At 40.1% G+C, this 133214-nt stretch overlaps 2 protein-coding genes across 7 annotated transcripts; one reads left to right on the top strand and one right to left on the bottom strand.

Moving 5' to 3' along the window:
* Positions 1 to 40596: 40596 nt before the first annotated feature.
* On the bottom strand, positions 40597 to 68286 carry LOC309619887 (uncharacterized protein CXorf58). Of its 2 annotated transcripts, XM_082375799.1 has the most exons (9): positions 68118 to 68286; positions 64416 to 64551; positions 63307 to 63406; positions 59647 to 59741; positions 59122 to 59233; positions 48401 to 48532; positions 43858 to 44087; positions 41560 to 41722; positions 40597 to 41006 (listed from the first exon to the last, which is right to left on the bottom strand). In XM_082375799.1, exons 2-9 carry the CDS (start codon positions 64529 to 64531, stop codon positions 40830 to 40832), a joined length of 1125 nt encoding a protein of 374 aa, XP_082231925.1. In that variant the 5' UTR covers positions 64532 to 64551; positions 68118 to 68286; the 3' UTR covers positions 40597 to 40829. The 2 variants fall into 2 exon arrangements, with proteins under 2 accessions (XP_082231925.1, XP_082231924.1); XM_082375798.1 differs by lacking the exon at positions 68118 to 68286 and having other exon boundaries at positions 64416 to 68108.
* A 141-nt stretch (positions 68287 to 68427) lies between these two features.
* Positions 68428 to 132777, top strand: APOO (apolipoprotein O). 5 transcript variants are annotated; one of them, XM_082375898.1, is made up of 10 exons: positions 68434 to 68642; positions 84711 to 84861; positions 90903 to 91010; positions 92423 to 92542; positions 96379 to 96433; positions 99453 to 99548; positions 107065 to 107156; positions 110581 to 110661; positions 122738 to 122803; positions 126224 to 132777. In XM_082375898.1, the coding sequence occupies exons 2-9, from the start codon at positions 84739 to 84741 to the stop codon at positions 122771 to 122773; spliced, it is 711 nt and encodes a 236-aa protein (XP_082232024.1). In that variant the 5' UTR covers positions 68434 to 68642; positions 84711 to 84738; the 3' UTR covers positions 122774 to 122803; positions 126224 to 132777. The 5 variants fall into 5 exon arrangements, with proteins under 5 accessions (XP_082232025.1, XP_082232027.1, XP_082232024.1 ...); XM_082375901.1 differs by lacking the exon at positions 99453 to 99548 and having other exon boundaries at positions 68433 to 68642; XM_082375902.1 differs by lacking the exon at positions 84711 to 84861 and having other exon boundaries at positions 68439 to 68642.
* Positions 132778 to 133214: the final 437 nt, after the last annotated feature.

The following is a 133214-nucleotide window of genomic DNA, read 5'->3' as shown; positions in this document are numbered from 1 at the left end:
AGCACTTGGGTGTATTTAGGCACATGTGTGCCTTCTTTAAAATGGACTCCTGAGAAACCTGGACAGGATTCCCTGGATCCTGGCCTCAAGCCACCTTTCCCGCCTCTTTCTATCACTTCCCGCACTCTATTCTGTTGTGATCTTTGCTAATTTCCAGCTTCAAATCGCTTGCCTTGTTTCCCCTTCCCTGCTTGCAAAGTCCACTTATTTTGCAAAGCCCAACTCAAATGCTCTCCTCCCCTCCTGAAACCTGTTTTATCTCTTCCATTGAATTAATTGCCTCTTCTATGCTCAACACACTTATAGCTCTTACTTCATTTCATTTTGCATACTAGTTGGGTATAATTCCTTCCACAATTAGATCATAGTCTCCTTGGATGAAGGGACCTTCTTTTATTCCTCTTTGTACCCTCATATCTAGCATGATACTTTTTGTACATAATAGGCACTGAGCTAAATGTTTATTGCCTTATGAGTTACAAAAAGATTCTGTAGGCATTTGGAAGAGGGAGATAATATAGTTCCTCAGGGTTTTTGTCTCTGCTTTCTTCTCAGTCTATACATTCCCTGTCCAGTTTAACCCACATCTATGGCTTCACCTACCACTTTTATTCTGATACCTGTTAAATCTCTATTTCTCAACCCAGAGTTCCAACCATCTTCTGAACATCTCTCACATGTTTTATCGGAATCTCAAACTGAACAAGTGCAAACCTCAATACATTATCTTCTCCCCCCCAAACCTGCCCCTTGTCCTGTATTCCATATATTATTAGGTGGCGCTACCATTGCCTCTCTACCGCTTCACCCCAACTTCTTACTTCACCCACTCCTATCACTTTAAACTGTCAACTGCCCTCACCTTGCCATCCATACTGGCCTCCTGGAGCTTTCTCTCTGATCTTCTACCTCCACAATCCATTTTCTACACTGCTTCCAGAGTGAACTTTCAAAAGGTAAATCTGATCCTGAGATTCAACAGCCTTTAGTAATCCCCCTTCACCATGAGAATAAGATTCAAACTCCCTAGCATGCCCTTCATACCTGTTCAGTCTCTCTTGTGCCCTGTTCTCTAGCTATGCAAGCTGCTGGGAGTTCCCTGAATATGCCATGTTCTCTCCAGCCTCTCTGCCTTCACACATGATCTTTCCCTCTTCTTTTCCTGGCTAACCCTTTCTTGGCCTTCAAGAAGCAGCCTGGGCATCATGGCCTTTGTCATCTTTTTTAAATGTCCCCTTGGTCTTACCATAGCACCTTGTGGATACCTAGACCCCACCTCCTCTAACACTTGATTATAAATGTCTTCTTTACCTTACCGTTAACTGTACTCATTGAGGACAGATGCTGTCTTTTTATTTTCCAAGAGTCTGACTTAATGTCTGGCACATGATAAGTCTGCCTTAATAAAAATAGAACCCAGAAACTTGGAAGATCACCAATGAAATACTCCTGGTGAGGAGGGGCAGCTGTATCAGAGAGCTAGATTGTCTGCCAAAATTGACCTCCCAGAGAAATTTCCCTCCATTCAGTTTCCACTACCATCGCTCCTATGTCTAAAAGGTTGATGCATACAGCTATCACAGTTGTCAACAGATAGTTCTTCCCTTAATATCCAGTATTTCTGACCCAGGCTGAAAATGTCAAATAAAACAAGACCAAAGGGTGTTTTGCAGATCATTAATCCCCTGAAATGCTCTGGGGGCGGATAGTGTTCAGTGGTCATGATAATCTGAGGAAACCCTACATATCATTTCTCTCTCTTAGAGAATCTCAAACATTAGCATGTTAAAAGACTGAGAAGTCCTTACGTTAATTCATTTGATTTTGTTTAGCTAGGTGTAAATCAAACATTTGACCACAGAGCTCTTTTTTTCATGGCATATATATGATCCATGAATGCTCTTGAAAAAGCCTGGCTAAGGAGTAACTGAAAGAAAACAAGCACAGAGGACCACTGATTCAGGCACTCTGGTTTACAAAGTAGGACTTAACTCCTGCAGCTCCAGTTAGCTTCCAGGCTTGAAGTGAAAATCTTGCCAAGGCAACATTACCCTGGGGATTTCACATCCCAAGGAAGGTCCCACCTCCCCCCAGGAGTAAGATAAGTTTGTGTAATTAATTTGTACAACTTGTATGATTTAAGGAGCAGGACTTCCAGAATGGCCAACTAAGGAGCTCAGCAAATCCTCTCCCTAAAAAACAATGTTAAAAGTGAACAAACTTGTCAAAAAAAGTGTAAAGACTCTGGAAATTGACCAAAGACATCCAACAACTTGAGAAGCACGTATTCAAGAAAATGTACTGAACCTCAGAACAGTGGGAGTCTGATGTTTTAGCCTGGGGCTGTTCTCATCCTAACTCCTTGTCCCCCAGCTCTGTGGCATGGAAGTTGTACCAGGGCCATTGGAGGGGTCTGCCTTTCTTTGGAATGGAGTGTGGAGAATCCCATGTGTCAGTGTGGCCGACACTGCAGCTAGCCTGAGGTCTCAATAGTGATTGGGTTTAGCAATAGACTAGTGGACAGACCAGGAGATCTTGTGAATGAGATATTTACTTTAACCCTGGTGGTCTAGGAAGCTGTGCTCATGGACAAGGCTGTGTGTAACTAAGGGGAGACCTAAGAGGGCCCTAGCAAGCTACTTGTCCCTGGCTGGATGTGAGGCCTTGCAAACACAGAAAATAAAAGCTGTAATAGACTTGGAAACTGCACAGACTTTGAATGCATTCCCCAGGCCACACACAGATTGCTCAGCAAAGGGCAGAAGCTTTACTGGCTCAAGGTGTTTAAGTGTAACTTCTGACCAATCATTGGCTGACCACAAAGCTGTGATGACTCCGGTGATCCCTGGGCATCCCAGTTTAAAAATAAAAACAAGAGTTTAAAAAAAAAAAAAAAGTGAGCTGAGACATCAGTGGTTGTACATGGGTGGGGGAGGGGGGCGGGGAATAGGCACCACAATTCCTCCAGGCAAGTCACTAAACAAACACACAGCAAACCAAAAAAACAACAAAACAACCCCACAGGATTCAGAGTTGCTACAATATATTATCTAAAATGTTTCTAATGAAAAATTGTGAGACATGCTAAGAAACAGGAAATTGACTCATACCCAGGAAAATAAGGAGTCAACAGAAAGCTGTCTCAGGGATCAGAGTGTTATGGAGATGAGTGAGATTAGTTTTGTATCCTGTATTCCACATAAAATTTTATTAGAAACAATTTCACAAGTCATTAAAATTTCTTTGAAAATATTTGTAGTGATTGCTTAGTGTTCCATAATATGGCTATACCATAATTTATCTAACCATGCCCCTCTTGTTCCTATACTACATTTAAAAAATTTCTTCATTTGATATGTTCCAGACTTAAAATTGTTTTCTAAATGTAGTTTTGTAAGATGGAATAAAAAAATGAACTGATGTCCCTGACAAATATTGCTAGGTTAAGCTCCAGGAAAGTTGTACAATATTAAACTCACATCAGCAGTGAATATGAGTTCCTCTATTACCATACCCTGTACTTAGAAATAAATAAATTAGCAATTTAATAGATGAAAATTGTATTTTAATTACTATTTCTTTGATGATAGTGAGTGTTGAGTAATTTTCACGTCTGTCATATATGTTCTATGAATTCCTGTTCATGTCATTTATGCATTTTTCAATGATATTTTGGTGTTTTATTATGGATTTTGAAGGATTCTTCATCAATTATGCTTTGTCACTCTTCAGTATAGTATTTCAAATGATGACTAGGTACCTTTAATTATTGGCAATTATTAAAAATCATATCATCACATTTCATTAAATATGGAAAGCAAATAAAACAATTTAGAGAAAACAAAGGGATGGAAAATATACTGATGGAACAAAATGATTAAGAATCAAATATATTTGAGAGATAAAATATTGAGAAAAGCGTGGTATACGTTACAGATTCAAAAGAAACCCTAAACAGCATTCTCCTTAGATCTGGATTATGAGAATTTTCTTTGTAGGGTTCCATCTTCTGTAATGAAAACATACATTCAAACTTTTATTGAATACCTGCTATGTGGGTGCTAGTGGGAGTGAAAGAAAAGATCTACTTTGCTCTCAATCTAATGAGGAAACATAAACACCTAAAAATCACTTAAGGTGCCAAGTAGAAGGAAAAACAGGAATGCTGTGGGAGCTCAGAGTTATAGTTACTATTGACGAGAATCGGTAAAAGGTTCATGGAGGAATTGGCATTTCTACTTGGTCATGGAGATTAAGTTGGATTTCTCTAGGTGGAGAATATGAAAAAGGCTTTTTAAGAAAGGATGTGCAAAAAAGCACAGGATGTCACATGAGGCAGGAGGTCCTGACCCAGGCATGCACCCAGATCCAATCTATCAGTTTTCTATTCAAGTGGATTCTAGTTCTGGTAGAAATAATCAACATAGAATAGCACCTAGTAAAATTTGTTAAGATGAAGAAGTGGCTCATTTTTATTTAGGGGCTCATTTATTTTAACTCATTAAAAAATTTTTTATCTCTGGGAATTAAAAAAAACACCAACCATGAAAAATTTAGACTCCATAAAAATAATCAACACAATATAACTGACAATGGCAGAAACTTTATACAATTATATTTGTAATCTTAGGTTGGACTCCCTGGAAGCTGACTCCATCTGAGACTAGGATGAGAGTATTAGAATGATCTAAGAGGTCATTCCAGAAAGCATCAGTAGGGAGGTGGGAAATAAGACAGGGCTGGGGATGAGCCAGTAAAGGGTATATCAGCAAGCAGTTTTTCACTGGGGGTGACTGGGGGTCAATCCCACCCCCTTCCCCGGGGTACTGGGAAAAACTGTAGAACTCACCTGAGTCATCTCAGCAGAGGACAAGGAAGCTCGGGTATTTATCCTCCAACTGCTGTCCGTCATTGGCTCAGGGTTACTCCCAGGCACATTAACTCCCCAGCACTTCTGGCCTGGGGTGTCTGGCTGAGAGAAAGCCCTCAGGTGGGGAGTTGCAGGTGTACTGAAGGGTGAGTGCCAAGGGAGTATGGGGAGGGTCACCACTACTATCTTCTACATTTGTTATTGGCTCAAAACTATCAGAAGATTCACGTCTTGGCAAAATTTACGGCCACAAAATTTGCATCTCAGGAAATTGGTAGACAAAATTGCCATAAAAGTAAACTCACTTGTAAGAGGTTAAATTTTTTTATTGGGACAAATTTTAAAAGAGGTCTCCATGGTGACATTTTTATGAACAAGAATTTTCCAGATGAAAATAATTTCAGTAAAATAAAAGCAAATAAATTTAAATATATACTAGAAACATTTTACCTGCATTATACAGAAAAAATGATATCAAGGAATTAAATTGATTTGAGTTTGCTCAGGAAAGTATGTTCTTCATTAAATTTCATCAATGTTGGCATGATTCTGATTAGAATGTTTGTACTCACAAACATGGAGTCACAGTGTCCTCGGCTCAAAAGAAGAGGAGGATCGAAACATCCTGTTCTTGAATTGCTAGAGGCCAAAAAATGAAGAGGATTTGTGCCAGGGGAAATTGCATGGGTAAATGCAGAGTGGAAAAGCATATGGAATGCTTTGGGAATGATGAATTCCTCACTGACAGAGCTATGGGAGCAGATGTTAAGAAAAAAAAATCATATTCATGAATATTCTGTGGATCTGCAGAGTTCTTTGTTGAAAGCGGATAAGAGAAAAATTGGATATTACAGTCCTCCAGTGAAACTCCTCACAACTTTTCACTAATATCCCATGACCTTACAGAAAAGAATAAAAACCCATTAAAATAATGAAAGATTGACAGGCAACATAATATAAAATTGTGAGCAGCCCTGAAAATAATTTTAAGGCAGATGGAGTTAGACTGAGAAAAATAGATCCATACTTCACATTATGGAATACTCAGGCTTCCCTTCATGAAAGAGAGCAAGTGGAGAAATATATATATTTTTAAGGTATATTGTTATTGCTCCACCAACTGTGTCCTGACTCAGAGATTCGGGCCTTTACTAGCCAGAGAACTGGGCATTCAATTCTCTTGATTCCAAGAAGCTACACTGTAAGTGAGGCAGTTTTGTTCCTGAGTTTTGCCCCTTGCCTTGAAACCCCTCACCCCCACCAGCTCCCTCTGACCCCTCCGTCCCCCATCCCCACCCCTCAGTCTACCCAACTGTCTTTTTACATTTTCACGTTGAGACAGAACAAGCCCAGCAATCAACTAGGCAGGAAGTAAGGACCAAGTGGCCGTGGTATAAAGCATATCCTCCCCCATTACTCACTCAGTGTAGGCGACCACAGACATAGGAAGAACAGTTTCACTTACTGCCATTGGCTTCCAGTACCAGAGAAGGAGACAATGAGAGGAGGGCAATAACCACCAGAATTCAACAGGTGCAATGAGAGAAAGCCTATTAGAAGCTGAAATGTGGACCGGAAGCTGTGCTCATCAACTCACCCACTTTCCAACGACAGATGTATCAAAGGGATGGAACCGCTACCCAAACGGATAGGAGTTGAGACTAAAGGCAACCCATGCATTCTGTTGACACACTGAGTCTGGAAGGGTCTTCCCCTTATCTGTGTATGACTTAAGTGAAAAAACAAGTTGGGGTTTACAAACAAAGACTATGGGATAAAAGAAGTAGTTGGAAGACTCAGAGAAAGGAAATATTTGTGGAACGTTATTTGCTTTCAGGTCCAGAAGAAAAAAGTCACACTACTTGGCATCTTCCAAAGATTGCAAGTAATCATAACCTCTGTGCGTGAGGAGCAAAAGATCACAGGAAGATGAAGAGCAAAAGACGAAAAGGTAGTTGACTCAAAGACTAAGAAAATTCCAAAGGCAACAAGAGAATTAAAATCCATATGAAGTCAGTAAAGAATAGAAAGGATGTGGTAGAAAATTCACCTGCTCATGTGAAAGACATCTTTGAGATGCTTTCCCAGAGTGCAGAAGAAAATGACAAGGAGATTCAGTTCTTCACCACATGCTTCATGAACACCTATTATGTGCCAGTCACTGTGCTAGGTGCTAGGATCTAAAGGCTTTCATATTCTCTATCTTCAGAGTACGAGAGGCAGCCATTAAACCCTTAAACACAAATTAACATGTAATTGCAAATTGTGATGGCTACCACAATTGGCACTATAAAGATTACTCAGGAGAAGCCAGTTCTGATTGGGTAGTTAGGAAAGGTCTCTCTAAAGAAGGAATATATAGCTGGAGATATAAAGGATGAGTAAGAGAAGATCGAAAAATAGAGAGTGGGCAGGGGTGTGTAGCTCTGCAGCAAAAAAGCAGGTGGGGCAGCAGAGAGACTAAAAGAGGACTGAGGAGAGGAAGGTGGGAAATGTGGTGCAAGATGTGATGGGAGAGGTACTAGGGCCAGATCACACAAGGCCACCTAAGGCTGGGTGAGGAGTTTGTATTTTATTCTAAGGGAAATGGGAAGTCATTGAAGGGTTCTAAATAAGTGGCCGATGTGATTTATATTTTAAAGGGTCATCTGGTCCCCAGATGGCAATAAGGATGGAGTTGGGAATCTCACTGAGTGGGTCAGGGAAGTGTGAAGGGTGATGATGACTTGGAAAACAGTGGTGACTGACACTGCAGACAGAGAAGCGAATGGTTAGGACATGCTCTGGAGGTTACAACCGGCAGAACTTGGTGATGGGTTGGGTAAAAGAGGTGCTGGAGAGGGGACCATCTTGAGTACAGGACATATGATGATGCCATAAATTACAATGGGAAGGATGGGTAGAAGAGCGATTTGGGGAGGAAGTAGGGGGAGTGCAGGTTCAGTCCCATCAGGTCTCAAATGCTTGTGAGGTGTTCACAAGTGTAAAGGTCAAAAAAGTCCCTAGATATAAATCTAGATGAAGTTTAGAAGAGAGGTCGGAGCTGGAGAGATACATTGGACAGTCATCCACTATTACAGACAGTACTTACTTATTTTGCTTTTACGTACCTTTTCCTGATGGAAATATGCAAAGGTACACAAAAGTAGACAAAATTGTATATTGAATTTCTATATACCCATTATAGTACACATAATATTTTGTCATGAGAATGGAAGTATCCTAAAGAGAGAAAGATCCCAATTCCAACTCATCCAAAAAATGGGAATATTTGAACCTACCTGATGGAGTTACAATGAGATTAACCATGTCAACGGTGTGTGGTAACCAATGTTAGCCATTAATATTTTGTTATTGTTGGGTGGGCAATATTGATCCAGTACTGGAGAAAGAAAATATATCAGGGTTAGTGAGTGGAAACAAATTAGTTAAGTTTCTAAACTCCAGGAGAAAGTATTCAAATCATTGAGCTCTTATGGAGAGAAGAACAAAACAGAAGCTGCTGACACAACTATGGCAAGGTGAGGCGAGCCAAGGACACAGCAGGAATCTGACCTAGTAAAGTTAAAGTTTCAGTGAAGTGTGGACTGTGCATGTAAGACTCCTAGTCTCTGGCAATGGAGCCCCCACTTTATGATAATAACATTACATTAAGGGAAAATTCACATGAAGCTGAACTAAGCAATAAAGAGGACATGACATGATCTGGTCTGGTGATAAAGTCTGGGAAGGTTTTTGCTGTAAAGAATGACTTTGTGAGTAGACCAAAAAAAAAAAAAAAAGGATTATGAACAAAAGGGTTAAAGTGGCCTGTGCTCTGGAGCAGAGCTTCTCAAAGGTTAACGGGCACACAAATCGCCTGGGGATGTTGTGAGAAACGCTCCTTGTGATGCAGTGGGTCCTGAATGGGGCCTGAGATTCTGCATTTCCTCTGAGCGCCCAGGCTAGGCCTGTGCAACAGTGGTCTGTGGGATCCTGCAGAGCTGCCGCTCTTCCCCCGACTCTGCCTGAAGTCTGTCACTGAGAAGTCGTGTATGGCAGGTACCTGCCAGCACTGCTGCTAGAAAGACAGAGGCCCTGGCCCGGGAAATGGCCGAAGCCCATCCCCCCGGGACCCCTCCGGATAAAGGGGCTGCCTCATGGCAGCCAGGGGCTTCGTCCTCCCAGGCCTTCTGTGGCCCAGGAGGGTTGGGGGTAGAACAAGGAAGGAGTCAAGCGCTATTGGGATTCACACTGTCACCCACGTGCACGCCCCCAGGAACTCATCAGGCACAGGTGGAGGAGAGAACGACGAGAGAGACGGTCGATGGATACGGAGAACAGAGAGGGAGCACCAGCACCCAGGTACTCGCTGTTCCCAGACAAGACATGCAATGAAAGATCTTTGAGAAAAAGGGCTTCCTAAGCTTGAGGAAGATCTGTATCTGCAGACTGCAGGAACTTGCCACACTTCAGGGAAAATGAACTACCTACACACAGACACATTTGGCGACAACTTTTAACAAGGGGGGAAAAAACCCTGCGATCATTACGGCAGGAGAAAACAAGTCATCATTAATTGAGGGCTTACCTTGAGTTCCACACGCCACTTGGTGCTTTCCGTGAACGCTCTCGTTTAACCCTCATAGCGTTCCAGTAAAGTGGCGGTGCTGGCCTTTAAGGGGACTGGGTTCAGAAACTCGGACGATCTTGTCAGGACCCCTGTGCTCTCCAGCTGCCTCAGCTCTCTCATTCCGCGTGGGAGCAGGCAGGCTTCCCCCAGAGCGGCACACGCAGCTCCGGGCTCACGTTGTCCCAGCTCAGTTACCCCAGAAGAAAGGCAGGGTCCCTCTTCTGGTTTCACCACAGAAGGACACCGGTTGTCTTTATGTTCTGTGCTTGCCCTTGGATCCACCACGGTGGCCAAGAGGAGGGAGGAAGATACTTGGCCAGGGGCTGAGGGCACTCTGATTAGAAGTCCCAGAACTAACAGGTTAGGGTGAGAAAAAATAGACAAATAAAAGAGAGGAAGGATGGTTTGGCTAACAAATCCAACGGGTCCACGACAGGGAGGTCTAGGAGCTGCCCCACTTTACAGATGACGACAGTAAGGATGAGAGAGGTCGAGTAACTTGCCCAAGGTCGCACATCCAGGGTAAGTTGAAGAGCCAGGACACAAACCGAGGCAGTCTGACCAGAGCTCTTAACCACTCTGCTATAAGGCAACAACACCAGTTTGGTTTCAGGCTTCTCTGCAACATCAGCTTTCAGAAGAAAATGGAGCAACAGCTAGACTTTGTGGAGAAAAAGATTGTAACCAAAGATTTGCGTGCTCTGCCAAATTGTCTTTCACAATAATACGGAACAGATATTAAACACACCCTGTGTGGACTTCCCCGGTGGTCCAGTGGTTAAGAGTCCATGCTTCCACTGCAGGGGGCACGGGTTTGATCCCTGGTCCGCATGCCACGCGGGGCGGCCCCCCCAAAAAAAGAAAACCACACCCTGTGTGACAAGCACTGTTCTAAGTGCTTTATATATATTGACTCATCCACTCCATGGACAACCCTGTAAGACAGAAATTCTTATTATCCTCATTTTACAGATGAGGAAACTGAAGCCCAGAGAGATTGAGTACCTTATCTAAGAGCCAGGATGGTGCCTAGGCAATCTGATCTTCCACACTGTCAGGGTTCAAAAGCATATCATCAACACACACTTTTTATTTTATTATATTTGTTTTGGCCATGCTGTGTGGCATGTGGGATCTTAGTTCCCCAACCAGGGATTGAACCTACGCCCTCTGCAGTGGAAGTGCGGAGTCTTAACCACTGGACCACCAGGGAAGTCCCAACACATACTTCTTGAAAAAAAATTTAATAAAAATATATGCCACAATAACGAGAGTAAAGAAACAGAGTTCAAAAAAATTACAAAATCGTGTAAAAACGACAAAATTTTTAAAAGTCTAAATGATTAATCTGCATCTAAATGTAAGATTTTATTAACAAAGAGAAGAGGGAGGAAAGTAAAAGTGAGCTCAACTTGGCTGAATCAGGAGAAACTAAAAGATTACTATTTCATTTTAAAAATTCTGATAATTTAAGAAATACAGGCCACAGAATGCTTTTTTTAAAAATTGTTGTTCTGCTTGAATATTTTATTTAGCAGTTTTCCAAATACAGCTGGGGCCAGAAACATCTCTTAAAAAAAAAAACAGTAAGTTTTTTTAAAAAGGTAAACAGTAAAGGTTTTTTGGTAATATGAACTCATGGATTCAAACATATTTGATGTGTTTCACACCACTGCAATTATCTTTATTGATGCTAAAATTATCCCCACTTTAGCTAAAATTATCCCCACTTTGGCTCCTGAATCCTTTTGACATGATCTAGTAGTCTCTGATAGTTTTATTGCTATCAAAACACCTTGTATGTGTCCTTCCCCAGATCCACAGAATGCTTAAAGGTCATACTTACTAGTCCTAAAAGGAGTATATATGCCTTCCAAAGCATGAAGAAGTTAAAGCAAAGGAAATACTCATAAAAGAAAAATCATAAACCAAAGGAAATGGCAAAAGAGCCCACTAAAAATAGCATAGAAAAAGATGAAACATAATAAACTAAATGTATTAGCGATAATGATAAATATAAATGGAATCTGCTCCCATATTTAAAAATAAAATTTCCCAGACTGGATTTTAAAAAATCATTTCTATGTTATTTAAAAGAATCACACAATGGCACGAAAAGAGAATTGGAAAAATATGCAAAACAGATACAAATGAAGGGAAACCAAGATCAAGATACTTGAATTAGTAGAATTTGAGACCAAAAACTGAATGAAATTGCTTGGAAATGTATAAAACTAAAATATGAAGGATAGAGCCTCAATAATAACAGTAAGTCTTATTTAATAGCTTCCTGGAAAGAAACATGTATACCAAACAATTCATCTTTTTTCCTAGTTCCCATGGAACACTTACAAAAATTGAATATATGCTGCACTAACAGTGACACTTAAACAGGGTTCAATTGCTGAAGAAGACTCACAGGACCCAAAACGGCAAAGATTACAAATGTACAGTTTATTACAGGGAAAGGACACAGTATAGCAAGAGCGTGAAAGTCAGAACATACATCAGAGCATATGACTCACAGCAGGGGTCTGGAGAGGCCAGGTGCAGGCTCCTATTGTCCTCTTGCTGGAAAGGCCAGGCCAGATGTCTTGTGGATCGGGAACCACTGATGTATGCACAGAACACTTCAGAACCAGGGAGACTAAAATGAAGTCTTTGCTGAGGTTGTTTACATTTTGCTCACCACCTAGGCATAGCCCTGCTGCAGAACAAGCAGAACCCTGGGGCGGGGGCTGGGGAGAATCACACCAAACCAGGTGCAACTCTTCAATCTCACTGTTAATAAACAAGGCAGACAAGCTGGGCCAAACTACCCTGAAACTCTTTGGATTCATGGTTACATAGAGACACTACACATCAATGTTTCGTGCTTTGACCAGGAGTCAGTGTCAATCAGGAGGTTTAATTTTACCAAACAGCTCAGGTTAATTGCAGATCTGCTGTGATTAACCTTTATAGTGCAATAGCAAAACACAAAGTATAAGTCAATAATTTCCAAAATGCTGAAACCATACAAACCCTATTTTTGGACCATAATTCAAAAAATGAATAAATACGATGAGTACAAAGTTATCAAAAATGCAAATTATAATAAGGTACATTTTTGAGAATATAAGTCTGATGAAAATTCACAAGAATGTTAACATCTAGCGTTAGTAAGGATCCAGGGGAACTAGGCTTCTACATTAACTGCTCCTGGAAACATAAATCTGTAGACCCTTTCTCAGGTACATCTTGGTATCTATACCAAAATCCTTAAAAAGGATTCTCTTGGCCCAGAAGTTACATATTTGGCATTTCGAGTAAATAACTGAGGATATGGGCAGCCAAGGATGTTTACTGCAGTGCAGTGTATAATAGCAAAATATTGGAAATAATCAAAATGTCCAGCAATATGGGGACTGCTTCACTAAGTTATATACATGTCTAATAATTCAAAATAATTTTGTCGAGGTCTATTGTGGCAGGCTTTGTTAATTGCATGTCTAAAATCCTTTCCCGTCTTCCTCTATAGTGACAGAACCCAGATATTTTTCAGGGCAGCAATGCTCACTTCGAAGGCAGAAAATCATGACAATCCTGTTCCCACTTTCCCAGCTTCCCTTGCACCTAGGAGTGGACATGTGATCCGGTTCTGGTCAATGAAATCTAAGGAGAAGTCTACTGGGGGCTTTGAGGAAGTTTTTTGCTTTCCTAATCAAAGGGAAAGATTCTGTTGATGCCAATAGTCATCTACTGCAGACCTTATATTAAGGGAGAAAATTTTAACTATTTGTTAAGCAAGAGTTGCTTGGGTTTTCTGTTTTTTTGGAGCCCAAAGTGTCTCTAACTTTATGGATGTTGTGATGTGCTTCCTCAGATCTCCCTTCAGGGCTCCCAGATACTAGGAGTGCTCCAGGCTGCCAGTCTTCACCTGCCAGCTATCTCCAGGAATTGTACTCAGTTGAAGTTGGCTGCCTTGCTCAATGTCACATTCCCCCTCCTGGGAGGCAGCCCACATCAACCTATCCACAGAAGTGTAAAGACCCAGTCTTCTTTCTTCCATTTGCAGGGCCCTCCCAGCTCCAGAGCTGGAGCCCTTGCGACTACTGCACCATTGGTTAACTTCTCCTTCTGCCTAGTCCTACTTTATTCCCTTTCCCCATGGTGTTGATCTTAAGAGTTGTCCCAGATAAACTTCCTGCGCTCAAATCTCTTCAGAGTCTGTTTCCTGGGGAACCCCGCCCACAGCACAGCTGACACATTTATTCACGTGAAAAAGATGTTCAAAATATATTGCTAAATGACACAACAACAAGTTATAAAGCAGTATGCATGGTGTTTTCTTATTATACAGATGACATATCTGCATGGAAAAAATTTCCATAAAGGAAAACACTAATAATTTAACAGCAGAACTTGTGTTTTCCAGCAATATGCTGAACTAGATATTTAGAGAAACTCCTAGTTCAGAAGACATTAAATGCCAAAAAAAGAACTTTTAACATTTTATTTTTCAGCTGTGTAGCGTGTGGGATCTCAGTTCCCTGACCAGGGATCGAACCCGCACCCCCTGCATTGGAAGCGTGGAGTCTTAACCACTGGACCACCAGGGAAGTCCCCTAGTTTTAATATTTTAATACATAGGGTTGTGGTGGGAAAGTAAGGGAATTCCTGGGGTGGGGGCAGGAATGATAAGAAAGCACAAATCCACAAGAGTTAGAGATCATATTACTCTGGAGGTATCTGCTGATTCCTGATGGCCTAGAGCCAGCTTTTAATGAGCCATTGCTGTGGGGGACAGGAGACAAATCCTAGAGCCCAAGCAGTGTGAGAGGTCAGCATGGAGACGCTTGCATAAAGGCCGGAGAGCCAAAGAGCAACAGCCTCAAGAAGTTCAGCTGGAAAAAGCCCACCCTGCAGATGGAACTGGGGGAAGTAAACTTCATGGGGACAGCCACGCACAAGCGAACTCACATGAGTGTGGGCCAGATCTAAACCTGAATCGCTGTGACCAAAATAAACCCCATGCCCAAAACAGAGTTCAAACTAGTCCTTGGTAGTGTCCTCAGAAAACTGCCAGAAGAAAACAAAAATTTTTCTTTGAAGGAACACGTTTACCAGCTTTAAAGAATTACCATAAAGTTACTAATTCAGAATAATAAGTAAATCAATAAATCCATGAGAGTCAGTATGAACATCAAAATTCAGACTCAGCTACATACACACACAAAACAATAGATATGGGATATTCATGTACCAATTATAAAATAGCAATGTTTGTTGTATATAAAGAATTAGGGACTTCCCTGGTGGCGCAGTGGTTAAGAATCCGCCTGCCAATGCGGCGGACACGGGTTCGAGCCCTGGTCTGGGAAGATCCCACATGCCGTGGAGCAACTAAGCCCGTGCGCCAAAACTACTGAGCCTGCGCTCTAGAGCCCGCGAGCCACAACTACTGAACCCCAAGCACCTAGAGCCCGTGCTCCGCAACAAGAGAAGCCACCACAATGAGAAGCCCGCGTACCACAACGAAGAGCAGCCCCTGCTCGCCGCCAACTAGAGAAAGCCTGCGTGCAGCAACGAAGACCCAACACAGCCAAAAATAAATACATAAATATATTTTTTAAAAAATTAAAAATAGGCTTGACAATTAAGGGCAAAGAGACTATCAAAACTGACTAGGGTAAGTTTGAAAGAAAATCAAATAGGAGTTTATACAATAAAAAAGTAATAAGTTAAATTAGAAACTCAAAGGATGTTATAAACAGCAGATAGAACTAAAGATAAAATCAGAGAATTAGAAGATAGATCTAAATAAATTACCAATATAGGAAAAAAGACAATGATAGAAAATATTAATTAGAGGTTAAGAGAAATAGAGCGTGGAAAAGGTCCAATATATGTTCCAAGTGGAATTCCAGAAGGAGAGAAGAATGATAATAGAGGAAAACGCAATATATAAAGAGATAAGTTTTCAGTTATTATGAAGGACACCAATCTTCAGATGCAGAAACCTAAGAATTCTAAGCAGGATCATTAAAATAAATTCACACTTAAACACGTAGTAATAAAACTTCAGTATACCAAAGACAAGCAGAAGACTTTCCAGTAATGGTAGCCAGAAGACAATAAAATAGTATATTTGAAGCGGCAAGAGAAATAACTGTGAACCTAGAATTTTATACCAGCAAATAAACTTTTTTAAAAATTAATTAATTTATTTTTGGCTGCGTTGGGTCTTCGTTGCTGTGCGCGGGCTTTCTCTAGTTGCAGCGAGCAGGGGGCCACTTCTCATTGAGGTGCGTGGGCTTCTCCTGTTGCGTAGCACAGGTTCCAGGTGCACGTGAGCTTCAGTAGTTGTGACACACGGGCTTAGTTGCTCCGCAGCATGTGGGATCTTCCCTGACCGGGGGTGGAACCCATGTCCCCTGCATTGGCAGGCGGATTCTTAACCACTGCGCCACCAGGGAAGTCCCACCAGCAAATAAACTTTTATGAATTATGGTGAAATAGAGATATTTTCAGACATAAACAGACATCATTAAAAGAACTTTTAAAGAATATATCCCAGAAGGATAAAAATGATTCTAAGAGGAACATCTGGGACATTGCCAGTGAAAAAAGGCAAGAAAAAGAAATAAACAGCATACATATCAGAAAAGAAATAAAATCATTTATATTGACAAACAACCCTTCCATGTATAAAAACCCAAAGAGTCTACGAAAAAACTACTAGAAACAATAAGTGAGTTTATCAAGGTCATAGCACAGGAGGTCAATATGTGAAAATCAACTATATTTCTATATACTAGTAATAAACATTTGGAAATTGAGAATTGAAAATAGTCCTATTTACAAGAGCACCAGAAACATGAAATCCTTAGGTATGATTCTTATAAAATATGTGCAAGATCAGTATGCTGAAAATTACAAAATATCAGTGAAAGAAATCAAAGAAGACCTCAATACATAATGATATATTATCTTCATAAACTGGAAGACTCATTGTTAAGATGTCTGTGGTAGGCAGCCTTTAAGATGGCCCTTAAGAAACAGCTGCATAGCACAGGGAGATCAGTTCGGTGCTTTGTGACCACCTAGAGGGGTGGGATAGGGAGGGTGGGAGGGAGACGCAAGAGGGAGGAGATATGGGGATATATGTGTATGTATAGCTGATTCACTTTGTTATAAAGCAGAAACTAACACACCGTTGTAAAGCAATTATTCTCCAATAAAGATGTTAAAAAAAAAAAAGATGGCCCTTAATGATCCCTGCCTTCTGGTACTCATGCCCTTGCACTAACTCCTCCCCTTGAAGGTGGACTACATAGGGTCATGCACATCTAATGAACAGAATAGGGCAAAAATGATGTTGCTTCCTAGATTAGGTTGCAAAGATTCTGTGGTTTTGTCTTGAGCACTCTCTCACCCTGTTGCTCAGAGGAAAACGAGCTACCATGTTGTGAGCTGCTCTTCAGAAAGGCCCATGGGTAAAGGAACTGAGGGAGGCTTCCAGCCAACACCCCAAAAGGAGCTGAATCTTGCCAACAACCACATGAGTGAGTTTGGAAGGAGAACCTCCACAAGTTGAGCCTTCAACCAAGCCCTGGCTGACAACTTATTGCAGGATGGTGAAAAGACATGAGGCAGAGGCACGCTGCTAAGCTGAGACACCTAATCCACAGAATCTGTGAGGTAATAAATATTTGATGGTGTAGACCAGTTAATTTTAGGCTAGTCTGTTATATAGTAATAGATAATACTATGTCAATTTTCCCCAAATTATGGATAGATTCCATGCAATCCCAACCAAAAATCTCAGAAAGACTTTTTGTAGAAATTGTCAGTCTGCCTCTAAAATTGATATGGTAAAGCAAAGGAACTAGAATAGTCAAAATAATTTTGAAAAACAAGAGCAGAGCTGGAGGGCTCACAGTGCCTGATTTCAAGATGTGATATAAAGCTAGAGTAATTAAGTGTGGTATTGGCAAAAAGACCCATAGACGCATGAGAATCCAGAAATAAACCCACACATATATGGTCAATTGATTTTTAACATAGGCACAAAGGCAATTTTTAAATAGATAATTTCTTCAACAAATGTTGCTGGAACCACTGAACAGTCACAGGGAAAACAAACAAGAGAACTTCATTGTATACCTCACGTCATATACACAAATGAATTAAGCATAGATCACAGACCTAGATGTAAAATCTAAAGCAGAAAACTTTTAGAATGAAATCTTTGTGACTTTTGTTAGACAAGGCATCCTTATCTCTGACACTAAAAGGACAATCTATAAAAAATTGATGTTGGACTTCACTAAAATTCTGCTCTTTGAAAAACATTTTTAAGAAAAGGAAACAGGGCTTCCCTGGTGGCGCAGTGGTTGAGAATCTGCCTGCCAAGGCAGGGGACGCGGGTTCGATCCCTGGGCTGGGAGGATCCCAGATGCCGCGGAGTAACTAGGCCCGTGAGCCACAACTGCTGAGCCTGCGCGTCCGGAGCTTGTGCTCCGCAACAGGAGAGGCCGCGACCGTGAGAGGCCCGCGCACTGCGATGAAGAGTGGCCCCCGCTTGCCGCAACTAGAGAAAGCCCTCGCACAGAAAAGAAGACCCAACGCAGCCAAAACTAAATAAATAAATAAAGAAGCTTTCATTTAAAAAAAGAAAAGAAAAGGAAACAGACAAACCACAGCCTGAGAAAAATATTTGCAAAATACATATCTGATAAAGGAATTGTAGGCAGAATACATAATGAACTCTGAAAACTCACTAAGAACACAAACAACCTAACTAAAAAATGGTCAAAATATTTAAACAGATACCTCACTAAAGAAGACATATGCATGACGAAAAGCTGCTTGACATCATTAGTTATTAGGGAAACACAAATTAAAACCATAATGAAATACCACTCCACTCCCTCTACAATGGCTAAGATTAAGACAACTAATAATATCAAGCGCAAAGCAAGGCTGTGGCGCCATTAGAACTCTTATACATTGCCGGTGAGAATGCAAAATATCATGGCCACTTTGGAAAAGAGTTTGGCAGTTTCTTATAAAGTTAAACATACACTTACAAAGTTAAACACACATAGGCTGAATAATGACCTTCCAAATGTGTTCACATCCTAATCCTTGGAATTTGTGAAAGTTACTTTACATGGTAAAAGGAACAAGTTGCGGATGTGATTAAGTTAAGGCTATTGGGATGAGGGAATAATCCTGGATTATCTGGGTGGGCCTCACGTAATCACAGAGGTACTTGTAAGAGGGACGCAAGAGAAGTCAGTAAGAGGAGAAGGTAACGTGATGATGGAAGCAGAGAATTGGAGTGATGAGCTTTGAAGATGGAAGAAGAGACCTTCATCCATCCTTCTGTATTCTACCTGAAGAAAGAATACAAGTGGCCACTAGAAACTGAAAAAGGCAAGGAAAAGGATCTCTCCTCATAGCCTCCAGAAGGAATCAGCCCTACTGACATCTTGATTTTAGCCACTTAAGACTCATTTTGGGGACTTCCCTGGTGGTCCAGTGGCTAAAACTCCACGCTCCCAATGCAGGGTCCCGGGTTCAATCCCTGGTCAGGGAACTAGATCCCACATGCCGCAACTAAAGATCCTGCATGCCGCAACTAAGACCCGGCACAGCCAAATAAATAAATACTAAAAAAAAAAAAAAAGACTCATTTTGGACTTCTGACCTCCAGAACTGTAGGAGAATAAATATGTGTTGTTTTAAGCCAGTGAGTTTTTGGTAATTTGTTACAACAGCAATAGGAAACTAATACAACTTGCCATACCCCTCAGCAATCCCACTCCTAGATATTTACTTAAGAGAAATGAAAACATATGTTTAGACAAAACCCTGCACGCAAATGTGTATGGTAGCATTATTCACAGTTGTCAAAAACTGGATGCAACCCAGATATCATTCTACTGCTGAGTGGATAAACAAAGTATGGTACATCAATAAAATGGAATAATATTCAGCATTAAAAAGGAACTACTGATGCATGCAACATTATGGAAGAATCTCAAATGCATTATGGTAAGTGAAAGAATCTAGGTTCAAAAAGCTGCACGCTGTGTAATTCCATCTATATGGCATTCTGGAAAAAGGCAAAACCATGAAGACAGAATAGAGATCAGTGGTTTCCAGTGGTAAGGGGTAAAAGTTATACACAAATATTCATAGCAGCATTATTCTTAATATCGAAAAGTGAAAAGTATCCAAAAGTCCATCAACTGATGAATGGATAAAAAAATGTGGTACATATATCCATGCACTGTAATATTATTCAGCAATAAAAGGAATGAAATACTATACTGACGTATGCTACATGGATGAATCTTGAGGATAGACACTTTGTGTAATAGGTAAGAACCTTTGTATTCTATTACAAGTTAATCACTAAAGGGATGCTGCCTATAAACTTAAATTATACATAATGGCCCATTATCTGGGAACCCTGCCGCCCAGGTAATGAGCCTTAAGCTAAAATATCTTTGTTTAGCTCACAGGAAACATCGTGGCCAGGCCCACCTGTGAATGGCTGCAGGAAGGACGAAATTAACACAACCCCTCTGGAGTCTGGCTGGAACCAAGACTTTACCCTTCTCCCTTGACTATAAAAGAAGGCTGAGGGGCTTCCCTGGTGGCGCAGTGGTTGCGAGTCTGCCTGCCAGTGCAGGGGACACGGGTTCGAGCCCTGGTCTGGGAAGATCCCACATGCCGCGGAGCAACTAGGCCCGTGAGCCACAACTACTGAGCCTGCGCGTCTGGAGCCTGTGCTCCGCAACGGGAGAGGCCGCGACAGTGAGAGGCCCGCGCACCGCGATGAAGAGTGGCCCCCCCTTGCGGCAACTAGAGAAAGCCCTCACGGAGAAACGAAGACCCAACACAGCCAAAAAATAAATTAAATAAATAAGTTAATAAAAGAAGGCTGAATTCTAACTTGGGGAAGATGGCTCTTTGGAACACTAGTCCACTGTCTTCTTGGTCTGCTGGCTTTCAGAATAAAGTCGCTATTCCTTGCCCTGACAACTCCTCTCTCGATTTATCGGCCTGTCACGCAGCAAGCTGTATGAGCTCGGACTCGGTAATGTATGTTTAGTGAAATAAGCCAGTCACAGAAAGAAAAATACTGTATGATACCACTTATATGAAATACTTGGAGTTGTCAAAATCATAGAGACAGAAAATAGAATGGTGGTTGCCAGGGACTTGGCAGGGGGTGGGGCGGGAGGGGGAATTGAGGAATGAGGAGATATTGCTTAATGGGTATAGAGCTTCAGTTCTACAAGAAGAGAAGCGTTCTGGAGATGGATGGTGGTGATGGTAGCATAATATGAATGTATTTAATACCACTGAACTGTACTTTACCATCAAAGTAGCTAAGATGGCAAATTTATCTTATGTGTATTTTACCACAATAAAAAAAATGGGGAAAAAAAGGAATGAAGTACTGATACATGCTACAACATGATTAACCTTGAAAACATGATGCTAAGTAAAAGAAGTCAGACATAAAAGGTCACATATTGTATGATTCCATTTATATGAAATGCCCAGAATAGGCAAATCTATAGAGACATAAAGTAGACTGGTGGTTGCCTAGGGCTGGGGGTGGGGGCAGTGGTAGGGGGTAAATGCAGAGTGACTGATAACGGGTATGAGGTTTCCTTTTGCTGTATGAAAATGTTCTAGAATTGACTGCAGTGATGGTTTCACAACTCTGTGAATATACTAATAACCATAAAATTGTACACTTTAAATGGGTGAATTGTATGGTATGTGAATTGTATTTCAATTAAGCTGTTTTAAAAAGGCATCCAGATTGGAAAAAGGAAGTAAAATTGTCTTGTACAAGGTTATCTATGTAGAAAATCTGATGGAATCTACAAAAAAGCTACTAGAACTAATGAGTTTAGCTAGGTAGTAGGCTACAAGAACACAAACATCAATTTTACTTCTATATATTCACAATAAACAGTTGAAAATTGAAATTTTGAAAAAATTTTATTTATAATAGCATAAAACATTAAATACTTGGGGATTAACTTGCCAAAAGATGTGAAACACCTATACTCTGAAAACTACAAAATATTGCTGAGAGAGATTTAAAAAGACTAAATTAATGACAAGATATACTTAGTTTAAATGGGTGAATTGGGGCTTCCCTGGTTGGCGCAGTGGTTAAGAATCCGCCTGCCAATGCAAGGGACACGGGTTCGAGCCCTGGTCCCGGAAGATCCCACATGCCGCGGAGCAACTAAGCCCGTGCACCACAACTACTGAAGCCCTTGTGCCTAGCGCCCGTGCTCCACAACAAGAGAAGCCACCGCAATGAGAAGCCCGCGCACTGCAACGAAGAGTAGCCCCCGCTCTCTGCAACTAGAGAAAGCCCATGCACAGCGAAGACACAGTGCAGCCAAAAACAAATAAATTAATTAATTAAAAAAAAATAAATGGGTGAATTGTATGGTATGTGTCTTCTTAATATTGAAGACTCAATATTAAGATGTTAATTCTCTCCCACATTGATCAAAAATTGAATGCAATCCCAAAGTCCTAGCAGGATTTTTTTTAGGTAAAATATTGACAAATAGATTAATGGAATAAAATAGAGAGTTCAGGAATAAATTCACACATATATGAACAACTTATTTTTTACAATGGTGCAAAGGCAATGCAGTGGAGAAAGAATAGCCTTTTCAACAAATGGTACCATAACAGTTGGTTATCCACATGCAAAAAACCCCAAAAAACAAAAGGAACTTGGATACGTGCCTCACACTATATACTCACCATATACCAAAATTAATTCAAAATGCATCATATACCTAAATGTAAAACCTGTAACTATAAAACTATAAGAAAACATACCAGAAAATCTTTGTGACCTTGAGTTAGGTGAAGATTTCTTAGATAGGACAACAAAAGCATAATCCGTTAAAAACCAAACTGATAAATTAGACTTCATCAAAATTAAGAACTGGTCTTCAGGAGACTTCCCTGGTGGCCCAGTGGTTAAGAATCTGCCTTCCAATGCAGGGGACGTAGGTTCAATTCCTGGTCATGGAACTAAGATCCCACACCTGCGGGGCAACTAAGCCTGAGCGCCACAACTAGAGAGAAGCCCATGCGCCGCAACGAAAGATCCTGCGTGCCACAACTAAGACCCCATGCAGCCAAATAAATAAATATTAAAAAAAAAAGAACTGGTCTTCAAAAGACACTTATGATGAAAAGACAAGCCACAGACTGGGAGAAAATCTCTTCAGAGAATATATCTGATAAAGGATTAGTATCCAGAGTATATAAAAACTCTCAATATCCAATAATAAGAAAACAACCCAATAAAAATATGGGCAAAAGATTTGGCAAGATACTTCACCAAAGAAGATATATGAATGGCAAATAAGCACATGAAAAGATGTTCAACATCATTAGTCCTTGAGGAAATACATATTAAACTACAGTAAGATATCACTTCACACTTATCAGAATGGCTAAAATTAAAAAGACTGATGATGTCAAGAGAAATGAAAGTCTATGTCCACACAAAGACTGTACATAAATGTTCAAAGCAGTAGTTTTATTTGTAATAGCCCAAAACTGGATACAACTCAAATGTCCATTTACAGGTGAACTACCCAACATGGATAAACTAATTGTGGTCTATCTAAACAATGAAATACTACTCAGATGAGTACGTGCAACAACACAGATGAATCTCAAGATAATTATGTTGAGTGAAAGAAGCTGGGCAAAAAAAAGCACATGTCATTTGATTCCACTTATATAGAACGCTAGAAAATGCAAACGAATTTATACTGACAGAAAGCACATCAGTGGTTGCTTGGAGATGGGGGCTGGGAAAGGCATAAGGGAGGGACTAAAGTGGCGTGAAGAAACTTACGGGGATGGAGGACATGTTCACTACTTTGACTGTGGTGATGGTTTTATGGGTATATACATAGGTCAAAACTTCTCAAATTGTCCTTTCAATATGTATGATTTATTGTATGTCTAGTACACCTCAACAAAGCAGTTGCAATTTTTTTTTTTTTTTTTTTAGTTTTCCCATTTTATAGGCCCATGAGTGGAAGTGCCCTATGCTCTCTAGCTGTGTTTTTAAAGCTATTTTTTTTAAATTTATTTATTTATGGCTGTGTTGGGTCTTCGTTTCTGTGTGAGGGCTTTCTCTAGTTGTGGCAAGCGGGGGCCACTCTTCATCGCGGTGCGCGGGCCTCTCACTATCACGGCCTCTCTTCTTGCGGAGCACAGGCTCCAGACGCGCAGGCTCAGTAATTGTGGCTCACGGGCCCGGTTGCTCCGTGGCATGTGGGATCTTCCCAGACCAGGGCTCGAACCCGTGTCCCCTGCATTAGCAGGCAGACCCTCAACCACTGCGCCACCAGGGAAGCCCAGTTGCAATTTTTAAAAATTAAGATTTGTGTATTGTGTCGTTTTTTAAAATTAATTAATTAATTAATTAATATTTTTGGCTGCGTTGGGTCTTCGTTGCTGCTCGCGGGCTTTCTCTAGTTGCGGCGAGCGGGGACTACTCATCCTTGCGGTGCGCAGGCTTCTCATTGCGGTGGCTTCTCTTGTTGCAGAGCACGGGCTCTAGGCGCGTGGGCTTCAGTAGTTGTGGCACGTGGGCTCAGTAGCTGTGGCTCGCGGGCTCTAGAGCGCAGGCTCAGTAGTTGTGGTGCACAGGCTTAGTTGCTCCATGGCATGTGGGATCTTCCTGGACCAGGGCTCGAACCTGTGTCCCCTGCACTGGCAGGCGGATTCTTAACCACTGCGCCACCAGGGAAGTCCCTGTACTGTGTATTGAGAATATTTTTCCCTGGCCCAATTTTCTATGTGAGGATTATAACCATAGTCATGCTTGACCAGGCACTCGCCATTTATTAGTTATCAGAGGCAGAAAAACAGGGATTCAAAGGCTAAGATATTTTTCTCCTCTTTGAAAATTATTCATCTTTTATTTGCAGAATTAAACTTCTTCAATCAATGCACTTCAACATTTGGCTAAAATGTGAAACATTTTAGTAAAGTCAGGAAGGAAATAAATGAAAGATAAAACTTAAATTTGAAATTCTTTACCATACTGCTTTGTCCATTATCATTGTTGATCGCTCATCTCAATCTGACCAAAATACTATTAAAGTATTATTAATTTCACTAGCATGGAGCTTCAAGTCTAGAATCAAATGATAGAAAAAAATGGAGTTCTGTCAGAAAAGGAATGTGACTCTGTAATTCAGCCCCTGTTCCAGCTATTCTTCATGGTGCAAAGGCAAACATTTCAGACATTTAAGGAGTCATGTCCCTTTCTGAAAAGACAACTGGAAGCAATAATAATGGCATATGAAAAATTAATCAGAGTGAAGCAAGCTCGAAATATGGGAAACATTGATGTGAGGTTCAAGTTAACGTTCTTCTATTTTTGCTTATGGATGTCCAATTGTTCAAGCACCATTTGTTGAGATGACTATTCTTCCTCTATTGAATTGCTTTTGCATGTTTGTAAAAAATCAATTTGGTGTATTTATTTTGGTTTATTTCTGGGTTCTATTTTGTTCTATTGATCTATATGTCTTTTCCTTCACCAATATCACACTGCCTTGATTACTGTAGCTAGATAGTATGTTAACATCAGGTAGAGTGATTATTGCCACTTTATACCTGTTTTTCAAAATGTTGTAGCTATTTCAGTTCCTTTGCCTTTCCATATAACTTTTATTTATTTATTTTTAAAATAAATTTATTTATTTATTTTTGGCTGCATTGGGTCTTCGTTGCTGCGCGCAGGCTTTCTCTAGTTGTGGCGAGCGGGGGCTACTCTTCGTTGGGGTGCGCGGGCTTCTCATTGCGGTGGCTTCTCTTGTTGCGGAGCACAGGCTCTAGAGCACAGCCTCAGTAGTTGTGGCGCACGGGCTTAGTTGCTCCGAGGCATGTGGGATCTTCCCGGACCAGGGCTCGAACCTACATCCCCTGCGTTGGCAGGTGGATTCTTAACCACTGCGCCACCAGGGAAGTCCCATATAACTTTTAGGATAAGCTTTTCCATATCTACAAAAAAGTCTTACTGGGAGTTTGACAGGAATTGTGTTAAATCTGTATATCAATTTAGAGATAATTAACACCTTTACTATATTGTCTGCCCATTCATGAACACAGTATGTCTCCCCATTTATTTAAATCTTTGGTTTCTTTCATCCATATTTTAAAATTTTCAGCATACATATGTTTTACATGATTGTTTAGATTTGCACATAGGTGGGGGTGTTTTCAGTAATGATGTGAGATGGTATTCTTTTTCAGTTTCCACATGTTTCTTGCTAGTATATAGGAATAGATTGATTTCGGGGTATTTATCTTGTACTCTGCAACCTTGTTGAACTCATTAGTTCTATAAGTTTTTGTGGTAGATTCCTTGGGATTTTTTATGTAGACAATCAAGCCATCTGCAAATAGGAATAGTTTTCAGTCTTTCTTTCTGATATGTATGCATCTTATTTCCTTTTATCGTTTTATTGCACTGGCTGGGAGTCACAGTGCTGCATTGAGTAAGAGTGGTGAGAGTGGACATCCTTGCCTTGTTCCTGATCCTAGGGAGCAAGCATTCAGCTTTTTACCGTTATGTATGATGTTAGCTATAGGGGTTTTTTTCAATGCTCTTTATCAGGTGAGGAAGTTCCCCTATATTCCTAATTTGCTGAGTGTTTATTATGAATGAGTGTTTAATTTTGTTAAATGCTTTTTCTGCATCAATTATATTATCATGTGATTATTCTACTTTAGCCTGTTCATATGATTTTTAAATATTTTACCTTTACATCCTGGAATAAACCCCACTTGATTATGGTGTATATACTTCTTTTTATATATTGCAGGATTTGATTTGCTAAAAAATTTTTTTGAGGATTTTTGTGTCTAAGTTCATGCGTGATATTATTCTATAGTTTTCTTTTTGCGCTGCTTTCATCTGGTTTGGGTATTATTACATTGTCCTCAAAATGAGTTAGGAAGCATTCCCTCCTCTTCAACTTTGTGGAGGAGTTTCTGTAGAATTGGTGCTAAAACTCATAGAATTTTAAAGCTGGAAGGCACCTTTGAAATCGAGTACTGACTAGGACCTTGATTTGACTATAGGGACACCAGAGACCCCATTTTTTCTCTCCAGGTAGCCAAATTTAATTGTAGATTTCTATACTTTGGAGGATTAGCAAAGGAATTAAAATGACTGTTCTTGACACAGAATAGAAAGAAGATAGTATGTTCAGAAGGAGCTGAAAAGTCATTTCCTAACAAAGGTGATATTTGTTCTCTTCATTGCACTATAAAACCAGGAAATGACAAATAAATTCAAATGTTGAGGAAAGAATGAACCAAAGCAGTAAGGGCTGGTCTTTGGTTGGTTTTCCCCAGAAGCTGACTCTGAGGCAAGGATTCCAGCGCAGGTAGCTTATTTAGAAGGAAGAAAAACAAACAAACAAACACCTCAGTAGGAGAATGAGGAAGTTATTGGGAAAGTAAGACAAGGAAGGCAGGGCAGCCAATAGAGTGAATTATTAAGTCCATTGTCACTATGGGTGACTGGAACTTAATCGTGCTGGTGAAATTCTGAGAACCAGTGTAAGGCACACACACACCTCAGTTACTCCACCAACGACAGAAGGAGCTGGGATATTTATATACCAAGTTCTTTCAGGCATTGCATTAGAGTCACTCTTGAGAGGCATTAATTCCCTGGCACTTCTGGCCTGCTATGTAAAAACCAGCAGCAGAATGCCCTAAACAAAGATCAGTCTGCTTACCAAACAAAAAGCCAAGCACACACAAAACAAAAACAGAAGCAACGGTTTTACCTGTTGGTCCCAATATTTTTGTTCCAGGTTTTGCATTCCTTTCTTAATCCACTCTTCTCTTCTTTTTGTGGTTCTTCATCTCTCTATACTGACAATTCTCAAATACATTCTCCCAGGTTTAAATTTAAAAAGTTGTTTACCATTAGTACATTGCAGTGGTCTTCCTAATGATGATATAAATATGAATACAGAATTTTATGAATAAGAGGAAAAAAGGTGGTCAGGGGTTGGTTAAGTTGGAAGTTAGGCTGTGTGCATGGAAGTGGTAAAGGGGAAGGGATACACACAGCACATCTACAGCATCTGCCATAGCTGGGAAGGGGAATCGCATTTTGGAGACAGTGAAATTACCTTGCAGAGAAAGATTTGTGTGATTTTAGAAGGAAAATATGAATATCATGATTTAATTTATTCCAAAATTACTCAAACTATAGGAACATATTCCTGGGAGTGACACTATAAAATTTTTGTCAAAAATAATAGCCCTTTGATGCTATGCCTTCAGAAATAATCTGTGAAGGCAATAAGGGACTGGCAATGCATAGTCTTTGCATAGAGCATTTTTATTCACTTAAAATTAATGCAAAGCTGAATATCATCATCTGATCCTATTTAGCATGTTTAAAGAATTACATCAACTTATGTGCACTAAATGAGAAAGTACTCTGAATGAGGAAAAAACGTAATGGATTCCATGCTGAGAATAACCTATGGATTAATATTTAAAGTTTCTCAAGAGATGATGTCATAATAAAACTCCCTGGGACAGATAGTATAATGGCATTAGTCATAGATTTCCGGAAATGCTGATCCAACGTCTTTTAACACTGGAGGATTTTTATTTATAGAAACTCGCAATAATTATTGATCCAAAATAAGCTCAGGTTGTGTTTGATTCTTTCTTAATATTTCATGATGGAATGGTATAATTTTCGGTATTTATTTTTTTAGTCTGGTCTATAACCATCATTGATATTTTCACTTTTAAAAGTTTCTCATATCTCTGCAAATGTTGGAGAGTATAATTTGACAGGTTAATTTTAATGCCAAAGATTGTCAAAATTTAATATTACCAGGGAGAAATGAATATTCACTTTTCCAAAAATACAGAAGGAAATGACTTACTCTTGAAGAACTTTAAAAAATGATACACATGAATATTTTAAACTTAATGTCATTCCTATGAATCATAGCTGAATATAATACTGTAAATTTAGAGAATAGGGTTGAAATTTTTAGGTATTTGGGCAATCTTCATTCTTTCTTATCTTTCTGGTCCACAAATCTGAGCATCTCACCTTACTTCCAAGCAAAGATTGAATAGTAGAGGTGAAGTAAATTCTTCTTACTAAAACTTCATTAATTTTATCAGCATAATATACATATGTAAAACATTCACTAGTACACTATGAAAATAAGCCACAAAACTATTCTAAATTAAACCACACTTTAAATAATTTAGCCTAGTACTGTTTATGAACAGGAAGCCTTGATGTTTGATTTAAAGCAAATCAACAGTTCTTCAAGTTTCAATATTATTCTAGAAATAATTAGTATTAGTTAAGGAGACTGTATTATTGGCTCATCATGGGAAAAAGTTACAGAGAGCATCAAGTTATAGAATCTTACTGTTCTGCGTCCTATTTTAAACTTAAGTTTCTGATTTTTTTTTTTTTTTTTTTTTTTGGCCACGCCGCACGGCTTGCGGGGTCTTATTTCCCCGACCAGTGATCGAACCTGGGCCCTGGCAGTGAAAGCGCCGAGTCCTAACCACTGGACCGCCAGGGAATTCCCAGGTTCTGATTACTTAGAACTATGTAATCAAATTTCCTCCTTTTCTTTTAAAAAGTCCTTTACTGCTGAGTTCCTACAAACTGTTTCTATAAAATTTGCAATCATTGTCAGTGGTGTCTGGTAAATGTACTAGCCTTGAAAAAACAGACAGAGGTTTCTATACAAGTGGTTATGCAGTTAATAATTTCTTCAGGAAGGCACTGTTGCACTACTGCTATGCTATTATCAGGAGTCCCTCTGTCAGTTAATATACATTTCACATATAAAACCTCACACTTTTGGAGATGCATCCTGAGTTGGCGACCAAGCTAATGCCATATAGAGTGAAGTATAACAATTTGTCCCTCAAGAAGATTCTGTCAGTTACCTGAAAATAATGAAAGTCCTTAAAAATTACTTCGTATTTTTATAGCATCCCATTAAGGCATGTAATAAATGTTCAATATATATTTACTGAATTACTATTTTTGTTGTTGTCATTGTTGTTAATAATAAAGAGCGAGTCTCTAGATCCACCTACCAATTTATAGGAAATACACAGAACAGAAGAACATGTTAAGCTACCCCATGGGAATTCAATAAGCAAAATCCAGATCATGGGAGATGCTAGAGATAAATGATCCAGTTTTGTCAACACATTGGAAGGGGGAGAAAAAGAGGTGGATGGGGAACCTACAGATTAAAAAGAGGTAAAAGCCATATAAAAACAATAGGTGAAACTAAACCGTAGTGTTTATGGATGCATGCTTAGGTGATGAAACAATAAAGTAATGAAGTGATTACCATAAAAGTCAGAAGTATGGTTACTCTTAGAAGGGGAGCAGCTGGAGAGCTTCTGGGGTGGTTAGCCATGGTTCTTTTTCTGACATGGATCGTAGTTACAAAGGTGTTTTGGCTTCCAACAATTCATTAAACTATATATTAGTCTTATATAGTTTTCTATAGATGTGTTATATTTAACAATAAATAAGTTTAAGAAGTAAACAAGAAATACATATATTTTCAAGTTACTTTCCAACATGATACCACAACACGGAGTTCAGAAGAGATGTCCAGTAGCACAACATTATATATCATTTCTACCAGACAAATAAAATAGATATAAATAACAGCAAGGTCATAGATCATAGTAAAATGTAGTAAGATAAATAGGAAGTGATGAGTTTTGAGTAACTAACTGTGCTTTTAATATAATAGTTTATTTAATTGTAAGCATATATAATTTAATTTTTAATAATGGCTATATTTAACAACTGGCTTATGAAATTCCTGGAAATTTAACAACCAGCTTGAGCAAGCTAAGTATGAGCTGCTCTGACACACTACTGTCTGCATCCCAACAATTCTCTTGCTTTCTTGTATTTTTCAAAAAATTTAGTTTTTAAAATCAAATGCATACTTGCACAGAGTTTTAAAAGTCAAATAGTTCTACAATGATTGCTCTAAAATCCACTAGACTGCTCCTCTTTCTCCCATTTTCTGATCCTTACAGGCAATCATTTCAATTCTTTTAACTGATTCTGTCTTCACATGGCTGTCTTCCTATAAAGACACCAGTCTTATTGGATTAGGGGCCCACCCTATTCTAGGATGACCTCATCTTAAATAATTACATCTGCAACAACTCTGTTTCCAAATAAGGTCACATTCTGAGGTACTAGGGGTTAGGACTTCAACATATATTTTCTGTGGAAGAGGATGGGACACAATTCAACCCATAACAGTGGGAAAGGGATTTGGTGTTTTAATTGCTTCTTTAACAGATTTTCAGCCAGTTCTTTCTCCTTCACTTCACCTCTCACTTCCAAAAATAACCTGTTAGTTGTTGCCAATTCCTGAGTCTTCTGGGGGTCACACGGTGTAAATTGGTTTGCTTCTTAGCTTTCCTTAGCCAGTTTCAGATACAGTTTTCTCAGACATGCTACATCAACTATGTCAAAAACTTGTAAGTTTTCCAACTGACAAAATTTTGCCACTGTTTCCTCTGATCTCTCTTTATCATTGAAAGTTTATGCTTAAAAAAAATCTTTTTACTGTTATTTTAGTGGGTTTTGGCGGGGGAGAAGAGACTACGATAGATATTCAAGCCAGCAGTTTTAGTCAGAAGTTCTTCTACACGTATATTAATTCCCTCCTTTTCAAAGGGAAGAATTAATTAATTCTTTCTTAATTCTCTTGCATCTCAAACCACAACAAAAGTTTTTAGGGAAAGAGTTTCTCTAATCTGTATATGTATGAATAGTGGCAGAATAGAGAGAGATGGGGTAGGGAGAGAGAAGCAGATTTGGGTGATTTAAACCCATACTCTATGATACTACTCTGCCTCCATGAAGTGGATAAACAAACATCAATATAGTACTCACCACTCAAAATATGAACAGCTATAAAAATGTTTAAAATCTCTGATGCAGTAAGTAGTGCCACTCTCAACATTTTATCCTAAGGATGTAATTCAACAGAATTAAATGACAATGTGAACTTTCACTTATGAGAAAATGGTAGACTAAATATTCTGAAAAACCATCCCACTGCAAAAACCACAGAAACCCTAGATAAAATAAAATTTAAAATCTTTTAAAAGGTATAGTTGAGGAACTTCCCTGGTGGTCCAGTGGTTAAGACTCTGAGCTTCCACTGCAGGGGTGGGGGGCGCAGGTTCGATCCCTGATGGAGGAACTAAGATCCCACATGCCGCGCGGTACGGCCAAAAAAAAAAAGAAAAGAAAGAAAAAAAAGGTATAGTTGAGCTTGTAGGAATGAAAATTCTCAGGAGTGAAAAATAAAGAGGGAGCTACACACTAGCACATTTGTCACTCCCTGGAACCTAAAGTCTCAGGTTTTAATTTTATTTGTTTACTTATTTGTTTTTCGCCATGTCACATGGCATGCGGGATCAAACCCCCTGCAGTGGAAGTGGGGAGTCTTAACCACTGGACCACCGGGGAAGTCCCTGAAGTCTCAGGTTTTAATGACCTCATGTATGTGGGAGACAAAATCTTGGGCTCAGGTAAGGTTGGAACTGAGACCTCCGCATAAAGCCAGACTCTCAAAGGACAGTGAGGTGAAACAAAACGGAGATGGAAGAGAGAGAATGTGGGACAATCTTCTTCAGTACAACTGAAGAGCACAAAATACAAACAGAAAAGAGAGAGCATCTAAAAGGCACAACAACTAGACTGGCAGCAACAGGGGAACAATAACTTCAGATTGCTGAGAGAAAACCATTGTCAATGCAGAATTTGCTACCTACTGAAATTATGTATTTAAGAATAAGGGTGAAATAAAGACATTTTCAGAAAACCAAAAACAGAGTTCTCACCAAATGATGCTCATTAAAGAAGTTTTCAAGATTATTCATCAGGATAAAGAAAAATAATCTTAGAAAAAAGTCTGAGATTTATAAAACAACAATAATGTCTAATTTGGAGGTTGAAAACAAGGTGGTGCTAAAATATTGGATAACAATAACTTTTAAGACAAGGGGATGGTGATTAGCATTCTAAGACCCTTGGATAAATTTGGAGAGGGGGTGGAACTATTGATTTAGATTTCAAGTACACATGCTAAACTTTAAGAGTAATCACTAAGAAAAAAATAGAGTTATAACTTCCAAAATAATAGAGGGGAAAATGTGGAATCAAAAGAACAATCTGAAAGAAAACAGGAAATGGGAGAAAAGACAGAAAAAATCAGGACAGACAGCACAAAATAAAATGGTAAAGATAATTCCACACATCAACAATTAATTAAAATCACAATAAAGTGTAAATGGTCTAAACTCACCAGTTAAAAGGAAGATATCCTCAGCCTGGACTAAAACAAAACAAAACAAAACAATCCAGATATTTGCTGTTATCCTAGAGAAAACCTAAAACACAAAGACATGGTATATCAGAATAATTAATGTTAGCTGCTGTAACAAACCACCCCTAAGATCCCTGGGGCTTAACACAACAAAGTTTATTTCTTGCTCACATCACAATTCATCAGGTCAGGGTGCTGCTTTGACTGTTGCGCCTTCAATCAGTGACATAGGAATCTAAGATCTTTCAATCCTAGTTCTACCATTTTGGAGTTTTTTTGCCTTGAGCCATGTGAGCAGCTGAAAGAGTACATCGAAGACCATGTATAACATTTTAGGGGCCAAGCCTAGAAGGGGTATACATCACTTCTGCCCACATTCCTCTGGTGGTCCCAACATAACTGCAAAAAGAGCTGGGAAATGTAGTCTTGTGTTCCCAGGAAGAGGAAATGGAATTAGTGAACATCTAGCCAGTCTCTGGCACACAAAAATGTTGAAAATAAGAAAAGATGCAAAAGGATATGCCAGGCAGACACTAACCAGAAGAATACTAGAGTAGCTCTGTTCATAATGGACAAGTCTTCAAAGAAAAATGTATTATTAGGAATAAAGATAGTAACTATAATACATAATGATAACAGATTCAATTCACCAGGAAGAGATGCAGTTTCTGAAATTATATATGTACCTAATGATATTTTCAAATAACATAAAGCAAAAATTCACAGACTTATGAGGAGAAACCAACAAGTCCACCACCATCGTAGGATATAACATATATCTTTCTCAGTAACTGATATCATACAGACCAAAAATTAGTAGCATAGTATAGAAAATATAAATAATAAAATTAACAAGCTTGATCTAAAGGACATGTATAGAATGTTGGACCTAACTATAGAGAATGTACATTTTTCTTAAGAGTACAAGAAAGACTTATAAAAACTGACCATATACTTGGCTATAACGCCAGTCTCAACAAGTTTCCCAGGATTAGTATCATACAAATCATGTTCTCTGATTACAGTGCAATTGGATTAAAAATAAATAACAGAAAGATAACCAAAAGGAAGAAGACTGTGTATGAAGATGTTCACTCTAGTGTTAATTACCTACAATAGTGAAAAATTAGAATCACTGAAATATCCAATGATATGGGTATGGTTAAGTAAATTATGCCTCATCAACCCAATGGGGTATCATGTGGCTATTAAAAATTATTTTATTAAAATAGACTATGTTCAAGATGTAATATTAAGTGAAAATTTAGAATCTATATGTAACTTATGATTACAACCATGTGAAAATGTGTGTATTTAGACACATTAGAACGATATGAGCAAATGAAATCAGTTGTTATATTATAGTAATGAGGTTATATGTAATTCTACTTTCTAATTTTTTTTTCCATGTGGCTTGCAGAATCATAGTTCCCCGAGAAGGGATTGAACCCGTGCCCTCGGCAGTGAAAGCACGGAGTCCTAACCACTGGACCACCAGGGAATTCCCAAATTTTTTTTATTTTTTGTGTTAGTTTCAGGTGTACAGCAAAGTGATTCAGTTATCCGTTATAGGTTATTACAAGATATTGAATATAGTTTCCTGTGCTATACAGTAGGTCCTTGTTGTTTATTTTATATATAGTAGTGTGTATATGTTAATTCCAAACTCCTAATTTATTTTAAAATAGACTATGTTTAAGATAGATTCTAAATTTTCACTTAATATTATATGTGTTACTTATGATTACAACTACAGTAAGTTCCCTACATACGAACGAGTTCCGTTCCGAGAGCACGTCCATAAGTTCAATTTGTTTATAAGTCCAACAAAGTTAGCCTAGGTGCCTAACTAACACAATCGGCTATACAGTGCTGTACTGTAACAGGTTTATAATACTTTTCACACAAATAATACATAAAAAACAAACACACAGAATAAAGAAAACATTTTTAATCTTACAGCACAGTACCTTGAAAAGTACAGTAGTACAAGTACAACAACTGGTATACAGGGGCTGGCATCGAGTGAACAGGCAAGAAGAATTACTGACTGGAGGAGGGAGAGGAGGTGGGAGATGGTAGAACTGAAGGATCGTCAGTAATAGAAGATGAAGGGCAAGCTGCAATTTCACGCATGCCTGACGTTGATGGCACAGGTTCTGGTTCCTTGCTGGACTCAATTCTATCTACCCTCTTGAAAAAACGATCCAGTGATGTCTGGGTAGTAGCTCTTTTTTTCTCATCACAGATGACATGGTAGCACTGGATTGCATTCTGAATGGCTGCTGCAACCTTCATGTACTGTTCTACATTCAGGTCCTGTGCCTCAAAAACTAACAGTGCCTCCTCAGATAAAGAGAATCCCCTTGCCATTTCCTGTGTTGTGAATATCTTCGGTTCTTCAGTTACTTCTTCTTCCTCTTGTCTCTCTTCGTCCTTTCTCTGGGCCTTCAATTCCATCAGGTCTTCATTAGTAAGCTCCTCATGTTGCACAGCCAGGAGTTCAATGAAGTTGTCTTCTTGCAGATCTAGTTCCAGCTTCTTGCTGAGGGTCACTAAGTTGTTGAAGACCTCTTTGGACTTCTCATCCACCTTCTCAAATCCACGAAAATCATGAACAAACTTCGGGCAAAGGTTCCTCCAAACCCCATTCATGGTGACAGCCGTAACCTCACGCCAAGGAAAGTCAATATTTTTTATGGCCTTGTAGATGTTATAGTCCTTCCAAAATTGTCTCAAGGTTGTTCTTGATTCGTCACTTGCCTTTACTGCCTGACGAAAAGTGTGATGTAAATAATATTTCTTGACAGTCGCTATAACTCCCTGGTCCATATGTAAAGGATGCACACACGTGACAAGGTACGCCAGACACGTGAACTAACTTATGTGATTGGACATCTGAATGCACATTTGCATCTTTGAAAGTTCATAACTTGGAGGTTCATATGTAGAGGACTTACTGTATGTGAAAATATGTGTGTATTTAGACAGATCAGAAAGATATGAGGGACTTCCCTGGTGGTGCAGTGGTTAAGAATCCACCTGCCAATGCAGGGGACACGGGTTCGAGCCCTGGTCCAGGAAGATCCCACATGCCGTGGAACAACAAAGTCCGTGCACCACAACTACTGAAGCCTGCGTGCCTAGAGCCCGTGCTCCAAAACAAGAGAAGCCACTGCAATGAGAAGCCCACGCACCACAATGAAGAGTAGCCCCTGATCACTGCAACTAGAGAAAGCCCACGCGCAGCAACGAAGACCCAACGCAGCCAAAAAAAAGAAAAAAAGAAAGAAAGAAAAATATGAGCAAATGAAAACAGTTGTTACATTATAGTGATGGGATTATATGTAATTCTTTTTTTAAAATATTTATTTATTTATTTTTGGCTGCGTTGGGTCTTCCTTGCGCACATGGTTTCTCTAGTTGCGGCGAGCGGGGGCTACTCTTCGTTGCTGTGCACAGGCTTCTCATTGTGTTGGCTTTTCTTGTTGTGGAACACGGGCTCTAGTCACGTGGGCTTCAGTAGTTGTGGCTCGCGGGCTCTAGAGCGCAGGCTCAGTAGTTGTGGCACATGGGCTTAGTTGCTCCGCGGCATGTGGGATCTTCCTGGACCAGGGCTCGAACCCGTGTCCCCTGCATTGGCAGGCGGATTCTTAACCACTGAGCCACCACGGAAATCCTGTAATTCTACTTTTAAAAGGGTTTTTTGTGATGTGGCTTCATTGTTTAATGTGAGTTAAAAGAATAATAGAAGACACATCTCTGGTAGCTGATGCTAGTTATGCCTTTTTTAAAAAAAATTATTTATTTTATTTATTGATCTTTGGCTGCATCAGGTCTTCGGTGCTGCGCGCAGGCTTTCTCTAGTTGCGGTGAGCGGGGGCTACTCTTCATTGCGATGCATGTGCTTCTCATTGCGGTGGCTTCTCTTGTTGCAGAGCACGGGCTCTAGGCACTCGGGCTTCAGTAGTTGTAGCATGTGGGCTCAGTAGTTGTGGCTCATGGGCTCTAGAGCACAGGCTCCGTAGTTGTGGTGCACGGGCTTAGTTGCTCTGCAGCATGTGGGATCTTCCTGGACCAGGGCTCGAACCTGCGTCCCCTGCATTGGCAGGCGGATTCTTAACCACTGCGCCACCAGGGAAGCCCCTAGTTATGCCTTAATATCCATTATCCCTTTCTTTTATAACAACAGAATTTTAGTTGGGTACATAACTGCCCAAAACAAGAGTACATTTCTCAGCCTCCCCTGTAGTCAGGCATTATGATGGGACAAAGTCATAGCTAATAAAATATGAGAAGTGTGTGCCCTTAAACGTAAAGAGTCTGTCCTTCCTTTGACCTTTTCCTTCATCTCGTTATCTGAAATCTTCCTTAGTTTTGTTATTGCACATACTATGGGTGGACTAGATCTGATATGCATTTGATTAGATGAGGGACTGCTTCCCAACTTAATGAATGAGAATATGTGTGACTCATGAGGACAAATACGTGTTTTCTATTCAACCAGTGTCCAGTACAAGCTCTGAAAACAACAGAATTATCCATCCTATTTTTGGAAATCGAATGAGGATATATTAATATTGAAGAGTACACATTTATGTAAAACATATTCTAGTGGGAATTATATACATTTACTCCAATATTCTTTATCATTTAAGAGAATGTTTTATCAGAGGATGAGATCCATTTATAGGCTGCTTTGCCTGAGTTAAATCGGGAATCAACCTCTACATTTTAAATGTTAAGCAAAATCAAAAAAAGAAAGCCCAGAGATAAATCCACGCACCTATGGTCAACTAATCTATGACAAAGGAGGCAAGGATATACAATGGAGAAAAGACTGTCTCTTCAATAAGTGGTGCTGGGAAAACTGGACAGCTACATGTAAAAGAATGAAATTAGAACACTCCCTAACACCATACACAAAAATAAACTCAAAATGGGTTAAAGACCTAAATGTAAGGCCAGACACTATAAAACTCTTAGAGGAAAACATAGGAAGAATACTCTTTGACATAAATCACAGCAAGATCTTTTTTGATCCACCTCCTAGAGTAATGGAAATAAAAACAAAAATAAACAAATGGAACCTAATGAAACTTAAAAGCTTTTGCACAGCAAAGGAAACTACAAACAAGACGAAAAGACAGGGCTTCCCTGGTGGCGCAGTGGTTGAGAATCTGCCTGCCAATGCAGGGGACACGGGTTCGAGCCCTGGTCTGGGAAGATCCCACATGCCGCGGAGCAACTGGGCCCGTGAGCCACAACTACTGAGCCTGCGCGTCTGGAGCCTGTGCGCCACAACAAGAGAGGCCGCGACAGTGAGAGGCCCGCGCACCGTGATGAAGAGTGGCCCCCGCTTGCCACAACTAGAGAAAGCCCTCGCACAGAAACGAAGACCTAACACAGCCATAAAGAAAGAAAGAAAGAAAGAAAGAAACGAAGACCTAACACAGCCATAAATAAATAAATAAATAAATTAATTAATTAAATAAATAATGGAACAACAACAACAAAAAAAGACGAAAAGACAACCCTCAGAATGGGAGAAAATATTTGCAAACGAATCAACGGACAAAGGATTAATTTCCAAAATATATAAACAGCTCATGCAGCTCAATATTAAAAAAACAAACAACCCAATCCAAAAATGGGCAGAAGACCTAAATAGACATTTCTCCAAAGAAGACATACAGATGGCCAACAGGCACATGAAAAGATGCTCAACATCTCTAATCATTAGGGAAATGCACATCAAAACTACAATGAGGTATCACTTTACACCGGTCAGAATGGCCATCATCAAAAATCTACAAACAACGAATGCTGGAGAGGGTGTGGAGAAAAGGGAACACTCTTGCACTGTTGGTGGGGTAAATTGATACAGCCACTATGGAGAACAGTATGGAGGTTCCTTAAAAAACTAAAAATAGAACTGCCATACGACCCAGCAATCCCACTACTGGGCATATACCCTGAGAAAACCATAATTCAAAAAGAGTCATGTACCAAAATGTTCATTGCAGCTCTATTTACAATAGCCAGGACATGGAAGCAACCTAAGTGTCCATCGACAGATGAATGGATAAAGAAGATGTGGCACATGTATACAATGGAATGTTACCCAGCCATAAAAAGAAACGAAATTGAGGTATTTGTAATGAGGTGGATGGAGTTAGAGTCTGTCATACAGAGTGAAGTAAGTCAGAAAGAGAAAAACAAACACCGTATGCTAACGCATACATATGGAATCTAAAAAAAAAAAAAAAGTTCTGAAGAACCTAGGGGCAGGACAGGAATAAAGACTCAGACGTAGAGAATGGACTTGAGGACACGGGGAGGGGGAAGGGTAAGCTGGGACGAAGTGAGAGAGTGGCATGGACATATATACACTACCAAATGTAAAATAGATAGCTAGTGGGAAGCAGCCGCATAGCACAGGGAGATCAGCTCGGTGCTTTGTGACCACCTAGAGGGGTGGGAGAGGGAGGGAGGGTGGGAGAGAGACGCGAGAGGGAAGAGATATGGGAACATATGTATATGTATAAGTGATTCACTTTGTTATAAAGCAGAAACTAACACACCATTGTAAAGCAATTATACTCCAATAAAGATGTTAAAAAAAAAAAAAAAAGACACATGCACCCCAATGTTCACTACAGCACTGCTTACAATAGCCAGGTCATGGAAGCAACCTAAATGCCCATCGACAGACGAATGGATAAAGAAGATGCAGTACATATATACAATGGAATATTACTCAGCCATGAAATTGGGTCATTTGTAGAGACGTGGATGGATCTAGAGACTGTCATACAGAGTGAAGTAAGTCAGAAAGAGAAAAACAAATATCGTATATTAACACATATATGTGGAATCTAGAAAAATGGTACAGATGAACTGGTTTGCAAGGCAGAAATAGAGACACAGATGTAGAGGACAAACGCATGGACACCAAGGGGGGAAAGTGGCAGGGGCAGGTGGTGGTGGTGAGATGAATTGGGAGATTGGGATCGACATATATACACTAATATGCATAAAATAGACAACTAATAAGAACCTGCTGTATAAAAATTAAATAAAATTCAAAAATTCAAAAAAAATTATATTTTTAAAGTTCAATAAATAATGCACTTTGTTTAATTATCGCAGCCTCAAGTAAGGTTTGATATAATCTAATAGCCTGGATCAAAAAAAATATCAATAATTTGTACTACATCAGGAATGAGAATTTATCAATTTAAAAGGAAATTGATAAATATTACTCAAAACAGTCTTTATACTTAAAAAAATACAAAGTACAACATTGAAGCAGATGCAGCATTCTGCCCCAGGTGCTTACAATGCTCAGTAATGACTAGGTATGCTATGTCATGCCTACTGTAGCAACAAATTCATTATTATTTTTATTATAATTCAGAATAGGTCAATCACAAGCTGTTCTGTAAAAACAACATGCTACAAAAAAAAAAGACACTGGAGGCTGACTCAAGAGCAGCCTTTTATTCTCTGAATTCTAATATTTATGCTAAGCATGGCCTGTTCGATATTTTTTTTAAATGAAGGAAAATCACAATTGAATAAAAGTTCCAGGGACGAAATACCACTTCTTGAACAAAACCATATACAGCTAGTTTGAGGGCATCTAGTTGATTCAATTTAATTTATTTAGATTAAAATTCTGTTAGTAAAAAATACCTGTACCTACAGTAATACAAAAAGGGCTTTAAAATCTGTCACACATTTGGTTAAGAGAGCATACTGAGGGCTTGTTTATATTTTGTTTTCCTTTAACGCACATACTCATCATTTATAGATAGACAAGCAGATTGTTGAATAACTTGGTTTTCTGTCAATTAGCTGTGCTTTAACGTGATGGAGAATTATTAATATACAAGTCTTGACACCAGGCAAATAATTCCTTTTCCTCTTTTTCCAATTCGTCATCTGACATGAGTTCATTAACTTTTACAATGTCAAAGAATGGGGTGGAGAAGACCATCGTCTCTTTTTGCTTTGTACCTGGTGTGTCCATTTTCGGTTCCTAGGTAGAATTATAAATAAAAGCGGGAAGTGTTTTATATTTGGTTTTTACTATTTTATGTTTTTTATATTTGACTGTTCACACTTAGCCTCATCTCAAAAAAATATATAGCAGATTTTTTAAAAATTACAAAGTAAAACATGAATACATGTTCATTGTAAATATTCCTGCAATGTACTATACTGAAGCCGACTTTCCACACTACAGCTCTTAATAAGTGTAAATAGAAATGACTTCCACTTTGAGAAAAGCACCATTAGTGATGTGCTGAATCAACAGTGCCAATATACAGAAACAATAGGGTTTTTGCCAACTCATGCTGATGTGGAGTCAAAATGGCTGGTATTTATCAGACTAGCTACTCATATTGTTTAAGAATTTTTAAAATATGCGTTACCAAGAGGAATGTAGCTTTATACTACCCAAGGTATATACCAAATGTATGTGTTTCATCCTTGAACTTGTAGATTAGGAAAATTCTACTTAAGGAAGTAGAATTACTTACAGTTTGAATATTGTCCAAAACAATGAATTCAGTACAAGTTAAACTTACAGTCCCTGCAGAAGCAATTTTTTCTTTAGCCATCTTATAAGCTTTTTTCATTTTTTCAACTTTCATTTGAGCTTGCTGGGATCGACGACCCAGATGTTTAATTTGACTTTGCTGTTGGTAGGGCCGATATAAAGGTTGAAGACTTGATAAGGATGAAGGGCACCTAGAAAATATTTGTAGTATAGACAGAAAAATTGTACAAAATAAGCAAGTTCCAAATTTTATTAAAGCATCCTCTGGTAAATATATCCTAAACCTGTGCTTGGAGCAATACTGCACATAAGTTTTTAGGCCAAAGTTGTCATTTCTGCTTGAGTTACATAGCATAGTTCTTTGCCACTTATGAAGGTGTATAGATGATGTTTACAACAATAATAATGAAAATTATAAAATGTTATATCAATTTAAAATCAGTCTTCCTGGAAAATACTGTGTAGTAGCCATTTGAATCTTTTGAAAAGATATACTATATACTAACACCAAAAAGTATTAAATTTCATAATGGCTGAGACAAGTTGTTTTGATCAGTGTTGGGACCAGACACAGTTGGTGCCATGCTCATAGTCCCCTTGGCCATAGTGCACACTGGCCTCACTTAGCCTGAGAGCTTTCTTATGAAAACAAGAGCCCATGTGCAGGGAAAGGGCCCCAGAATTAATACCTCCCCTCCTAAGCTACCCTTAACCAGTGACTGATGGGTGTTGGTGTATAAATATCCCAACTCCCTTCCCCTCTGTGGGGTAACTTGAGTTGTGTGTTCTACACTGGCTAGGACATTCCCAGGAGAGATTAAGCTCCAGTTACCCACAGTGACAACCTGCTTGCTAACATACACTGTTTTGGCTGCCTGCTCTTCCCTGTTTCACTTCTCTACCCCCTCTCATCAGTGGTTCCTGAGATCACCTCCCAAATAAACTACTCATACTCAAATACTTACCTCAGGGTTTGCTTCTGGGAGATCACAAACTTTGAACTGCCTTCAAAGGAGCCTTTAAGAAAGTACTTTTCCCTCTTCAGTTGATTTAGAATTTGGCTACTTATTTGGTTCTTTAAGTGACTCATTCTAGGATAATCAGTAGCATGAGTCTAAATAGCAGGGAGCCTACAGTTATATATGGTGGCAGAGAAAATTACATCATTTATTTGACCTTGGTGGTAACAGGGTTAAGTTCCATATTCAGTGCTTAGACGGATGAGTTAGAGAAAATCTATTTCATGATGACAGACTGCGCCCTACACTAGGCCATCTGTCTGGCAAATGTATAGCCTTGATCATAAAATAAATGGGCTAAATTATGTTATTGGGTCAGCACCCACTCATCTCTACTCCTGAAAAAAAAAACAACCAGTGTGTTTGCCTGACAGTGGGTCACCAGTGTCTTTTCATGTACTAAAGGAGTATTTTTCATTTCAAATATGACTGTGTGAAATAGACTACGAACAGGTCCTCTTCAGTCTTATAATCTCTTTTTTTTTCTTAAGAAAAAAGCTTAATTTGTAAATAAGGTGGGCTAGGTGAGACTTGGTAATGGAAAGAAAAAAGAAAGATAATTGGTGCAGTCATGGTCTGTCCATGTTGTTTCAAATCATAACACAGTCTATTTTGCTACAACATGTTCTTTTATAATGTGAAATGGCGCACATGTTATTGGTAAAGAAGGGAATAATGTCACTGTAATTTATATGCAATTTATCCTCTGCAAAGGGAGCCAGAATATCAAGACTAGAATTATAACCTTCAGGGGAAAAGGAAAAAGTTCTCCTCTGTGCAGCATGGGCAAAGGGAGCCCTTTTGGCTGCATTCATGAAAACAAGAATGAGCACCGGCACCTAGGGCTCTCTCCCCAGAGAGGCACTCCCCCGCACACACACGCAATCCACCCTTACTGCCCTCTTCCCTACTCCCTGCCTTGAGTGGTTCATGGTTCTTGGCAGGTCACACTGCCTCTCATGTCCACTTAAAAGGCCACCACATTGGCCCAGGGCTCCACTTCCATCTGCACTGTCTTCGGTGCCCACTACCTGCTCTAATGAAAGAGTCGCCAGCATTTTCACTCTATTGTACATTTTTTATATTTGCTGTGGTGGCCTGTCTGGTGGTACAAGGTATCTTCCCAGGTACCAATTGTCCTTTTTGTTAGTGCTCTGTTTGCAAAGTTGCATAAGTCTTGAGCAATCTGCCCCAACCCCTTTTTCTCCATATGCTCTGTTATTATTTTTCGTGAGCTATTTGGCAGAATGTGAACATTTCCAGAAATGCCCCTAGTATTGTAACCCCAGTGAAGGATCACTTTTTACCTAACTTGAGAAACAATCCGTAGCTGGTGCTGACGCATCTCTTCTGTCTTTGGTCTTTGTACTAGATACTTCATTTCTTTTTTTAGACGGTTTGAGATTATTCCAGACTCTGCATAATCAACTATGTCATACATTATCATTGTCCTGGGAATGTTTTCGAGATTTAATCTTCGCCAATAGTTATTTCTGCCACCAGAAGATGCAGGGATCTCATCCAGAAGACTGGAATACTATATGGAAAAAACAACTAAGCATGATTGGCTGTGGTGCTCTCGAATGTTTTTAGACACATTTCCCAAGGATCCACTCAAATGTTACTTCATGCAAAAGCATTCCTTGATCCCGTCTCTGAACTGTATTGGTATCTCTCTTCTATGACTCTTATTACTGACTACTTGATGTTCTAGCTATCTGTGTATGTTTTAGCTCCCCTACTGTGACAAGGCAGGATCCTTGTCACACAGTATCATGCACATAGTACCACGCTCATTAAATATTTATTTAATGCATAAACACTAAATCTTTAAGGCAAATATAACTCAGATAAATTAAACTCAGGATGGGCCTGAAAGTTGAAAATAGCTATGTGATCTACATACCTGGCAATGCTTGTTCATGACATGCTTGCATTGAAAGGACATTTGTACAAACCTTTTTAGAAATAATTAGTTCACCTCTGGGGCTAAGTGGCAAATTTCACTATTTTCATTTGGAGTATCTGTAGAAATCCCACTTTTGTTTTTTAAATTTAAAATATCAAATTAGGAATTTAAAAATGTAAATATATATAATCAATTCAACCTTATAAATGTTCATTTAAGAGATAGGAATAGGGCAGGAGGAGCTACAATCCTGGCATTTAGGGTATAACACACGTACACTCTCTCTCTCCCTCTTGCGCTCTCGCACTCACACACGTACAGGCAGTGCTCCCTTTGTATCATTTAGGCACGCACGAATTTCAGTCAATCACCACCATTTCGTCAAATAAGCTCAGTCCTTCAATAACACAGTTCAAATTTCAGTTACCACAGTATAACTGAGTTAAATGCATAAAGTACAAACTCTGCTGCTAGCTCTTCAGTCCATAGATTAGTACATAAATAACAGATGTGCATGGTGGTAGATGACAAATCACATCAGTTCTTTCGAAGTGTGTCAGTGATTGGTCACTGTAGATCTGCTTTTTAGTTCACTCACAGACAGCAAAGAGTGTAATTGTGTTACCTCTTTGTCTCCCAGTGATAAATCCATGTGACATTTTACAAATAAAGGTAATCAAAAGAGGGAAAGGTCAAACAAAGAAACAAAAAGTGGTAAAGCTGGAAGTGAAATTCAAATCAAATGTAAACAGAGTTCTAGAAGAAATAGGTGACCATGGGGATGCTGACACTGCCATCATTCAAGACACTGCAGAGAGGCTGCTAGAGGAATTCGGTGAAGGTGAACTTACCAACATAAATGGGGAAAATGGCACTGCTGAAAAGGGTAAAGTTTTCTCAGAGGAAGTAATGTTGGCAAAAAAGAAACTTCATAATAAAGGAGCTCTGAAACATTTCATAACATTCAAAGTACAAAGGATAGGGAATTCCTTGGCGGTCCGATGGTTATGACTCGGTGCCCTTACTCCCAGGGGCCTGGGTTTGATCCCTGGTGAGGGAACTAAGATCCTGCAAGCTGCGTGGTGCGGCCAATAAAAGTACAAGGATAAAATGTTGGCGGGTGATCCAAACTTAGAAAAGAGTATGACAATTTGCCAGGGCATAGAGAAGATGCTCACTCCTTGTTGTAAATTATATGAGAACAAGAAGGTAAGCACTGTTTAAACTACTCTTGATAAAACGATTTTTTTACAGATTTATTGAGATTCACATCTCATATAATTCACCCATTTAAAGTATATAATTCAATAGTTTCTAGTATATTCACAGTTGATAAGCTTTTTACAAAGAAATAAAACATTTTAAATTCTGAATGTTTCTAATGTTTTAAATTATAGTGTACTAAATAAATGTTTTGCTTTTTCCATTTTCCTATATATTTATAACAGAGAGTAAGAGAGTTTTTAATGTTTTGATAAGATTTTTTAAAGGCACGGAACAATCACGATTTTTCCCATTGATGATTAAGTTTGCTCTGCATGGTTTCAGCTTGCACGGTCCTTTTTATGGCCCTGCACTACCATGCAAAGTGAGGACTGCCTGTATATTTTTTTTCCCGACAGTGGAATGGTAAAATGGGTAAACATCTCAGAACTGTCAATGATCTGCTCTGCACCTATTAGCTATACGACCTTGAGTAAGTTTTTAAAAATCTCATTAAGCTACATTTTTCTCATCTCTTAAAGGGTCACATAATTTACAAACTTGGAGATAAAAGGAGATAATATGCATTTAAAGAGCTAAAAACAATGCTGTGTCCATAAAGGGCCCAATAAACGTCAGCAATCATCAGATCTCTCTCTTCCAATATGTCTATCTGGGAACTTCTTTCTATGACACCAATCCTTGGCATAGGGACAATCTGGAAGTATGCCACCCATGTCCTTAGCAAAGATAGCTGACATCCCCAAGCTCTACTTATTTCCTGGTTCAGTCCCTGAATCTTCTAGGTTAATGCTCTAAAAGAAAGATAACACAATTGGGAGTCTCTAAAGCACCATGTTAATTTCATGTTTCACATGCAAGCAACTAGGTGAACAGTTAAGGCCATATATTATTATTATTATTATGAGCTAGAATTTTGGGATACCTTGTTTCTTTAGAACTTATAAAGCAGGGGTAATAATAGTACCTACTTCTTAGGGTTGTTATGAGAATAAAAGGAGTTGTTATTACACCAGCATTTGCTATTATTACTATTCAGGTATCTAGTTTAAGTTCCCTGATTCAGCACTGCTGTCCAACCAGTTATGCAAACCAGAAACCTAGAAGCCATGTTGGACACTTTCCTTTAGCTTACCTCTCTGTCCCGAAGGCCCACTGCTTTTATTCTCTAGTTACCTCTTGCATCTCCAGCCTCACAGCCCTAAACCAAGATACCACCATCTCTCCTAAAATATTGCAGGAATCTCCAAACTAGAAGGAGGCTCTTGCTGTCTTCTAATCCCTTATCTATAATACACTGCAGCCAGACGGATCTCTTCACATATTAGATTAGGTCACCTCATTTCCCGAAACACTGCACCAGCTTCTCATTGCACACAGAATCAAGGAAAAAAATAAACACCTTACTATGGTCAAAAGCCCTGCATCATGATCTCTCACCAGCCCTCTAGCCTGACTGCATACCACACCTTCCGTGCTCTCCCTTCAGGCCCACAAACCTGCTTTCATGCCCTGCAGTTTGTCCTGCCACAGAGCCTTTGCCTGGGGTGCACCACCCGTTCAGCCGCAGACCGAGGCTGTGACACATTGTTGATTGCCTGCCTATCACCCACTTCCCTCTTCTCCCTTACTTATGGAGCCCCGATTTTTTTTTCACATATGGAACAGACATATGCTCTGGGAAGGAAGGCCCCAGCACATGAACCATGATTGTTCTAAGTCACATGGGAAACGATCCCATTTCCCTTTACAGTGATTGGTTTAGGGGGAGCATGTGATCCAGTTCTGACAAATGGGACCTGAGAGGAAGTCTGTTGGGGGCTTCTGGGAAAGATTTTTTTTCTTGAGATTTAGAGAAAATGATGCTGAGTCCTCTTCTTCCTGCCTTTGAATGTAGTTGAGAATGTGATAGTCATCTTGTTACTATGTGAAGGAAGCTGAGAGGACTGTAGAGAAGCTGACAAACAACCCTGATGTCCTTGAGCTGCGACACTAGCTATCCCAGGACGGACCTGTCCAGGGGCTCCCTAACATGGGACAATGTCCTTTATTGTTTAAGCCTCTTGTGGTTGGGGATATTCTGTTCCTTGTAGCAGAAAGCATCGAAACGATAATAGACCCCTTCATTACTAGGTCAAATCCCCGTCATGTACTCTTTTTAGCACCATGTATTTATTTTTGATTTTTTTATTGAGATAAAGTTCACATAATATAAAATTTACCATTTTAAAGTATAAAATTCAGTGTTTTGGTTTTTTTTTAGTAAATTCACAATATCTATCACTACTAATTCCAAAACGTTTCCATCACCCCCGAAAAACACCCTACATTCCTTACCTATCACTCCCCAGACACAAAAAGCCACATATTATATGATTACATTAATATGAAACATCCAGAACAGGCAAATTCAGAGAGACAGAAAGCAGATTAGTGGCTGATAGGGGCTGGAGTGACAGAGGAATGGGGAGTGACTGCTTAATGGATGTGAGGTTTCCTTCGGGGTGACAAAAATGTTCTTAAACTAGACGGTAGTGATGTTTGCACAACACTGTGAAGGTACTTAATGCCACTGAATTGTACACTTTAAAATGGTACATTTTATATTGTGTGTATTTCACCACAGTAAACTGATACATGATTCTTTCTTCCTGGAGGATAGGGTCACAAGGCTTATTTTGTTGTTTGTTTTCAATATCCAAATCTAAATTCCTTACTTGCATGTAATCTTTCAGGGTGACAATATCTATTTCATCAGTTATTCTGAACTTCTGGAAAAGACGTTCATCTTCCATAATTTGATGATAAAATTTCTTTTTCCCTATTATTTTGCAAGCATCAACCACAGCCTATAAAGAGGAAAAAAATACTTTTAAAATAGTAGTATAATAGCAATAACTATCAGCACACACTTTACATATTTTTTGAGACAAATACATCAAATATTGTTCCTTTCTTCTAGTAGCTTGCTATTCAATAAAAGACTGTATTTACAAAGAAAAGATTATATAGATTTTTAAACCACTTAAAATTTGTTTCCATAACCATATCTAAATAGTTTTAAAATGTAGCTAGAGGAGTAGCTGAGTCCACAATCCTCAGAGGACAACAGGTTTTAAAAAAAAAAAAAAAGTTTTTCCCCCTGAAAAAACATTATTTTCCTTTAAAAAACAAAACAAACCTCTAACGTTATTCATGCTGTGAATGCAGAGAAAGCTTATCTGGTTATTAAACAGGTTGCCCTAGGAACCGCAATGAAAGGTACTAGGGCCAGCTCTCTTTTATGTGGTTGTTAATATCTCGCCCTCAAACGAAAACATGTACATTTCAGAGGGCTGAGACCTCCCTCTCCTTTAGGCTTTTCTCAGTAGCAAAAGAGTAGCAAACAAAGGTTTTTTTTTTCTCTCACAAATGTCAACATTTTCTACTCAAGGAAAGCACCTGAGAGGGCAGAGACAGAAGAATCACAGAAAACATGGAGGCTCGAATCCAGTCTGGCTGTATTTGCACCATACCCTTCCACGTATACCTATCCTTGTGCTAAGAGCTATACATAGACTGTGAATAGAGAATTAAGTGCTTCCCCACCCTCCTTCCCACCCCCCCGTAAATATGTGCTGACTATTCTAATACATATTTGTATTACATATCTGTGCTTCTGGCCACAAAGGTTATGCTTATGTGAAGGGAGACTGGCATAGATGAAAATTCAAGCATCATTTGATTCCAGATCAGTTTCTTTTTTCCTTTGTATCTCAGAATGTGATACTGTGAAAGTATGGGAACTCTGTGTTTTAATGCTGATATAAGACCATAGAATAGTGGTCTTAGACATAGACAGGACTAAAACTCGGATTCTCTGTTTTTACTTAACACGCAAAATAATAGCAAGCCTTAATGTACTTCTTATTCCAATTCTCACTTTTGTTATCCAGAATATTTCCTATTTATTTCTTTATTTAAATTCCAAAGCTTAGAACACAGACACATAGGGAAAGTGAAAGAAAATATTCAAATGGTTGTAGTTTGATTCCTAATGCACTAAATCGAAGGGACAGAAACAGTTTACTAAAAATGTGATGGAACCTTCCTTTAGGCAGATCATTTTGGCTTTCCGTTTCATTAGTTTCTTTAAACACTATGCATCTAAAGAAAAGGCAGTATTGGCACATATCTCCATTATGCTTTCTTGCAATTTATTTCCTGTGGGTTCTAATTAACCATCCCCACAGTGACACTAAAGGTAAAAGCAAATAGTTGTAGGCTGAACAGGTCTGAAAACCATATAATTTCTGCCTTGAGAATTTCTTTAGATATATTTTACTAGCTCAAGTTACTTAGAAAAGGTATTTCTTGTCAGTTCCTACTCTACTCCACTCAGCCACCACCACCAATCTCTCCAAGCCCCAGTTTCCTTATGCATACAGTGCCTCAGCTGTGTGGCTCAGGTGTGTCAAGCCCATCCCAGGCTCTCAGCCAAAAAAACCCCACGCCTGGCAGTACAGGGCAGGCTTGTTGCCCACTTGTGACAGGGGTTTGAAAAAAGTTTGCCCTCCAGTGGTCAAGATGTTCTTTCTCAGACATTTGCCGTGTATGGCCAGATTCAGGAAAGTCTTTCTGGATAGGAAGGGATTGGAATAAAGAGCCCAGCCCCAGGAGAAAGGGAAGGGTGAAAACTAGGCAACGATTCCAGGAGAGCAGCCAATCAGACTAGGATTCAAGAGGCAGGTTCCATTCTTGGTGGGCGACTCAAAGGGTCAGAGGGGGGCATCTCTAAACTTGACTCCTCCCCTGATAGCCAGCATCAGTCCCCCACAGCCCTGCGGCTACCTGCTGGCCAAGATCTACAGTTAGGCTTGTCAAGCGGAAATATGGAGAAGTGAAGTCTCAGTTTTGGCCCGGACGAGCCTCTCCAAGTTCCAGCTTCCACACAGGCAAAATGGGAATGACATGTACCTCATCAGAGTTATCAGGGGGCCATATAAGAGAATGTATTTAGCAGGGTTCCTGACACAGAAGTGGTTAAGAGCATGGGCTCTGGAGTCAGGCTCACTGGGTCTTGATGTCAGTTCCTTCACTTTGTAGTTGTGAGACCTTAGGCAAGTTACTTAGTCTTTTTAAAATGAAGACAATAACAGAATCTACATTCTAGAGTTTATGAGAATTAAATGATAATGCACATTAAATGTTTAACATCATACTTGATAGTGCTCAATAAGGGCAGCTATTATTAATAATAATGTTTTTCCTTTTTACATAAATGCCCAATCCTCAAAAAGAACAGGGATCTTCAATTTAAAATAACAATTACTGGATGTTAATGTTTAAGAATTGTCAATTACCCAGAGGTGTCCAGGTCATGGGGGAGGGCACCTTTAGGACAGTGCTTGTCACACTATATTGTGCCTAGGATCATCTGGGGGTCTGGTTAAAATGCATAGGCTAATTTAGTGGGTGTGAGGTGGGGCCTGAGAGCCTGCATTTCTAATAAGCTCCAGGGGATGCCATTGCTGCAGGTCTGCAGACTACACTTTATTTTATTTTTTATTTATTTAAAAAAATTTTTTGTTTTAGAAAGATTTTTTTTATTTTTATCTTTGCAGACCACACTTTCAGTAGCAAGGCTTTAGAATATTCTAAGTATAGTTGGTGGACTACGATAGTGACAACCCTCCTTAAATGAGCATAGCTCTGAAAATAGATCATCGAAGTAGGTAACTGAATTGAGATCTCTTTTTTATACACATGGCTATCCAATTGTTCTAGCACCATTTAGACTGCCTTCACACCTTTGATGAAAAGCAATTGATCATATATGTGTGGGTCTATTTCTGAACTGTCTGTTCTATTTCATTGATCTACATGTTTGCCTTTTTGCCATCACTACACCTTTGGGATTACTATAGCGTTTTTTTTTTCTTTATATTTCCACTCAACTTTTATGTATTTTTTTTCTTATTAGTCATCAATTTTATACATATTAGTGTATCTATGTCAATCCCAATCTCCCAATTCACCCCACCACCCCCACCCCCAGCCGCTTTCCCCCCTTGGTGTCCATACGTTTTTTCTCTACTTCTGTGTCTCAATTTCTGCTCTGCAAACTGGTTCATCTGTACCATTCTCTAGGTTCCACATATATGCGTTAATATACAATATTTGTTTTTCTCTTTCTGACTTATCTCACTCTGTATGACAGTCTCTAGATGCATCCTCATCTCTACAAATGACCCAATTTCATTCCTTTTTATGGCTAATATTCCACTGTATATATGTACCACATCTTTATCCATTCGTCTGTCGATGGGACGAAGCAACTTAGGTTGCTTCCATGACCTGACTATTGTAAATAGTGCTGCAGTGGACATTGGGGTGCATGTGTCTTTTTGAATTACGGTTTTCTCTGGGTATATGCCCAGTAGTGGGATTGTTGGGTCATATGGTAATTCTATTTTTAGTTTTTTAAGGAACCTCCATACTGTTTTCCATAGTGGCTGTATCAATGTACATTCCCACCAACAGTGCAAGAGGGTTCCCTTTTCTCCACACCCTCTCCAGCATTTATTGTTTGTAGATTTTCTGATGATGGCCATTCTAACTGGTGTGAGGTGATACCTCATTGTAGTTTTGATTTGCATTTCTCTAATAATTAGTGATGTTGAGCAGCTTTTCATGTGCTTCTTGGCCATCTGTATGTCTTCTTTGGAGAAATGTCTGTTTAGGTCTTCTGCCCATTTTTGGATTGGGTTGTTTATTTCTTTAATATTGAGCTGCATGAGCTGTTTATATATTTTGGAGATTAATCCTTTGTCCGTTGATTCGTTTGCAAATATTTTCTCCCATTCTGAGGGTTGTCTTTTCGTCTTGTTTATGGTTTCCTTTGCTGTGCAAAAGCTTTTAAGTTTCATTAGGTCCCATTTGTTTATTTTTGTTTTTATTTCCATTACTGTAGGAGGTGGATCAAAAAATATCTTGGGCTTCCCTGGTGGCGCAGTGGTTGAGAGTCTGCCTGCCAACGCAGGAGACACGGGTTTGAGCCCTGGTCTGGGAAGGTCCCACATGCCACGGAGCAACTGGGCCCGTGAGCCACAACTACTGAGCCTGCGCGTCTGGAGCCTGTGCTCTGCAACAAGAGAGGCCGCGATAGTGAGAGGCCCGCGCACCGTGATGAAGAGTGGCCCCCAGTTGCCGCAACTAGAGAAAGCCCTCGCACAGAAACGAAGACCCAACACAGTCAAAAATAAATAAATAAATAAATAAAATTAAAAAAAAAAATCTTGCTGTGATTTATGTCAGAGTGTTCTTCCTGTGTTTTCCTCTAAGAGTTTTATAGTGCCCGGTCTTACATTTAGGTCTCTAATCCATTTTGAGTTTATTTTTGTGTATGGTGTTAGGGAGTGTTCTAATTTCATTCTTTTACATGTAGCTGTCCAGTTTTCCCAGCACCACTTATTGAAGAGACTGTCTTTTTTTCCATTGTATATCCTTGCCTCCTTTGTCATAGATTAGTTGACCATAGGTGCGTGGGTTTATCTCTGGGCTTTCTATCCTGTTCCATTGATCTATATTTCTGTTTTTGTGCCAGTACAATATTGTCTTGATTACTGTAGCTTTCTAGTATACTCTGAAGTCAGGGAGTCTGATTCCTTCAGCTCCGTTTTTTTTCCTTCAAGACTGCTTTGGCTATTCGGGGTCTTTTGTGTCTCCATACAAATTTTAAGATTCTTTGTTCTAGTTCTGCAATAAATGTCATTGGTAATTTGATAGGGATTGCATTGAATCTGTAGATTGCTTTGGGTAGTATAGCCATTTTCACAGTATTGATTCTTCCAATCCAAGAACGTGGTAAATATCTCTCCATCTGTTGGTATCATCTTTAATTTCTTTCATCAGTGTCTTATAGTTTTCTGCATACAGGTCTTTTGTCTCCCTAGGTAGGTTTATTCCTAGGTATTTTATTCTTTTTGTTGCAATGGTATATGGGAGTGTTTTCTTAATTTCACTTTCAGATTTTTCATCATTAGTGTATAGGAATGCAAGGGATTTCTGTGCATTAATTTTGTATCCTGCAACTTTACCAAATTCATTGATTAGCTCTAGTAGTTTTCTGGTGGCATCGTTAGGATTTTCTACATATAGTATCATGTCATCTGCAAACAGTGACAGTTTTACTTCTTCTTTTCCAATTTGGATTCCTTTTATTTCTTTTTCTTCTCTGATTGCCGTGGCTAGGACTTCCAAAACTATGTTGAATAATAGTGGCGAGAGTGGACATCCTTGTCTTGTTCCTCATCTTAGAGGAAATGCTTTCAGTTTTTCACCATTGAGAATGATGTTTGCTGTGGGTTTGTCATATATGGCCTTTATTATGTTGAGGTAGGTTCCCTCTATGCCCACTCTCTGGAGAGTTTTTATCATAAATGGGTGTTGAATTTTGTCAGAAGCTTTTTCTGCATCTATTGAGATGATCATATGGTTTTTCTTCTTCAGTTTGTTAATATGGTGTATCACATTGATTGATTTGCATATATTGAAGAATCCTTGCATCCCTGGGATAAATCCCACTTGATCGTGGTGTATGATCCTTTTAATGTGTTGTTGGATTCTGTTTGCTAGTATTTTGTTGAGGATATTTGCATCTATATTCATCAGTGATATTGGTCTGTAATTTTCTTTTATTGTAGTATCTTTGTCTGGTTTTGGTATCAGGGTGATGGTGGCTTCATAGAATGAGTTTGGGAGTGTTCCTTCCTCTGCAATTTTCTGGAAGAGTTTGAGAAGGATGGGTGTTAGCTCTTCTCTAAATGTTTGATAGAATTCACCTGTGAAGCCAACTGGTCCTGGACTTTTGTTTGTTGGAAGATTTTTAACCACAGTTTCAATCTCATTATTTGTGATTGGTCTGTTCATATTTTCTATTTCTTCCTGGTTCAGTCTTGGAAGGTTATACCTGTCTAAGAATTTGTCCATTTCTTCCAGGTTGTCCATTTTATTGGCATAGAGTTGCTTGTAGTAGTCTCTTAGGATGCTTTGTATTTCTGCGGTGTCTGTTGTAACTTCTCCTTTTTCATTTCTGATTTTATTGATTTGAGTCCTCTCCCTCTTTTTCTTGATGAGTCTGGCTAAAGGTTTATCAATTTTGTTTATCTTCTCAAAGAACCAGCTCTTAGTTTTATTGATCTTTGCTATTGATTTCTTTGTTTCTGTTTCATTTATTTCTGCTCTGATCTTTATGATTTCTTTCCTTCTGCTAACTTTGGGTTTTGTTTGTTCTTCTTTCTCTAGTTCCTTTAGGTGTAAGGTTAGATTGTTTATTTGAGACTTTTCTTCTTTCTTGAGGTAGGCTTGTATAGCTATAAACTTCCCTCTTAGAACTGCTTTTGCTGCATCTCATAGGTTTTGGATCGTCGTGTTTTCATTGTCATTTGTCTCTAGGTATTTTTTGATTTCCTCTTTGATTTCTTCAGTGATCTCTTGGTTATTTAGTAACATATTATTTAGTCTCCATGTGTTTGTGTTTTCTATGGTTTTTTCCCTGTAATTGATTTCTAATCTCATAGCGTTTTGGTCAGAAAAGATGCTTGATATGATTTCAATTTTCTTAAATTTACTGAGGCTTGATTTGTGACCCAAGATGTGATCTGTCCTGGGGAATGTTCTGTGCACACTGAGAAGAAAGTGTAATCTGCTGTTTTTGGATGGAATGTCCTATAAATATCAATTAAATCTATCTGGTCTATTGTGTCATTTAAAGCTTGTGTTTCCTTATTAATTTTCTGTTTGGATGATCTGTCCATTGGTGTAAGTGAGGTGTTAAAGCCCCCTACTGTTATTGTGTTACTGTCGATTTCCTGTTTTATAGCTGTTAGCAGTTGCCTTATGTATTGAGGTGTTCCTATGTTGGGTGCATATATATTTATAATTGTTATATCTTCTTCTTGGATTGATCCCTTGATCATTATGTAGTGTCCCTCCTTATCTCTTGTAGCAGTCTTTATTTTAAAGTCTATTTTATCTGATACGAGTATTGCTACTCCAGCTTTCTTTTGATTTCCATTTGCATGGAATATCTTTTTCCATCCCCTCACTTTCAGTCTGTATGTGTCCCTAGGTCTGAAGTGGGTCTCTTGTAGACAGCATATATATGGGTCTTGTTTTCGTACCCATTCAGCAAGCCTGTGTCTTTTGGTTGGAGTATTTAATCCATTCACCTTTAAGGTAATTATCGATATGTATGTTCCTATGACCATTTTCTTAATTGTTATGGGTTTGTTTTTGTAGGTTCTTTTCTTCTCTTGTGTTTCCCACTTAGAGAAGTTCCTTTAGCATTTGTTGTAGAGCTGGTTTGGTGGTGCTGAATTCTCTTAGCTTTTGCTTGTCTGTAAAGCTTTTGATTTCTCCATCGAATCTGAATGAGATCCTTGCCGGGTAGAGTAATCTTGGTTGTAGGTTCTTCCCTTTCATCACTTGAAGTATATATCATGCCACTCCCTTCTGGCTTGTAGAGTTTCTGCTGAGAAATCAGCTGTTAACCTTATGGGAGTTCCCTTGTATGTTATTTGTCGTTTTTCCCTTGCTGCTTTCAATAATTTTTCTTTGTCTCTAATTTTTGCCAATTTGATTACTACGTGTCTCGGCGTGTTTCTCCTTGGGTTTATCCTGTATGGGACTCTCTGAGCTTCCTGGACTTGGGTGGCTATTTCTTTTCCCATGTTACGGAAGTTTTCAACTATAATCTCTTCAAATATTTTCTCGGGTCCTTTCTTTCTCTCTTCTCCTTCTGGGATCCCTATAATGCGAATGTTGTTGTGTTCAATGTTGTCCCTGATGTCTCTTAGGCTGTCTTCATTTCTTTTCATTCTTTTTTCTTTATTCTGTTCCGCAGCAGTGAATTCCACCATTCTGTCTTCCAGGTCACTTATCCGTTCTTCTGCCTCAGTTATTCTGCTATTGATTCTTTCTAGTGTAGTTTTCATTTCAGTTATTGTATTGTTCATCTCTGGTTGTTTGTTCTTTAATTCTTCTAGATCTTTGTTAAACATTTCTTGCATCTTCTCGATCTTTGCCTCCACTCTTTTTCGTAGGTCCTGGATCGTCTTCACTATCATTATTCTGAATTCTTTTTCCAGAAGATTGCCTATCTCCATTTCATTTAGTTGTTTTTCTGGGTTTTTATCTTGTTCCTTCATCTGGTACATAGCCCTCTGCCTTTTCATCTTGTCTATCTTTCTGTGAATGTGGTTTTTGTTCCACAGGCTGCAGGATTGTAGTTCTTCTTGCTTCTGCTGTCTGCCCTCTACTATAGCATTTTAAGTCTTGGAATCAGGTAGTGTAAATAGCCTAATTTCGTTCTTCTTCTCCAAAGTTGTTCAGGCTATTCTACATCCTTTCACTTGTTTTTGCTTCTGTGTGTGTGTGTGTGTGTGTGTGTGTTTGTAAATACATGAGAAATTCTGTTGGAAAATGATAAGGAAATGAAACTAGAATTGGATATAAGAACGAGGGAAAAGATGGAACAAAAAAGAATTGGTGAAACTCCCCTCCTTCATAAATGAACTTAGATTAAACATCTGAATGGACTACAACTGACTTATTTCTTTCACATGGAGAAATAAATAAACTTAGTAAAGTTGTATCAGTTTGCTAAAGACACAGTGTCTACATTCAAAGAGCAAAAAAGTTGAGTGAACTTAAAGTGAGAAAATTTCCATTTCTACAGGCTTTCTATTAACTATGAATCCAAGTATTGCCAGAGTTTGTTTTGAACCTGAACTAAAGGAAAAAGGAATCCTAAACTGTTCTCTCCAAGTTGGGTATGTTCTGATCATTTAAAACCCCTTATAATGTTTAGTGAAAAACTCAAGCTGAATAGTATAATCACATTTTAAAAATAAGAATGAAAAATTTAAAAATATATTTAAATAAAAAAATATTTTTATGGAAAAATATGTGCAATAATATGTGTATTTTTATGGAAAAAAATGAAGGATACACAAGAAACTATTAACAGTGATCACCCAAGGTGAATGAAAGTTGCAGCACAAAGAAGAAAGGCATAAAGGCATATTTTCCTTTTAAAAAAAATCTCTGTGCTATTTCCCTTTTTTAACAGTTACTTTGTAATTAAAATAAAATTTAAGTTATTATACAGCATTTTAATGCATTGGATATATACACAGTGCTTTTCAGTCATGGCCTCTAAGGTTCTCATTTGCTCCAGCCTGGGCATAGCAGGGTCTGCCATTAGCTGTCTTGGGAAAATTTCAGTTCCTAAAAAAGCCCCATTATATAACCTCCGAAAAACAAAAGTTGATGACATTTTATAGGGACAACTATAAGCTTACTCTGTAGATAAATGTGGCATGAATTTATCTCTGGAATGGAGAATAAACATCTACTTTCCCATTTGAAGTCATTCTATATAAATGAACAAATATTAATGTTTCTGAAACACCATATTCCACATGAAACCACTAGTCCTTTTGATACATTTCTGAAACCAAGCTAAATTTTCTCTGATATTGCCTGAGAAGACATAGAAAAGCAGTCTCTTTTCCTTTTCTAATATTCTTCAGAGAATAAATGCTGCACATGCTGGATCTGGTCAGAAACTGCCAGGTTGTGTGGTCTTCTATCCTGAATACATGCCATTACTGATGATTTCAGGTGGGTCATACTTTTCATGTAAGATATTTCCAGAAGGCTACAAGAAAACAACCTTTGATATGTGGTTTATAAAAGGCTAAATATGAGAATGTACACATTTTTCTCAACTATAGTCATATATAAGGGTCAAAGGAATAAAACCTATGCTGTAGATCCTCACTATTAAAAATGTGGTACATGCATCAGCAGCAGTGGCAGCTGCTGGAAGCTGGGTAGAAATGCAGAATCTCAGGACCCGTCCCAGATTTACTGAATCAAAAACTGCATTTTAATAAGATCCTCAGGTGAGTCCTATGCTGTAGACACAATTATGATGAATATTCATGAAAGTTAAAAGTATGAGAACTCATGTAAAAAAGGATAAACATTTTAAAAGTTCCTTTTCAATACTCTAGCACACTTTTTCTAAACATGCTACCAGAATCAAAGAAACAATGATAAAATACCATTAAAACAAAATTGCATCAAATGTTCTGCATAATTAAAAAGCCCTGACCAATAGGCCACTGTAATTCATTATTAACAAACCAAAATTTTCATACAAAGAAAACTGATGGGTATTTTTTAGGGCCTTATATAAGAAATTCATTCCAAATATTTTTTTAGCTAATAAGCAGAGACACTTTGAAACATGATGCTTAAAAAAATACTATCTGCCTGCTGGGCTGTTTAATGGTGAAATAACGTAGTCTGTACACTTTGAATGCAATTCAGATACCGCATAGATGTTAAGAAGCTAAATTAACACAAACTTTACATCATGAAACATCACCTCACTTGATGGCTTTAATAAACTTTTTCCACTGAAATACTTGTAACCAAGGCCTTCAGTATGAAGAAAAATTTTAAACACGATGAAAGGTGGAAATGTTTCGCCACTAAATCTGAAATAAAGACCAAAATTAGTCATTTGGCATCAGGTTTGGGGCTGTTACTTCTCCTCCTTGTACTTAAGATCATTCACATAGTTTTTTGCATGCAGGGTAAAGGCTATACCAGAGCATAAAAAGAACTGATAATGAAACGGATCACAGAGTATGAAAGAGCCACACTTTGGCATGTGTGCTCACAGTTATTCTCATATGTGTGTCAGACTGAACACATCATGAGAGATGAGAGCTACTCTCAAGGCAACTTTTGGCCCAAGAGTCATGCCTCAGTTTCTTCACATAATAAATGTAAATAAGAACAACACATTTACTTTGTAATTACATATGAGGACTTAAGAAAATAAATTTCTAAGATTCCTTCACATTAACGAAGTACTGCTTGAAATAAATCAGCATAAAAACATTACCTGAATCTAACTTTACACTTCATGCAAGGATCTTTAACAAGCTCAGCCTCTAAAGGGCTCACTTTCTTCAAAATTTCATGTGTCACATGATGTTCCTGAAATAGATGATGGGGCTATAAATGGAATGCGGTACCCTGCCCAGGCACAATCTATTGAAAATAACAGAGGGGGCATGGCAAAGTGACAGTACACCAGAAAAACGGAGCTGGAGGAATCAGGCTCCCTGACTTCAGGCTATACTACAAAGCTACAGTAATCAAGAAAGTATGGTACTGGCACAAAAACAGAAATATAGATCAATGGAACAGGATAGAAAGCCCAGAGATAAACCCACGCACATGTGGTCACCTTATCTTTGATAAAGGAGGCAAGAATATACAATGGAGAAAAGACAGCCTCTTCAATAAGTGGTGCTGGGAAAACTGGACAGCTACATGTAAAAGAATGAAATTAGAACACTGCCTAACACCATACACAAAAATAAACTCAAAATGGATTAAAGACCTAAATGTAAGGCCAGACACTATCAAACTCTTAGAGGAAAACATAGGCAGAACACTCTATGACATACATCACAGCAAGATCCTTTTTGACCCACCTCCTAGAGAGATGGAAATAAAAACAAAAATAAACAAATGGGACCTAATGAAACTTCAAAGCTTTTGCACAGCAAAGGAAACCATAAACAAGACGAAAAGACAACCCTCAGAATGGGAGAAAATATTTGCAAATGAAGTAACTGACAAAGGATTAATCTCCAAATTTACAAGCAGCTCATGCAGCTCAATATCAAAAAAACAAACAACCCAATCCAAAAATGGGCAGAAGACCTAAATAGACATTTCTCCAAAGAAGACATACAGATTGCCAACAAACACATGAAAGAATGCTCAACATCATTAATCATTAGAGAAATGCAAATCAAAACTACAATGAGGTATCATCTCACACTGGGCAGAATGGCCATCATCAAAAAATCTGCAAACAATAAATGCTGGAGAGGGTGTGGAGAAAAGGGAACCCTCTTGCACTGTTGGTGGGGTAAATTGATACAGCCACTATGGAGAACAGTATGGAGGTTCCTTAAAAAACTAAAAATAGAACTGCCATACGACCCAGCAATCCCACTACTGGGCATATACCCTGAGAAAACCATAATTCAAAAAGAGTCATGTCCGGACACTATAAAACTCTTAGAGGAAAACATAGGAAGAACACTCTTTGACATAAATCACAGCAAGATCTTTTTTGATCCACCTCCTAGAGTAATGGAAAGAAAAACAAAAATAAACAGATGGGACCTAATGAAACTTCAAAGCTTTTGCACAGCAAACGAAACCATAAACAAGACGAAAAGACAACCCTCAGAATGGGAGAAAATATTTGCAAACGAATCAACAGACAAAGGATTAATCTCCAAAATATATAAACAGCTCATGCAGCTCAATATTAAAGAAACAAACAACCCAATCCAAAAATGGGCAGAAGACCTAAATAGACATTTCTCCAAAGAAGACATACAGATGGCCAAGAAGCACATGAAAAGATGCTCAACATCACTAATTATTAGAGAAATGCAAATCAAAACTACAATGAGGTATCACCTCACACCAGTTAGAATGGGCATCATCAGAAAATCTACAAACAACAAATGCTGGAGAGGGTGTGGAGAAAAGGGAACCCTCTCACACTGTTGGTGGGAATGTAAATTGATACAGCCACTATGGAGAACAGTATGGAGGTTCCTTAAAAAATTAAAAGTAGAATTACCATATGATCCAGCAATCTCACTACTGGGCATATACCCAGAGAAAACCGTAATTCAAAAAGACACATGCACCCCAATGTTCATTGCAGCACTATTTACAATAGCCAGGTCATGGAAGCAACCTAAATGCCCATCGACAGACGAATGGATAAAGAAGGTGTGGTACATATATCCAATGGAATATTACTCAGCCATGAAAAGGAACGAAATTGAGTCATTTGTTGAGACGTGGATGGATCTAGAGACTGTCATACAGAGTGAAGTAAGTCAGAAAGAGAAAAACAAATATTGTATATTAACGCATGTATGTGGAACCTAGAAAAATGGTACAGATGAACCGGTTTGCAGGGCAGCAGTTGAGACACAGACGTAGAGAACAAACGTATGGACACCAAGGGGCGAAAACCACAGTGGGGTGGGGATGGTTGTGTGCTGAACTGGGCGATTGGTATTGACATGTATACACTGATGTGTATAAAATTGATGACTGATTAAAAAAAGAGTCATGTACCACAATGTTCATTGCAGCTCTATTTACAATAGCCAGGACATGGAAGCAACCTAAATGTCCATCAACAGATGAATGGATAAAGAAGATGTGGCACATATATACAATAGAATATTACTCAGCCATAAAAGGGAACAAAATTGAATTATTTGTAGTGAGGTGGATGGACCTAGAGTCTGTCATACAGAGTGAAGTAAGTCAGAAAGAGAAAAACAAATACCATATGCTAACACATATATATGGAATCTAAAAAAAAAAAAGAAAATGGTCATGAAGAACCTAGGGGCAAGATGGGAATAAAGACGCAGACCTACTAGAGAATGGACTTGAGGACACGGGGAGGGGGAAGGGTAAGCTGGGACAAAGTGAGAGAGTGGTAGTGTATATATAGACATATATACACTACCTAATGTAAAATAGCTGGCTAGTGGGAAGCAGTTGCATAGCACAGGGAGATCAGCTCGGTGGTTTGTGACCAGCTAGAAGGGTGGGATAGGGAGGGTGGGAGGGAGGGAGACGCAAGAGGGAAAAAAAATTTAAAAAAATAAATAAATTTTAAAAATAAATAAAGCAATGGGTCTGTGGGTCAGACGGTGAAAAAGTGTACACATTTCTCAGAGTTTATCATTTTTTTCAGAGCTGCTAAAATTCGCTTAATGTGACTATTACTAATTATAGATTACTGTAATCACAGGTGATTTTATTAGGAGAATATTTAGTACTATATGAAAGAAGGCTTAATACTCTGCCAGCGTTGCCAGAGTTGTTTCTTTGGGGAGTGGGGGATGTGCACCTTTTTGTTCGTTTGTTTGTTTTTATTCAAATAGGACTATATTATTCATAATGTTCTGCACTTGCCTTTTCACTAATGAGATATTTTAGCTATCTTTCTATTGCAGAATCATATGCAAGGCTGCAAGCCTTAACAGTATGAAAGCACCAACATTTATTTAACCAGTATCCTATCGATGGACATTATAAGGTTTACTTTCTTTGCTGTTACAAACAATACTGCAAAGAAACTGTACATAGATTGTAGAATGGATTCCTACAAGTGAAATTGCTGGGTGGAAGGCAAAGGCACTTTTAATTCAGAGATTTTTAGTGCTGGAAGATCACTGTCTCACATCTTCAAATAAGAAATAGATTTTTTAAAAAATCATATTGGTTTCAGAAAAAGACACAGTAGTTACCCGTGTTAAAAGTAAATCCAGAAATATTCATTTAGGGTCAACCAAAGAAGAAATCCCATAATTCCATGCAATATTATTATATTCAAATAGAAGAGATTTTAAAAGGTTATATATTCTTTCTTTATTTAACACACCTTTTACCTTGATAAGTAATTATATCTGTCAGAGCAAACAAAAAGCAAAATACATACCGCTGCACAAATTGTACGCTTAAGGAGTTGAAACATTGATTTGTCGAGATGAGATAACCACACTCTCTGTATCGTGTGAGCTGAAATATCTTTATTATTTCTGAGAGGAAAAAAAAGAGCTTAAGATTTGTGAAGTAGTTTTCATTTTCCTAAAGTCTTGGGGAACTCTGAATTTATGCTTCCTCCTCTTGCATCTCCCCATCCTCCACCCTAAGACTGACCTAATGAGGAACATTTGGATGTGGTAATTAGAACTGGTCATCTGCAGAATCTAGTCAGAATGAGGATATGAAATGCTTGAGAATATTTCCCTTGAGATTAAAAAAAATCCTGGCTAAAACTTTATCGTCAAAAAAATGTGCTTTCTAAAAACATCCATGACCTAAAATGATTCCATTATAGTTCTTAAAAACACTGTCCAACTAGTTCAAGTGCTAAGAAAATAGAATGTAGAATAGTTGAAGTTACAGTAGGCCCAATTTTCTTCTGGGAGCAGATGACCATGCCCTAGAAAAAGAAACTCCCTTCTCTGATCTTTGTTTGAACCAGGCTCATCCCAGTCAGGTCACAGCATTATTCTACTTTGGATCATGTCCCAGCACTGGCAGATAATAGGGATCTCACTCTCCAAGAACTGCCCCCCCCCAACCCCATCATTACCCCTCATAGGGCTACAAAGAGAGGTAGGTACTCCTGTATAATGCCACTGTTGACTGGCAAAGTGCAGACTACAAGATGTAGAGTAGAAAAGGCCTGAAGTATGGAAACAAACCCTTGAATACTAGCTGATGCCATTTATTAGCTGTTTAACCTTCTGCAAATCATTTACCTTCTTCCAGTTGCTACTTCCTCACTTATAAAATGTAATAACAAGACTGCATCACAGGGTTGTGTCAGGATCAAAGAGATGTGTGTTAACATGCTTTGTCAATTATGAAATACTATAATTATAATAATTATTATTCAATTCACAAGTAATTTTAAAACACACAAAAAACCTCTAATTTACAAATTCTTCAAACAAGAAGTGTTTGATGTTAGCTGGGTAAATACCATACGGAAACTGTTCAGTTGTGGAAGATGATACAAGGCGAAAGATGGCTACTTACTGTTGTTTTCCCTTTGTCTTTACAGTATTTGACAAATGTACTTTGTGACCTTTTCCCAAGTGTGGACTATCTGATTTTGGGACACCAGTAACTGATGTCTTTGGGGAATGACTCATTTTCCTCACAATGAAGTACTCTGAAATACATAAATTAAACATTTGAGGTCACAATCTATGTTATTACACTGTTTGGATGAGACTCAAGTGCCATTATGATTGTTGTGCTAATTCCAGAACCCCTGAAAAAGGAAGGTTTCATAGATCTCTTTTTTTTTGTTTTGAGTCATGAGTAACACTTTTTTTTCTTTTTTTTTTTAACATCTTTATTGGAGTATAATTGCTTTACAATGGTGTGTTAGTTTCTGCTTTAGAACAAAGTGAATCAGCTATACATATACGTATGTCCCCATATCTCCTCTCTCTTGCGTCTCCCTCCCACCCTCCCTATCCCACCCCTCTAGGTGGACACAAAGCACCGAGCTGATCTCCCTGTGCTATGCGGCTGCTTCCCACTAGTTATCTATTTTACATTTGGTAGTGTATATATGTCCATGCCACTCTCTCACTTCCTCCCAGCTTACCCTTCCCCCTCCCCGTGTCCTCAAGTCCATTCTCTACGTCTGCGTCTTTATTCCTAGATCTCTTAATGTTGCTTACATTCTTTGTGTACTACAAATATTATGAGGTATATGGGAAAGACAAGTGGATCTATCCATAGCCTTCTAACTGGTCTCCCTGTCTGCAGTCTCTTCCATCCTCCACACTGCAGCTGGAGTTAACTTTTCAGAGCAATAATCCAACCTTATCACTCTTCAACTTAAAATCTTTCAGGGACACCTCATTTCCTCCAAGCTAAAGTCCAGACTCCTTAGAATTGCGTTCAACTCTTTTCACAATCTAGTTCCATTCTTTCTCAAATCTCAAAATATCAACTTTCCACTAGCATTCCTCTCTATACTCTGTGAGAACAAGAACTTCTTGCCAAAATCAATGTTTTACGACTCTGTGCTGCTGATCATGCCATTTCCTCTACCTGGAATGACTTCCCTACCACCAGCAAACATCAATTCATCTTTCAAGACCCCAGCTAATTGATGCCTCTTCTCTGAAGTTTTCCACTGTCTTTTTTCCAGAACTACTGACTACTGTCTCCAAGGTCCCATAATACTGTATATGTTTTTCTTTTACAGTACTTCTCGTATTGCATCATAATTTGGTTTCTTGGCCGTCACCCCAACAAGCTTGTTGAAGGCAGGAGGCATCTTGCTAACTATGGAATCCCCAGTGCCTATCAGAGTGGAGGGTTTTTACATGCTTTCTAAAAACTTTTCATCCTGGTTTTTACCATGGAATAGCTGTGACACTTTGGGCAAGTCCCTTAACCTTTCAGTAGCTCAGTTCCCTCCCTGGTAAAGTGAGAGGACGTGTAGTAAGTGATCTGATTCCATCTCTGGTTTTCTATCCTTTGATACATTACTCCAATTTGGAAGCAGCTGCCAAATTCTTAGTCGCTGCTTAGTATCTTGTACTAAACCAGGTCCTCTTTATGTTTTCTTTTGGTGCCATGGATCCCTATGGACAAACTCCTTCTACCAACTATGTTTTTTAAGACGCATAACATAAACTATATGGGATTACAAAAGACTCCAATTCTATTGAAATCATTGTCAAAACATTTTCAAAAACAAAATTATAGAAATGTGTCTTCTTTATGCATTAAATAATACGAGAGTGCTAATAATCACTGTACTTGTGAAGTGGTAATGAGCAGAAACGATATTTCAAGAAATCTGCCGTGACTGTAACATGATATGAAAATACTGTGCTTTCTATGGATGACAAAGTCACAGGTGCTGCTGATACTACTGTGGTTTGTTACTTACACTATAATTGAAAGAAATGCTAAAGTTCAGTTAGACGTTAGTGAAAATAAAGTTGCAATTTTTCCCTAAGTTCATGTACCCCCAAATTAAGAATTCCTGCCCTAATTTATCACTTATAAGTCACACTTTTATATACATATGACATTCCATTACTGATGCAGAGCCTTCAGAGTCTCCTTAATATTTCTCCTTAGGGATGAGGATGTGGATGGCTTGGAATACACTATTCTCTCGAGAAAGAGAAAAGCATGCCTTGATATCCAGGAGCTGGGGCTTCCCTGGTGGCGCAGTGGTTAAGAATCCACCTGCCAGTGCAGGGGACACGGGTTCAAGCCCTGGTCCAGGAAGATCCCACATGCCACAGAGCAACTAAGCCCATGCACCACAACTACTGAGCCTATGCTCTAGAGCCCGCAAGCCACAACTACTGAACCCGAGAGCCACAACTACTAAAGCCCGTGTGCCTAGAGCCCGTGCTCCTCAACAAGACAAGCCACTGCAATGAGAAGCCTGCGCACCACAACGAGGAGTAGCCCCTGCTCACCGCAACTAGAGAAGAGCCCGCACGCAGCAATGAAGACCCAATGCAGCCATAAATAAAAAAATAAATAAATCTATATTAAAAAAATATATATCCAGGAGCTGGCCTGGCACTCACAGCTGGGCTTTAGTGTTAACCCTGGCTTCCTAACACCACCGAACCCAGAGCAAAGCCCTGCTTCCTTGAACCCGCCCCCAAATCACCCAACCAAAGCCCAATCCTAGAATAAATCTTTCTAACACCCTCTTACTGAGATGCCCCACTGTTTCCCAAGGTGTGCATTTCCCTAGCAGCAACAAGAAAAAAACCCAACTTGTTCAACTACAGATGTGTTCCTAGTGGTCTTTGGCTGGAGGGCAGTGACACTGCATCACAAAAATCCCCCAAATCTTCTGGATACCTGCCTGGATGGGCTTACACTTGCTATAGGTTTAGAATATAAAATACAGAATGAAATATGAAACACCACCCCATTATGAGCCACTGTAACAATTGTTTAGGTGAGATCACAGGGTTTAAAGGCTGACAACTTAGATTTGGATCCAGACTTCCCACTTTCCTTCTGTGTGGCCTTGCACATATTACTTGTCTGTGCCTCAGTTTCTTCATCTATTAGATGGGAAGTAATAATCGTGCCCACCTACTTGGGTTGTTGGAAAGAGAAGACGACTATGTATAAGGAGTTTAGGTCAGAGCCTGGCATATAGTAAACGCTATTGGTGGTTGCTATTCTTGTTAATAAGATAATTATTGTCAGGGCTTCCCTGGTGGCGCAGTGGTTGAGAATCTGCCTGCCAATGCAGGGGACACGGGTTCGAGCCCTGGTCTGGGAAGATCCCACATGCCGCGGAGCCACTGGGCCCGTGAGCCACAACTACTGAGCCTGCGCGTCTGGAGCCTGTGCTCCGCAACAAGAGAGGCCACGATGGTGCGAGGCCCGCGCACCGCGATGAAGAGTGGCCCCCTCTCGCCGCAACTAGAGAAAGCCCTCGCACAGAAACGAAGACCCAACACAGCCAAAAATTAATTAATTAATTAATTTTTTAAAAAAAGATAATTATTGTCATTATTACTTATTTCTACTAGTATTAAGGGACATTTGATTCCCAGTGAGGGACAGAAGCTTAAGTATTTTCAAGAGGAAAAATAAAATGTCAGGTCTTTCGAGATTAAAGGACGTGGCAAATTAGTTTAAATTTAAAATCTTAGAAATGTCCAGCCCAGAGTAAAACAACAACAACAACAACAACAACAACAAAATCCCCACAAAACTAAAAACCTTTTGTGAGGTAAATCCAGGCCCCAGAGGTCGGCAGCTGCGGCTGCTAGGCTTTCGAAGCCGCCCGAGGCCTGCCGAGCGCCCCCGCCCGGCGGCCTCCGCACACACGATTCTCAGCCCACACCACTGGGCGCCCAATCGCAACGGCGAAGGCCGATTCCCAGCGGGGCGCGGGGCCGGTACCTCCCTCCTCTCACCCCCGCGTGCCGCCCACACTGAGGTGGCGCTTTCCCGCCGCCTAGCAACCGTCGGCTCAGGGGTGGAGCCTCTGGAAGGCGGGGCTTGCGTTCGCTCGCCGCTCGAGGCGCGACGCGCTGCAGCTCAACGTCGCGGTTTCCCCCCGAGGCTTCCGAGCTAAGCCTTTGGTCGGATCGAATTGGCTGTACGGCCGTCACCCGCACCGCGGCCCATTTGCGGTCGGAGGAATCGGGCCCTAGCCGGCCGCCGTAGCCACCTCTCTGTAGTGGGCGGGGTCAAGGCCGGGTGACCCCCGCCGGAGCCGCCACTGCCAGCGACATGTTCAAGGTGAGAGAGTGGAGCCGGGTCACAGCTGTCACCGCCCCTTCCCGGCCTCCCGGAGCCCTCCCCGCGCTCTCGTGGGCCTCTCCGGGGATCAGGCCCGGCTCGCCCCGAGGTTTTTCCCGCCTCCGGGCCGGCTGCGTCCCGGCCCCGCAGTTCATTCACCGGTCCGCGTGGAGCGAGACGCTGCCGGGCGGAGGCGTGAGACCCGGGGGTGGGTGGGTGGGGCCCTTTGGGTTGTGCTCTCGTGAATAAAACACTTAAAAAATTAAAGTACAAAGTATCCACCCTTCGTCTGGTGCCCTCTTGGGTTCGTGAGTAGGGTTAGGCCACCTCAGGGCACTGCGGGGTTCGGTTCTGGTTGCCTGGTAAGGTCAGGTTTCAGAACCTGGTGTATGAATGGGGGAGGGTCACTTTCGGAGAAGCTGCTGCAGGAAGTCGGGGAGGCTGGCATGGGAATGGCTGGGTGAGAGGGAGAAGCTGGAACTTCTCTGCCATTTCCAGTGAACAGTATATAGTATGGATAGGTCAACTCCATTTACATTCTGTGAACTCATGTCCTTTGAAAGAAATACACTTTTACAGGGAAGACTGTTTCGAAAATCTGTACACATGAAGGTGTTATTCTCCTAGTTTAAAAAAAAGTAAATGATATTTTCTATCATGAAAAACAAATCACAGGCTACTAGAAAGGAGTCTACAAAATCGAGTCTTGAAGAAGCAGTGCACCCATAAAATATTGCTAATGAAGTATCAGAATTGCACTACTCATTTAAAAGTCTTATTGAGCTTCTGCAATGTGCTTTGGGTGCATTAGGACAGACAATAAAATCAGAACATGGATTTGGCCATCCAATCTTGGCATTGCCACTTTCTAGCTGTGTCACCTTGGACAAGTCACTTAACCTCTCTGAGCCTGTTTTCCTATTGGTGAAATTGGGGAAATAACGTCTACCTCATAGGGTTGTTATAAGGAATAAATAAGTTAGTATGTGTTAAGCACTTGGAAGAGGTCCTGGCACATAGAAGTGACATGCAAGTATTTGCTTTTATTTTGTTTTCAGGCAGCTCACAGTTTAGTTAGGACAACAGATCCCATAAGAAACTTGGTTCATTTGATAAATTTATGTTGAACATCTATTATGTGCTAGGAGCTCGGCTCAGTTTTAAGGTTGGAACAACAAAGGATATGCTGTGATCAGTTTATATGGTTATCAATGTACTGTGGTAGTAAAAAGAGCAGGATCTGTCTTACCAGGGGTTTGTGGTTATTGGCCCTTCAGAGGTTCTGCGAATAGCATTCAGGGGGTCCCTGAACTCTGAGGGGAAAAAAATACTCTTTTTCACTAATCTTTCACTGCAGTTTAGCATTTCCTTCAGTTATGAATGTAGGTAACTGTTTGTTATCTATTTCCGGATAACGACCTTAAAACAACAATGATTTATTATTTCTCACCATCTATAGGTTGGCTGGGCAGTTCTGCTGGCATCTCCCAGTGGCTGAATTCAGCTGGTGGCTAGACTATGAGGTGGACTTATTCCCATATCTGTGGGCCTAGGGCCCCTCAGTGTGGCTATCTTGGGCTTCCTAACATGGTTACTGGGTTCCAAGAAGGCTAGTCCTGATGCTAAACACCTGCTTGCATCACATTTGTTGATGTCAAAATGAGTTATATGGCCAAGCCCAGAGTCAATATGGTGGGGGACTACACAGAGCATGGATATGAGGACATGTGATTGATTGGGAGCAATTCATTTAATAAGCTACTACAGCAACAAACTACAGTAGTATTGGCAGTACCTGTCACCAGTCGAAGTTAACAGGACCAGTGCATGTCACAGACATTTTCATGTCATATTACAGTTCTTGCAGATCTCCAAATATCATTGATGCTCATCACTACATCAAAGTTACAGTAGTTATGACTCAGTACTAGATCTTTTTAGTATTAATGAGCTAATAAAGAAGCACATATTACTGTATCAGATTTTGGGTCTTAAAAAACAATTATATTGCACTATAATTGGCATTTATGCAATTAGAAGCATTATTTTGAGAAGGGGTCCATAGCGCTCACCAGACTGCCAAAGAGGTCAGTGGCACAAAAAAGGCAAGGAACCCCTGGGGACTTCAGGGGAGGCAAGTTTTGAGAGACAGGAGTTCCTCAGGTGGATGAGCTGGGAAACAGCAGCAGGGGTACTCCATTGAGGAAGTGCCAGTAGCTCAGCTGTGCTGTGTCAAGGGAAAGATAAAGGGAGCTGAAATTGTTGAAATATGTGCTTTGAGTAGAAAAACTCACGACAAACCTTGGTTGATACCAAAATGTAAGGAGGAGAAAGAGGAAGAGGGAAGGCCAGAGATTTTCGAGAAGCAACTTTTGATAAGTAGAAGTAGGAGCACAAGAGTGATGTTTAGAAAATTAAGGGAGGGAAGTTTCAAGGACAGGCTATGTTAGGGTGCTTCCAGTTGGGAAAACCCAATTGCTTAAATAGTAAGGAAAATTATTTCACAAAGTCCAGAGAAAGGGTGGACTCCAGCGGGTCAACGATGTCCTCAAGGTCCCCATCTCTTTTCTTGGCTTTCCGAAGTAAGATTGGTTCCCCTTATGGTTGCAAGATGACTGCCAGTAACACATGCTTTCCCATCCACTAGAGCAAGAGAAAGAAGAGGACAAAACTCCCAGACTTGGATTACACTCTTCAGTCTGATTGGACCAGTGCCCCTGACCCAATAGCCAGTGCCAGGGGAATGCCATGCCCTGATTGGCTTAGACTAAACAGGATCAGCTCAGGATGGGATCACTACATTAATCACCTGGGAGAGAAATGAATCCATGAACACAGTGGGGGAATGGAGACTGGATGTGCAACGGCAATGTCTGTTACAGAAAGATGAGTTAGATGGGTTTGGAGAAGTGTTCACTGTTTTGGGCAATTTGGTTGGAAGGCTTTCACAATGTTTATACATGTAGGTTTACTGATGGAAGTGAAAGCTAGATTAATATGGGTTGGTGGCTGAAAGATGAGTAAATGGGGTTTATAAGCTTGACTGTCAAGGGAAGGAGGGAGAATATAGTAACTTGAGGGACATGTTTGGTCAAGATTCTAGAGTTGTTTTGTGGTTGTTCCAGTATTCAAGATTTGGCAATGTTTATGGCCTCGGGAGGAATGTAGGGAGGGAACTTTTATAAAAGAGAATCCCTTAGCTTCGAAAAGGAGGAGAGATAGTCCCTTCCACCTGTGAGATGGAAGGGAACGAAGGATGGCAGTAATTGTAGACTAGTGGTTCTCATCTGGATGGTACCACCTGCCTCGAGCGTGTTTTAGAAACTTGGTTGGTTCTTCACATCTTTCATTTAGTTGTGTTGAACATTCGTATGCTGAAATATAATGCTTATAAGTCTTTCCTTTTCTCCATTGTGTTACCATCAAATTGATAATACGGGTCTCTCTTTTTTTTTGGACTTATGTATGTAGGTGGGTGATGAATTTTACTTCAAGATAGCAAGAGTTACTTAGAAAATTATTTGTCATAAAATGGCGGTGTCAGGTCTAGTAGGTGAGGACCAGTGCTTCTCAAGCTTTCATGTGCATGCGACTCTTATTAAAATGCAGATTCTGATCCAGGAGGTCTGGGTGGGGGCCTCAGAGTCTTCATTTTTTAACAAGCTCCTGGGTGATGTAGATGCTGCTCGTCTCCTGTCATACTTTGAATAGTAAGAACTGAGGCAAACTGGTAGATGAATGGTTTCTTGTATTTTCCAGGTGAGTGATTTTATGAGTGTGGTGGGATTTGGAAGAGGCATTGACCAAAGAACAAAAAAGATAAGTGAGAGTCTTTGAGGGCGCTCCTGAGAACTGCTACTGGCCGTCTTTCATGATTGCAGCCTGGGAGTGGGGCTGAGCACATGGTAGGGCTTGATCAGGTTTGAGACTTATCAGCTTGGGTCAACTAGGACTGGAGGGCAGAAGAGTTGATAGTATAGGTGTTGGTGGAAAAAGTACAGTTTGTGTGGCTAGTTATGTGCATATACAATGAAAATATTTGTGTTTTAACCGTTGTTTTGATTTAGCTATCCATCTTCAAGTCAGTAGGGGGCACTGGTGGATCACAAAACACATTTGAAAAGCTGCCCAGTGTTTGCATTCTATTGCAGGAAGCAGCTTTTCCAGGTGCTGCTGCAAGAAGCTTGAATACTGACTACATACACCCAGTCTTCAGATTCATGTTACTAGATTTCATTTGTTGCACAAATGTTTATCACAGTTCATCTATGGGCTGGGCACTCTGCGGTACCTTGGCAGGTATAAATGAAAAGACCCATTTTTTACCTAGGAGAGAGTCCCCCAGTGTGGCCACATATCAGAATTATTTGTGAGACAGTTTCCAAGGCCTGCCCATGGGTCGGATTTAGTTTTTAAGTGAGGTCCAGGAATCTCTAGTTTTGAAAAAGCCCCCCAGGTGACTGTGAAACTTGGGTTTCAGGACCTCACAATGTAATTAGTGGCACAGACAGGAACAGTTCATTCAGATGCAGTGGGATAAGTGCTCTGATGTAAAAGGGTTGGGGAAACATAGAGCAGTAGGTCTCAACCTTGACTGCATATTAGACCCACCTGGGTTGCTTTTATAAGTCCCTATGCCCAGACTGCACCCAGACCAGTGCTATCAGAATCTCTGGGGTTGAGATTTAGGGATCTAGTTTATAGGGCATATAGGGCATGTAGCCAACCTTGAGAACTACTGACTTAGAGGAACAGGCACCAGCAGGGGGCATAAGGAGACTTGATAGAGGAGAACATGCCTTTGAAGCTGAGCAGACATGGTTGAAAGGGCCTTCCAAGCAGAGCAGAAAAGCTCATGCAAGGACACAGAACTGAGAGTTCAGTGCCAAGTTAAAACCTTGGTACCTAGGGTGAGACACTAAAGTTCTCTGTAGCTGTGTCCTCATCTATAAAACAAGGATAAGACTAGTACCAACCTTAAATTGTTGCGTGGATTAAATTAACTCAGACCCAAAGTTTAGCACAGTGTTTGGTACAAAGTAAGTTCTCTGTAAACGTGAGTTATTAATAACTTTTAGTTGGCGTCTTGTAGGAGGCTGCTATGGTAGTGTTATGGTGGTGCACAGTCTTGGGACTTTCCAGAAGTATTTTTTAGTGTCAAATCTTGGTAGTTCATTGGATGTGGCAGAGTTGGGAGAAGGAGAATTTAAGGATGCTGCCCAGGCTTTTGGCTTGGAAAATTGAGTGGCTCTTAGAACTGTTGATTGAGATGGGAGAGTGGAAGAAGACTGAGTTCGGTTTGCGGGGAGGTGATAACTTGCTTTTGAATAGGTTGGACTTGGAGAAGTATCTGTGGACATTAAGAGGTGGTAATCAGTTGACATGGAATCCAGGAGTGAGGAGTTTTCCTGAGAGAGATGTGGGCTGGAGATGGAGGAATCATCAGATGCTTCAAGGGCCAGAAGATGGCCTAGTGAAAGCTGGTCTGCATCACTTCCTTCCTGAAGGACGGAGATGTGAGCTCCACTCAGAGCTCACTGCTCATAGGAGCCTGAGGTGACCGTATCCTTGGCTATAAGGCATTATTACCTGTTGTGGCTGTTTGGTCTTGATGTAATGCCTTTATTGCCTATCTTTCTGAAATAAATTTCCTTTTTTTTTTTTTTTGGCTGCCTTGGGTCTTCCTTGCTGTGCACAGGCTTTCTCTAGTTGCGTCAAGCGGGGGCTGCTCTTTGTTGCAGTGCGCGGGCTTCTCATTGCAGTGGCTTGATGGCTTCTTGTGGCGGAGCACGGGCTCTAGGTGTGCAGGCTTCAGTAGTTGCAGCACACAGGCTCGGTAGTTGTGGCACGTGGGCCCTAGAGCACACGGGCTTTAGTAGTTGTGGCACACGGGCTCTAGAGCACACGGGCTTCAGTAGTTGCGGCGCACGGGCTCAGTAGTTGTGGCTTGCGGGCTTTAGAGTGCAGGCTTCAGTAGTTGTGGTGCACGGGTTTAGTTGCTCCACGACACGTGGGATCTTCCCGGACCAGGGCTCGAACCCATGTCCCCTGCATTGGCGGGCAGATTTTAACCACCGTGCCATCAGGGAAGTCCTGAAATAAATTTTCTTATCGTGAATAGTATGTTACTATTACAAACTAAGGGGAGAATTACACTGATAACTGGAAAAGGAAAATCATCTGTAAATTGGAAAAGTACTGTAAGTTTATTTTACTTGAATATTATTTTAAATGTCACATATTTTGAAAGATAATAAAGATTTTTTGCCCTTACAGTTAAAACATCTCCGAGGGAATTCTCCTTGAGGAATTATAGTTTGTATCAGTTAATTTTCCCCAGTAATGCTTAAGCGGAAATTTATGGTTAGTGCATACAGCATGAAAGTTTATGTGGATATTTTCAGGGGAAAAAAAACTCAGTCTAGAGGTATATTGTAGAATTTGGAAGCTATTTGTTTTTCACTTTTGCTGAGTTTTTCCTGATTTTTGCATGGCCTTATGCCAGTTTTATTAGAAAACTGGAACAGTGCCAGTTTCTTAATTTAGTGGGTTTTAAAACTTGTGTTCAGGGCTTCCCTGGTGACGCAGTGGTTGAGAGTCTGCCTGCCAATGCAGGGGACACGGGTTCGAGCCCTGGTCTGGGAAGATCCCACATGCCGCGGAGCAACTGGGCCCGTGAGCCACAGTTGCTGAGCCTGCGCGTCTGGAGCCTGTGCTCCGCAACAAGAGAGGCCGCGATAGTGAGAGGCCCGTGCACCGCGATGAGGAGTGGCCCCCGCTTGCCGCAACTAGAGAAAGCCCTCGCACAGAAACGAAGACCCAACACAGCCAAAAAAATAAATAAATAAATAAATTTAAAAAAACAAACAAACAAAAAAAAACTTGTGTTCATTGTACACTAAAACTTGTAGAAGGAGGAATTTAGAGCAAGGGTTGTAGAGTTTTCATTATACCGAGAGCCTATAACTTTGAATATTAAGCTATATTTTCATGATAATACCATTATAGACAGTAAGTTGTATTTTGAATGAATATTGTTTTAAAAGCACTTTAAATACAGTCACCCTTTGTCTTCCTACTTCTTTCTAAGTCTTTGAAGCAATGCAGCGTGTTTTGTTCAAAGCCCACACTGGTTCCAACTTAAGGACGTCTTTGTTTGGTTGGGTGAGGATGAGGAGCCCTCTGTGGGAGCTAGAGATAGGTTCACAAGTGCATGTTCATTGCTTTAGTTGGGAGGGATACCCAGTGGTTTCTTTTTTTCAGATGTTCCTGTTCATTCCTTTGAACAGTCTTTAAATAGGATATATGAAAATAATAAACGTTCATTTTTGTTTTTTCCCCCATTCCATACATGTCAGTCCTTGTGAAATAACAGCCTGCTTTTCTTTGTGCTTGCTGAAATGAATCTCTCCCATTAGAGGTGCTGCTTCATGTGTCGTATTATGACATGGGTTAAACTGGTGAGTAAGTAAGAACCAAGTGATACAGGGACTCCAACAAGTTTCCTAAATCGTTTGTTGATGGCTTACCTCACTTGGCAAATATTGACTGAGCCTGTTTGTGGAGTCACATCTTTCGGGAGCACTGTTAAAAATTGCTGTGTTTAGTCCAAATATTGACTTCTCTTGTTTTTGTTCCTTATTTTCACAGAGATTTTCATTATGAATCCAGATTGTCATCAGCTGAATTGAGCCTTGCCCATGATATTTTTTCCAAAAGAATGTTGTAGTTTCCTTTTCCTTAAAGAAGGAAGAGCCTGTGAATAACTGAGATGAGGTTGAAGGCAGTTGTTGTCAGTGAGTTCGGCATTCTCTGTGCACACAGCGGTCTATTAGGAAACGAAACTTGGGTCTAGATAGACTTTACTTTGACAGAATACCTCTTCCTCTTAGAAAATGGAATTTTTTTTAGTTGTTTGAAAATGTAGAAGCATTTGAAAGGCAAATTTTGAAGTAAATGTTCCTCTGTGATTTTTTTTTCCTGCCTCTATTTTCTTAACTCATTAAAGACTGAATGGATCTTGGGATGCCATTCCAAGAGAGAAAAGAAATATATTTATATTTTGGAGTTTTAGGTAAGCACTGTTAAGTTTCTGTCTGAATGAGGAAGTTCAAAATAAATTTGCAACATGGTAAATTATGTGTCATCTGTGTTCCAAGACTGTGAAACCAGTACAGCCCAACCAGATGACTCAAAACCTGCCTGAACGAACAATTATCTCACTCTTTGGCTCTGAGGTTTCCTTCCTGTTTATCAGACAAGTTTATTATTTTTTGTGTGTGAATTTAACAAAATCCAATGATTATTTTTAAAGGTGAAACAATTGCAAATGAAACATACTTGCTTTGCTTTGCTGACCTAATTTTGGGTGAATTCTGCCCTCCAAAGATAAAATAGAAGCTGGTTTTCTCTTTAAAAAAAAAAAAAAAGTTGATGTTAATCTTGAAAACAGCCTTGGTTTTTTTTCTTCACTTGGTTTTTTTTCTTCACTTATCTCTTTAGACCACAGCGTGTTTGTAGTGGATGAGGAAGAACTAGAAAATATCAGTTACCCCAGTACAGAATTACAGAATTGAAAGTTTATCATAAGATAGTTCTATGTTTGTCATAGTTGGAAGACAGTTTTTCTTTTTGTTGGTTAAAGTCTGAACTCTTAAAATATTGGCTTCATAATCCATTCACTATGAAACAGATTGAAATGATTGTGGTTTGTCTTGTTGTTGTTGAAGTGTAAGTGCTCCCAGATTTATACATCCAAATGAGTGCCTGTCAAAACAGTCGTTATTGAGAGGACAGATTTAATTATCTTGTCAATACATCTCTTCCAAACACGCCGTCACTGATCAATATATTTGTTCCAGAAATATCATCCCTGATCAAAACATTTTGTCTCTTTTCATTTGGAGTTATGGTCATACTCTCTGACAGATTCTTTAGAATATCCTCAGGAGCCAGCTATTTTTGTTTCTTGCATGTTACAAAACAAATTAATATTCATTGCAAAAACTTCAGGAAATTCAGTTAATACTGAAGAATCACCCTTAATCCTACCACCTGTAGATAACCATTGTTAACATCGTTTTCAGACTCATTTCTGGGCATACTTAAATAGACCTCCTCAGTCTAACATTTTCAAAAACCTCACAAATCCTTCCCCCTCTTTTTAAAACAATCTAATTTATTTCATTTTCTAATCTGCTTTTATTTCAAATATATTGAGACTGATTTTCTTATAGGCTTAAAATTTGATGTGAAGGCATTTAGAAATGGAAGCTGTATGATCACATATTAAAAGTAAATTTCCAAAAAAAAAAAAAAGTAAATTTCCTTTATTAATTTGTTATGTAAATAGTTACAGTGAGTTCTGATATGATCCATCAAGGTTACTGCTTTGGAGAGAAAATACTTATTTTTGAGGAGGAGGAGGCATACTGTTTATTTTTTTTTTTTCTGGTTGCATTTTTCTTAAGTTCCATAGTTTTTAATTATGCTGATAAAACCCACATAACATAAAATTTACCATCTTAACCATTTTTAAGTGTACAGTTCAGTTCTGTTACATATATTCACATTGTTGTGGAAAAGATCTCCAGAACTTTTTCTTGTTGCCAAACTGAAACTCTGTACCCATTAAACAAAAACTCCCCATTTTCTCCTCCCCCACAGCTTCTGGTAACCACCAGTCTACTTTCTGTTTCTATGAACTTGACTACTTTAGACACTTCATATAGATGAAATCATACAGTATTTGTCTTTTGTGACTGACTTATTTCTCTTAACATAATATCCTCGAGGTTCTATATAATATTTCATTATATGTATATACATTTTATTTATCCATGCATCTGTCCACGGGCACTTGGGTGACTTTTCACCTTTTGGCTGTTGTGAATAATGCTGCTATGAACGTGGGTGTGCAGGTACATCCTTGAGACCCTGTTTTCAATTCTTTTGGATGTATACCCAAAAGGGGAGTTGCTGAATCATATGGTAATTCTATTTTTAATTTTTTGCAGAACCTACATATTGTTTTCCTTAGTGATTGCACCATTTTATAATACCACCAACAGTGCACAAGGGTTCCAGTTTCTCTATATCTTCTCCAACACTTGTTATTTTCTGTTTTTTTGATAGTGGCCATCCTGAGGGGTATGAGGTGAGAAAATACCTATTTTAAAAATTGTATAAGTAATGCTGAAATAACTTGTAAAAAGTCAAACAGTACAGTTAACGGTAATTATATGGTTCCCATCATCTGCTTCCCTCTAATTCTCTTTTCAGAGAAAGCCTCTGTTGCCAGTTTGGTATATGGCCCTCCAGATTAGAAAGGATTGCTGTATAAAATGTAGGAACTGTACTGAATGCTCACTATGGGGGGAGGCATATTCTTTTGATCTTTGGAGGTTATGGACTCATTTAGTTTCTCTTTATTAATTCAGTTTATGACACATTACTAAGGACAGCAATGCAGCCTGATGTGGGCAAAATTGTTGATTGTTTTCATCATTTTGTTTTACCCTAAATTCTTTTACATAATTTATTTTTTGTTTTATGTTCTTTTTTTAGAACAAGAATAACCTCAAAAGTATTGTCACTTTTCATAGACCTTTAAAAATCCCTATCACATTTTTACCTCTTAAACAACTGAAAAGAATCAGATTAAAAGTATTTTGTTTTTAAATGAAAAATGCTTTCAGATGGAAATTTTTGCAGAAAAGATTGATTGAAGATCAAAGAAGCAGTGTAACAGTTAGGGAAAAAACACATAACTGTGTCTCATTTCCTGTAAATAGAGGAATATCTAATTTTATTTTATTTATTTTTTCATAATTAAAAATTTTATTTTGTTTATTTATTTTTGGCTACATCAGGTCTTCGTTGCTGCGCACGGGCTTTCTCTAGTTGTGGCGAGTGGGGGCCACTCTTCGTTGCGGTGCGCGGGCTTCTCATTGCGGTGGCTTCTCTTGTTGCAGAGCATGGGCTCTAGGCGCTCGGGCTTCAGTAGTTGTAGCACGCGGGCCCAGTAGTTGTGGCTCGCGGGCTCTAGAGCACAGTCTCAGTAGTTGTGGCACACGGGCTTAGTTGCTCCACAGCATGTGTGATCTTCCCAGACCAGGGCTCGAACCCGTGTCCCCGGCATTGGCAGGTGGATTCTTAACCATTGTGCCACCAGGGAAGTCCCACCTCATCTGATCTTGATATTAAAAGGGAACTTGTGGATTGAGAATGTTGATATGTAGCAGTCATGGTTTATGGTTGCCTATATTTGCTCCATCTAGAGATTGTACCTACTTATGAGTATAGCTGAAAAGATTGTAGTGTGTCAGAAATCATCCTCATGTTCCAAACCTTTGTTTCTTTTGTTACTGCTCTTTACGGAGGCTGTTCCTAGTGACGCTGAGTCTTTACATCAATCTGTTGGGTGACTTTGCTTAAAAAAGAAAGGAAGGAAGGCAGGCAGAAAGGCATAAACTTTGTTGATTCTGCCTTCTCTCTACAGTTGTTTCCCAGAATTTCCAGTCGTGGTACATTATTCCTTTTTCTGTGTTACTCCTGTCCTTTTTCTGGTAATGTACTTACCACAAGTGGTGTAATTATTCGTTTATCTGCTTTATTAGATTGTGGAGGCAGCGACCACATTTTATTGTCTTTGAAGTCTATTTTCGTTGTTTCATTAAAGAGTTGCTTTGATGTTGTCCTTTGTGTGGCTTGTAAGGCTATTAAATGAGGTAGGGAAACCCAGAGAAAAAGAGGTTTTTGGAGAAAGAGAATTCGTTATGAGGTAGCAATTGAGAAACCTGGTGAAGATGTCCATGGGGAGTTAGACACACAAGCCTGAGCCTTAGGGAGTGGCCAGGCCTGGGAATACTGATTTGGGTATCAATAGCATAGGGCGGGAGTTGAAGAGTTAGATTTAAGTGAAATTGCTCTGGAGTGAGAAGAGGGTTGGTTAAGTACTACTCTGACTTGTCAGCCTTGAAGAGATGGGAAGACAGAGGAAGAGAAGGCCCAAAGAGAGATGGAAGGAGTGCCCTACAAAGCTTATAGAATGGAGCTAGAGTAGAAACTTGGAAACCAAAGGAAGAGAGAGTTTGAAGATGGTGGAGTGGTCACCAGTTTCAGGGTACAACTGAGGTGCCAGATGTCCATTGGAGTTTAGTTACTGGGAGGCCATTGGTGGCTTTGGGAAGGCCAGTTTTAGATATCTTGAGTAGTGAGGGGAGGAGGGAATAAAGCAGAGAAAGCAGGCAGAATCTATCTTTCTAACTTTGTGTTGACATATAACATACATACAGGAAGGTGCACAGATTACAAGGAATTTTTGCAAACTGACCATACTGGTATATCTTGCACTTGAGAAGCCTTCAGGGCCCTTCTAGTCACTCCCCAGCTTGCTAAGGATATCCATTATTCTGCCTTCTAACCAGTCTTTTTTTTAAAAATAATTTTGTCAGTGGAGGGAGATAGAAGAATAGGGTGGTAGTTAGAAAGGGGATTAGGGGTGGAGGGTATTGTTTGTGTTGTGTTTAAGATGGGAAAGATTTTCTTGAATGTAAATAAATCCCATAACTTCTCTAGACTGGTTGACCAGTCACTGTTTCTTTTTATGTTTAGGACAGTTTTCATTTCATTCTTTTTTTTTTTTTTTAATTTTTACTTTATTATTTATTTATTTATGGCTGTGTTGGGTCTTCGTTTCTGTGCGAGGGCTCTCTCTAGTTGTGGCAAGCGGGGGCCACTCTTCATCGCGGTGCGCGGGCCTCTCACTATCACGGCCTCTCTTGTTGCGGAGCACAGGCTCCAGACGCGCAGGCTCAGCAGTTGTGGCTCACGGGCCCGGTTGCTCCGCGGCATGTGGGATCTTCCCGGACCAGGGCTTGAACCCGTGTCCCCTGCATTGGCAGGCAGATTCTCAACCACTGCGCCACCAGGGAAGCCCTTCATTTCATTGTTTCAGATGTTTTTAAAAGTAAGTACGATTGAGTGTTTATACAAACTTAAGTTGAATAACTGTTCCCCAAGCATCTGCTTTTAGAATAGTGGTTTTCTAAACTTGGCTGATTGTGGGAATAGATTCTTGGGACTCTCTTAGGTTTACTGAGTCAGATACTCTGGGGGAAGGCAATGGAATCTGTGATTCTAAAAAACTCCCCAGGTGATTCTGAAACTTTTTATGTTACACAGTCCTGGAAAGTGAGGCTTACGTTTTATCGAAAAGGAAACTGGTGTATGTATGTATATATTTTAAATTTATTTTACTGAAGTATAGTTGATTTAAAATGTTGTGTTAGGAAACTGGTATATATTTTTAGTGGAAGGTCTAATAAAATAATAGATCTGTAATTGTGGGGGAATAAAAGTATACCCTTTTTTTTGTTGTTTATTTATTTTTGGCTGTGTTGGGTCTTCGTTGCTGTGCACGGGCTTTCTCTAGTTGCAGCAAGCGGGGGCTACTCTTCCTTGCGGTGTGCGGGCTTCTCACTGCAGTGGCTTCTCTTGTTGCGGAGCACGGGCTCTAGGCACGCGGGCTTCAGTAGTTGTGACTCGCGGGCTCTAGAGCGCAGGCTCAGTAGTTGTGGCGCACGGGCTTAGTTGCTCCGTGGCATGTGGGATCTTCCTGGACCAGGGCTCGAACCCGTGTCCCCTGCATTGGCAGGCGGATTCTTAACCACTGCGCCACCAGGGAAGCCCAAAAGCATACCCTTCTTAATAATGAGAGAGACTATATACTGGGTTTTCCATTAAGTTGACAGAGAAAGCAAACTGTCAGGGTTTTGAGCCCCACCATTCCTGAGCATCCTTGAATAATTCTGAGGGTGGCTTATTCAGTTTGAGAGTTTTATTTGTCCTTGAAGCAGTTTTACTGGGACACAATCAGGAAGTGGTCCTGGAGCTAGAATTCTGGGCAGTACACTTTTATTTGCAAAACAAGGATAGTTTAGCCTTCTGGGTACCCATTATGATCTGAGTGTAACCTCACCCGATTCATATCTTAGTTAACTGTGTACAAGAATCTGCCCTTGCTGCTAGAGCTGAAGGCTAAACTCAATCTTATGCCTCAGTCTTAAAAAACATTTTTTTTTAAAGTTGTAACCTGAGTTTTTCTGAGTAAACTCATAAGCTTCCTGGAAACTCTGTAAGGGCAGGGACCATGTCTGCTTAAGTGTTGTGTCCTGTTTAGCATGGTACCTGATGTGGAATAGATATGTAATAAATATTTGTTTTTGAAATAAAATTCTAGTTGACCACTTCTAATTGTTATATCATACATAACCCTGCTTCCCTAGCCAGATTTGTTTTGTTCTCATCAGTCCTTGATGAGCTCCAGTGGAGAGAGTAAGAAGCAAAAGCCTTTTAGACAGTGGTGACCTACTCCTTTACAACACTTCTTGTTAGGGACCCATCCAACCAACTGCCAATCCTGGTGCTCAGTTTCCGTTGACAATTAAGCACTCTGAGGACTCAACAAAAGTTGAGAGCAAAGAGAGTCCAAAGGTCTAAGATGGAGAATATACCTTGATAAGCAGAGTATATAAGATATCTTGCTGGGGAATATAATCAGACAGAAAGAAAGAGTGTTTAACCACATGAGCCAGGGAACTCGGTGACACTCCCTCTGAGGTTTGCAAAGCTCAGGGTCACCAACTCACCTGTTTCCCCTATTGACTGTGGGTCTCTTACAGCTATATTTAAAACCTCAAACAAGCCAATACGTTGGGTCCTTAATTTGAGGCCCTCAACTAGCTGAATTCCAGGAGGGGCATCTAGTGACTGAAGGGCACACTCCAGAGGATAGGCTGGATGTAAAGCAATGCAGCCTTTGGATCTAATTAGTCTGTAGCTGTAGCTTAGCAGTCATTGAACATACAGCTCTTAACAGAGTGGGCTTGACTTTGATCTAGCAAGCCAAACTCATCTAATCCAAAGTAGAGAATGTTTAATCAGCTCTTGGAAGGTGCATGTGTACCCAGTTTCTGAGCCAAGCCATCTGCCCTGGGTGGAGAGTGAGCCTGGCAAACAAGGATTCTCAAGGACTGTCACTTGGGACAGTGAGTGCTCAGGCCATGGGTACACACAGTCTAGAGGTTCCAGCCCCTCATCAGAAGAGGTCCAGGGGAGATCTCACTTCCCAGGAGGTATTTTCATTCTGGTTGTACCATAGTGGGTCAGGACCCCTCATGGAGAGAGAAAGCCTTTGTGTTCGTGTCTCACAAGGCAACCCAACAGGAGTACCCATGGGAGAAAAGGTGATAAAGCTAGAGCTTTAGTGATTATGACCCAGTTGGTTAAATCTTTCTTCAGGAGATCTAACTTCCAGATTCATATTCTTTTTCTTCCTTGGGTAGACAAAAGGTTGAAGAAGAAGATTCTTTGCCCCCTTTATTGCCCTCACACTTTCTTGGGGTGATCTCTGCCTATTTTAACAGACTTTCCTTCTTAAATTCTGATGTTGAATGGGTTAGCCTGTATAATCAATATGAGCTCTAACATTATGATAGCCACCCAGTAGGGACTCAGCATTGAGAATCCCCATTTGTGATAACATCTGGTCAAGGCAGGATGGGGTAGTCTCTCATGATGAGGAGCCCTCTTTGATGCCAAAAAAGAAAGTGAACCGCCCAAGATGCTGGGTAGTGCATCAGTGTCAGGCTTGTCTGCCTGTGGATCTTTTACCCAGGCTCTTCCTGTGAGTTTCCATTGCACAGGTCAGTACCACCTAGATCCTTACCATGGTCAGGTGTATGGCTGACTCCTTCCTAAGAATGACCCTTGACCTGCAGTTCCCACCCATATTTTGGCATAAACTTGACATGGTTTAGGTCTGTGTGGATTTTTTTTGACATGTAATTTACATACAGTGAGATGCACAGATTGTACGTTGTACAGATCGTGCAACAATTTGAGTTTTGACAAGTGTATACACCTTCTGTAACTCACACCCAATGAAGATATAGATCATTTCTGTCACTGCAGAAAGTTCCCTTGTGCCCCTTCTTAGTAAGTCTACCCCATGCAAGCTTCACCTCCCAGGCATCGACTATTCTGATTTCTATCACTGTGTATTAGGTTTAAGGCCACAGATCTTAAAATCTAGATGGTGGCTGCTTTGCAGACGCCGCCACCCCGGAACCTCCCATGCTGCCCAACCATGGTCGGCCCTTCCGTGTTCTTTGACATCGCCATCGACGGTGAGCCCTTGGGCCGTGTCTCCTTCGAGGTAAGGGACCTGGAAACCAAGAAGTGACTGCTCATCCAATCCATAAAGCTATGTTAACAGATTGGAGCTGTTTGCAGACAAAGTTCCAAAGACAGCAGAAAACTTTCATGCTCTGAGCACTGGGGAGAAAGGCTTTGGTTATAAAGATTCCTGCTGTCACAGAATAATTCCGGGATTTATGTGCCAGGGTGGTGACTTCACACGCCATAATGGCACTGGTGGCAAGTCCATCTATGGGGAGAAATTTGATGATGAGAATTTCCTCCTGAAGCATACAGGTCCTGGCATCTTGTCCATGGCAAATGCTGGCCTCAACACAAACAGTTCCCAGTTTTTCATCTGCACTGCCCAGACTGAGTGGTTGGAGGGCAAGCATGTGGTCTTTGGCAAGGTGGAAGAGGGCATGAATATTGTGGAAGCCATGGAGCGCTTTCGGTCCAGGAATGGCAAGACCAGCAAGAACATCACCACTGCTGACTGTGGACAAATCTAACAATAAATTTGACTTGTGTTTTATCTTAAAAAAAAAATCTAGATGGTGAGAGATATCAGAAAATATTTATTCATGTAGATTGGTGCTTCTCAAGGCGGGAGGATGCCCCCCAGGAGACTTTTGTCAATGTCTAGACACATTTTTGACTTATGGCTGGGAGTGGTTGGCAGTGGCATCTAGTGGGTAGAGGCCAGGGATGCTGCTAAGCCTCCTACAGTGCACAGGACAGCCTCCCAACAAAGGATGATCCAGCTCAAAATGTCAACAGTGCTGAGATTGATAAACCCTGAAGTAAACCTCTGCAGAGAGAATTGTGGCCCTGGGGAGTGTTAATCTCTATCTCCCAAGTCTCTGGGGATGAGGTTTGTTTTTTGTTTGTTTTGTTTTGTTTGTTGAGAGCTTGCAGGAAATGGAAAGGGCAACTGCAAGAGGGACCTTTCTTGAGTGCTACCACCCTTGTGGCCACAGTTCTTGCTGTGGAATGGGAGTGACTAACAGGAGAAGAGGGAGATGAAGAAAACAACTTGGGCAATAAAAGGGCAGGCTTAGCATAATATTAAAACTAGAAAAATGGACAAGAGGGAAAAATAAAGTAGAAATTAATGACACCTAAAGTACAAGCAGCAAAATAAAAAATAAACAGGTGAGACTACATCAAACTGAAAAACCTCTGCACAGCAAAAGAAACCATCAACAAAGCGAAAAAACCTACAGAACAGAAAAAAAAATATTTGCACACCATATATCTGATAAGGGGTTAATATCTAAAGTATAGGGCTTCCCTGGTGGCGCAGTGGTTGAGAATCTGCCTGCTAATGCAGGGGACACGGGTTCGAGCCCTGGTCTGGGAAGATCCCACATGCCGTGGAGCAACTAGGCCCGTGAGCCACAACTACTGAGCCTGCGTGTTTGGAGCTTGTGCTCCGCAACAAGAGAGGCCGCGACAGTGAGAGGCCCGCGCACCGCGATGAAGAGTGGCCCCCGCTCGCCGCAACTGGAGAAAGCCCTCGCACAGAAACGAAGACCCAACACGGCCAAAACTAACTAACTAACTAACTAAATAAATAATAAAAATAAAGGAATTCCTTAAAAATAAAATTAAAAAAAAATAAAGTATATAAAGAACACATACAACTCAATAGCAAAAAACAAACAAATAACCCAATTAAAAAATGGGCAAAGGACCTGAGTAGACATTTCTCCAAATAAGATATACAAAAGGCCAGAAGGTACATGAAAAGATGCTCAACATCGCAAGTCTTTTGGAAAATGCAAATTAAAACCACCATGAGATACCACCTCACCTCTGTTACAATGGCCATCATCAAAAAGACAAGAGATGAGGGACTTCCCTGGTGGTCCAGTGGTTAAGAACCCGCCTTCCAATGCAGGGGACGCGGGTTCGATCCCTGGTCAGAGAACTAAGATCCCTCATGCTGTGGGGCAACTGAGCCCATGCGCCGCAACTACTGTGCATGCGTGCTGCAAACTACAGAGCCCACACACTCTGGAGCCTGAGCGCCACAACTAGAGAGAGAAAACCTGCACGCCACAACTAGAGAGAAGCCCACTCCCCACAACGAAGATCCTGCGCACCGCAACGAAGATCCTGCATGCTGCAGCTGAGACCCGACACAGCCAAAAATAAATAATAAAATAAGTAAATAAATATATATGTTAAAAAAAAAAGACGAGATGAATGCTGGCATGGATGTGGAGAAAAGGGAACCCTTGTGCGCTGCTGATGGAATTGTAAATTGGTGCGGCTACCATGGAAAACAGTATGGAGGTTCTTCAAAAAAAATTAAAAATAGACCTACCATATGATCCAGCAATCCCACTTCCAGGAATATATCAAAAGGAAACAAAAACACTAACTCAAAAAGGTATCTGGGGACTTCCCTGGTGGCGCAGTGGTTAGGAATCCGCCTGCCAGTGCAGGGGACACGGGTTCGAGCCCTGGTCTGGGAAGATCCCACATGCAATGGAGCAACTAAGCCCATGCATCACAACTACTGAGCCTGCACTCTGGAGCCTACGAGCCACAACTACTGAAGCTCATATGCATAGAGCCCGTGCTCCATAACAAGAGAAGCTACTGCAATGAGAAACCCGTGCACCGCAACGATGAGTAGCCCCCGCTCGCGACAACTAGAGAGCTCTCGCATGCAGCAACGAAGACCCAACGCAGCCAAAAATAAATAAGTAAATTTATTAAAAAAAAGAAAAGACTTTAAAAGGTCAACACAAGGCATTATATCAAATGAGGATGAAAAAGGGGACAACATGAACCCAAAATGCTTGGATGAGGAAGTGGGAAAAGGGGTGGGGCACCAGCCATTGATGGTAAGAAAGGGAATCTGAAACAAAGTTGGGGCGGTGCCTGCCAGCTGGCTCAGTGGAAAGTCCCCAGGTTAAGCAGTGTTGTCAGTAAGTTGTGGACAAACCCAGAAGGCAGAGAGCAGTGAGTTGGCACCTGCAGATACCAGCAGCCTAATAGGCCCTCTCCTGGGAAGTAGGGAGGGACCACACTGACTGTCAGCAGTGGCTCACTAACCTTTATCTTGGAAGCAAAAAAAATTAGTGGCAATATTGCCTGGAAATAAATATCTTTTAAGTATTCCACTTAATGCTTTAGGGTGTGTTAATTATTTTTAAACCAGTTTAAGTAATAACCACTCCTTTTAAAAATAGCTTCTAGCTCTTTATTTGCTTCTGAAATACGGGTATTTCCTTTTTTGTGTGCAACTTCAGGCATACATTTTTAAAAAAATTTTTATTTTATTCATTTTTTTTTGGCTGCGTTGGGTCTTCGTTGCTGCGTGCAGGCTTTCTTTAGTTGAGGCGAGCAGGGGCTACTCTTCATTGCAGTGCACGGGCTTCTCACTGCAGTGGCTTCTCTTGTCGCGGAGCACGGGCTCTAGGCGTGCAGGCTTCAGTAGTTGTGGTGCGTGGGCTTAGTAGTTGTGGCTCGCGGGCTCTAGAGCGCAGGCTCAGTAGTTGTGGCACACGGGCTTAGTTGCTCCGTGGCATGTGGGATCTTCCCGGACCAGGGCTCGAACCCGTGTGCCCTGCATTGGCAGGTGGATTCTTAACCACTGCACCACCAGGGAAGCCCAAGGCATACATTTCAACAGACCTTTTTAGGTTTTATCTAGCATTACATGTTTTGTGAGTATTACAGAGTAGCATAGTCTTTCACATTACGGGCACTGCAGATCTCAGGAATATGATTTCCGTGATGCCAAATCATGCCTAAGTAGTTAGAACAAGTCAACCGGTCATTTATTTTTTGCCTCTCTTCTGTCCATTCATGCAGGCATTAAACAGTTCTTGAGCATTTCTTATGTGTTAGGCACAGTTATAGACATGAGGAATACAGGGTAAGACACAGCCCCATCCTGAAAGGGCTTCCAGTTTGGGAGGGAGAACTTGATAGACATAAATAAATGGATAAATAAGAAAAGAAAAGCAATAAGTCTCCATGCTCTTAGGCAATTGTACAGAAAGGCAAAGCAAATATAGAACATTCTAGGCAGAGGAACCAGCATGTGTGAACCCATGAGGCTGGGAAGCAGCATGGGAGAAATATAGGGAGTTCAAGTTTTGTGGGAAAAGGCAGAGTGACAGATGAAGTTAAGAAGGTGGTTGGGGTCAGATCATAAATGGGCCTTGTTTGGCTCACATAAAAGTCCTAGGTAATGAATACCAAAGGATCTCAAATAAGGATAGAAGATATTCGGGTTTGCAGTTCAGAAAGATCGTTCTTTTGCAGTGTGGTGGTTTGAGTCATCAGAGGGCCAGGTGAACATTTAGAATTAAGCTGTTGAAACAATCCAGGAAAGAAACAAGGGCCCAAGGGTAGATTGTACAGGAGAAGATAAAGAGGAGAGAGTGAATTAAGTTCATTTAATAGGCAGAATTAACAGGACTTAATGACCAGTAGGATGGCGGGGTGGGGGGCAGTGGAGATGACCTCAGAGTTTCCGATTGGGTTGTCTAGTTGGATGGTGGCACCATTCCTGAGAGAAGAAGTAGAGGAAGAGGGGGCATTTCTGGGGTAAAGATGCAAGATGGTCAAGTGCTGTGTATTAATTTTTAAAATGTATCACTTTTGAAAAAGCTTTCTAGATTCCACAGCACACATTCACCTGTCAGGCCTAGTATAGACTTGGAGGCACAGACAGGATCCTGATGAGTTGGTTCTGGGTGTTCTTGGTGTAGGGAGCTTGTGTCCCATCCAAGTGGAAATGTCCAGAAGCAATAGGATAAGGGAGTTGGGAATTCAGGAGAGAGCTCTGGGCTGGAGCTGCATATCTCGGGGTCACTGGCTTCATGTTGAAGCCATGGGCATGAGTGACCTAGTCAGGGAGAGCAAGGCACAGAAAGAGACTGAGTTTGGGAACTGAGGTTGGGGGAGAGCGGTTCTGGGTGGGAATGGAAAGGGAGAGCTGCTCAAAGTTTGATTATTGGAATTATCGAAAGAATCTTCACTCTGTTCAATGAATCACTAGGTGAGATCATTAAAAACTCCTTCCTGGGCTTCCCTGGTGGCGCAGTGGTTAAAGAATCCGCCTGCTAATGCGGGGGACACAGGTTCAAGCCTTGGTCCGGGAAGACCCCACATGCCGCGGAGCACCTAAGCCCGTATGCCACAACTGCTGAGCCTGCGCTCTAGAGCCCAAGAGCCACAACTACTGAGCCCGTGTGCCACAACTACTGAAGCCTGCACGCCTAGAGCCCATGCTCCACAACAAGAGAAGCCACCGCAATGGGTAGCCCATGCACCACAACCAAGAGTAACCCCCGCTCGCTGCAACTAGTGAAAGCCCGTGCATGGCAACGAAGACCCAATGCAGCCAAAAAAAAAAAAAAAAAAAAAAAACTCCTTCCCCTCTTGTTATTGGGGAGAGTAGGGGAGGTGTATCTTTTATTTTCCTTGAAAGGCTAAGTAGAAAACTCAGGAACTGCTGTTTTGGAAATGAAGATAAAGGTGACCTGGAATTTTAAGTCCACGAGAACATGTTTTTTTGTTGTTCTGTTTTTTTGTTTTTTGTTTTGTTTAAGCAGAGGTTCTTCTTTTTTTTTTTAATTAATTAATTTATTTATTTATTTTTGGCTGTGTTGGGTCTTTGTTTCTGTGCGAGGGTTTTCTCTAGTTGCGGCAAACGGGGGCCACTCTTCATCGCGGTGCGCGGGCCTCTCACTGTCGCGGCCTCTCTTGTTGCGGAGCACAGGCTCCAGACGCGCAGGCTCAGTAGTTCTGGCTCACGGGCTTAGTTGCTCCACGGCATGTGGGATCCTCCCAGACCAGGGCTCGAACCCGTGTCCCCTGCATTGGCAGGCAGACTCTCAACCACTGTGCCACCAGGGAAGCCCGAGAACATGTTGTTTAGTTTCTGACTTCCGTAAAACTTCGGGAATACATTTCTCATAATGCTCAATAAGCCTCTCAGGGCAGGAGTGGCTGAGGTTGCAAATGTGCCCACGTTATGTACCTTCAGTTTGTAGAATTGAGAGAAAGCTTAAGATTGTTTCTGTGTTTCAGGTAATTCAGAGGTCTGTGGGGCCGGCCAGCCTGAGCCTGCTCACCTTCAAAGTCTATGCATCAGCAAAAAAGGACTCATCTCACAAAGCTGCTGTGAAGGTTAATGAGGTAACATGTTGTGATATATTTTGAACATGTGATTTAGTTACTATGGGAAGCATACAAATTGAATATCAGGAAGATAGGACAATTCAGAAGATATTTAAAAGGAGGAAATAGTTTTTCCTTGTGGGAAGCTGCTAGACTATGGCTTTTTCAACTTTAATTAATGGCACTTAGCTAAGGGCATAGTTAAGGAATATCTCCTAGATTTTTAGTGGGGAATCTGCTCTGTCCCAGTAGATTGTAAGCCCAAGTCACTTCTAAGTGATCTGTCTGCTTGCAGACTGCTTATCAAGCCAGGAAGACATTCACATTTTTCCCTCTCCTAAGAAATTAAAGACCAGGGCTCATCCTGCCTCTTGGCTGGATTAGAGGCTCATAAGTAGATGCTTAATAAATACTAAATAAATAAAACAGGAAATGATCTCTCCATTGTTTACATTCCTTTTTGTCTATACTTCGCACTGATTATTTTAGATATTTGGTTTCTTTTGACTTTGAGTAAAGTGTTATAAAGATCTACCTTCGGGCTTCCCTGGTGGCGCAGTGGTTGAGAATCTGCCTGCCAATGCAGAGGACATGGGTTCGAGCCCTGGTCCGGGAAGATCCCACATGCTGTGGAGCAGCTAGGCCCGTGAGCCACAACTGCTGAGCCTGCGTGTCTGGAGCCTGTGCTCCGCAACAAGAGAGGCCGCGACAGTGAGAGGCCCGCGCACCGCGATGAAGAGTGGCCCCCGCTCGCCACAACTAGAGAAAGCCCTCGCACAGAAACGAAGACCCAACACAGCCAAAAATAATAAATAAATAAATTAAAAAAAAAAAAAAGATCTACCTTCAGTTATGGTTAGGGTTACTTGAATGGTGTTTACCTAAAGCTAAATAGCTTGTTTTTTTGCCCTTTACTCTCTTCTTCTCAGGCCTTGGGACAGTGGCATTTTTGAGGGTGAAGAAGGCAGCCAGTGGTGGCTGTGAAACGTTTCCTCCCTGGTGGGGAACAAACCTGCTATTCTGCTTTGATTAGCACTAGACTGATCACTAGAACTAAGTCATATGCTATTCAGTTATTCTCAAGCTTTTTTTTCCTATCCCACCTTCAACCCACCATTTAGAGTAATAGAATCCTTTTTCCAAACTAAATCTAAGATGAAATAACGAATACTAATATATAAAATGGGTAAAAGGGGACTGCTTTGTCTGCTATGAGTAGGGTTGGGGGAGGCTAGGACACCTCATAGCCCTGCTCTCTTGGCCTTGTCCTTATTGATTAAGGTGCAAAGATCGTCTGAAGCAAGGTTCAGGGTGCACATAACCCTTATTCACTGTAGTTTGTGAGTTATTACAAATTTAATAATTGATTGTTATTTCATTACTGTATACACTTCTTAATTTCTTTTTATTTTGTTTTTCAATCTTTGCAGCTTTCACTCTACTCTGTTCCTGAGGGTCAGTCTAAATATGTGGAAGAGCCAAGGACCCAACTTGAAGAAAGCATCTCCCATCTCCGACATTATTGCGAACCATATACAAGTTGGTGTCAGGTACAGACAGCTGTTCTGAAAATGGAATGAATGCATTTCTGTTTAGAGTCAGTAGTAAAAAGTCTATACTGGCTGCATGTTTTCAGAAAAAGGCAGAATAAAGGGCCCCAACTTAAGAGTGCCTGACTTAAAAATGTTCGTCAGTGCCATCTCTGGAGGGGAGCAGAGAGCCCTACCTTCCTGGTGGCAGCTGTCGCCATAGCTGCAGAGAGAGTTTCCCTCCCACTGGGCAGCCTGTGTCATGTTGACTAGAGAGCAGAGGCCCATGGTACCTCTCTTTTTTTTTTTGGCCAGGCCGCTCGGCTTGTGGGATCTCAGTTACCCGACCAGGACTTGAACCTGGGCCACAGCAGTGAAAGCGCCGAGTCCTAACTACTGGACTGCCAGGGAATTCCCCCATGGTGCCTATCTTGTTGGTTGCGGCTATGAAAACATTATTGTCCACCAGGGGAGGATATGGGGCTGGAACTTCAGAAGAAGGAAAAGGGTACAATGTAAACATTTATATCAAAATTAGGAAGTTTCTCTCCCCACAGAGATTCTACAAGTCAGTACCACTTTATTTTATTTTATTTTTTAATTTATTTATTTATTTTTGGCTGTGTTGGGTCTTCATTGCTGCGTGCAGGCATTCTCTAGTTGCAGCGAGCCGGGGCTACTATTTGTTGCGGTGCGCGGGCTTCTCATTGAGGTGGCTTCTCTTGTTGCAGAGAACGGTCTCTAGGTGCGTGGGCTTCAGTAGTTGTGGCACACAGGCTCAGTAGTTGTGGCTTGCGGGCTCAATAGTTGTGGCTCACGGGCTCTAGACCGCAGGCTCAGTAGTTGTGGCATACGGGCTTAGTTGCCCTGCGGCATGTGGGATCCTCCTGGACCAGGGCTCAAACCCGTGTCCCCTGCGTTGGCAGGCAGATTCTTAACAAGTGTGCCGCCAGGGGAATCCCAGTACCACTTTAAACAGGAATGGGTACAGAGGATTTTGAATGCTATAATAGGAGTGTAGATAACTAAAAGAGGGTGGAATTACATACTTGAGTACTTAACTGTTTCCCTTCGTGACCAAAGATCTGCATATACAAATTGACTTTTACTGCTCAGGTTTTAAATCAGGCATTTGTCATTATGTTCATGAAAGCATGTGTGCAATTTTTAACATTGGAAACTGAAGTTTACAGTCTACAGAATGTTTTCGTGGGCTTTGATATGTATATTTGCCACACTTGATCTTGATTTTGAAAACTGATGACAAAGTAAAAGAATGTAGATGTGTGTGACGTGGTCTAGATTTACTTTGCTTGAGATGATAAACTCAATTTTCATCCAGAACTTGTTTTAAAATTTTTAATTTCCACTGTCTGTGCCAGTGCTGAACTTTTGTTCACCAATTTAGAAAGAAAATAGCATAAATTAGGCCATTATACTAAAGTACCGTAACCATATTATTGAGTTATGAAATACCTAAAGACTTTATACATAATGTGTTGTAACACACTTAAACTTTATTCTCTTGTTCTAGAAGATTTTTTAATTTTAACATCTTTATTGGAGTATACTTGCTTTACAATTGTGTGTTAGTTTCTGCTTTATAACAAAGTGAATCAGCTATACATATACATATATCCCCATATCTCCTCCCTCTTGTGTCTTCTTCCCACCCTCCCTATCCCACCCCTCTACGTGGTCACAAAGCACCGAGCTGATCTCCCTGTGCTATGTGGCTGCTTCCCACTAGCTATCTATTTTACATTTGGTAGTATATATATGTCCATGCCACTCTCTCACTTCGTCCCAGCTTACCCTTCCCCCTCCCCGTGTCCTCAAGGCACTATGGAGAACAGTATGGAGGTTCCTTAAAAAACTAAAAATAGAACTACCATACGACCCAGCAATCCCACTACTGGGCATATACCCTGAGAAAACCATAATTCAAAAAGAGTCATGTACCACAAGGTTCATTGCAGCTCTGTTTACAATAGCCAGGACATAGTGTCCATCAACAGATGAATGGATAAAGAAGGTGTGGCACATATATACAATGGAATATTACTCAGCCATAAAAAGAAATGAAATTGAGTTATTAGTAGTGAGGTGGATGGACCTAGAGTCTGTCATACAGAGTGAAGTAAGTCAGAAAGAGAAAAACAAATACCATATGCTAACATATATATGGAATATAAAAAAAAAAAAGGTTCTGAAGAACCTAGGGGCAGGACAGGAATAAAAACTAAGACGTAGAGAATGGACTAGAAGATTTTTAAACCATCTGCTGGTGGTTAAGATAAGGTCAGCACATTTGCAAATATTTCTGTATCATGTAGGCATGGCTACTGTTATTTCTCTCTTGCTCTTTTTTTTTTTTTTTTAAAGATTGATTGATTGATTGATTGCTATGTTGGGTCTTCGTTTCTGTGCGAGGGCTTTCTCTTGTTGCGGCAAGCGGGGGCCACTCTTCATCGCGGTGCGCGGGCCTCTCACTATCGCGGCCTCTCTTGTTGCAGAGCACAGGCTCCAGACACGCAGGCTCAGTAGTTGTGGCTCACGGGCCTAGTTGCTCTGCGGCGTGTGGGATCTTCCCAGACCAGGGCACGAACCCGTGTCCCCTGCATTAGCAGGCAGATTCTCAGCCACTGCGCCACCAGGGAAGCCCTCTTCCTCTTTTTTTTTTTGTGGTTATAAAAGTACTTTGTCTCTACCCTTCAACTCAAGGTTGCTTTTTGTTTTTTACGTTTTCGTCTGTGCATGATGCCTAGTGCAACAAAATGCCTCAGAATAGTTATCAACATGTTTATTTGTACTAGTTATATGTAAAAAAGCTTTTTTTTGTGATTACACTGGGTTTTTTTCCTATAGATTGAAGTCTTCATGAATGAAAATTTTTCTCATTCCTGGCTCCATTTTCAGGCCTACAAGTTCTAGTCCCTTTCTTTAAGAACTGATTTAATTTTTCTTCATAGTAAACAGATTATGCTAGCAAAAGAAGTGGGCAGTCAGTCTAGACATTGATCTGTAGTTTTTCTCTTTTCATGTGCAGAAAAAAAACTAATAATGGATTTTAATGAAGCAGTACTCAGGTTTTTTTAATGTTCTTTATGTCCTCACCCAAATTCAGCACTTATTATTTAAGGCCATTTAACAGTATTAGGGTAACTTGCTCTGACTTGAACTGAATTAAAATAAACAAATCCTTTTCCAAGTGGCAACTGGTTCTGATATCTTCTGATACCCACATATCTCTTTTCCCATCTTTACTGTACACTTTTTGAAGTAGTCCCTTGCTTTCTTTAGGATCATCTGATGTTCATGTACAAAGCCTTTTTATTGTTGTCGTTAAGAGAATGTTAATACTTCATTTGCTCATTTGGGGTAAATGTTTCTCCAAACCTGGATATAGACTCCTTTGTCCCATTACAGCTGGTCATTCCTGCTTCAAATGGGCAGTTTTCAGATATAGGCTCTAAAATCATGGCAAATCAGGAAATAGACTTAATATGAATGATTTAATCTCACAGGGAAAGAATATCCACTTTAATTATCAAGGGGATTGATTTTTTTTCGTCCTCTTCAATTTCAATAGAAGAATGAAAAGGCTGGGTTGTTGAAACCACCCTACTTGAAATCTTTGCTTCCTGTGGCAATAATAAGCCATTCTGCTGAGCAATTTGTGGTGAAGGGGAAATTAGAAAAGGAAAAACAACACAAAAAACCCAGATAGACAGTGTATCCCTTTGTTCAAAAAGTGCTAATAACATGATAATTTATTCAGTAAAGACAAATATATTTATTGCTACATCCTAATCAGCAAATCCTATTGATTCTTTTTTTTTTTCTCATCTTTTTAGGAAATGTACTCCCAAACTAAGCCCAAGATGCAAAGTTTGGTTCAGTGGGGGTTAGGTAAGTTGATTTTTAATTAGGCATAATCAGTTTGTTTGACATTGGATTCTTTAACTGGGAGTCCATGGAAGGGCTCCAGGAGATCTGTGAATTCCTTAAAATTGTGTGTAGAATTTTAGAGCTATTTGGATTTTTCTGGAAAGAGGATCTATGTTTTTCATCAGATTTCAGAGAACTAGTGTCCCCAAACACTCAGGTAAGTTTCTTCAAGATCATTAGGATTGTTGGCCTAGCAGGTGCAGATACACTGGATTTTCTTTCTTTAAATCTATTTCCAGGTGCAATGTCCTAACTCATCTATAGGTTTTCAGAATCAGGATAGCTCATTGGCACAGCTATTAACACATTTTATAGAAGTTTAGAGGCAGGAAGGAACTGGGCTGGTGTGCCTAGGAAAGGCTTTATTGCATAATTCGTAGTGTTCTTACATGTTTTCATTTGTTTTTTATCACCTTTGATTGTTTTTCACATTCACTTAACATATACACTCATAAACTGGTTTCACAGACTGTGTTCTAACTAATATCAGGAACTTATAAATTAATAGACATTGATCATATTTCATTCCCTTTATTGGACATCTCAGCCAGTCATCCTCTTGTTTTTACAAGTGTTTCCGTGACAGAATAAAATAAGCATGAGTACAATTTGTTTCTTTGTGAAGATTATCATAGTATTGATGCACTGATACCCCTGAGACTACTATATAAGTAAATTCTTCATTTGAAGACAGACATATCAGTAGCTTACCACTTCTTTAAATTATTCATGTATGTTAATTAATATCTTAATTTTATAAACACTTATTTAGTGCTTATTATGTGTCAGGAACTAGTCTAAGTGCTTTGAAAGTATTAATTTATGTACAATCCTCATAACAACCTTGGCAGTTAGGTACTTTGTTACCTTCATTTTTTACCTGAGAAAGCTAAAGAACTCCTGATCTTTTATCTATATGGGTGACTGAGGTGTCTCTTCATTGTCGCCTATCATTTCCCATTGATTCACAGCAGTAGGCAGTATTTGCAATATGAGTCTTTTTTTTCTTCTCCTGGACTCATAGTTACTGCAAAGACTTAAGAAACGTTCCATTATGAGTTGCATTGTTGTCTGCCAAGGCAACCAGTCCATTTCCCAGGAATCATAGCCAAGACATGTTGCTAGAAGCTGGGCTTCATATTTAGTGTAGTCTTACAGCATACCTTCTTTCCCATTTCTTTGTGATTTTCCCACTTTGGCTCAGCTCACCAAGGCATCTGGGTGTCCTTCTATCACCTGCTCTGTGTGCCTGTCTAGAATTGAAAATACCATGCTGGTAGGCAAAAATAAAGGGAAGCAGAAAATTGCCTCAAATGACCCAGACAAGAGGATGAAAAGTTAAAACCAGGTTAAAGGCAAAATAAGTAAAAGGCCAGACAGGAATTGGTGCAAAGAACACAAGCTGTATAGTAGTATTTAAAATGATCACCACATTTCCCAAAGAAACCAAGAAAAGGATAACTGGCACATGCCTAGTATTATCTAGACGAGAGAATTATTGAGTATTCCAATTAGTTCAGTTCCATGTATGTCTGTTAAGTCACCATCGTGGCAGGCATTGAAGAGAGAGGCTGATTGAGACAGTGGTCACAGCCAGTGAGGTGCATATAATAAAGTGTTCAATACTAGCACAAATACAGAGACAGTCGTAGACCACCATTGAAGGTACAGAGGAAAGAGACTAGTTTAACAGAGATTGGGGAGATGGGAGCAGTCAGGGAAGGAGTTCTGAGATGAGTCTTGAAGGAACAGTTAGCCACACCAAAACATGGGGGTGGGAGTTGGGAGGCATTCCACACAGAGGGCACAGCATGACCAAGGCTTGGAGTGGTGACTTAGTGTTGCGTGTGCCGGGAACTGGAAGCAGGTCGGGAGTGCTGAAGATGAGATTGAGAGACCTGCAGGCTTTTCAAGTCATGACCTAGCTGAAATCCCTTTGTTAATTCATTCAGTATCCATTAACTCCTAGCAGGGCTTCAAATAAGTATCTGTTGAGTGAACATCCACTATTTACCACTGGGGGAAAATGACATAGAAGTCTAAGCAGTCCACCATTAAGGAGCAGATATTCTCTTTGAGGAGACATAAAATACACCCTGAATAATTAAAAACAAGGGCCATACAATTAGGCATCAGATGACGGTAGAGAAAATAAATATGGTGGGACTTTAGAGGAGAAAGAGAGGTGTGGGCTGATGAGTATAGGAAAGGCTTTTCTGAGGAGGTAGGACTTAAGCTGGCTTTTATTTGGTGGCATTGGCTCAGGGGAGAAGAGAGGCGGCATCATGTGAATGAGGTCATAATGCATGGTCAGGTGTGGCAAGTAGACTCACGTGTTGCATTTATTTGTATTTACTTTATCTATCAACTGACTATTTCCTGCATATACTTGCACTACAAGTTTCCTTCATTATCCAGATTTATTCTTATCTTGAGTTTAAATAATGAATTCAGATGGCAAAAGATACATTTTTTTTCCAGAGTCTAATGTATTTGGTTCCTGAATTTTAGAGAGCAAGCAGCAAAGCTTCTGATAGCGACAGATCTATCCAAAGATTTATCCAAATTTATTCTGTTTCTGTGTTTGGATAGCAAGGGATTCCTATATTTGTCTTTCTGCCCTTATGAATAATTGATTCAGATCTGTTGCCTTCAGGAGTATGAAGGTAATCTAACATTACTTTATTGTCAGAATGTCATCAGGCTAAAAAGTTGTTTGAAAATTGGATACTTGCGATGTAACTAGTAAATCATGTTTATCTCTTACATAAAAAGAACTTGTTGAAAAGAAGCATATTAACAGAAAGCAAAGAATACATTATTTGAAAAGCATTTGCTACTACATATGCTGCTTATATTTGACTTTTTTGTTTTGTTCTTTTTGTTTATGTTTATTTTTAATTGAAATATAGTTGATGTACATGTTTTGTTTTTTAATGAGCAATTTATAAAACTGTTTCCTGGTCTGATTCTATTGTAGACAGCTATGAATATCTCCAAAATGCACCTCCTGGATTTTTTCCAAGACTTGGTGTTATTGGTTTTGCTGGAGTTGTTGGACTCCTTTTGGCTAGAGGTAGGTACAATTTTGTAGTTTTTTTTTTTTTAAACAGTTCATAAGGGAGACATAACATATACATTTGATTCTTTCTTTTCACTTACCAGTTTTTGGAGTAATGAGTTAGTTCCTGAATATGGCCTTCTTGATGTATAATTGATATGGTTGTTTTCTCCAGTATATTTGATTTTAAACATATATAGAAATTGTAAAAAAATAAAATGAAAGAAATTATATACTTTTGGTTACAAAAAGAAAACTAAAAATGGATTAAAGACCTAAATGTAAGGCCAGACACTATCAAACTCTTAGAGGAAAACATAGGCAGAACACTCTATGACATACATCACAGCAAGATCCTTTTTGACCCACCTCCTAGAGAAATGGAAATAAAAACAAAAATAAACAAATGGGACCTAATGAAACTTAAAAGCTTTTGCACAGCAAAGGAAACCATAAACAAGACGAAAAGACAACCCTCAGAATGGGAAAAAATATTTGCAAATGAAGCAACTGACAAAGGATTAATCTTCAAAATTTACAAGCAGCTCATGCAGCTCAATATCAAAAAAACAAACAACCCAATCCAAAAATGGGCAGAAGACCTAAACAGACATTTCTCCAAAGAAGATATACAGATTGCCAACAAACACATGAAAGAATGCTCAACATCATTAATCATTAGAGAAATGCAAATCAAAACTACAATGAGATATCATCTCACACCGGTCAGAATGGCCATCATCAAAAAATCTAGAAACAATAAATGCTGGAGAGGGTGTGGAGAAAAGGGAACCCTCTTGCCCTGTTGGTAGGAATGTAAACTGATACAGCCACTATGGAGAACAGTATGGAGGTTCCTTAAAAAACTAAAAATAGAACTACCATACAACCCAGCGATCCCACTACTGGGCATATACCCTGAGAACACCATAATTCAAAAAGAGTCATGTACCAAAATGTTCATTGCAGCTCTATTTACAATAGCCAGGACATGGAAGCAACCTAAGTGTCCATCGACAGATGAATGGATAAAGAAGATGTGGCACATATATACAATGGAATGTTACCCAGCCATAAAAAGAAACGAAATTGAGTTATTTGTAGTGAGATGGGTGGACCTAGAGTCTGTCATACAGAGTGAAGTAAGTCAGAAAGAGAAAAACAAATACCGTATGCTAACACATATATATGGAATCTAAGAAAAAAAAAAGGTCATGAAAAACCTAGGGGCAAGACGGGAATAAAGACACAGACCTACTAGAGAATGGACTTGAGGATATGGGGAGGGGAAAGGGTAAGCTGGGACAAAGTGAGAGAGTGGCATGGACATATATACACTACCAAACGTAAAACAGATAGCTAGTGGGAAGCAGCCGCATAGCACAGGGAGATCAGCTCGGTGCTTTGTGACCACCTAGAGGGGTGGGATAGGGAGGGAGGGAGGGAGGGAGACCCAAGAGGGAAGAGATATGGGAACATATGTATATGTATAACTGATTCACTTTGTTATAAAGCAGAAACTAACATACCATTGTAAAGCAATTATACTCCAATAAAGATGTTTAAAAAAAAAAGATAATTTTCCCTAATAAGAACCTACTGAATATCACAGGGAACTCTATTCAATACTCTGTGATGACCTATATGGGAATAGAGTATAGAAAAGAGTAGATATATGTATATGTATCACTGACTCACTTTGCTGTACAGCAGAAACTAACACAGCATTGTAAATCAACTATACTCCAATAAAAAAATTAATTAGAATAAAAAAAAAGAAATTAGTTATCCTTTATAGGTACGCTTACTTGGTCAAATTCCTGTTGCTCTTTGATACAGAAAGAGTGAACTTTCATTAATGAAGATCTGTCACACCTGAGAAACTGTAAATGTTTCACTATTAAGATTAGGCTATTAAGGCTTCCCTGTTGGTGCAGTGGTTAAAAATCCGCCTGCCAATGCAGGGGACGTGGGTTTGAGCTCTGGCCTGGGAAGATCCCACATGCCACAGAGCAACTGGGCCCGTGCACCACACCTACTGAGCCCGCGAGCCACAACTACTGAAACCCACGTGCCACAACTACTGAAGCCCACACACCTAGAGCCCATGCTCCACAATAAGAGAAGCCACCTCAATGAGAAGCCCGCACACCACAACGAAGAGTGGCCCCCACTCCCTGCAACTAGAGAAAGCCCGTGCACAGCAATAAAGACCCAATGCAGCCAAAAATAAATAAATTTATATTAAAATAAAAGATCAGGCTATTATTCCTAGTAACAGTGATTTCATGGAGAGTTTATTAATTTCTCGATGTCTTGTACCTTCAGTCAGTGATGATAAAAACTTCTAAAAATACTTAAAATTAGGGACTTCCCTGGGGTCCAGTGGTTAAGAATCCACCTTCCAGTGCAGGGGACGCGGGTTCCATTCCTGGTCGGGGAACTAGGATCCCACATGCCATAGGGCAACTAAGCCTGCGTGCCACAACTACTGAGCCCGCACGCTCTGGAGCCTTTGCACCACAACTAGAGAGCCCGTGCACCACAACTACTGAGCCCCTGTGCTCTAGAGCCCACGCGCTACAACTAGAAAGAAGCCCGTGCACTGCAACGAAGAGCCTGCATGCTACAAGGATCCCGCGTGCCGCAACTAAGACCTAATGCAGCGAAATAAATAAATATTTTTTAAAAATATACTTAAAATTAAAAGCTAACAAATATCAACTTAAAGATATTACTACACCTTACTGCTGGATTACAAAACATTTATAGGAAATACAGGATGGTAATATACTTCATTATAATGAGATGAATTTGTTATGAACTACTTGAAGTTTCACTGATTGTAAAATTCAGACTTCACAAAAATTCCTAAATTATAAAGATTATGAACCCTGTAATCGGTCCCCATAAAAGATAACTATAGAGACTGGTCTTATAACCATTTCTCAATATTAAAAACCTTCCTATACATGCCTTAACCGCTCTTTTAGAATCTGGAAGAATGCTGCCCTGGTGCCACTCCCCCAGTGTGTGGAGTGAACTCCTGTTGTAGTTTTTGTGTCCTCCTCCCGTCTTGTGCAGGATATATAAGAATTAAATGCAGAGTTTATTTTTACTAATCAGCTTGGGCAATAGTTGAACCAGCTTTTTGTCCCAAACTTCTTTCCCCTCCTTCTGTAAAGCTGTCTAGGAAAGCATTCCTATCTTATTTAGATAGTGTTTAGAATTTATGAAGATCCCAAGGCCAAGGTGTTGGAATTTGACTGGGTGTTAGGGAGCCAGGAACGTGGAATCAAGTGAGATTAGCTTCCTCCTTCCCTCTCCATGGGTAGAGCATGTGGAGCAGTTTTACAGCCCTAAAGAGAGCTCCCTGTGCCATGTGTGCTCTTTACACCGTGTTTATCTCCTGCATATCCACTGTGGTGACTGTCCTGAGGACAACTGGGGGCTATGCTCTCCTGGGCAGAACAGCAGCAGAAGGACACCACTACTGCGGGTCCTTTGTCTTTGCTTTTGTTTTCTTGCTTGTTTATATGTTCCTCTCTCTCCTTCCTTTTCCTGAGAGGGCTCGGTTGTATTAAAATAATTTAAAACCTTAATTCTTTTTCAGAAAAGTACACACGCACACATACTCATGCGCACATACCAAACAACAGATCTTTTCCTGTGGGTGCTGGGGTACAAGGGCCTGAGGTAAACAATGTTGGGGTGGGGGATCCCTAAGCAAGATGAGTGGGGAGTGGGAGGGTAGGTATGTTCATGGGTGGTCAGAGTGATTTTCAGGCCCCTCCAGGTCCCCTATGCTGGAAGCAGTACGATGGACTCAGAAGGTCCCTCCTGGTGGAGTTTCATTTCTTCTTTGTTTTCAGTCTAACATTTTATTTATTTTAATTTTATTTTTTAATAAAAGTTATATGTATTTAAGGTGTACAACATGATGTTTTGATACACGTATGCATAGTGAAATTATTACTAGAGTCGAGCTAATTAATATATCTTCTCATATAGTTACCTTTTTTGTGATGAGAGCACCTGAAATCTCCTCTTAGTAAATGTCCAGGGTTCAGTATTATTAACTGTAGTCATCATGCCGTACATTAGATCTCTAGACTTATTCATCCTACATAGCTGCACCTTTGTACCCTTTGACCAATATCTCCCCATTTCTCCCACCTCCCCACTCCTGATAACCACCCTTCTACTCTCTGCTTCTATGTATTTGACTTTTTTAGATTCTACATATCAGTGAGATCTTGCACTGTTTTTTCTTTCTCTGTCTGGCTTATTTCACTTAGCATAATGTCCTCCAGGTTCATCCATATTTTTGCACATGGTAGAATGTCCTTCCTTTTAAAGGCTGAATAATATTCCATTGCAAATATATACCACAATTTCTTTATCCATTCTTCCATTGATAGACACTTAGTTTGGTTTCATGTCTTGGCTATTGTGAATAATGCTGCAGTGAACATGGGATACTTCAAGATACTGATTTCATTTCCTTTGGGTATATACCCAGAAGAGGGATTGCTGGATCATATGGATAGGTTTCTTGAGCATTCGGCAGATAATGGTGGTGAGGGTGGCCAGGACTGTGGTGAGGACAAGAGGTACTTCTCTGGAAGAGAGATGAGTGGATGATCATTCAGAGGAAGTGGGCCCAGCCAGGACACCCAAGGGTGGCAGGTGGTCGTTGCCCACCGTTGTTGCCTTCTGGTGGCTCCCTCCAGCACTGGCAGCCAGTGGTTCCCCTCTGGCAATGCTGACGGTTACAGTGTAGACCACTGGCTTCTTGGGAGGTGTGGGTGTGGAGATAGGCAGGGAGACAGGGGATTGCACTTTCTTCCAGAAGTTCTGGGGCCCCCAGCTCATTGTGTGAACCACTAGGAGCTAGAAGCTCAAGAGCTGCTGCCTGTCAGCTTTCCCTAGAGGAGTGAAAAATGGCTGGTTGGAGGGTTTGCTGTCCTTCACCTGGTCCTCACCTTCATGAGCTGCCCAGGTGCTTAAAGCTTCAAGTGTACAGGTGGGCTTCCAGAGGTGTAAAAGGCTTTTCTCTTCTAGAGTAATTATAGCCTTTCAGTCAAGGCAGTAGGACAGGGAGAGAAACATAATATTAAGAGTCTAGATTTATAGTATTTGTATTCTCTTCTGTAACCCCAGTTCCATTTTGGGGGATTTGTCTGTTTAAAGTTTAAGACCGATAAACAGCACTTACATTCTTCTTTGTAAATGTGAGTAACATACATTGCACTAGCATCTATATGCATCCCATCTCAAAAACCCCATGCCTCTGAGTGGAGACTGTTTCTTGTGTCAAGTCCATTTCTAGTGTATTCTCCAGTTTTACCCTCTACCAGTTTTCTTAATCTCATTCTCATTTCTCCCAGCTCTCCATCCTTCTGTCTGTTCATTTCCCCTTTCCCAGGGCTCTACGTATTCTCACAGTCTAGACTGATACTCAGTCAACACAGCTGTTGTCTTGGGACATGGCTCCACGCTCTCTTGGGTTTGACCCCCTTTGCCTGGGGTCCATGTTGTCTTCTCCTAGGTTTGCTGCCTGTTGTTGAACTACATGCTTAAGTCACTTTCGAAAAAGCCTATGTTGGAGGTAAGCTTTCCAAGTTTTTGCAAGTCTGAAAGGACTCATACCTGGTGATCGTTTGGTTGGTCATAGAATTTGTTCTCCATCAAAACTTTGAAGGCTGCATCTTCTAGCACCCAGCGTTGCAGGTGTGAGAGTCAGCAACCAGTCTGCATGATTGTTCCGTATGAAGTGATTCATTTTTTTCTTTTTTTCTGGAAGCTTTGAGGATCTTCTCTTAGTCTTCAGTGTTCTGAACTTCCATGGTGCTGTGACTACATATAGATGTTTTTCATTCTTTGGTTGGGCATTTTGGTGGCTTGCAGCCCTCAGCTGTAGGCAAATATATATCTTGTATTTATTTGAAAATTTCCTCTCATTCTTTTTCTTTCCTGAACACGAATTCATTTGTGATTGAGCTATTTAAACTGACCCCATATGTCTCTTGTATTTTCTTGACTATTTTATTCTTTTTGCATTAGTTTACTTTGGTCATTTCCAAGAGCTCTTTTCTGCTCTCTTTTCACAGAACTCATTTTTCTTTTAATGCAGTAGCTTCTTGAATTTATTGATGATACTTAATAACAGGTTTAGTTTTGTTTTTAAGTTCTTCTCTTTCCTTTAGGGTCATTTTTCCTTCTTGCTTGTCTTGATCTTCTCTTTTATGTTGCAGGCTTTCCTCAACTTTCCTCAGTTGTACAGTCATGTTTAAGAACAAGGCAAAAAACAAAACAAGAAAGAACAAAGCAATTGAAACTCTACTAAGAACTTTTTGCGTATAGATGGGGCTTGCTGGCAAGCAGGTTCTCCCTCAGGGTGAGCCAAAAGGGGACTGCCCTTAGGTGGGGGGGTGACAGTGCCCACCTGGGGAAGGCTGGACCCTCAGCACTAACACGCACATGCACTCACACCAGCTGTCTCGGTTCTCAGCAGCAAATCCATGGCATTTCTTCCGCGATACCCTGCCCCCCTTTTAAGATTTTGTCTGGCGAGATGGCATGACCACAGGCAGTTTTGCACTGGCATGGCATGGAGGAAGGAGAGGCTCACCTGGTCCATGCACAGGACTTGTATTTCTCCCTCTATCTTGATCCCTGGTTGCCCTCTCCACCCTGCATGGTACCTGACATCTCTGGGCTGCCAGGGACATTCTGCTCCCTCCTCTGCTGTGGGCCCTGCTCAGGATTTAAAGGCTGTCTGTCCTCTTGCTCCCATCCACTCTCCGTTTTCTGAAACTTGCTTGAGACTTCTTAATAGCCAATAGCCCCTCCATACATTTTCTCTTCGTTTTGGGTTTATTATCTGTATTTTATTCTTTTACTGTTATTTTTATGGGGTATTGGAAAGGAGAGGAGAGGAATGCTTGCATTCAGTATTTAAATAGGAAGCCAGTTTACTATGAAAGAATGTAAACCTTAGAAACCAAAATAATGTCTGGTTTTCTTTTTAAAACAATCTTTTTTTCTGTTTCCTTAGAAATGGTAGTTCTCTTGAAAACATTGTATTGATGAAAAAAGCCAGGTGCAAAGGACTACATATTATATAATTCCATTTATACGAAATGTCCAGAGTAGGCAAATCCATAGAGCTAGAAAGTAGATTAATGGTTTCCTAGGGCTGGAGGTGATGGAGGAATTGGGGGGTGACTGCTCACGGATGTGGGGATTCTTTTTGGGTGATCACTTCTAAAATTAATTGTGGTGATGGCCGTGTACCTCTGTGAATACACTAAAAGCCGTTGAATGGTACAATTTAAGTGGGTGAGTTGTGTGAATTGTATCTTCCTAAAGCTATGAAAATGTGGTGGTCCTTTTTGGTTCATATATTAGACACATTCTCTGTCAGTCTAAGACCAAAGAAGTCTTACTCAATGTTAGATATATGACGGAAACTGTAATGGTGAAGATAATGAATACTCTGATGGTGTCCATAACCTTTTTTTAATAGGTTCAAAAATAAAGAAGCTGGTGTATCCACCTGGTTTCATGGGATTAGCTGCCTCTCTTTATTATCCACAACAAGCCATCGTATTTGTCCAGGTAAGTTAGATCCAGTAAGCTTGCATGTCCTTTGTTCTTGCTTATGTATGTATGGGTTTACTGCTTAATTTAATTTTATTTTGCAGCCTTTCTAACACCAGACTAAAATTTGTTTGCACATATAAATGAACTACAACAAATTTAAATGTTTTTCTGCACTATGTACCTCAGTTCTGGCCCTCCGTCCAATGTCAGTATTCAGAGAATGCATGCTAATTTGAATATTAATCAAAGAAAATTTGCTATGCCTTTTTTTTTGCATAATTACATGGCAATCTAGAGACTCAAATTCCAAAGCTGATAGTTACAGGTCATTCTCAGTTTGGGCTTATCTGGTCACAACCTGCCCTCCTTGGAGTTGCAGGCACGGGCCTGCGCCCTGGCCCTCTGCGCCTTCTCCCTCATCCCGGTGCTAGCCTTGCTTTCCTTGCTGGGGACTGCAGGGAGTGCAGTCCCTTCTGCTGGGAACGCCTTTCTCAGCGCTGTCAGTTGGCTGCTCCTTTCCTACCCTTCAGGCCTCAGTTTGATGGCATCCTGGCAAGTAGAACACAGTGGCAAGAACACGGATAAAGCTGATGCCTTAGTCAGCTTGAGCTGCCGTAACAAAATACCACAGACTGTGAGGCTTAAATAACAGAAATTTATTTTCTCACAGTTCTGGAGGCTGGAAGTCCAAGATCAAGGTGTCAGCAAGGTTGGTTTCTCCTGAGGCCTCTCTCCGGGACTTGCAGATGGCCACCTTCTCCCTGTGTCCTCACATGGCCTTGTCATTGTGCGTGCACTCCCCTGGTTTATCATCCTTGCCTTATAATGACACTAGTTAGATTAGAGCTCTACCCTTATGACGAACTTGACCTTAATTACCTCTCTAAAGGCCCTGTCTCCAAATACAGTCTACTGTATTAACACTGTGGGTTAGGGCTTCAATATATGAATTTTGGGGGGTACAATTCAGTCCATAACAGCTGGACCAGCAGTTCTCAGAGTGTAGTCCCCGGCCCAGCAGCATCAGGATCACCTGGGAACTTGTCAGGAATGCACATTTTCAGGCCCCAACCCGGGCCTACTGACTCAGACACTCTGAGGGTTAGGGCCAGCAATATGTGGTTTAGCAAGCCCTCTGGGGGATTTTTAGCAAGCCCATAATATTTGAGAACCACTGATAAAGACTAGACTCTCTCCGGGCAGTGGTATGTGGACTTAGTGCGACTCTACATGTAGAGTCCCTTGGAAAACTGGCAAGAGCAAGGCAGACTCGAGGTTTTGAGGTCCTAGACAGCTTATGGAGACAAGGACTCATTTGCCAGAATTGCCATCTCACACTGAGACTTGGTCCTAGGAGGAATAGCAGTGCCATCACCAGATTTGGGCCCTGAGGGCTCTGAGCCAAACTGACCTGAAACTGTGCCCCCTGGAGTCCTTGTGACAGTATCGAATCTAGATTCCTAGACGGTGCTGCAGTTGAAGGTGGGAGCCCAGTGGCTCCAGCTGCGGGAAATTGTTGCCTTTGGTGGCAAATACCAGTAAGATCTTCGTGGCATGGCCTTAACATTGTTTACAGCAGTCCTGGAGGCAGACAGTTACTGATCCTCTGCCTGCTTCAGCCCCAGCTCTGGAACAGTGAATCGTGTCTGCCTGCCCTAGATCATAAAAATGATCAAACATCATCTCAGTCTGTTATGGTGTAAATAGTAAATTGGCTGCTGGTTGAGAAGCATATGTGGCTGCCCTCTGAGTAGAGGTCTTTTTTTATCTTATATGCCACAGCATATGTTGCAAAAGATTTTTTGTATTCACAACCAAGATAGTAGCATGCAAATCTGAGTTGTATTCTAATTTATTTTTAAAGTCAGTGGGAAGGAGTTTTGTCTTTTATTTTGTACCTAGGGTAAGCCAGAGCAAAGCAATTAACTAGTTTCACTAGATATAAAACATTAGTGATCTGTTTGGGATGATGAAAACGTTTTGAAAATGGATAGTGGTGATGGCTGCATAGCATTGTGAATGTAATTAATGCCACTGAATTGTACACCTAAAAGTGGTTAAAATGGTAAATGTTATATTATGTGTATTTGCCACAGTAAAACAAAACAACATCAGCGACTGAAAGAGAATTTCTGATACCGTTTTAGTGTCATTTAGTTCCTATTTCACAGTTTCTTTTCTACTTCCTCTTCTTTTTTATTCTTTTTTTTAATGAATGCCATGACCTTGGACAAGCCACTTAATCACTTATATTCTGTTTTCTGTTCAGTAGTGTTTGGAGAAAAGTACTGTAAGAAAACCCTTAAAGTGATGGCAAATATTATTTTTCTCTCAAATTTAAAGCACTGAAAACAGTGCCATACTCATGATAAATGCCTGATATGTCTACCAGTGGGTCTGAGAATCATATCATATTCTAAGAACAGTTGGAGCAACTGGAAGAATGTAACTTGTAAGAAACCAGCATGTTGCAGCAACCCCTGGATTTACTAGCACTGTGATCTTGGATGAGTCACTTGGCCTCTGAATATTTCCTTACAGTCTTTGCCTACTTACCACATAGGGTTGTTATATAGAATAGAGATAAATCATGTGAATGTGCTTTGTAAAGTAAAATGCTATACATTGACAAATTATTATAAAAATTAGGAAGAGAATAATAACTGCTTTCAGAAAATTGAAGTACTGTCATTTAGAAGAATAATCAATATGGTCATAAGTAGGACCAACGAATGCAAATTATTGGAAGCATTTTTTTTAAGAAAGCTCAATACTTAAAAAAAATAGTTTCCAACAATTAAAGCCAGCAGGCCAAAGTTGGACAAGTGCATTTTAAGGTAGTGAGCTCACTGACCCCAAAATATTCTCTGACCCTGGGGCCTACCTCTCAGGATGCTGTAGAAAGGATTTTGAAACAGGAGGCAAAATCGCTGTAGAAACTCAAAGACTTTATGTTTTGAGGGATCTGGGAAGACTGAGAGCATCTTTACTGAGCTCACCTATTTTTTTACATAGCCCCTAAAATGAATGATTGATTTTAAGCTTGATTTTCAGACTTGTTTGGCTGTTACGTGCTAGATGTGATAGGTAGTAGCCTTCCTTCTTGTCTGATCTTCAGGCATTTCCCATATCAGCAATGATCCACATTTTTTTTTCCTTGAAATTGTGAAAGTTTGAAATATACACCTATAATTTATGGCAAATTATTTTAAACAGTAACTATACACGGGCAAGCTATTTTTTCTTTTTATGCTATCATTCTTACTATCTTTTATTTGCTTACATTGCACAGTTTTAAATGTGTATGTCCCAAGATTCCTGTGTTTGTCGTATGCTTAAATACAGTTCTTTTGGAAACAGGACAAAAGAAAACAGAAAATTCTCTTCCTTACCACTTCATGTATGGAATAGCAATGGATCTTTTATATTTTGTTTCAAGGTCAGTGGGGAGAAATTATATGACTGGGGTTTACGAGGATACATAGTCGTTGAAGATTTGTGGAAGGAGAATATTCAAAAGGTGAGAAAGATCTTTTTCATTATCTTCCTTTTGGTTTAAATATGTGATTTCTCTCGGGTTTTATAAAATTCTTGATGCCCTGTTGCTTGCTCTTGCTTTTTCTGTTTGTATTTCCTTATGCTTCTAGCTCAGATTCTCTGGTGGCCTTTATTGGAGGAGCAATAGAACCTCTGTACATTTGATTATTTTCAGCAGGGCTGAATAAGTGGGGACCATAAAATACATTCCACCCCAGTCTTAGACCATAATTTCCACTGTATTGTATTTACAGTTGGCTCAAAGTGTTGCATATTATCTGAAAGTTTTTTCAAAACTAGATTCAAAGGGAACATGCTATGCTCCCAGCAAAAGACAAATAACGGAGACTCCTCCTCTTGCTATTTCATTCATCATAAGCTTCATTCTTCACTTTATCAGTACTGTAACTGCTCATCCCCTAGCCTATGGGCCCAGTTAAGGGCATATACAGGACCAGCCACCAGTTACAGGCCACTGTGCTGATTGGTGGGCGAACAGCAGAGGGGAAAAGGTTGTGGAATTATAAGGACAGGTCATTTTTTTGTCTCTTCTCACAGCCACTTAGCTGATTAAATGTTGCCCATGTTTGCTGGGACATTCTCTCTTTCCTCTGATAAGGATTAGTGAATATAGAACAAGGCATCATGTCTCCTCCAAGCACTCAGAGGCACAGCTCGATAAGGAAGAATTAGGGTTCTTATTATTAACATACCTTCTGTATCATAGAATACTTTTGACTCCTGTCATCTCAAATCAGAATACCCTTTTTAAAAATATAAATACCTAGGGACTTCCCTGGTGGTCCAGTGGTTAGGCTCCGAGCTTCCACTGCAGGGGGCATGGGTTCGATCCCTGGTCGGGGAACTAAAATCCCGCATGCTATGCGGCATGGCCCATAAATAAATAGCTAGATAGATAAATAGATACATACATACATACCTATCTCAAAACCCAGGATTTCGAACTGGAATTTGGAAGTAACATTAACGGAATAAATTATAAGCCCTCCTCATTAGTTACATAAATAATCTTCCAGTGAAATCGTAAGACTAATTATTGTACTGGTGATTTGTAAATGAATTAGTCTCTGTTGAGCCTGTTTATACTAGCTCTTGAGTAGGAAGTTCTGTATTAATATCAAGTGCCCTTTGGCAATCCCTTTTAAAGAATAAACGCTCATAGTTTTATTTTCATTTCTCTGACATTTTCTTTGGAAGCTTTCTTTCCTGTTTAAAAAATTCCTTAAGTCCACACTGAGTTTAATATGGGAAAGGAAACAGAATGTCAGGAAAGCTATACACAGCCTTAGAAAGAAATGTGGAAAATGAAACTCCTCCTCAGCTCTGAGTGCTCACTGTGGTGTCAGTGCAGAACCGATGCACACGAAAGCTATGGTGGGGGGGATCCCCTGGGAGCCTCTGAGCGCTCACTGTGGTGTTAGGCAGACACGTGCACACCAATGGGACTGTAGTTGGAATGCAAGCTAAGCAGAACAGCATTTTATGGTAATTTGAAAACGTTGCCTATTACAACTACTCGTATTTACATGCAAGTCTTTGGGGAGTGAGATAGTAAAGATGCCTAATTAGCCTGGGGTTGGTCTGCATGTCTCCTCTGGTCTTCTTTCTATGCTCTTGCCCTCTTGAGCGTCACTGAGAGCTTAGTGTTCTTCCATTCATTTACTCTCAAAGCACAGTTGTCCTGACGGCTATCTGTTGTGAATAGAAGATAATAAAATGCATGTTGACTACTTAAACATTTAGCACAAGTTTTTGTGTTTTTTTAAATTAATTAATTAATTAATTTATTTATTTTTGGCTGTGTTGGGTCTTCGTTTCTGTGCGAGGGCTTTCTCTAGTTGCGGCGAGAGGGGGCCACTCTTCATCGCGGTGCGCGGGCCTCTCACTGTCGCGGCCTCTCCCGTTGCGGAGCACAGGCTCCAGACGCGCAGGCTCAGTAGTTGTGCCTCACAGGCCTAGTAGCTCCGCGGCATGTGGGATCTTCCCAGACCAGGGCTCGAACCCGTGTCCCCTGCATTGGCAGGCGGATTCTCAACCACTGCGCCACCAGGGAAGCCCTAGCACAAGTTTTAAATGAAAAATATCAGAAGGCCTTATTAATTCAAGATTTGATATAGTTAGATTTTGGGAATTATTTGATATGTACATACTTTTGGTTGTAAATAGTCAAAGAAATTTGTGGACATTGTGTTTAAAATGGGGCCCTGAGGGACTTCCCTGGTGGTCCAGTGGTTAAGGCTCTGTGCTTCCAATGCAGGGGAACTTGATCCCTGCATGCCACAAATTTCTTTGACTATTTACAACCAAAAGTAGGTACATCTGTTACATTATTATAGTACAAACAATTATGAATCAGATTGCACCTAATTGAGACTGGTAATTGAAGCCTAACTTGAAAACCAATTTCCAAACACGCTAAGAAACAAACAAATATCTCCTCCATGAGGTGTTCTTCAGTTCCCTTCAAAGAGTTCCCGGGCCCTAAAAGATTCCTGTTCCAGGGTAGCTTAAGTCTTTGCTCTCGTTAATAAAGCAAAAACAAACAAACAAAAAATACTGAAACCCACAAAGTCCAACAAGTGGGGGGCAGGGAAATCAATAAAAGACAATGGCATTTCACTATCAAATAATGGGGCCCTGAAATTTTAAGTGGTATGAATGATGGTTCAGTTCTCAATTATATTATTTCCCATGGAGCTGTATTACTCTCAGAAACCCTCAGTCTGTGGCATTGTTTGCTCTGCCATATCCCTTTTCCCTTTTAGGAATTAATTCTAAATGTTTGCACTGAGTCTTCTATCAACGAAGTTTGGATGAGGTGGTCTTTCAGTCCTGTCATTGGTCAGTGAAGAGGAATTTATCTGCTTCAGCTAAAATGAATTCTTTGTCAGAACTGTGAAGCAAAGATGGGTGTGTCCAGAAATATTGTCATCATAATGGGTCTAGGTTTTTTTTTTCTTTTTTTGAGATAAAAGAACATATAAAATATGTCATAAAATACAACATATATAATATAAAATAACTGCATATATATGTATATTTACAGTTTAAAATCCAACAATATAATGACCATACATATACCAACAAACCATCCATCTTTAAAAATAGGAAATTACCAATGTCTTCCAAGTTCTTCCTGGGCCCTTCCATCTCCCCAGAGAGAACCACTATCCAGAATTTTGTGCTTTTCATTCCATTGTTTTTCTTTAAACTTTTTCTTTTAGTTGAACCACATAACGTATTTATTCTAAAACACTGTAGTTGAGCTTGCCTGTTTTTTGCCTTTATAAAATAAATAACTATCAAATATACATGTAAATAAATATATAGTTTAGATGGGGTCTTACTATATGTGTTATTTTGCAAGTTGTTTTGTTCCCTAAACATTATGTTTATGGGTTGTGTGCCCGTAATTTATTAATTTACACTGCTATGGAATATTTCTTTGTGGGAAAATACCCGTGTTGATGGCTAGCTAGATGGCTTTCAGTATATTGTTGTTGCACACACAGCTTTGAGCATATTTTTGTATGTGTCATGGTTTATTAAGAGTTTTTTAGGCCAGGGACTTCCCTGGTGGCACAGTGGTTAAGAATCCGCCTGCCAATGCAGGGGACACGGGTTCGATCCCTGGTCTGGGAAGATCCCACATGCTGCGGAGCAACTAAGCCCGTGCACCACAACTACTGAGCCTGCACTCTAGAGCCCACGAGCCACAACTACTGAGCCCACATGCTGCAACTACTGGAGCCTGCGCGCCTAGGGCCCATGCTCCACAACAAGAGAAGCCACCGCAATGAGAAGCCCGCGCACTGCAACGAAGAGTAGCCCCTGCTTGCCATGACTAGAGAAATCCCGCGCTCAGCAACGAAGACCCAACACAGCCAAAAATTAAATTAAATTTAATTTAATTTAAAAAAGAGTTTTTCTAGGCCAAGATTCCTAGTTCATAGGGTCTGCACATCAATTTTACTAGATGACAAGTTTTCCATTTTTGCCAGTCTGGTGCCTTTAAAATAGTTTTTCACTGTGGGGTGTGTTTGTGTGTTTGTGTGTGTGTGTGTGTGTGTGTGTGTGTGCGTGTGTGTGTCTTTACTTTGTTCCCCAATTTTTTTTCTTTTTTATAAATTTATTTATTTATTTTTGGCTGTGTTGGGTCTTCGTTTCTGTGCGAGGGCTTTCTCTAGTTGCAGCGAGCGGGGGCCACTCTTCATCGCGGTGTGCGGGCCTCTCATTGTCGCGGCCTCTCTTGTTGCAGAGCACGGGCTCCAGACACACAGGCTCAGTAGTTGTGGCTCACGGGCCCAGTTGCTCTGCGGCATGTGGGATCTTCCCAGACCAGGGCTCAAACCCGCATCCCCTGCATTGGCAGGCAGATTCTCAACCACTGCGCCACCAGGGAAGCCCCTGTTCCCCAATTTTTATTTTGAAAAAAAATTTCAAAACTACAGAACAGTTGCAGGAATAGTATAATGAATATACCCCTCACTTAGATTCACCAATTAACATTTTGCTACATTTGCTTTGTCTTTTTACACATGCTTGGGTGCTCACACACATGTGTATTTTATTTTTCTGAACCACTTAGGAGTTAGTTGTAGATATTGCGCTTTCTACCCATATCTAATTCAGCATATATTTCTAAAGAACATGGTCATTTACTGATATAATCACAATACCATTATCATGCTCAGGAAAGTTGACATTTCATTGTTTCCATAATCATTATCTAATATACAGTCCATAGTCAGATTTCTTCAGTTGCCACAATAATGTGCTTTCCTTCAACAATTTTTAAATTGAGTTTTTTATACCTGAGTGAATTCTTATAAGGCACACACCCTTGTAACCATCATCTAGGACAAACACCCGGAATTTTGCCAGCCTCCCCAGAAGCCCTTCCATGTAGCTCACCCCAATCACATTCCTCTCTTTCCATCCAAAACTACCTACTCTCCTGACTTCCATAGTAGGAAGTAACTTCCCTGTTTTTCTTAATGGCTTTATCACCTAAGTCTTTATCCCTGTCACTTTAGTCTTGCCCATGATTATTTCTGACTTGATATTCCTTTTAAGTCTTTTTTTCCCTTTTAAGTCACTTTTAATCTACAGGTTCCCCTTCCATCCTCTTATTTTCCTTACACTGTATCTGTTGAAGGAACCTGGCGTGTCGGACCTGTAGAGTTTCCAACAGTTTGGGTTTTGCGGATTGCACGCTTACGGTGCAGTTGAACGTGTTCCTTTCTTCTCTACGTTTCCTGTAGATTGGCCACTGGATCCAGAGGCTGCCTAATCAAGTTCGTGTTTGATCCTATTGGCAAGGCTATAGTTCTATGTAGGCATCTAAGTTTTTGCTTCAGTTTACCATTTTGGCGTTAGTGGCTGTTGAGGCTCAATGCCTAGACCTACTGATTCACTGGGAGTTGGAAAATGGTGATATTCTACTTCTGTCATTTCATTTTCACATAATAGCTAGAACACTTTAATAAGGAACTACTTCCCCTCATATACTATTTAGTTACTCAGTTATAGGAAAGATAGGATAAATGCTCAGTTTTTGCTCTTATTTATCTGGTTTTCAAAATAATAAATTGGTTCCCTCTCATCCTCAGAAGGTCACCAATTAGTGGGGTTTTTTTTAGAATCATTTTGAATTTGTAGACTTAAATATATTTGGGTTTGAATGCTTTGTATTTCTTATCCTTGTTGGAGTTCAGATTGTTCCATTTTGGCTAGTAGAAGTTGGCTCTGCGTCCTTTTGACATGACGCAAGGACTGCAATAGTTTCCTCGCTGTCTGGCATGTCAAAATGGTCTCAGAATCTCTCATTGTTGTTTTATTGTATGTTCCTTTGATTACTAATGAGGTTGAGCATCTTTTCACATGTTTATTGGTTTCTTCTTGAAATGCCTGTTCATGTCTTTTGGCCATTTTTTATGTGGGTCATTAGTTCCTTTCTTAATGATTTATAAGAGTTCTTTATTTTTTCCTAGATAGTAATATTTTTGGTCACATGTTTGCGGATGTCTTCTCCCAGTTTTAGGCTTGTCTCTTCAGTTTTGGTGTCTTTTGATGATCAGAAGTACTTAATGTAGTTGATTCATAGATCTTTTCCATTACAGTTTTCACTCTTTGACTCTAGGTGTTTAATAAAAGCATGAAACTATTGATTGTCCATTGCTAATCTGAAACCCTTTCAGAATAGTCCCAGCTCAAAGCCTGAGTTTCAGAGATGGAGGCTATTTGTGGGTGTCAGGCCCCAGGGTCACAGATAGCTCTTTTGGAGTTGTCTTCTACATTAGCCAAACACAGCAGTGTGTTTCAGTAAAAGTCATGTTTAATTTTCACTAGATTTTTAAAAAATGTGACAAGTTACTATCAAAGAATTGTAGAATGACTGTTAAAGACCAACAGTAACTAAAAAAAAATCTTAATAATTCTTTGAAGGTAAGGAAAATATAAAAGAAATATAAACCTGTTACTAACATGAAAACTGAGCAGAACTTCTAAAGCTGAGCTTTTAATAGTTGTATTCAAGCCTTTGCTGGCTCAGCAGGAAAATGAAAGGGAAGCAGCAGCCATCATCCTGAGTAAATGTGTCCTGCTTTCTTTTTCTCCATTCGAAATTCCTTAGCTTTCTAAACACACTCAAGTTTTGCTGTAAGTTATGTGATTTTAAAATGATCATCTTTGAAATAAGGCAGTCACAGAAGGAGAAATACTGTATGATTCCACTTAAATGAAGTATCTAAAATAGTCAAATTTATAGAAGCAGAGAGTAGAGTGGTGGTTGCCAGGGGCTGGGGGGAGGGGAAAATGGGGAGTTGCTAATCAATGGGTATAAAGTTTCAGTTATGCAAGATGAATACATTCTAGAGACCTGCTGTACAATATAGTGCCTGTAGTTAACATTACTGTATTGTACACTTAAAAATTTGTCAGGAGGGCAGATCTCATGTTAAGTGTTCTTACCACAATAAAATAAAAAGGACAATGTGGTGGGTTTTCCATAAAGCTAAATTTGTTCTGAATTTGTGCCCTTTCTAGTTTTTGCTGTTTAAAATTCTAAGAAATAAAGGTACTAGGCAATGATTTTTCTTTTTTTTTTTCTTGGCTGCGTTGGGTCTTCATTGCTGTGCATGGGCTTTCTCTAGTTGTGGTGAGCAGGGGCTACTCTTCGTTGCGGTGCATGGGCTTCTCATTGCGGTGGCTTCTCTTATTGCAGAGCACGGGCTCTGGGTGCCTGGGCTTCAGTAGTTGTGGCACACAGGCTCAGTATTTGTGGCTCGTGGGCTCTGGAGCGCAGGCTCAGTAGTTGTGGCGCACGGGCTTAGTTGCTCCACGGCATGTGAGATCTTCCTGGACCAGGGATTGAACCCGTGTCCCCTGCATTGGCAGGCAGATTCCTAACCACTGCGCCACCAGGGAAGTCCCTTTCTTTTTTTTTAAACATCATTACTTAGCAAAATAAAAAGTAAGAAATCTTGAAAAAAAAAGTCTCCTTTTTCGAAAGGCATACACTTTTGGTATGAGGAAAGGTAGACAAGGCAGGATGCAGCATGGCCTGGTGGCCAAGAGAGTGGACTCCAGAGTGGGTGCACCGGGCTCTTCCCCCACTCCCACCCCACCCCCACCTCTAACAAGCCTTGAAACCTTGGGAAATTGCTCTGGTGCTCTTGGGAAATGGGGGTAGTACCTCATGGGGCTGTTTCAAGGATTGAGTTCATCCATGTGAGAAGCTGAGAAAATGGACAGACTTTAGAAATGGTAGCCATGATAGATGTCATGTGACATCTGCATAGGAGAAGGTAGCATTTCCTGATGGAAAATGGAGCCCTAGGGCTTATTATACTCCTTAGTCAAAAGTCCTCCTATCTGTTTTAGTTTCCTATTGCAGCCATAACAAATGACCACAAATTTACTGGCTGAAAGTAATACAAATTTATTATCTTAGACTCTGTAGGTCAGGAGTCCGGTGCTAAATCAAGGTGTCAGCAGGGCTGCGTTCCTTTCTGGAGGTACCAGGGGAGAATCCGCTTCCTGCTCATTGAGGTTGTTGACAGAATTTAGTTTCTTGGCAGTTATAGGACCAAGGTCTGCTTTGCTAGCTGTCAGCTGAGGGTAGTTCCCAGCTTCTAGAGGCTGCAGCATTCCTTGACTCCCAGCCCTCTTCCTTCGTCTTCAAAGCCAACTGCTGCAGATGAGTCCTTTTCATGTCCCATTTCTTTGACCCTGTCTTCCGTCCTCTTAGACTATAGGAACCCATGTGATTCGATTGGGCCCACCCAGATAATCCAAGATAATCTCCCTATTGTAAGGTCAGCTGGTTAGCAACCTTAACTCCAATGCCACCGTAATTCTCCTTTGCCATGTACGGTAGCACAGTCACAGGTTCCAGGATTAAGGTGCAAACATCTTTGAGGGGGCCGTTATTCTGCCTACCACATCCAGTGAACTGGAATTTCACTGGGGTCTTTAACAGGTCATTTATGTTTACCTTTTATTTCCTCATCAAAAAACTTAAGTGACCTACCACATAGGATAGGTAATTTTTTTTTAACATCTTTATTGGAGTATAATTGCTTTACAATGGTGTGTTAGTTTCTGCTTTATAACAAAGTGAATCAACTATACATATACATATATCCCCATATCTCCTCCCTCTTGCGTCTCTCTCCCACCCTCCCTATCCCACTCCTCTAGGTGGTCACAAAGCACTGAGCTGATCTCCCTGTGCTATGCAGCTGCTTCCCACTAGCTATCTATGTTACATTTGGTAGTGTATATATGTCCATGCCACTCTCTCACTTCGTCCCAGCTTACCCTTCCCCCTCCCCGTGTCCTCAAGTCCATTCTCTATGTCTGCATCTTTATTCCTGTCCTGCCCCTAGGTTCATTAGAACCATTTTTTTTTTAGATTCCATATATATGTGTTAGCATACGGTATTTATTTTTTCTCTTTCTGACTTACTTCACTCTGTATGACAGTCTCTAGGTCCATCCACGTCACTACATATAACTCAATTTCGTTTCTTTTGGGATAGGTCATTTTTATTGAGCACTTGCTGTGAGCTTGGCCCTGGGTGCTAACTGTATGCTCAGGAAGAGTCTGTGAGGCAGGTTCTATTACTATCTCCATGTTATAAACGAGGAAACTGCATTTTGGAGGAGTTAAGTAATTGATCAAAATAATTCAACTGGTGAGGGGATCAGACATTTCAAGTGGATTCCTGTACCTCAAAAGTTTGGCTGGAAATCCCCCTTCATATGGCAGTGCATACTAATTAGAAATAAATATTTTGATTAAAACAAATGTTTCAATTTTGCTAATAGAAATTATTATTCATGTTCATGGACATGGTAAGAAAATAAAATTTCTACTGTAGCTTAGCCAAGTTGACACATAAAATTAACCATCACAGTGCAGTGCTGTTTAGCTTATTTCTCTAGCCCTTTGCAATCCAATATGGCAGGCACCAGATGTTGACTACATGAAGTGTAGCTAATCTGAACTGAGGTATGCTGTAAGCGCAAATGCACACCAAATTTAGAAGACATGGTACAGATAAAAAGATTGTAAACTATCTCATAATTTTAATGTTGATTGATGTTATATTGATTACATGTTGAAATAATAGTATTTTAGATGTGTTGGGTTAAATAAAATGTATCAATCACTTTTAAAAAACGATGAAACCCAATATGTATTGAAATTAGATTATAAGGAGAATGGTTGCATTGTAAAATATTTTAAATAAAACTGTCCGAAAATGCAAAAAAAATTAATTTCTGGCTTGTGCTAAGTCACAAACTGTCTTTTGAAGTCATAATGTTGTTTTTGCTGAGATGATGATGGTTTCTGCCAAGAGAGATCTGATTTGTAATAGGGTGGATAGGTTCAGTACTTCACTAGTGAGATATTTGACTGTCATGTTTTGTTATACTATAAGTGATATGTAATCAAACAAGAAAAATTTCCTAGCAACAGAGTTGTTTTCTTCAACCAGAAGAATGTTTTTATGTGCTCATTTTCTTAATGTCCAAAGGATAAAAAAAGCTTATGAATTTAGCATCTTATATTCTTATCTTATTCTAAGATAATATATCTTATCTTATATTTTTGAGATTGAGTTGCTGGCAAATATAGGTAGTAGAATATATAAGAATATCACTAGAAGTATTTGGCAAGCATTATGTTAAGGTAATTCAGACCTAAAATACATTTAACTAAGTAGGGAACCACATGGTTTTTATGACAGACCCAGTTGTTGGACATGGTTATCTCACTTGCCTTCATAAGCCTCTTTTTATCTCTTCTTCATTAATACCCAAACTTTTTTTTAAACACTCATCAGGTCTCTAGGTTCTACCTCATTTCATTTGTTTATTCAACGAATGTTTGAATACTGTGTGCTAGGAGGTTCTAGGAGTATTGTGCCCTCATGAAACATATATATTTGTGAAGGATTCAAACATGAATGAAAGAATTACACAAATCAGGAAGTGCATGGGTGCTATCAATGTGAATAAAAGGTTCTTATCTGAATCGAAGGGCGGAGGACAGGGGAAAGCCTTGATCTAAAGGATGAATAGCATTTAGCCAGGCCAAAATTGGAATGGACCAGTCTAGGTCAAGGGATTTATTTTGCAAAGGTTTTATCCCAGGAAAGAGCTTGGCAAGTTGGAAGAGCAACAGCAAGAAGGCCTCTGTGTGTGTGTGTGTGTGTGTGTGTGTGTGTGTGTGTGTGTGTGTGTGTGAAAGTGGCTCTCAAGGAATAGCGTAAGGCATAGGCGCTGAGTCCTGTAGAGCTCTGTTCAGAGCAACAAGTAGACCTGGATATTGTATGATGATCCACCAAGCAATACATATGGCCTTTTTCCCCAGAACTCCATCATCAAGTGAATGTGGTCTGTAGATAGGGTGACCATATAATTTATCATCCAAACCAGGATACTCTGGAGAGTGAAAGGGGGCACTATTAATTATGCTGGGACAATAGGTATAAACCAGTATGTATAACTTGGGCAAGCCAAGATGTATGATCACTATGCTTAGAGACAGGTTCTCAACCACTTCAGTAAGCCTGAAGTTGCCTAGAAACCATGCTCTGAAATTACAGGGTTAGGCATGTGGTCCTGCTTTCTCACATTTCCCCCTCCTTCACCCGTGGATAACTCTGAGAGAAGGCCACCGGCAGAACCTGCACCAAGTCTAGACCACAGAATCACAGCCCTATTGCCCACCCAACTACAGCCTAGTGTTTTTCAGATTGCCATCTCATGAGAGCTCAGATCCTTGACGTACATCAGGTCTTATTAACGTGTTTTCAGAATTAAAGTCTTAAAAACATCTGGGAAAGAAAGTAAGGCCTTAAACATTTAGCACGTGAACTTTTCCCACTAGAACCTTTCCTACCTTACTTCTCATTGATGACGTGACCTATTTATATGTTCCCAGATGGTGGCCAGGCGGAATGGGTGCGGTCTGGTTATAACCTCTTTCAGAGTAAACATGTTTTGTGATTTGGCCCCTATGGTGGATGATATACGGAGTGGAGTACCCACCGGAAACCGTCCCATAGGTGTAAAACCTTTTTTTTTTTTTAGTTTCAGATCATGATGATTATTCTTTTTTTTTTTTTTAATTGGAGTATAGTTGATTTACAGTGTTGTGTTAGTTTCAGGTGTACAGCAAAGTGATTCAGTAACCTTCTTTAACAATTACAGTGGCATGAAGTAGTAAAGAAATCTTTTCACTATTGATTGGATTTTTTATCAAATCAGCTGTTGGCCGAATCTGTGTAGTGAGGATTAATGGAGCTTTATTTCCTGCTCTCTGTGCCTGAGTCACTTTTTACAGCAGGGCCCTCAGGGAGCCCTAGTAATTCCTTCAGTTTACCGAGACATGGGTCACTTTGTATCAGATAATATTCAGTCACATAGTGAAGATGTGCACTTTGAGATAGTCTACTATTTCTTTAGAAGTTTTACTATTTCTTTTCAAACTGCACTAATATTCTTACTTTCTGTTTTACAAGTCGGAAAATGTGAAGAATTCACCCGGAAATAAGTAGAATACTCCATGCTCTGCCCATTTTAATCAGGTAAAGAACAAGAAAACTCTGTGGTTATTTTTAGCATTATTAGCACCAATTGAAATGACTTGTCTTTAATTAATTTAATTTGATTAATTGTAGCCATTTCAACTTCGTGTGGACACATAAGGGTCAGGATGATATTTCATTCCCTCTTTAATTTCTGGGCTTAAGTGCTATGAGTTTTTAATTGTGTTTGTTCCTGAGAAGTACCTGGGTTTTTTAGACAAGCTAGAACTCGACATTTGGGATTTGTCTATAAACCTATTTCAAACAATTATTTCTTAGGCTTATTTTTTTTTTCAGACAGCATTTCACTATAGTAAGCACAGTTGTATTCATCTAATAATCATTCAATAAACATTTGCTGAATGCATGACTATTGTAGAGAAGCTCAAGATTATATAGAGTAAGTGACATAGGGAATTCATAGGTGTCATCTTTCTCTGCAGATTTGAGTAACTTGAGTCTAGAGAAATTTAGGATGGTATCTGATAAAGTCAATCAGTGTGATTTCTTCTGGTCGTATACTCAATTCACCATTTGTTTTCATTCATATGTTCAATATTTACCCACTGAGTACTTGCTAAGTAGAAAACACTAGTTATGTTAATATTATTTTGTGTATATATTAAAAATTATATAATAGCACTTATGATTTCATGGTAATTAGATTATATTGAATTTGGAAAGAATCTGAATATTCAGCTACAGGAAAATGGTTTAATTATGGTATGTCCATAAAGAGGAATGTTATTATGTTTCAATAATATTTAATTGCATGGGAACATATGCACAATTATTAAATTAAAAAAAAAAAAAGCTAGTGTGATACATATTTAGAGAGGATAATGACCAGGAAACACAACAAAAAATTTAAGTATGTATCTTCGGATGGTAGGATTATGGATGATTTTTATATTTTTTCTTCTATGTAACTTTATGTATTTTTAAATTTTTTGCAATGAATATGCATTTTCTTTATAATAGAAATTTGTTTAAAAAATCAGTGTCACATTTATCATAAGTCATGGCTACTATTTAAAACTCATGAAAGCTCTGGGTTTGAGGTTTTCTTTCTCAAGTTGTCTCCGTGTTTTCAGAGACCTAGAGAGTCATTATAATCTTAGAATTTGAAAAGGATCATCTGGCCCAACCCCCAGCCTCAAGCATAAATTCTCTGTAGCCCTGTGTGTTCCCACTTTTCACCTCCACTGATAGGAAAAGCACCCCACAGGACAGCCATCTTTGGGCAGTCCTAATTTTTAGGGAGCTGTTTCTTATACTAAGCAAAAATATGTCTCCTTGTAACTCCTACACAATGGTCTGATCTTGCCTTAGCAGTCACAGAAAATAAATCCAGATCCTCTTTCACATCACAGCCTTTCATATAGTAACCCCAAATCAGCATTTCTCAAATTTTGTTATACAAGTTACCTGGGAAGCTTGTTAAAAAGCAGCGGCGTAAGCCCTACCCTAGAACTGGCATCTCTGGAAAGTGGGACCCGATGTGCATCAGATATGCTGTTAGAAAGGCGACTGGTGGGTAAGCAGCCAGGAAGTCACACGTGTCCTTCAGAGACTTTACACTGAATATGGTTATATTTCTTTACAGGGGCAACGAGCCACAGAATAAAGGAAAACTATGTACATATCCACTTCATTCTTTCAAAACTATTCTGGGCCAGAGTTCAGCTTACTATATACACAGCCTTGATTTCATTTTTAATTTTTGTTAGCTCTTTATTGGAGACGTAATTTTTAATTATAAAAGCGATGCATATTTGTTGTAAAGAATTTTTTTTAGATAAATATTTTTAAAGCTTGTCTTGTCCTCCATTCCTTTCCCAGAGGTAATTTCTGTTGATAGTTTGGTACATCATTCCAGACTTTTTTCTTTATGTGTAACATACACATACACACACACACACGCACACATGCACACACACACGCATCCATACATGCTTTTGGGTTTTTGATAGAATGAGATCATATTCCTTGTACTGTTTTGCAAGTACACTGAAAGCTCCATGCAGGCACATATTGCAGTTTTATTATCACACCTAAAGAAATTAACACTAATTCCGTAATATCATCTAATATTCAGATAGTTTGCAGATTTCCCTGATTGTCTCATTAATAACTTTTTTACAGTTATTTTGTTTGAGTCAGGATCCAAACAAGATCTGCCCACTGCATTTGACTGATGAGTCTCTTAAGTCCCTTTTATTTTTTTGTTTTTTAATTTTTTTACAAAGATATAAACTGTCTTTATTTTCAGATGTTTTAAGTCCCTTTTAAACTGTAATAGTTCCTTCTCCCTCATTTTTCTCTTATCATTTATTTGTTGAAAAACTGGGCTTATTTGTCCTTTAAATTTCCCATGCTCTGGCTGTGGCTGAGTGCATCCATTTAGTGTCATTCTGTTTATCTCTTGGTTCCTCTCCTCTCTGCATTTCCCATAAACTGATAGTTGGATCTGAAGGCTAAATCAGATTTTGGTTCAATTTTTTGGTAAGAATACTTTGTAGACAGTGTTATGTTTAGTTATGTTGAATGAATGAATGAACTTGCTTTTTTTTTCCACTTAATATGTTGTGTACATCTTTCCCTGTTGTACTTATAGGTCTATCTCATTCCTCCTTTAGCTGCTTCATAATTTCCTAGTATGGACTACCATGATCTATTGAATCCTTATTAATATAGATTACTGGCAGTTTGTAGGTTTTTTTTAACAGTGCAGTAAATCTATTGAATTCTTAGAGAAGTTCAAAACAGATTAATAAACAGAGATAGAAAAGGTAAGTTAGTGGTTTAGATGTTTAAGAATTTTTAGTTTTATATTAAAAGATCAAGTGAGTAGTCACTGGCCTCTAAAATATTTATAAACCTCTAATTGCTAAGTAGATTCATTACGTATTAGGAAAAAGGCAATCTGGAGAAGAATTGGTTTGTCTTTGGTGTCTTTGGATTTGATGTGTGTTTCATTCCAGAAAAGAATGATGGGGTGATGTGAGGAAAGGTATGCGTCAGACTAGCAATGATATAATCATGCTCTCCTCCAGCAGGTGGATGGAAATGTAGTTGTTTGGTTTTCAGAAGGGGAGCGATGTAGTGTGTCCTGTGCCATTTAAGCGTTTATTTTTAATTTATTCACCCATCCATCTGTTTATCTCAGATACACAGCTAGCTGAGAATCTGCATGTAGTATTGATGTAACACAAAACCTTTCTGGTTTTTAGTGTACCCATTTATAAAATGGGAATAATTACTGTTTTCTCTGGCTCATTGTGATCCTCATGGTCATATAATGGTATTATAAGTATTTGATGTGATTACTTAAACCTAAAGAATTTTCAAAATGCAAAATCTTAGAGCTGTTTTTATTTTGGGAGGAACTGTTTATTTATGTTTTTCTTTTTCTTTTAGTTATAGGTAAACATTGGAAACTCCATATGGTAAACCAGTATTTCTACAGAAAAATGGCAGAGAAGTTAGTATTGAATGTAGTAAATTGGCATTCTTCTTCAGGAGAAACTATACTAGGCCTCTTTGTTATCTTGGGTGATGCCATACTCCAAGTGGACTAATCTGAAGTTCTTTCACCTAGAGATAATGTATAAGCCTTAGAACTCCTCGTTCTCATGTTGCTATTTATGTACATAATTAAAATTCTAAGTTAAAAAAAAAGTTGTCCTGCTTTTTTTTCTCTTATTATTTATTGAGTGACAGTTTAAGTGTATCTGATGTCCCTGTGTGTGTCTCTGAGTGTACATGTATGTGGGGGGGGGGTATGCGTGTGTGCGTGTGTGCATGGTGTGTGTGTGTGTTAAAACCATTCACTCTGCTTCTTAGCATCAGCTGTCAGGCAGTCTCCAAAGGTCAAGTTGGGAAAAGTGGCTCTGGAGCCGAGAGACGATGCTTCTATTGCCAGCACAAGGAACAAAACTTGTAAGTAATAGTTTGCCTGACCCTGATGAGAAGACATACAAAAGAAAACAATGACCGTGACCCCTTATTGTGTGCCATTGCCTCCCAGCTTGTACAGATCTTCCAGTTCTTGACTGCCAGCGGGAGATGCTTAATGACGTAGTCTCTGTCCTCTGCCAGTGGAGGAATGGTATGTGGTTGTGTGTGTTGGTTCTCTGTGTGTAGGCCTTGTATTTGCCTTTGTGGCCTCTAAATGCACAGCTCATTGAACTCCGTCTTCCCAGTGCTGGTGGGAACAGCAGGAGTTTCTTTTGACTTGTCAGCCAGCCAGGAAGGATGGGTGGGGAAACTATATGAAAGAGGGTTGAGAATTTCCAAATTTCAATCAAGCTTAGAAATTATAAGTCATCTTTGTATTCTTATAGTGTCAATTTAATTCCTAAATTGTTGACCTTCCAGAACTGATAGCAGTTGGTAAGATAGCAATACACAAATGGAACATGCACATGTTAATGTTAAATACATTTGACAGAGCCAAGATGACAGGAATGGTGCCAGCATTGTTACTGGATTAATGAGCCAAAGCATGTTTGTCTCTAGAATAATCCCCCTAGTGACCCAGAAATCTTTTATTTCCTGCTATACTGAAATACTTTCGTGTTACTGTACCAGTCAACCAAATACATTAAAGCTGTGCCTAAATTATAATATCTCACTATAAATATACTTTTATTGTTTCAGGCTTTTCCCATTGGCTTGGCTTCCTCTGTCGCCTCCAGAAAGTAGAGAATCCACAGGTTTCCTCACTGTTGATCTAGAGAAGATGAAGGAATGGCCCCCACCACAGCGTGCTCTGGAGATCATCGATCAAAAGGTGTTTCCGAGTCTCCTAATTGGAAGGTATTACTTCCATTTTTAACACTTTAGTCGTGTTGAAACATTGCCTTAAAATCTCTTAACTCCTCCAAGGAGGGTGGGTCTCACAGAGCTGGCACCCAGTAGTATCTGGCCCATATTTAGGATAACAAGAGAATCACCTCCCACCCAGGGCAACTCAGTTGCTTTTATACTATGATCTTTTCCTTTCATGGCTGTTTGTATCCAGTGCTGCCTTTTTTTTATTTAATACTTTTTGCGTGCCTTCCATGAACTTTGAACTGCAGGGAATATAAATTTTGCATATTATAGTATCTTGCATTTCCCTAGCCGTTTATACTTTTCTAAGTGCTATTTTATATCTTTCCTTTTTGGCTTATTTCCTGACCTCAGTGCATTTGTACTCTGTTTTTCTCTGTCCTGAGGTAATACTCTCTACTTACATTTACACTCTTTATTCTGTTTCTTATGACCATTTTTTATTATAAGACTGACTCTCAATCCAGTTTATCTCTAACTTAATCAGGATGGATCTATTTGAATAACTTTAGGGCTTTGGAGAGAACGTTCTTTACCATATGGAGTGATTTAAGCTTCTCTGAAGAGACAGATGTGGCATGTTTTGTTCTGTAATAATGTGTCCTGAGAAAGATTGCTTTGTCAAAAATCAAGATTTAAAAGCAATTGTTTCAGTGGGGAAGAAAGGGACTAGTGGCGCTAAAGAATGCCTTCATCAGTCTTATCACCTATGTCACGCCTTGGGACAGAGTCACAATAATAGTAGTAGATAGAAGAATCGAGCCCCGCTGAGGGACCACCCACCCAGGCAGTGGAGTAGCAGGTGCCTGGGCCGCTGGGTCAGCAACTTTTGTGCTAAGTGCAGTGCTGGATCCCAGCCCAGTAGAGGCCTGTGTGATGCAAGGCACTTCCCTAATGGATCAATGACATTATATCTAAATGGCTCAAAGAAAATTCAGAATATATGTAAAATGCCTGTGTTCACATATAGAGATAGAAAAATGCAACTAGCTTGTGGTTAAATAGCAAATCTGTGACAGTTAAAATTAGGCCAAGTAATGAGTAATGATGATTTTCATTAGTTTAAAGATAAAATTCAGAATGCTTGAGCTCAGCAAAAAAAAGAGACAGATTATGTTTTCCTCATTCTCCTATCTTGATGAACACACTTGGCACAATCTTTTGGAAAAGGCTGGGTATTTAGAGGATCATTTTCGTCTGTGACCAGCACTATTCATGATTATTTATAGGAGCTGAGGAATTTACCGTGAGTGTAAGTTTTCACTTTTTAATTCATTGCACCCACCCAAGTTAATGCAAAAACCACTGTCAGAGGGACCAGCAGTATATTTGTGGGACTACACCCTCATCCGAGGCTTAATTTTAATTAAAAGTAAATATTTGCAATAATGGTTTTGTTCACCACTGGTTGAAAGAAACTTGCCTGAGGTTTTGGTTTTCACCCTGTCCACCTCCTGTCTGATGTTTTGTTTCCCTTCTGAGAGGTTCAGATTTCAAGTCAATAATTAGCCAGCACATAGTTCTAAAGGTACAATTAGGTCAAACTCCAGATATAACCGAAGTTCAGGCTTATTTAAGTTTATGAAATGATAGCCAAGCACATTTCTCAGTGGGAGAAAAGTTTGTTTTCATAAACAAGTGTTTCACTATTTCACATTTTGTTCACATTTTGTTCAGTGCTGAGTCACCTGTATTTCATATTTAAGGGCCTTTATCATCTTAATCAGCTCTAGAACTTAGTTGTTCAACTTTAGCTGTGACTCTTAAAGGCAAAAGAAAAGCGAAGGAAGTGACTCTTCTCCCTGCCCACCCTCCCACCTGTGACGTAGTCTTCAGACTCAGCATTGGCAAAGTCACTCCGTAAACTCTCTCTCCTCTCAGGTACACCCTGAAGGTACACACTGAAGACTCACTTCAGTGCTGGCCTGTTTTGGGAGTGTACGGGACAGGTGGAACAAAAAACAAATGCAAAGATGGAGGAAAATACAGGATGCAAAGACTGCTCCCCACACTCAAAAGTGAAGTCATTAGTGAGTCCTTTAAATGCTTATTTGACACAATACTGGGATTTTGTTAGTGACCCCAAATTTGAGTGTGGTTGGAGGAATGATTTTTTTTTTAATAAATTTATTTATTTTATTTTTGGCTGCGCTGGGTGTTTGCTGATGTGCGCAGGCTTTCTCTAGTTGCGGTGAGCGGGGGCTACTCTTCATTGCAGTGTACGGGCCTCTCATCATGGTGGCTTCTCTTGTTGTGGAGCAGGGGCTCTAGGCGCGCGGGCTTCAGTAGTTGTGGTTCGCGGGCTCTAGAGTGCAGGCTCAGTAGTGTGGCGCACGGGCTTACTTGCTCCGCAGCATGTGGGATCTTCCCGGACCAGGGCTCGAACCCGTGTCCCCTGTGTTAGCAGGCGGATTCTTTAACCACTGCACCACCAGGGAAGTCTGGAGGAATGATTTTAAATGCTTTCGTTCACTACAGGGAAAATATCAGCTTTTAAGTGTCAGCCATCTCATTTATCTTCCATATCTCTTCTAAATTATGAGAAAATGGCTTTCGGGTAATGATAGTGTCTGAACACATACATTACTTTAGCCTGAAACCCCAGGAAGCCAAGAAGAAAGGGATGGCACTAGCACACAAGGAAAGGCTGGGGAGAGGGAGACAATAGGACTCCTGTTTTTTGCAACAGACTTAGTGGAACTGTTTGACTCTTGAAACCCTGAACCCATATAAAATTGACACAAATAGAAATAACAAAAACATTTAAAAACAAGTTCTAAGAAAAGCAAGGAAGTTAATATTAAAAGTGTCATATTTACTTTGTAAACTTTGGATCCATGTGTCCAATGGGGCCCTTCCTGTAATGAATGCAATATGATACATTTCTCCCCATTTTTTAAAGTTTGAGAAGGTTTTGGTGTGTCTTTGTATCTATGGCATTTTGTGGGTCATATCTCTGATTCATTTTCTGAATCCTCCCTTGGGAAGGCAACTTTCTATTGCAACATTGCTCAAGAGGGAGGCTGTGATGCATTTGGGGGCATGTTCTCTGGAATAGGAAGTCCGTTGTTTCCGTGAAGAAAAGCAGAAAGTGCTTAGTGTATCATTAGCCTGGCTGAGGCTCTTCAGAACCGGAAGTGGCCGTAGTGCTTCCAGGGCCTTCCCCACTTCATGCACCCCACTTGCCTCCTGTTGGTGAGGGTGGAGAGGAGAATGTGTCTCCTTTCCACACCTGCCCTCTATCCTATCAAGCAAACATGGCACTGTTTCCTACCCCTCACTTTGTGTTACTGGCTCCTTGTGGTCCCACTGACCTAAAGAGGCTTAACTTATTACTAATAGATTTCTTTGTGCGATTTCTGTTACCCCTTGGGACATCTTCTGTTCTTGTTACTTGTTTCTAGGCAGGATGTGAGGTTTAGGAAAAACTTGCACCCTTGCAAACCATTTTTAACTTGTTTGTACTCTTATTGAATTCACCATCACTCTTCAGTTCTGAAGAGAATTTCCAGACATTAAAAATCTTCTCTCTCTGAACTCCTGGATCACTTTCTAGATTTCTTATGGCTTTATGCATGTTCTACCCTTGTTAGCTCATACCTGATCTCTAGTGGACTATAATCTCCTTGAGGCCAGGGCAAGTATCTTTCTTCTTTGTGTTCCCAGTGCTGACCTAATGTACTGATGTATACATTGCAAAATGTGTGTTGAGTGAACTCTTTAAAGTTCAAAATTGCATTATGATTTTGTTTTAGTCGAGCCTTTGAGGGTACCCATAGGTATTGGAATTATTTCATTGCCACCAACCTGAGAGTGTGTGTCCCTGTGTTTCTGACTTCCAAATCTATGAACAGAGGAGATTGGGCTAGGTACTCTGTAAAGGCCTTCAGTCCCTGTAACTTTTCCTCCTTAGATTTATTAAGCATCAATTGAGTGCATGGTCTAGATATTTTGTTTTGATAGGCAGAGAGGAGAAATACAGTTTACAGTTCAGATGCAAAGACAAAGCAAGTACACAAAACAATCAGAATAATTACAGGGGAGCATCATTGTAACATACAGATTAACTATCTAATAGATAGTGATTCCGTATATTGGTCTTGTGCAAAGAAGCACCCAAGGATATTTGTCTAAAACATGAACGTAATGTACCTAGGCAGTGGTTATACGTTTTTTGTGTACAGTAAGTTTTTTAGAGAAAGAAGAGTAATCAGAGGAAACAAGCCTGGTAAAACAGATGACATTGAATGCGTGATTTTACTTTTACTGCGTTAGGACCTAACTTGTGCTCTCTTTGTGTAATCACTGTTGCCCCTTGGAACACCTTCCGTAGTAAGTTCAGCAGGAGTTAGCCCAGGTTGGGCTTTTGAGGCACCCTTGTTTTATTCTTCTAGCTTATTCCTTAATGTTATTGCATATAGACAAGATTTTTTTTTTTTTTGGCTGCGCGCAGGCTTTCTCTAGTTGCGGCGAGCAGGGGCTACTCTTCGTTGCAGTACGCGGGTTTCTCATTGCGGTGGCATTTCTTGTTTCGGAGCATGGGCTCTAGGCGCGTGGACTTCAGTAGTTGCAGCATGCGGGCTCAGTAGTTGTGGTGCGCGGGCTCTAGAGTGCGGGCTAAGTAGTTGTGGCACACGGGCTTAGTTACTCCAAGGCATGTGGCATCTTCCCGGACCAGGGATCGAACCCATGTCCCCTGCATTGGCAGGCCGATACTTAACCACTGCACCACCAGGGAAGTCCTAGACAAGATTTAATGTCTTATTACTTTCAGTATGAATAGGAATTTAAATGTCTGGCTAAGAGTAGTACCATTTGAGATCCTGCAGGTCGTGCTTTAATGGATAGATATGTTTAATTTAAAATTAATATCTGGGCTTCCCTGGTGGCGCAGTGGTTGAGAATCTGCCTGCTCATGCGGGGGACACGGGTTCGAGCCCTGGTCTGGGAAGATCCCACATGCCACGGAGCAACTGGGCCCGTGAGCCACAACTACTGAGCCTGCGCGTCTGGAGCCTGTGCCCCGCAACGGGAGGGGCCGCGATAGTGAAAGGCCCGCGCACCACGATGAAGAGTGGCCCCCACTTGCCGCAACTAGAGAAAGCCCTCGCACGAAACGAAGACCCAACACAGCCAAATAAATAAATAAATAAATAAATAAAGTAGCTATAAAATTAATATCTGTTTGCATAGTAAGGTATGCCACTGTCCTTTAAAAATCTCTTAGCTTAAACATGTACCATACAATATCTACTGTTGTAATATACTTTTTAAAATTCATTGATAGTATAAACTTCATCTCACTAAAATGATGACAAAATCAGAATATTATTAGACACCAAATTTGAATGTTTCCTTAAGTAAATTTCAAATTAGAGCTTAAGTGAATGCGATGGCCTCTGTGCAGAAGAGAGTTAACATAGCAGGCCTGAGACTGCCATCTTTAGAAAGACTTGCTTGCAGGGTTGGCCCTTAGGAAACTCAGCTTCTCAGAAGTTCCCCAAGCTGATAAAGGCTGGGGCACCAGACTCTGCTCTGTCAGGTCACATAGATTGTTTGTGCAAATGATGTGATT

Source organism: Balaenoptera borealis (assembly GCF_965194805.1).
Source record: "Balaenoptera borealis genome assembly, chromosome: X".
NCBI classification, from domain to species: Eukaryota; Metazoa; Chordata; class Mammalia; order Artiodactyla; family Balaenopteridae; genus Balaenoptera; species Balaenoptera borealis.
This window is presented reverse-complemented; position numbering and strand designations above follow the sequence as displayed.

What these genes read in the sequence shown, in the direction of transcription:
- LOC309619887 (XM_082375798.1), bottom strand. Translation starts at nt 64,573, where the DNA reads ATGTTTAATTTATGTATTTCAGAGTACTTCATTGTGAGGAAAATGAGT. An exon ending in AAGACAAAGGGAAAACAACA is followed by an intron (nt 63,407 to 64,415) that starts GTAAGTAGCCAT and finishes TTTTCCTCTCAG; the next exon opens with AAATAATAAAGATATTTCAG. An exon ending in AAGTGTAAAGTTAGATTCAG is followed by an intron (nt 59,234 to 59,646) that starts GTAATGTTTTTA and finishes TCTTTATTTCAG; the next exon opens with ATTTAGTGGCGAAACATTTC.
- APOO (XM_082375898.1), top strand. Translation starts at nt 84,739, where the DNA reads ATGGTGGCTGCTTTGCAGACGCCGCCACCCCGGAACCTCCCATGCTGC. An exon ending in TGGGCCGTGTCTCCTTCGAG is followed by an intron (nt 84,862 to 90,902) that starts GTAAGGGACCTG and finishes TCTGTGTTTCAG; the next exon opens with GTAATTCAGAGGTCTGTGGG. An exon ending in GGAAGGAGAATATTCAAAAG is followed by an intron (nt 110,662 to 122,737) that starts GTGAGAAAGATC and finishes CTGTTTTACAAG; the next exon opens with TCGGAAAATGTGAAGAATTC.